The sequence below is a fragment of the Mytilus trossulus genome, chromosome 11 (genome assembly GCF_036588685.1).
Source record: "Mytilus trossulus isolate FHL-02 chromosome 11, PNRI_Mtr1.1.1.hap1, whole genome shotgun sequence".
Taxonomy (NCBI): domain Eukaryota; kingdom Metazoa; phylum Mollusca; class Bivalvia; order Mytilida; family Mytilidae; genus Mytilus; species Mytilus trossulus.
This window is the reverse complement of record NC_086383.1, coordinates 49,214,923-49,359,101: the sequence shown is the minus strand read 5'-3', so window position 1 is coordinate 49,359,101 and position 144,179 is coordinate 49,214,923. Positions and strand designations below refer to the sequence as shown.

General features: G+C 31.8%; 7 protein-coding genes and 1 long non-coding RNA gene across 14 annotated transcripts in view; 3 read left to right on the top strand and 5 right to left on the bottom strand.

Moving 5' to 3' along the window:
• Positions 1–1,104, top strand: part of LOC134690442 (von Willebrand factor A domain-containing protein 2-like) — a 5,193-nt gene extending 4,089 nt beyond the window's left edge. The window contains exon 5 of the mRNA XM_063550410.1: positions 488–1,104. Coding sequence (XP_063406480.1) covers positions 488–1,086 — 599 coding nt within the window. The 3' untranslated portion in view covers positions 1,087–1,104. The remainder of the gene's footprint in view (positions 1–487) is intronic.
• A 5,638-nt stretch (positions 1,105–6,742) lies between these two features.
• LOC134691265 (low-density lipoprotein receptor 2-like) lies at positions 6,743–10,976 on the bottom strand. The gene is made up of 5 exons (XM_063551680.1): positions 10,902–10,976; positions 10,079–10,147; positions 9,141–9,251; positions 7,905–8,036; positions 6,743–7,344 (listed from the first exon to the last, which is right to left on the bottom strand). The coding sequence occupies exons 2-5, from the start codon at positions 10,122–10,124 to the stop codon at positions 7,160–7,162; spliced, it is 474 nt and encodes a 157-aa protein (XP_063407750.1). The 5' UTR covers positions 10,125–10,147; positions 10,902–10,976; the 3' UTR covers positions 6,743–7,159.
• A 10,592-nt stretch (positions 10,977–21,568) lies between these two features.
• On the bottom strand, positions 21,569–24,698 carry LOC134691264 (low-density lipoprotein receptor-like). Its single transcript, XM_063551679.1, has 5 exons — positions 24,620–24,698; positions 23,858–23,926; positions 23,404–23,514; positions 22,474–22,605; positions 21,569–22,197 (listed from the first exon to the last, which is right to left on the bottom strand). Exons 2-5 carry the CDS (start codon positions 23,901–23,903, stop codon positions 22,013–22,015), a joined length of 474 nt encoding a protein of 157 aa, XP_063407749.1. The 5' UTR covers positions 23,904–23,926; positions 24,620–24,698; the 3' UTR covers positions 21,569–22,012.
• Positions 24,699–31,778: 7,080 nt separating this feature from the next.
• LOC134691263 (low-density lipoprotein receptor-related protein 8-like) lies at positions 31,779–35,342 on the bottom strand. 2 transcript variants are annotated; one of them, XM_063551677.1, is made up of 5 exons: positions 35,266–35,342; positions 34,923–34,990; positions 34,338–34,448; positions 32,570–32,701; positions 31,779–31,992 (listed from the first exon to the last, which is right to left on the bottom strand). In XM_063551677.1, the coding sequence occupies exons 2-5, from the start codon at positions 34,966–34,968 to the stop codon at positions 31,808–31,810; spliced, it is 474 nt and encodes a 157-aa protein (XP_063407747.1). In that variant the 5' UTR covers positions 34,969–34,990; positions 35,266–35,342; the 3' UTR covers positions 31,779–31,807. The 2 variants fall into 2 exon arrangements, with proteins under 2 accessions (XP_063407747.1, XP_063407748.1); XM_063551678.1 differs by having other exon boundaries at positions 34,923–35,003; positions 35,266–35,291.
• A 9,148-nt stretch (positions 35,343–44,490) lies between these two features.
• On the top strand, positions 44,491–61,191 carry LOC134690441 (fibropellin-3-like). Its single transcript, XM_063550409.1, has 7 exons — positions 44,491–44,914; positions 48,359–48,446; positions 54,814–54,924; positions 55,881–55,985; positions 57,418–57,522; positions 58,079–58,194; positions 59,617–61,191. Exons 1-7 carry the CDS (start codon positions 44,597–44,599, stop codon positions 59,626–59,628), a joined length of 855 nt encoding a protein of 284 aa, XP_063406479.1. The 5' UTR covers positions 44,491–44,596; the 3' UTR covers positions 59,629–61,191.
• A 7,102-nt stretch (positions 61,192–68,293) lies between these two features.
• Positions 68,294–71,319, bottom strand: LOC134690440 (uncharacterized). The gene is made up of 2 exons (XR_010101933.1): positions 71,229–71,319; positions 68,294–68,951 (listed from the first exon to the last, which is right to left on the bottom strand). It is a non-coding gene; the product is annotated as an uncharacterized LOC134690440 (long non-coding RNA).
• A 2,428-nt stretch (positions 71,320–73,747) lies between these two features.
• On the top strand, positions 73,748–104,432 carry LOC134691262 (glutamic acid-rich protein-like). Of its 6 annotated transcripts, XM_063551670.1 has the most exons (11): positions 73,988–74,145; positions 78,379–79,032; positions 88,459–88,558; positions 90,444–91,751; positions 96,605–96,707; positions 97,406–97,484; positions 98,444–98,524; positions 100,043–100,096; positions 101,872–102,032; positions 102,401–102,547; positions 103,243–104,432. In XM_063551670.1, the coding sequence occupies exons 1-11, from the start codon at positions 74,137–74,139 to the stop codon at positions 103,508–103,510; spliced, it is 2,964 nt and encodes a 987-aa protein (XP_063407740.1). In that variant the 5' UTR covers positions 73,988–74,136; the 3' UTR covers positions 103,511–104,432. The 6 variants fall into 6 exon arrangements, with proteins under 6 accessions (XP_063407746.1, XP_063407745.1, XP_063407740.1 ...); XM_063551676.1 differs by lacking the exons at positions 73,988–74,145; positions 78,379–79,032 and adding an exon at positions 73,748–73,855; XM_063551675.1 differs by lacking the exon at positions 78,379–79,032 and having other exon boundaries at positions 73,980–74,145.
• Positions 104,433–109,938: 5,506 nt separating this feature from the next.
• Positions 109,939–141,310, bottom strand: LOC134690116 (uncharacterized). The gene is made up of 10 exons (XM_063550088.1): positions 141,216–141,310; positions 137,065–137,373; positions 136,446–136,519; positions 135,489–135,576; positions 134,022–134,208; positions 117,495–117,808; positions 116,339–116,412; positions 115,657–115,741; positions 113,959–114,171; positions 109,939–110,249 (listed from the first exon to the last, which is right to left on the bottom strand). Exons 2-10 carry the CDS (start codon positions 137,348–137,350, stop codon positions 109,939–109,941), a joined length of 1,632 nt encoding a protein of 543 aa, XP_063406158.1. The 5' UTR covers positions 137,351–137,373; positions 141,216–141,310.
• Positions 141,311–144,179: the final 2,869 nt, after the last annotated feature.

The following is a 144,179-nucleotide window of genomic DNA, read 5'->3' as shown; positions in this document are numbered from 1 at the left end:
CATAATGTTTTCTGGTCTGTGTGTCCGTCTGTTCGTCCGTCTGTGCGTCCGCCCGCAAGGTTTAAGTTTTTGGTCAATGTAGTTTATGATGAAACTGAAGTCCAATCAACTTGAAACTTGGTACACTTGTTGCTAATGATATGATCTTTCTAATTTTAAAGCCAAGTTAGACTTTTGGCCCCGATTTCACGGACCACTGAACATAGGAATTGAAAGTGGGAGTTTCAGTTAACGATTTTGGTCAAGGTAGTTTTTTATGAAGTTGATGTCTCCAATCAACTTGAAACATAGTGCACATGTTCCCTAAGGTATGATCTTTCAAATTGTAATGCCAAATTAGATTTTTTACCCAATTTCATAGTCCATTGAATATGAAAAATGATAGTGCGAGTGGGACATCGGTGTTCTTTATACACATTCTGGTTTCATTTCATTTTGTTTTATTATTCCTTGATAGTTTATAGTAAAGTACAGCATTATCATTTAGATTGTACTCGACACACCGATACAGATATCATAATTCTACAAGACAAAAATATCAACCAAACCTCTGTCGGATACAGAACAAGACAAGAAGCAATAAGACGTGTTATAGAAAAAGTAGTCCGTTATAATGATGATGCACATATCGGTTTGTATTCATACACAAATAACATATCCCAGGTGTTTCCTTTGTCTTGGTCGAACAATACGGATAAAATGGTGGCCACAGCTCTTCAAGTAGACAGAAAAAGGAGTTTGACTTCCAATTTAAGCTATGCATTGAATCAACTCAACCAGAAAGGTTTTTTATCTTCAAATGGAGGTAGAAGTTCAAAGAGGAAGATTATAGTTATCGTTTCCGATGGAAAATGGCAGAATTTTGATGGTATAAAAAGAGAAGTAACTCTGCTACAACAATCACGTATCGAGGTTGTCGGTATTGTGGCTGGTCAGGATTGCTCGTATGATAATTTTGTAAGCGTCTTGTTTGACCCTAGTCAAGTGTATTATGTGGCTGCAAATGATTTTACTAGCTTAGAATCTCTAGCTGGAATGACGTCCTATTATGAATGTGATGATGACATATTTATCAAACGACAGTGATGGTTTTCGATACATGCACTACCAATAATTTACCAACTTTTTTTGTATATATCTAATAACCTGTATTTAGAAAGCTTAAAAGTAATACACTATTCGAAATCTGTCTTTTTCAATTTCAAAGAACAAAAAATGAGAGAAAGACATTTGTTTTTAATAAGAATAGAATAAATTAGTCTGTCAAGTGCTGACAAAATTATAAATTATCAAACTTAACAAATGAAGACGTCAAAAAGGAAACAAGATCATTGAATAAAATGATCAATTACAACTGATTATTAATCCCTGTCTTAGGTTCCATGATAATTTTTTTTAAAGAGACTGTGTTTACAACCACTTCAAAAGACAGCATTATACAACAAATATATGAAAAATACCAAAGGGATATTCATCATTTGAAAACAAACTGACAGAGTTATTCTTAAAAATAAAAAATGACGAAAGGAAATCAACAGTACAGAAAACATCAGCATAGAAGACCAAAGACTGAGCATCACTAACTTAACATCACTAACTTAACATCACTAACTTAACATCACTAACTTAACATCACTAACTTAACATCACTAACTTAACATCACTAACTTAACATCACTAAACCTAAGGATGATTTCGGTTGCTCCCGAAGAGTAAACTAATCCTGTTAAGTATTAAATCGTACTACTGTGGATTCATTATTATTCGTTGGATACCAATTTTCGTGGATTTCGTGGGCACAGTCAAACCACGAAATTGAATATTCAACGAAAGATAATTTTTTCATAGGTTTATATGCAGACTTCAGCAAAACCACGAAATTAAATATCCACGAATATGCAAGTTTTTCTTAATCCACGAAAATTGGTACCCACGAAATAAATGAATCACCAGTAATTAAACAGATTTCTTTGTTACAAAGACTTATGCTGTATAAAGCATCATTCATATGAGGGCTAAAATTATAAATAAGCTCCGAATTAATTGTGTGCAATTGTCAGAGCTTGTAACCGGTGGCGGAGAGGCTTTTTACTTGTTTCACAAAAAGGAATATTTGCAAATCTAAAACGGAAATAAACGGAATACCAGTTACGTCGAAATAAGATATATGTCAGAGAGGACTATCTGGAAAAGTTGCTACATAAAGAAGATGATAAAAATATGATTTTGTTTTACTTCATTAAGTAGAGCAATGTATGTTCAAATTTTGTTACCCTAGATTTATGAAATGTACACAATATTTCTGTATGACTACGCATACTATTGATTTAAGTCAACAAAACCTTTAAACTTCGAAATATTACTCCAAGGGCAGATAATAGTGTAGGGTTATGCGTAATGAACCATTTACTATTAGCAAATTGAACAAATATAAAATGTTGCAACGAGAAAACTAGACAAAGAGCAATCAATTTCTTTATTATTTTCCTATAAAAAGATATTTAGGCCCAGGATAAAACATAAAAAGTTCTTCTAGTGTTCTGAATTCTTCATTTGCTGGAATAAGAATTTTATGTTTAAAAGTGTGCAAAAAAAGAAATAAACACACAATGTGAAATTCTATTTGTTTTACTTACGCAATCGAAACTTGTTTGCAAACTTTATTTTGCATTCGTTTTGCTATTGAAGAACGAATTTATATACATGAGTAACTTTTCAAGTATTGTATCTATTAAATTTATATTGTATGGGCAATCTTTTAAACAAAAGGTGCCATTCTACGACCACAAGTCGCAAAGACAGACAATAGTTTTGTCAAAAAAAGGAAGAGACGAGGCAATATACCGTCTCTTAATTATCTGTTAGAAAAAAGTGGCAGATGGTTATATAGATATGTATTATTTTGTCTGCTTATTTTCGACATAAGATGTTTAATTGTCCCAATAGTAATGTTTGTCTATTTTTTTATATGCGATTTAAAAATTGTTTTCCATTACTGTATAGAATACACATTCGTGCTGTATAACTTTTATGTGCGATTCAAACCATTTAAAGATAGCCAGGTGTACTTTGATTATATTATTGTAAATGAGCTTTTAAAAATGTCTTTCTAGTTGTAAAGAAATGAATATCCATGGGAAATATGTGTAACGAATAAAGACCTGAGTTTTATGGACACTGTTGCTTTATCAGTGACAAATTGGTCGATAATGCAAATGATGAACATAATATGCATTATATTTTGTTTATCTATTTATTTGTCGAAAATTGCGCACCATATATTAACTTCAATGAATAGAAATGTCATCATTGATATGTTACGGCGTACAGTACACAAACATTTAAATGTATACATCTGCACCATAATTACTCTATACATCAGTACCATTTTTTGTTTTCCCTCAAACAGCATTCATGCTATTGTTATATCGATTCAACACCGCAATTATTGTGTCCAGCGTTCTAGACCACTCGGCCACCTACACAGAACTGATAATACAGATCAATCATTGTGTCCAGTGTTCTAGACCACTCGGCCACCTAGACAGAACTGATAATACAGATCAATCATTGTGTCCAGCGTTCTAGACCACTCGGCCACCTAGACAGAACTTATAGAACAGCTTTTGGTGTCCAAGCGTTACCTTTTTTGTCAGTAAAATGTAGGGTTGTAACACAGAACATCAAGATAAAGATAAAGGCATAAAGATGGAATTGATTGCAGAATAGCTTAGTTATATGTCTTAAAGGACTGTTAAAGAGGGACGAAAGACACCAAAGGGACAGTCAAACTCGTAAATCTTAAACAAACTGACAACGCCATGGCTAAAAATGAAAAAGACAAACAGAAAAACAATAGTACACATGACACAACATAGAAAACTAAAAAATAAACAACACGAACCCCACCAAAAACTAGGAGTGATCTCAGGTGCTCCGGAAGGGTAAGCAGATCCTGCTCCACATGCGGCACCCGTCGTGTTGCTTATGTGATTACAAATCCGGTAAATAGTCTAATTCGGTAGACTATTAAAGGATCGAAAGATAAATTGTATAGGGGCCTGTTGCTCAGTGGTTGTCGTTTGTTGGTGTGGTTCATTGGAGTTTGTCTTTTTTTCGTGTTTTGTGTTGGTTTTCCTGTTTGAATTGAGTTACGCTTGTCATTTTGTTACCCTCTATAGCCTGCTGTTTGGTGTTAACCAATGCTCTGCGTTGAAGGCCGCACTTGGATTTATAATTTTTTTTTAAACATTTGATTTGACTTTGATGGAGGATTGTCTTATTGGCACTAATATCATATCTTCTTATTGAATTTAATTTAAACGTATTCATTTATAGTGGATTGGAAAACAAGTTCAACGTTCAACGTTTATCGTTCTGAATACTTGGATCGTGTGCGAATGGTCGGTCCATATGAGTATATATATGCAAACGGTCGTGACCATACTCGTATGGTCCAAATATGCATATGGTCAGGAACAACTATATCTAAGTCTTTCAAAAACGTGTAGGTAATCAATGTGCTTTTAATAAATTTCTTAGTTTAACAAATTTAAAAAAAAACCCATACAGCTTAATGTAGATATCTTTTATGAACAAGTTTGAACTTTCACTGTCTTTACAAAATGATTGAAGCCCATACTGCATAGTCAGCTATACAAGACCCCGAAATTAAAAGCTGCAACTGTTTTCACCTATCCTAAGTCAGGAATCTGATGTTCAGTAGTTGTCATTTCTTGAAATGGTTCATAAGTGTTTTTTCATTTCTCGTTTTTATATAGACAAGACCGTTGGTTTTCCGGTCTGAATGGTTTAACACTAGTATTTTATGAACCCTTTATCGCTTACTGGTCGGTGTGAGTCAAAGCTCCGTGTTCAAACCATTCCTTGACCTATAATGGGTTAGTTTTATAAATTGTTATTTTGATGGAGAGTTGTCTCATTAGCACTCATACCACATCTTCCTATATCTTATTAGAACCATTTGTTCGATGCCACAGCTGGTGGAAGTTTCTTGCTCGAATGTAATACCTTCTTTGTAGTCCTAAATACATTTTAAATTAATTGTTTACAAAACTTTTAACTGTTTGAAACACAAAAGACTTTTCTACCGAGGAAAAGAAAAATTAAGCTGTATTTTACACATTCATTCAGAATCTCGGGTCTTTAATGCTCTTCAACTTTGCACTTGATGTTACCTTTTAATTGTTAATATGATAAGTTTTTAAAAGACAAATCGAGCGTCTAGCGTACATAATTAAAAGCTTAGTATCTTTGTTAAGATTTGAAAAAAAATCCAAGTTCAATAGTGATTTTCCTGGTCTATACCGAAAACCTAAAAAAAAATCCACAAACTACCACAAAAAGGCTCTATATATTTTTATACGAAATCAGGGTAATAACACAAAATACCAAGCGACAGTAAAGGACAACTTTAAGATCGGTTTTGATTCATGACTGTTTACATTCTTCAAACCCAAGTGGTTACACTGACGCATTGTTCTTATAATGTTTTTTCCTAGTAGTCAGCACTTCGGGATTGACTTGAATATCAATTATATGGTCATTTGTTTATAAATCAACTGTTTGCAAAAGTATGAATTATTCGAAATACTAAAGATTGTTTTATCTCAGGCATTGATGACATTAGTTGTACTTGGTACAACCTTTTGGAATTTTGAGTTAACAATGCTCTTAACTTTATTTGGCTTTCTTACTATTTTGATCTGAGTGTCAATGATGCGTCTTATGTAGACGAAACACGCCTCTGGCGTATCAAATGTTAAACCTGGAACCTATGATAACGATTTTATTGTTTAGTTTAGTGTCTGTCAGAAGATCAAACGCCAATGACATAACTGTAAATCGACAGCCAAAAGAACATGTAATTTTTTTTTTGATGCGTAAGAATCAATGATTTCACATCAAACAGATTATGCAACAGACGTAAAAAGGCCAGAAAGTATTTATGAAAAAAGGGTGAGTTTTGTCCTCTATCGTTAACGTTTTCTTTTTTGAAGGTGAAGTCTCAAGGCCTACTCTTACAGCGGTCACCTCATTAGGTTGATACCTATATTTTCACAATGAACGAGATTATGTTTTTCACCATTTGATAATTATTGTTTTCCAATAAAAACATAGGATTTTCGATGTTTAATGATAAATATGTCAATCTAGATACATGTTGTTGTATTATTTGATATTGGCCTTGAATAATCTTTCAGTTACTGATAGTATCTTAAGGTCTGCACTTTGTGTATTAAGTTTTTATTGTTGGCTAAAAAAAGTTTTGCTTTCCATTGATCAGATTCGTCACTCTATTTTCAACCGATCTTTTTGTAGTTTGGTCATATGCTGTGCTGTTATACACACGATTAAGGAAGGGCATGAGAACCATGTTATTCTTCCATCTTTTGTTTGTTCCCGTCCCACGTCATAAGCCTGTAAAGCAGGGGTTGTTGCCTTTATCATTTGTTTCTTTTATTGTTTTGTAAATGAATCATGCCTTCGTTTTTTCGTTCAAATTATTTTATCTTTGTGATTTTTGATCAATTTATAGCTTGGTATGCGATATTGGTTCTGTGACCTATCGTTTCTTACTTCAACAACATTTGGTCTCTGTATCATTTGCAATCATATCATGTATTTCTATTTTTACATATATGCATTTAACATTATTCGCTTAGTGTTAAGTTCGATTTAATGAGGTTTTGATCAATCATATTTAAAAAAAAAAAAAAAATTATTTGCAAGAAAGATTTTATTCAGAAAAGACAGAAGTTACAATGAATAATGATTTTTTAAATTCCAATAACATTCAAAATACTTATTTAACGCTCTAAACAGTATATATGAATATTCATTCAATAAAATGATTGTTTCTAAATCAAAGATACAACTTGAAAGTATCTTACAATAAGCGTGGAAAATACGAGCATATATTATCAATAATTTTTTTTCTGCAGCTTTTGAAAGATATTATTAAAGAAATTTTAGCTTAAACTTAAACACTAATACAACATGTAGTGGTTAAACAACAGTATGATAAGGTTAATACAGCATTAAAGAGTATTAAAAATGATTTTTTCAAAATATTATAATTATCAAAGTCCGTTGACAAGTCCAATTTGTAAGCAAAGTTTTCCGTTCTTTATCATGTTTATTTGCCATCTTTTCCTCTGCTAAGAAGCCTGAGCTTTTCCATTTTATTAGCTATTTTCTGTGCCTCGTTTTCCTTTTTGTGCACGTTTGTTCCTGCAGCTGCTACTTTCCCTCTTTTATTGATACCCCTTGATACTACTTTTTCAGCACTAGAACTGGTTAAACCGCGTTTACTGTATGGCACTGTGTGTAAAACAAATACAATATAAGGTCAACGTCAGACAATAGTAATGTTATTTGATGATGATAACAAAGTCAGGAGAGGGAGAGTATTGCCCAATGCTACATTCGCTTACTGACAAATTGTTATGGTTAAAATATGTCTGATATTCATTCGATATTTCTTTTTATTTGGAATTAAAAATGGCTACAATGATAAGCATAAAAAAGATGAATTTATATTATATCAATAAATGACCAAATGATCACGATGATCATGTGACATTAACTTGCAAATTTTAAAAATATTACTTTTTTTTTTACTATATCTAGAATATAACAACAACAGGAAGTGAACTCATCTCTAGTTAAGCAGGTTTTTTCTTCTTCAGTAGAATACAAATTAAATAAATATATTTTTTTTGTCTCAGAGTTAAAATAGATACGATCAGTTATTCAGTATGACGAATAGTTATCCAGTATGACGAATCCAATCTTGATTTGAAGTTCCCGCATCGTAGATGGCTCTTGCAAGAACAAATAACGGAGAAAATATTTTCCCTCAGGGAAATAAGTTTACTTACAATCATACCAGCAAAGGTTAGCGCAGCCACGTTCGTCTGAGTTATCACCACAGTCATCTGTACCGTCGCATACTCCCCACCATTTAACACAGAAAAGATCATTAGAGCATTTGAAACGGTCACCGTCACAACCTGTAGGCATTTTAAAATATTCAGTTTCGATTTGATACAATTTAATACGTTTTTTCATTGATACATCTAATACCAGATGTGAATAGTATCAGTAAAAGTTGTATAAACTTATGTGTTGTTCGTCGTCAGCTTCTATTTAGATGAATGCTGTTTGAAACAATATGTTGCAGAAAGAAAATCCTTTACTTGTTTGATACATACTGTAAACAGTATACCATATCATCTATACCGTCACATACTCCCCACCATTTAACACATAAGACACCATTTCCGCAGGAGAAACGATCACTGTCACAACCTTAAACATTCATTTATATTCAAATGAAAACATTTTACGATTTTATTTTATACTAACTTTTTTTCCGAAACATTTTGCTAGATTTGTTTTCATCAAATAAGTGTATAAAGGGCAGGTAACTCTGAAATAGTTAAATCTATAAAGGAATCTATATAAAATTATTCTATTTTATGTAGCAGTAGGGAATCACGATAAGTTTTATTTTTATGTTGTTTTTGATATTTAAAACACATTTTCTAAAAGCTGTCTTCTTGCATTTTTCACACAATTCTATCGATCAGTTATGATGTTTTTCCTGTATTTCCCCCTCAAACAACCTGTAGTGTGAAAAAAAAGTTCGCGTTGAGCTATTTTTCTTTTATATTTTTGAATATTCAACCCTAGATACTGCATTTTGACAACGTATGGACAAATCCAATCATGTATCGTGTGTATTCCCATGCGAATAAACTTATCATAGATACCAGGATTAAAATTTTATATTTACGCCAGACGCGCATTTTGTCTACAAAAGACTCATCAGTGACGCTCGAATAAAAAAATGTTGAAAAGTCTAAATAAAGTACGAAGTTGAAGAGCACTGAGGACCAAAAATTCCTAAAAGTAGTGCCAAAATACAGCTAAGGTAATCTAATCCTGAGGTAGAAAAACCTTATTTTTTCAAAAATTCAAACTTTTGTAAACAGTTAATTGGATGGTTATGAACATATCAATGATAACTCAAGTCAACACAGAAGTGCTGACTACTGGGCTGGTGATACCCTCGGGGAAATAAATCTCCACCAGCAGCTATAGAGTGTTATTACCTGTACAGCCCATGTCATCCTCTCCTTTACTGCAATCAACCCAGGAATCACACTGATAAGTATCCGAAATACATGTTCCGTCGTCACACGTATACTGATCATATGAACAGCCTGAAACAGATTATTAACTTTATCAAACAACTTAACATGATTGTACATATTTTACGGTTTTATTTTTAAATGGGTTTAAATACATAACAGACCTAATGATATATATGCTACAAACTAAAGATGTATCATGAGGAGAATAGTAAACACTGTTTATTCAATCATTCATGCAGTGTTATATGATACAGTATTAATGCGTAGTTCGACACACATATTAAAAGCATAGACAAAAATTCTCCTTCATTTTTATTTGATATCTAATACAACAGACAAAACGCAATTTTTTAATTAGACTCGAATCATTGTCAAACATTTTTGAGTTTCTAAAAACGGACAGAAGTTTTCAATTGGCAGTACAAAACATAAGTTAACGAAAAACAGAAACTATTTGTTAAATGAAAAATTACCAAATGGTTAACATTGTATAGAACACAGGACCTATACAGTTTATTGATAACATAAAGATCTAGCGACAAAAACCTTACACAAAAATGATAAGTCTCCGAAACTGTCAGCAGTTTAAATCCGAAAGGGACACACATTTTATTTTCAATTCAAATCAAGAAAGCTGTTTAACGAAACCATGAATGATTAAATGTCGAATTTTACTGATACATATATCTGATAAACATTCAAAGATTGACGAAACTTTTATGAGTTTCTTGCTTTAAATATTATATATTGCAAAATCTTTCAATTTAAACCGTTTGCACTTAACGTAACTTGGGCCTGTCTCATTAAGATTTCATCCTGTCATAAAACAGTGCTGTGATATAGACCACTTTGTCACCACAAATAATTAAAGATACTTTGTTAATTAAGATACTTACAAAAAGCTGTTCCCACAAACAGTCCAAACAATAGTATTACTTTCATGGTGGCTATTATGATGCAGGTTTCTAAAATCAAAACTAATATGGTTGAAATAAGGAATAAAAGATTAACAAACCTTCAATACTAACACAGAAAAGTTTATCGTCATTCAGTCATTATTGGCAAAATTTGTGATTGTGGAATATCTGATTTTGTTCATGCCCAATTGTTTGCAAATGTATGTGGTGAATTATACTTAGATGACAAACACATAAGTTTGAACGGTGTTGTTCAAACCATTGCGAGATAAGAAATCCTGGGTGTAACTTGTTTTTTTTATAATACAACTTTGAAAACTTATTTATAAAAACAAAATGTGATTAAATGCATTTACTTTGAATTCGTGATATTATTTTATCCAAGATTAAAACTACAACAACTTGTCTGTTTTGTTAATGGTATTTCAAAGGTTTTAACTTGTCAACTTAACGCGATTCAAATATAAATATATTGCGCATATTAACAAAATTATCTTCAGATTGATCCATTCGAGAAAGAAATGAAATAATCATGTTTAGTTCATTTTTTTTATGGAAAAAACATCATTAACATTTTTGAATTCATTTTAATCTGATAGACACTATTTAAAATACTAATTAGACTATTAAACCATCAGTCACCACTGAATACGAAATTACACGAGTACATATATATTTCTGAACTTTATAAAACTTAAAATAAAACAAACGATGTCAGATAGACTAGGTTCAAACAAAGAAACATTTATTATAAATTAACTATAAATAAAAATTTAACAAAATATCCTACTTCAATACTTACATGTGTTGTATATGGTTTTATCCAGGCCAGACTGTTGCTTCATAAACGCAAATGTTTCTTATAAAGATATCAAAGTCAGGTAAGGCTTGAATTTGATTGGACAAATTAATAAGTCGCAATTTTTCAATTAATGTTTTAACAAAACAAATGCTGAATGCACATTTTTTACATTTATTTACAGATACCTGTTTACATATTAAATATTTGCTATCTTCAGACTTTTATATCAAATACTTAATTCGATATGTTTTAAGCTTGGGAATTATAAATCTTCAAAGAAATTTATGAGAGCTAAGACATGCAATTGAAGTATACATTACTGAGTAGGAATTCGAAGTAACGTGTGTTTAACATGATTAGAATATCATTACGAGTGCCAATACTTACTGCGCATCTGACAATAATTATCTACTCAGTGACGCCCGCGGCCAAATCATTTGAAAATTCAGTACTCAATTAAAAGAAATCTGATAAGAAGAACAAACGAAGCAATCAGAGCTTCGCATGAGACAGATATTTATTACTTAAGTCAAATTAATTATAAAAAATAGTCGTGTCATAACAAATTTCAATAGGACAACATTCGTATACCTAAATTACAATGATGTTTTAACCTTGCTGTGTCATTGGTGTATACCCTTAATTTGCTTTTATAAACTACGTTTCAGTTTATCTAAGATAAATAAATCAGAACAAGACCAATTTTAAATCCTGACAAAAAGAGTAGTCATCCATTGATACAACTTCCTTTTTCAATTTATTCTGTTTGTTGTTGATGTTGTTGTTGTTGTTGTTGTTGCTGTTGTGTGTGTGTGTGTGTGTGTGTGTGTGTGTGTGTGTGTGTTTAAAACATGTTATTCAGTATGGAGTATTCTTCGTTTCGTTTGTGTGTGTGTTTTTGAACATGTTGTTTGGTATAGAATATTCTTTTTTTCATGTGGTTCAGAAACCTTTATTGGTAAACAGTCAAATTGTGGAGGAGTTGAATCTACCATATGCTTTTCGTTCGCAACCATGACAACGCATGCAGAGTCTATAATACTTGACAATTGACCGTAAACATAAATGCATACAAGTAAATATTTGTCAGATAACTATGTTGAAAGAAGGGTTAAACTATGCTCGCTTAAATAATCATTTGTTTCGAAAATATTTATGAAAATCCAGGAATTATTCAGTATTGTAAGAGCAAACAAAACAGTGTTTAGCATTCAAAATTGCTAGTACTTTATGACACATTATTATGTTTGTTCTGTCTTTGGCATAGTGATTCATTTTTATTTCCCACTTGCTAGTATATTTTATCATATTGCCTTCTGACTAATCGCTAAAAATATGAAAATAAAAAAAAACAGGTTATAAACACCTCTGTTTTATAAACTAGTTCCTACTTTCCCCAATCTTATATGTATCCTTTCAACAGGACTATTGCCATCTAAATCATCGAGAAATGTAAAAGAACAAACTTAAGTTGAATGTGTTTCTTGTTTTTGTCATGTATTTGTTTTTAATTACTCACTTTGAACTAAATATCATGTCTGCTTTATTAAATTCTATTGACGATAATGTCGGTATGATGTCCGTGCTTGATTTCTATAGCTGAATAAATATCCGCGAGAAGAGTGAACACTATACTAGTAACTAGTGTATGTTATATTTTAAGACAATACATCATCATTAATACCAATTTATCAAGTGTTCAAAATTTTGAATCATCTTTTAAAGGGTAATTGTTCTTAAAATTTTAGTTCATTGATTTGTATGTTTAAATTGATAAAATTCATATACTGCAATTATACATATCAACACTAGTATGTCGATTTGTTTATGTGTGCGAACTATATTGCGATATATGTTACCCTTTGTGTAAATTTACAAAATTTCTAAATATTTTTGATATCTACACACATTCAATCGGATCTAATAACGTACTTTGTTAAAAGATTTTGTACAAATAATTTTGAAGCGATGCGGGTATTTATGTATTTTTTCTTCTGTTATTGTGGTGTCATTTTCGTCAATCTTTTTGTTTTGACCAATTCTTTTATATTGAAAGACTATACAATTCACACCATCATACACATATGACCTTGAACCATGTTTCTTATGTCTCCTATAATTGTTTTATTGATAAATCAAAGGGATAGAAACAGAAAATTGTTAAATCTATTATTTGATTCGAGTATTAAAGCGTTCAAATAAAAAAAAACATTTACGTACAAGTTTTCAACGTGTTTTCACATTTCCATATTTTGAGCTATACTTAGAGATATAAATAACTATAACTCAAGATTAGAAGTTGAAAATAAACTAATAACGACCTTGCAAAAAAAAAAGACCAAAAAAAGAAAAAAGGAGTACATTTAAAATATTTTTCTTTACAATTAATTTTAACATTTTAAAAGATGACGACAGTTATAAAAATTTTGTTTATGTTAAGTGTGTAATTTACAAGTATACTGAACAACACCTTCTGACAATTTCTCCTTCGGACTAACCCTTTTCTTGCGATGTTATGCAAGATGTCACTTGAATATATTGAATTTTATACCGAGAGTTTCTGAACTTTAAAACTTATCTCGTTTAGCCAACGACTTGTTTTGTAAGATTGATCTCCTCAAACTCTGTTTTTTCTTATAAGTATGTCTCCTCTGTTACCCCAAAAGATAACGACAAAATTATTTTTCCTAATTATTGGTTACACCCTCAGTTTTTTTTTTTATATGAATCAAAGCAATCCGGTGGAATGTTTCAAGAGTTGTATTCCTTTTGCCGATATGTTATTGTGACTCATTAACCGTAAGCCGTATAAACCTATTGTCTATTTATTTGAGTTCCCTAGAAAATAAGGTCAAGGTCAAATGTTGTTGATAATCGAGCCCGGCAATTTTGATAAGATCAGAGTAAACATTTAGATGCCTAAAATAAACAGATAGTTGTAAAATGATACAACTTAACACTGTAATTATATCTTTGTATATTGTTTTATCGGTAACAATTTTGAATTTGTAAATGAAATAATCAGAAATATTATTGCTATACACACATGAATATTAATGGTTGTAGATACAGAAGAAACTTAAAAAGCATCACCAGCCCAGTAGTCAGCACTTCGGTGTTGACATGAATATCAATTATATGGTAATTTTTATAAATTTTCTGTTTATAAAATTTAGAATTTTTCGAAAAACTAAGGATTTTCTTACCCCAGGAATAGATAACCTTAGCCGTATTTGGCACAACTTTTTGGAATTTTGGGTCCTCAATGCTCTTCAACTTTGTATTTATTTGGCTTTTTTAACTATTTTGATCTGAGCGTCACTGATGAGTCTTATGTAGACGAAACGCGCGTCTGGCGTATAAAATTATAATCCTGGTACTTTTGATAACTATTAACACCACTGGGTCGATGCCACTGCTGGTGGACGTTTCGTCCCCGAGGGCATCACCAGCCCAGTAGTCAGCACTTCGGTGTTGACATGAATATCAATTATATGGTAATTTTTATAAATTTTCTGTTTATAAAATTTAGAATTTTTCGAAAAACTAAGGATTTTCTTACCCCAGGAGTAGATAACCTTAGCCGTATTTGGCACAACTTTTTGGAATTTTGGGTCCTCAATGCTCTTGAACTTTGTATTTATTTGGCTTTTTTAACTATTTTGATCTGAGCGTCACTGATGAGTCTTATGTAGACGAAACGCGCGTCTGGCGTATAAAATTATAATCCTGGTACTTTTGATAACTATTAACACCACTGGGTCGATGCCACTGCTGGTGGACGTTTCGTCCCCGAGGGCATCACCAGCCAAGTAGTCAGCACTTCGGTGTTGACATGAATATCAATTATATGGTCATTTTGATAAATTTTCTGTTTATAAAATTTAGAATTTTTCGAAAAACTAAGGATTTTCTTACCCCAGGAGTAGATAAACTTAGCCGTATTTGGCACAACTTTTTGGAATTTTGGGTCCTCAATGCTCTTCAACTTTGTATTTATTTGGCTTTTTTAGCTATTTTGATCTGAGCGTCACTGATGAGTCTTATGTAGACGAAACGCGCGTCTGGCGTATAAAATTATAATCCTGGCCACCGTTTCACAAAGCCTTCTTAACTTACGATGATCGTATCAGTTTACGATCGGTTTACGTGTGGTTCTACGTTCCCGTTACGTGTGTTTCACAAAGGCATCGTAGAGAACTACTAAGTTGATCGCAAGTTACGTCGTGTTTATCATCGTAAGTGTATCGTAAACCGAGAAGAGTGCTTTCTTTCACGTCCGCACTTTTATCGAGTATGGCGTGCCAAATAAACATTTTCTTAAATACTTATTATGGATGGCGAATTATGGCGATATTTGTATACCAACTAAAGAATTTTAGTCCGTTTTCAATATTAATTCAAGATAAATGACGCTTACAGTCATAGGACAAAAGTGAATTCCCACTCATAAAATGTCCGATCATTGAACTAAAATCGGTATTTTTCAAAATAAAAATTACCAAGTAAGTCTATGAGTGATTTTTATAAAATCAATACCATAAGATGCAGAAATGTCTGAAGTTTAATTGTTTATTTGGCCATATTTTTAGTGAGGTTCTTTTTCATTATTGAATGGATTAAACACAAATGATTTTTTTACGATTTTAATTTGTTTAGAATACATAGCAAACTTTGCCGTGAGTCAAGCAATATTTTTCTTTGTGTTCACCTTGTCAGTAATTTAAAATACATATATTACAAACACTTTGTACCAATATTCCTTTTGGAGACAAAAACAGTCAAATATATTCAACGAAACTGTCCGACACAGTGAGGGTTTTAGATAAGGGGCAACGAAAAAGGGGAGGGGCGCATTTCTTTGGTCTGTAATTCTTTTAGCCATTCTCTACCTTTTCAACATTAAAAATATGCTTATACTTTAAATTATGTGTCCCTTTAGAATTTGCACTACACAAATTAAACCATTTATCAATTTTGTTAAATGTTTGATTGAAACAAAACACAGAAAAATATAAATATTTTAACTTAGCTTACTTGTAACAATTTAAGCAGTAGATTAGATGAAATTAAATATATCTGATCTTATCTAGTTTGTAATATATGAGGAAAAAGTAACGAGAAGCTAGCGCTGAGCATAAAGTTTTATAACATGTACAGCATTATTAGTTATCCGACATTAAGAGTTATCTGGAATCTGACAAAGTAAAATTTTTATCATCAGAACAGATTATATTTATTATTGATAGCCCAATATAGAAAAAAAAATGCTTATCAAAAAAATCGTTTTGGAGGATTTTAATTTTAATTTTTTTAACTTTTATTTGTAGTGAAAGAAAAATAGGTTTTCCCCAACCCCTAAAAAAGCATTCGTCTTCCAGATCTATATATAAAATATATTTTTTGTTGTTTTTTGTTTTTTAAATTGGAATGAATAATGGATCTCTCAAATATGAAACTTAGGACGTAGGAATCATTCCGGCGAAAGAATATAAAGTTTCAAATTATTAAGAATCTAAGTACTCTCAGATCTATTCATTGTGACTTTTAGTGTCGGGATGTATAAGTACCCGGCCTTGTCCACATGTATTTTTGTCCATCTGATGAGTTAAGCCTTTTTCAACTGATTTTTATAGTTCGTTCTTATGTTGTTCTGTTGTACCACTGTCCGGGCCAGGTTAGGGGGAGGGTTGGGATCCCGGTAACATGTTTAACCCCACCACATTATTTAATGTGCATGTCCCTAGTCAGGAGGCTGTAAATCAGCGGTTGTCGTTTGTTTATGTGTTACATATTTGTTTTTCGTTAATTTTTTTTTTACATAAATAAGGCCGTTAGTTTTCTCGTTTGAATTGTTTTACAGTCTTATCGGGGCCTTTTATAGCCGACTATGCGGTATGGATCATTGTTGAAAGTCGTACGGTGATCTATAGTTGTTAATGTTTGAGTCATTTTGTGGGAAGTTGTCTCATTGGCAATCATACCAAACATTCTTTTTAATAAGGTTTCAACTCCATTAGACAAAGTTGATCTTCGTCTGCACGATTTGGCTATTTATTAGGTTCTATTTGGTCTGATAGCTCTTCAACTGTTTCTGTTCTTTGTTTGCATGCTTCGTTCCAAAAATCGAGAATTATAGCTCTTTGATTGTATGACTAGTTGTTGTATGTTGTTTTTTTCAGCTGTACAGAGCTTTTTGTTGTCAATGGTTATTTTTGTCGGAACTCTTTCACGGAATTTCATTGTTGTAATTATTATTGACACAATGTAGGAGAAGGATTTAAGATTAACTACATGTAAGTCTCGAATAGTGGACGAAAATACTGATGCTTATTAATGAACATAATTTGCATGGCTAAAATCAGTGAACCAGTTCTGATAAGGACTAGTCCAACATTTCATTCCAAATGATATATGTATATCAATATTTAATTTGGTATATATATGCAGAAAACGCAGAGTATAGTTATTTTGTCAACTTTACTTTATATTCTCACTCTTTTTTCTCTTTTTTTTTGGGGGGGGGGGCATTATCGTCTATGCTGTAAACCTCATTCACAAACTCAGATATCTTGGGTTATTTCAAATAAATATCTGGTACTAGTATTCAAGCGCTTATTCATGGGATAGGATGCTCAATACCATAAGAGTATCCACAAGTAGAGTTTTGGTGGTCTCTTTTAAAAGTCGGTGAATTAGAATATTATGATACAACCAACCAACAAAAAGGGTTGCCTACTAAGTACAAAAAAGCTAAAGAATATGCAAAGCATGTAATTTTTACGACGCAGGAGTTCGGATTAGAGGGGTTCCCAACCGTGAATATTAAATAATATATACCGATTTGATTGGCCGATAAATGTTTTAACACACGACGCCATCAATTTACGTAAATATTTTAGAAATATGCAGACGATATTTCGCAATCCACGGCTCCTAGGAAAGTTTCTTGTAGTGTTATGTAAAGCGGGAAATACGCGTTTATGTATTTAAAAATTGGTAATTTTAAATTATTAACTTTTTTTTCATTTAGACTACTTCCTTTTTTACCTAGATTGTTACATTATTTGGAGAGTTGCTATTTATTGTTATTTTTTTTATATCGTTAACGTTTCTATCAAATTTTATTTTTATATTAAAACTAGAAATTGACCTGTTGTCTCACTAGCTGTTTTGACTTTTTTCTAGATAAAAATCCTAAATATTCTAAAAACCTTTCATCCACATTTTGTCGGCTTCAATTCAGTGAGCAAAATTGAATTTCATGCTAAATACAGACCCTTACCATATTAAATTAACGCGACCTATTAAAATAGTCAAAACAATAAGTTTTTATTCCAATTACAATTGAACTTTTTATATCAATTCGAGATTTATGTCGTGTTGATCTGTCACATATTTATTTGTATTAAAACTTGACCTTAAAATCTGACAGACCGTACGCGAACAGTCCGACGTATGCCGCGTATTTTGAAAAAGTACGCGTACGGTACAAATACTCATATGGTCTGTAACATAGACATCTATCTATATTGTTGAAAACTATACTATACTATGTTGCCTTCTGGATGTCCTTAGTTCGTCTTTGTCATTTGATTGCTGTTTTATTAACGTATAACCTACATGTCCAACTGTTTTGTATAGCTAAAACGGCTATTGTGTATAGAATAATTGTCTTTCTTTCCCTAAATAACATATATGCTTAAAAGAAGACGGACCGAGGAGAGATGTGCACAGGCACTTGTTTCGATCTATTAAATAATAAAGGAAACAGAAAAAAAATGCTTTACTTTTCAATCTTTAACTTCCCCTCCCCCTTCCAAATTATTTTTCTACTGTATTAATTTTTGAAGACATGTCGCATCTACACAAAATCTTATTGATCTGCAGCTTACCCTCTATTAGTTTTGGTATATATGATCTACATTAAATTCGATCTAAAAATAGTCACTCGAAAGGCATATATAATATATGAGGGCCCTCATGGGTTTTTTGATTATGTGATTACTTGGCCGTTTTTTTAATGATTATTTGATTATTAAGCCAAATATTTCATGATTATTTGATTACCTATAACTGTATTTTTAGTTTATGATTATTTGATTACTAAAGATAAGCAAATATTTAATGATTATGTGATTATATTGGCAAACAAATGGTGATTATGTGATTACTAGGACCCCCCCCCCCATGAGGGGCCTCATATATGTATCTTAATAGCTGCAATAAGTTCCATCTAACCACGAAACTAATTACAGTCAGATATTTATTGCGATATTCTTATTTTAAAAAATACATTTCTTTTTTGGCCGAAATTACAAAGAATAATTATTATCTGGTTTGACTGTGAAACAGATTTCAGATTTATATTGTACACATAGCTTTAAAATGGGAATAAAACATCCTTCTATAAACGTTTTATCGATTACCACTGTGTCTGTAGTGATATAATTATAAATAGATTTCAGAACGCGGACGTGACAGAAAGCCTATTTATCAAATTGTCAAGACGGACGCCGGTAGGAAATAAGATGAGTAAAAGTGATTATAAATACCTAGGATTTGGAAATTGCATTATGAAAGTTGCTTGCATATACAAATAATCAAACGAAAATAGACTTTAATTAAGTGTAGTTTTATAATATTGACGATTCTTCTTCATCTTCTAACATTTGAGGCATCTTGACCAAGAATAAAGAACGCTGCAGCCAGGTTAAATGGATTAATTCATTTTCGGAGAAAAGCTACGATGGAGTTACGACTGGGTATAGCTGTAGTAAGTTACGCATAGGATTAACGCATTATTTACGATCATCTTAACTTACGATGGCTTTGTGAAACGGCTGTAAATCCTACGATTTATTTACGATGGGCTTACGATGACACGTAAACTTACGAAGGCTTTGTGAAACGGTGGCCTGGTACTTTTGATAACTATTAACACCACTGGGTCGATGCCACTGCTGGTGGACGTTTCGTCCCCGAGGGCATCACCAGCCCAGTAGTCAGCACTTCGGTGTTGACATGAATATCAATTATATGGTCATTTTTATAAATTTTCTGTTTATAAAATTTAGAATTTTTCGAAAAACTAAGGATTTTCTTACCCCAGGATAAGATAACCTTAGCCGTATTTGGCACAACTTTTTGGAATTTTGGGTCCTCAATGCTCTTCAACTTTGTATTTATTTGGCTTTTTTAACTATTTGATCTGAGCGTCACTGATGAGTCTTATGTAGACAAAACGCGCGTCTGGCGTATAAAATTATAATCCTGGTACTTTTGATAACTATTAACACCACTGGGTCGATGCCACTGCTGGTGGACGTTTCGTCCCCGAGGGCATCACCAGCCCAGTAGTCAGCACTTCGGTGTTGACATGAATATCAATTATATGGTCATTTTTATAAATTTTCTGTTTATAAAATTTAGAATTTTTCGAAAAACTAAGGATTTTCTTACCCCAGGAGTAGATAACCTTAGCCGTATTTGGCACAACTTTTTGGAATTTTGGGTCCTCAATGCTCTTCAACTTTGTATTTATTTGGCTTTTTTAACTATTTTGATCTGAGCGTCACTGATGAGTCTTATGTAGACGAAACGCGCGTCTGGCGTATAAAATTATAATCCTGGTACTTTTGATAACTATTAAACCTTTGTGTCGAGCCTTCGACATTAGTCGAAAAGCGAGACATAGCGATCAAACATTCTGACGGCGTCAGTGAAACTTTATTAACTTTCTTAAACTATCCTGGATTTTTACGACACTTGTTTATGATGATAAAATAGTATCTATTAGTAAATTTTGTAAAAATAGAATTCCATTTTTTCGTATTTTACTTATAAATGGACGTTGTTTTTTGCCAGAAAACTTTACATTCACTCTGTACCAAACTTGGACAAAAGCTGGTTTCTGATCATGAGATAGTATCCAAAAGTAAATTTTGTAAAACAAAATCCATTTTTTCCGTATTTTACTTATAAATGGACTTACATTTTCTTCAATTTAACATTACATACAGTCTGCAGTTAATGTTTTTATAACATTTATAATTTTCATAAACTATCCTGGATTTTTATCAAACTTGGATAGAAGCTTCTTACAATCAAAAGATAGTATCGAGAGGCATATTTTTATGATTTTTTTCCCTCATTTTTGTTGAGTCTGCGATTAACAGATGAAATAGGCGAGACACTAGGTTCCGCGGAACCCTTACGATTTTGTTAATCTTTACTCTAATCGATTGAGAGTTATGTGTGTACTTGCTGTAACACCACTGTCACATATAAGGGGAATGTTTGGCGCTCGTAACCATGTGAACCTCAACAACTTCTGTATTTTTCTGTCTGATATATATTTTGTGTTTCGTCTTTTTGTTTTATTCCTAAATCTGGCCATTGTTTTTTTCGTTGCATTGTTTTACCCTTGTTACTTTTGGGTCCCTGATATGTTGCTATGTGATATTGAATGAAATCATTGTTGAAGGTTGTACAGTGAGCTATGCTAATTCTAAAGTCATTTGGTTAAGAGGTCTATGGAGGAGACCAATCTCATTGGCAGTCATTGCATGTATGATTATTTTTATACTGTAAACATATTACATAAGCTGCTGAGTTTTCAGTTCTATTTAACGACGTCTTAATTAATAGTATCTAAAAAAATACAATGCATTTGCAAGAAAGATTTTATTTAGAAAAGACAGAAGTTAGAATGAATAATGATTTTGTTAATAGCAATAACATCAAAATACGTATGTAACGCTCTAAACAATATATAGATAAATCTACATTCAATAAAATGTTTGTTTCTAAATCAAAGATACAAATTGGAAAGGGTATATCTTACATTTTATATTTCATATTTCATTGAAGAGTGTAAAATACGAAAATATATTATCAATAAATATTGTCTGCAGGTTTTGGTAGATATTACCAAAGAAGGGTTAGATTAAACTTTAACATTAATACAACATGAAATGATCAAACAACGCTATGACAAGATTAGTACAGCCCTAAAGAATATCAAAAATGATTTTTTCAAAATAACGCAAATACCATAGTCCGTTGACAAGTCCAATTTTTTAGCAAAGTCGTCCGTTTTTTTTCCATGTTTATTTGCCATCTTTTCCTCTGCTAAGCAGTCTGAGCTTTTCCATTTTATTAGCTATTTTCTGTGCCTCATTTTCCTTTTTGTGCATGTTTGTTCCTGCAGCTTCTACTTTGCCTCTTTTATTGATACCCCTGGATACTACTTTCTCAGCACTAGAACTGGTTAAACCGCGTTTGCTGTATGGCACTATGTAAATAAATACAATACTAAGTCAACAAAATCAGGAGACGGCAATAATTTCGGAATACCGCAACAGTTTACTGACAAATCATTAAGGTTATATCTTTCATGAAGTTCATTTGTTATTGTTTTCATTTAAAACAAAAATTATAGCAAAGAAATTAGGACTTTCCATTTTGAATTTTCTTCGGAACTCAGTATTTTTGTGATTTTACTAAATATGTAGGTCCCGAATCGTAAATGGTTATTTTATGCTGACTTCGTGGAAATAAGTTTACTTACAATCATACCAGCAAAGGTTAGCGCAGCCACGTTCGTCTGAGTTATCACCACAGTCATCTATACCGTCACATACTCCCCACCATTTAACACAGAGAGGAAAATCAGAGCAGTGGAAACGATCACTGTCACAACCTGTAGACATTTCAAAATAAACAATTTTCAATTTAATACAACTTAACACGTTTTTAAATGATACACGAATTAATGCTAGATGTGATCAGTATCGGTAATTGATTGTTTCGATTTGAGAGTTTCTGGTAAAAGACCCCGATAAGAACTTCGAACGCACTAAATTTGAAAAGAGTTTATTTCTTATAATTTTTATACTTTAATGTTGTAGTTAACATTGTTTGCTACATTTTGAGGCTTTTGATATTTGCAAATGATGTTGATATGTACTGTGCTCTATTCCTGACATGAGGTGGTAACGTCATGTATGTAACAAGATTCTGAGTGACATGTTTCGCGATACACATATTTCATTTTAAGGGCCGTGTATACTGTTGCCTTTATTTATACAACTGATGATGTAAAGAAACCTAACATCAGATCGTTAAGCTTATGAAACAACAGCCCGGAATGATTTTCACTTAAAGTAGTATTTGTTTTTTTTGGCTCTCGGATTGTCAAATGTTAGTAGTAGGTCTAGATTTTCAATTAAGTCGGCAAAAGTTAATACAGGAAGACATTTTCACAAGCTGTCTTCTCGTATATTTCACACATTTCTATCAATCAGTTATGATGTTTTTCCTGCATTATCCTCACAAAACAACCTGTAGTGTGTAAAAGTTGTCGTTGAGCTATTTGTTTCTTTTATATATTTGAATATATCACAATATATACTACATTTTTGCAAAGTAGGAACAAATTCAATCAATTTTCGCTTGTACTCCCGTACCAACTTTAATAGACCATATAGATCATTATTACCTGTGCAGCCCATGTCATCCTCTCCCTTACTACAATCAACATAGGAATCACACTGCCAACTCCCTGGAATACATTCTCCGTCCTCACACGTATACTGATCACTAGAACAGCCTAAAACAGATCATTAACATATTCAAACAATTTCATAAAATTGTAGGGTTTTGTTTTTAACTGAATAACAGATTTTTAGGAGAATAACAACACAACAAATTCAATCATTTATGCAATGATATATGCAACAGTATGAATGTAAAATTAGACAAATGCGATTCGAATTTTTTATAATTATTTTTGCATTACTAAAAAACGGCAAGACGATGCCAAGGAGCAGTACAATAAGTTGACGAAAAACAGAAACCATTTCTATATAAATAATTACGAGTAAATTAGACAAGATGGAGACAACTGTGTTACCTCAAATATCCAAAGAAGCTTTGCAAATTAAGATACTTACATAAAGCTGTTCCCACAAACATTCCAAATATAAGTATTACTTTCATGGTTGCTAATAAGATGCAGGATTCTAAAATTAAAACTGATATAACTGAAATCGGGAATAAAAGCAAAACAAACCTTAAATATAAACATAAAGAAATGTAATCGTTTTTATGATGAATCCAGTATAAAAAGCATTCAGACATGCATTATTGGCATACATTTCGATTGTTGAATTTCTGGTATGGTACATGTTGTTTGTAAATGTACGTGGTGAATTGAACTCAAGGTTGACGAACACATGAGTTTTGACGGTTTTGTCCAAACCATTGCGAGATAGGAAATTCTGGGTTAACTTTTTTTTTCATAATACCACCTTCAAAACTTATTTATAAAAACAAAAGATGATAAAATACATTGACTTACAGACAACATAAACGCGATTTAAATATGAATATGCTGCGAAAATAATCAAAATTATCTTCAGAATTATCATTTCGAGAAAGAAATGAAATAATCATGTTAAGTTATCTTTTCTATGGGAAAAACATCATTAACATTATTGAATACGTTTTAATCTGATAGATACTATTCAAAATACTAATAAGACTATTCGAACATCATTCAGCACTTACGCACTTACACGACTACATATATATTACTCAACTTTATTCAACTGAAAATAAAACAAACGATGTCATACAAGATTTAAACAAACAAATAGTTATTATGAATTAACTAAAACATAATGTTCAACGAAATATCCTACTTCAATACTTACATGTGATGTATATTGTTCAATACAGGGCACACTGTTGCTTCATCAACGCAAATGTTTCTTATAAAGATATCAAAGTCAGGTAAGGCTTGAATTTGATTGGACGAATTAAAAAGTCGCAGTTTTATAATTAAGTTTTCAACAAAACAAATGCTGAATTCAAATATTTTCTTTGTTTTTACATTTATTTTTAGAAACCTGTTTACACATTTGATAATTATTATGTTCAGACTTATATCAAATACTTAATTCGATATGTTTAAAGCATGGGAATTATAAATGCTCAAAGAAATTTATCAGTGTTAGACATGCAATTGAAGTCTACATTTCTGAGTAGGAAGTTAACGTGCTCTAAACATGACTAGAATAGCATTACGGGTGCCAATATTTACTGCGCAGTTGACAATAAACATATATACTTTGTGATGCCCGCCGCCAAATCATTTGAAAATTCAAAACTCCTTCAAAAGAGATCTGATAAGAAGAACAAACAGCAACGCCAAAACCGAGCAATCAGAGAATCGCATGAGGCAGATATTTATTACTTAAGTCAAATGAATTAAAAAATCAATGGTGTAACAACAAATTTCAATTGGACAAAATTCGTATACCTAAATTACAATAATGTTTTAACCTTGCTGTGTCATTCGTGTATACCCTTAATCTGCTTTTATAAACTACATTTCAGTTTATCTATGATACATTAATCAGAACAAGACCAATATTAAATCCTTACAAAAGAGTAGTCATCCACTGATACAAATTCCTTTATCAATTTATTCTGTTTGTTGGTGTGTGTGTGTGTGTGTTTGCGTGTGTTTGTTAACGAGTTATTCAGTATGAAGTATTTTTGGTTTCGTTGGTGTGTGTGTTTTTGAACATGTTGTTTGGTATAGAATTTTCCTTTTTTCATTTGGTTCAGAAACCTTTATTGGTAAACAGTCAAATTGTGGAGGCGTTGAATCTACCATATGCTTTTTGTTCGCAACAATGACAAAGCCTGTAAAGTCTATAATCCTTTACAATCGACCGTAAACCGAAATGCATATAAGTAAATATTTGTCAGCTAACTAGGTTGAAAGAAGGGTTAAACTATGCTCGCTTAAATAATCATTTTTTTTTCAAAAATATTTGTGAAAATCCTGGAAGTATTCAATATTGTAAGAGCAAACAAAACAGTGTGTAAAATTCAAAATTGCTAGTTCTTTATGACACATTCGTATGTTTGTTCTATCTTTGGCACAGTGATTCATTTTCTATTCCCACTTGCAAGTATATTTAATCATTTTTCCTTCTGACTTATCGCTAAAAATATCAATATAAAACAAACAGGTTATAAACACCTCTGTTTTATAAACTAGTCCTTACTGTCCCCAATCTTATATGTATCCTTTCGAGAGGACTATTGCCATCAAAATCGGAAAATGTATAAGAACAAAGAAACTTACCTGTAACATCACTTTTATGGTGTTGATCGAGAAGTGTGAAAGACAGTTCGTAGTTCTGTTGTGCTATTTTTTGTGTGCTGTCCTATGTTGTTTTACGTTTTTGTGTTTATTCTGTGGTTAGCATGTCGAAATGTATTTTTGTATTGGTAGTTGTCATTTCTCTGTCCTAAATGTTCATGCATTTATTTGTACTGTATTCCTGTCATGTAAAGGTATCATTTAAGTGTTATATTTAACATTGCAATAAAAGAACGAGGTTTGGCTAGCCACAAAACCAGGGTCAATCCATCATTTTTTCTTAAAATAGCCTGTACCAAGTCCGGAAAATGGCAGTAGTTATCTAAAGTTCATTTCTGTGTGTGTCGCATTGTAGTTGGTTTTTGTTCACTTTAGTGTTTCTCTTGTTTATTTGATTTCCTCTTATAATTGAAGTGTTTCTCTCGGTTTGAGTTTGTTGCCCGGATTATATTTCTCTTAATCGATTTCTGAATTTCGAACAGTGATATACTACTGTTGCCTTAATTTAAGTTTATTTTCCTTTCATTTTGCTACTTTTTGTGCATCTATATAACGTGTTTTACTTTAAAAACAACATAAAACAAACATCCGAAAAAAAGTCATTTAGGTTACTTACACCTTTGTTTGATAAACTAATCATGACTCTCCCGGATATTATATGCATATTTTTAACAGGACTATTGCCATCTAAATCATCGAGAAATGTAAAAGAACAAAGTTGAATTTGTTTGTTGTTTTCGTCATGTATTTGTTTTGAATTACTCACTTTGAACTAAATATCATATCTGCTTTATTAAATTGTTTTCACGATAATGTCGGTATGATGTCCGTGCTTGATTTCTATAGCCGAATGAATATCCGCGAGAAGAGTAAACACTGTACTAGTAAATAGTGTATGTTATATTTAAGACAGTACATCAGTGTTCGAAAGTTTAAAACATCTTTTAAAAGGTCAATTGTTCTTTAAGTTTTAGTTCATTCATTTCTTTGTTTAAATTGATAAAATATTCATATACTGCAATTATACATATCAAAACAAGTACGTCCATTTGTTTATGTGTGCAAACTATAATGCGATTTATGTTACCCTTTTGTAAATTTACAAAGTTTTCTAAATATTTTTGATATCTACACACATTCAATCGGATCTAATAACGTACTTTGTTAAAATATTTTGTACAAGTAATTTTGAAGCGATGCGGGTATTTATGTATTCCTTCTTCTGTTATTGTGATGTCATTTTCGTCAATCTGTTTGTTTTGACCAATTCTTTTATATTGACTATACAACTCAAACCATCATACACATATGACCTTGAACCATGTTTCTTATGTCTCCTATATTTGTTTTATTGATAAATCAAAGGGATAGAATCAGAAAATTGTTAAATCTATTATTTGATTCGAGTATTAAAGCGTTCAAATAAAAAAAAAAAACCCATTTACATACAAGTTTTCAACGTGTTTTCACATTTCCATATTTTGAGCTATACTTAGAGGTAGTAAAGACTCAAGATTAGAAGTTGAAAATAAACTGATAACGACCTTGCAAAAAAAAAGACCAAAAAGAAAACAGGAGAACATTTAAAATATTTTTCTTTACAATTAATTTTAATATTTAAAAAAAAATGTTTTTAAAAGATGGCGACAGTTATGGAAACTTTTGTTTATGCTTAGTGTGTAATTTACGAGTATATTGAAAATCACCTTCTGACAATTTCTCCTTCGGACAAACCCTTTTCTTCCGATGTTATGCTGTTATGCAAGATGTCGCTTACATATATTGAATTTTATACCGAAAATTTCTGTACTTTAAAACTTATCTCGTTTAGCCGACGATTTTTTCTGTTTTTCTTAAAAGTGTGTCTCCTGTGTTACCCCAAAAGATAACGACAAAATTATGTTTCCTAATTATTGGTTAAACCCTCAGATTTTGGCTGATTTGAATCAAAGCAATCTGGTGAAATGTTTCAAGAGTTATATTCCTTTTGTCGATATGTTTTTATGACTCATTAACCGTAAGCCGTATAAACCTATTGTCTATTTATTTGAGTTCCCTAGAAGATAAGGTCAAGGTCAAAGATTGTTGTTAATCGAGCCCGGCAATTTTGATAAGATCAGAGTAAACATTTAGATGCCTAAAATAAACAGATTCTTGTTAAATGTTACAATAGTTATCAAAGGTACCAGGTTTATAATTTAATACGCCAAACGCGCGTTTCGTCTAAACAAGACTCAACAGTGACGCTCCTATCAAAATATTTATAAAGCCAAACAAGTACGAAGTTGAAGAGCATTGAGGATCAAAAATTCCAAAAAGTTGTGCCAAATATGGCTGAGGTAATCTATGCCTGGGATAAGTAAATCCTTAGTTTTTCGAAAAATTCAAAGTTTTGTAAAACAAGAAATTTATAAAAATTACCACATTATTGATATTCATGTAAATACCGAAATGTTAACTACTCGGCTGGTGATACACTCGGGGACGAAACGTCCAACACCAGTGGTGTAAATAGTTATCAAAGGTACCAGGGAATATAATTTAATACGCCAGACGCGCGTTTCGTCTACAAAAGACTCATGAGTGACGCTCCTATCAAAATATTTATAAAGCCAAACAAGTACAAAGTTGAAGAGCATTGAGGATCCAAAATTCCAAAAAGTTGTGCCAAATACGGCTAAGGTAATCTTCACATGATCTATGCTTGGGATAAGAAAATCCTTAGTTTTTCGAAAAATTCAGTTTTAAAAAACAGGAAAATGTTTTAAAATGACCACATTATAGATATTCATGTCAACACCGAAATGTTAACTCCTGGGCTAGTGATACCCTCAGGGACGAAATGTCCACCAGCAGTGGCATCACCCAAATCGTGTAAATAGTTATCAAAGGTACCAGGATTATAATGTAATACACCAGACACGCGTTTCGTCTACACAACAATCATCAGTGATGCTCCTTTCAAAATATTAATAAAGCCAAACAAGTACGAAGTTGAAGAGCATTGAGGATTCAAAATTCCAAAAAGTTGTGCCAAATACGGCTAAGGTAATCTATGCCTGGGATAAGAAAATCCTTAGTTTTTCGAATAATTCAAAGTTTTGTAAAACAGGAAATTTATAAAAATGACCACATTATTGATATTCATTTCAACACCGAAATGTTAAGTACTGACTGGGCTGGTGATACCCTCGAGGACGAAACGTCCTCCAGCAGTGGCATCCACCCAGTGGTGTAAATAGATATCAAAGGTACCAGGATTATAATTTAATACGCCAGACGCACGTTTTGTCTACACAAGACTCATCAGTGACGCACCTATCAAAATATTTATAAAGCCAAACAAGTACGAAGTTAAAGAGCATTGAAGAGCATACGGCTAAGGTACATGTAATATATGCCTGGGATAAGAAAATCCTTACTTTTTTCGAAAAAATTCAAAGTTTTGTTAAACAGGAAATTTAAAAAAAAAAAAGACCACATTATTGATATTTTATAAACCGAAATGTTAACTACTGGGCTACAAATTTAACACTGTAATTATATCTTTGTATATTTTATCGGTAACAATATTCAATTTGTAAATGAAATTATCAGAAGTATTATTGCTATACACATATGCATATTAATGGTTGTAGATACAGAAGAAACTTAATATAAAAAAGAAGATGTGGTATGATAGCCAATGAGAGAACTGTCCACAAGAGACCAAAATGACTTAGATAATAACATTTATAGGTCACCGTACGGCCTTCAACAATGAGCAAAGCCCATGCCGCATAGTCAGCTATAAAAGGCCCCGATATGACAATGTAAAACAATTCAAACGAGAAAACTAATGGCCTTAGTTATATAAAAAATTAACGAAAAACACATTTGTAACACATAAACAAACGACAACCACTCCATTACAGGCTCCTGACTTGGGACAGACACAGACTTAAATAATGTGGCGGGGTTAAACATGTTATTGGGATTCCAACCCTCCCCCTAACCTGGGACAATGGTATAACAGTACAACATAAGAACGAACTATAAAAATCAGTTCAAAAAGGCTTAACTCATCAGATGGAAAAAAATACAAGTGAATGTGGCCGGGTACTTGTACATCCCGACAACAAAAGGGAACAGATCTGAGAGTACTTGCAGTTATCTGTGAGCTTGTTCAAAGCCACTAACAACTAATAAACAAATCATGCATCTAAGACTAAACTATTGAACCCTTCTTGTCGACCCTTCGAAACTAGTCGAAAAAGCGAGACATAGCGATCAAACATTTTGTCGGCGTCGTTGTCGTCGGCGGTGGCGTCCACAAATATTCACTCTGTGGTTAAAGTTTTTGAAATTCTAATTAGTTTCTGTCCTGGACTTTTACGAAACTACGGCAGAAGCTTGTTTATGATCAGACGATAGTATAAAGAAGTAGATTTTGTATCCTACTTTTAAATGGACTTCTTCCAGAAAACATTACATTCACTGTGTACCAAACTTGGACAGAAGCTTGTTATGATCATAAGATAGTATCCAGAAGTAAATTTTGTAAAAAAAATCCATTGTTTTCGTATTTAACTTAATAATGGACTTAGATTTTCTTCAAGTTAACATTACATACAGTCTGCAGTTAATGTTTTTTAAACATTTATAATTTTCATAATAAACTATCCTGGATTTTCACCAAACTTGAACAGAAATTTCTTACAATCAAAAGATAGTATCGAGAGGAATATTTTTATTGATTTTTTTCCTCATTTTTCTTGAGTCTGCGATTAACAGCTAAAGTAGGCGAGACACTAGGTTCCGCGGAACCTTTACGATTTTTTTTTAATCTTTACTCTAAACGATTGAGAGTTATGTGTGTACTTGCTGTAACACCACTGTCACATGTAAAAGGAGTGTTTGGCGCTCGTAACCATGTGAACCTCAACAACTTTTGTATGTTTCTGTCCCAAGTCGCAGCACGTAATTGAGTCGTTGTTTGTATGGTATATATTTTGTGTTTCGTTTTTGTTTTGTTTTATGCCTAAATCTGGCCATTGTTTTTTTTCGTTTGCATTGTTTTACCCTTGTTACTTTTGGGTTCTTGATATGTTGCTATGTGATATTGGATGAAATCGTTATTGAAGGTTGTAAAGTGACCTATGCTAACTTCTAAAGTCATTTGATTATTTGGTCTTTGGAGGAGACCAATCTCATTGGCAGTCATAGCACGTATGATTATTTTTTATATTGTATAAATATTACATAAGTTGCTGAGTTTTCAGTTCTAGTTAACGACGTTTTAATTAATAATATCTAAAAAATACAATTCATTTGCAAGAAAGATTTTATTAAGGAAAGACAGAAGTTAGAATGAATAATGACTTTGTTAATTCCAATTTAATCAAAATACGTATGTATGATTTCCATTCAATAAAATGTTTGTTTCCAAATCATAGATACAAATTGGAAAGGGTGTATCTTACATTTTATATTTCATATTTCATTGAAGAGTGTAAAATACGATAATATATTATCAATAATTATTGTCTGCAGTCTTTGGTAGATATTATCAAAAATGGATTAGCCTAAACTTTAACATAAATACAACATGAATTGATCAAACAACGTTATGACAAGGTTAATACAGCACTAAAGAGTATTAAAAACGATTTTTTCAAAAAACGCAAATATCATAGTCCGTTGACAAGTCCAATCTCTTAGCAAATTCGTCCGTTCTTTTTCATGTTTATTTGCCATCTTTTCCTCTGCTAAGCAGCCTGAGTTTTTCCATCTTATTAGCTACTTTCTGTGCTTCATTTTCCTTTTTTTGCATGTTTGTTCCTGCAGCTGCTACTTTGCCTCTTTTGTTCATACCCCTGGATACTACTTTTCCAGCACTAGAACTGGTTAAGCCGCGCTTGCTGGAAAAATCTAGGTTTTAAAAACAATACAAAATTAAGTCAACGTAAAAACAAAATAACAATGTGTTTGAATGATGGTATCAAGATTGAGGAATGGCGTGTTTGTGGAATACTTCATCAGTTTACTGATCATGTATAAAGGTCTATTTTGTAAAACAAGTGTCTTGTTCTTTTCACCAGTCATTTAGGTCATAGTATCGACATGGTGCGTTTTCGATTATATTTTTGGTGGCGAGGTTGCAAATCGCTTCAATAATTAACTAACTCATCAGCAAATTTCTATTCTGTTTGACATTTTATTCATGTTGCTCTTAATTAATTGTGATTTTGAATAATATCCTTGTCATTCATGTGTTGATTCCAGTGAAAAAGAAAAAAAAATAGCATTGGTTAGCATCAAAATATTATACATTAATCAAATTTATTTTCCATCTATTAATGAATAAATATTTGTGTTGAATTGTTTTTCAGATTAACAAAAAATATTTTTAATTATATCTAGGAAATAAAGACAGCAGTGATAACATTAGCCAGATAGCTTTATATGCTTCTTTAGTCTCCGATCTACAGCTAATATGAATACTTACGGCTACTCCAAATAATATTGGAGCACCCACGTTCGTCCGAACCATCACCACAGTCATCTACACCATCGCATACTCCCCACCATATAATACAGTAGAGATCATTAGCACATAGGAAACGATCACTGTCACAACCTGTAGATTTTTCAAAATATTTAGTTTTTTAATTTGACAATTTGATGGTTTTTTTTTCACAGATTCATGAAAAGTACTATAAGTTCAGGTAACAATTGTCATTTTAACGAATGTTTTAAACAGTATGTTCCTGGCTTGAGAATTTCTTAATAGTTTAATACATTCCGTTACAAATTTTACATGTAATAACTGAAATGACATTTTGTTTTACTGTGAACTCTCAATTTGTTCACAAGAACACTTTCATTGATCTAAATACCTAGACCTCAATTTGGAAAACTTATTTTCCAAAAAGCTGACCATTCCTTTGTTGCGTTTTATTCTGGACTTGATACAACATATAAATGGATTTTGAAACATCCTTAGTTTTGTTAATCATTTTGAAAATGTTTACATTAGTTTCTCATGATATATTTACCCTTTAAGAATATTCGGTATTTCCTTTCAGAAATACAACCTCCAGAAACTAAACTTCCAACTTCCTACGTCAATGTTATGTTTAGATGAATAATGCCATTTGTGTTTAAGTCTTTTTAGGTCATATAAATCTGATGAAGGTAAAACCAGATAAGCGCTTTAGAACATGTTATATTGGTTGAGAGTTTAATTCGTAAGCTCCTTGGGTTTATCGCATTTTGACTCCACCATTTTTGCTGTTTGTTAGGGTTATTGACACTGCAAAGGATGTTTGTCTGTACCGTACGAGGTAATATATTTTTCTTAATACCCATTACTTTAAGTGGAACTTGTTACAAAGGTTGATGTAAGAAATCTGACATCAAATCTGATTGGATCTTATAGGTTACACATTAACGGATCACAACGCCTGTTTCACTTCGTATCAAATATCACAGATGATCCCAGAAATGCAGTTTTCGTAGTCCGAAACGGATCTGATACAAAAGCAAAACGATATGACTACGGATTTTGACGTAACTACCACGGGAAATGAAGAAAGTCAGTCATTTTGTGACATGAGTGATATGGGTTTTTACGGTTAGACACCGTTTAATACCAAAGGACGAGTGTCAGAGCGTACTTTCTGCTGATAAACAGCGGTTTAGTAAGGGTTAAACAAAGTTAGTTCGTACGATATGATACGATATAGAACGAATCGTCTCATTTTCTAAAAGCCGTTAATCTTTTCTACTCTAGCTTTTGAATAATCATTTCTTAATGGCAGTAAATCGTAGTTTTTTTTTTTTTTTTAATAAGTTTTGGCCAGTACGCCTTAATACGGTTTAGTAAGGATATACTACGATTGTTTTGATCCGTGGTAAACATTAGCGCATGTTCATTTATTGTCAATCATACACAAGTACTACTTCGTATGACCACAATATGGAAATCTACGGACTAATGCAGATTGCAATTTTCTTTTGATATTCTGATACAATAATCCAAGAGGTATCTCCTACTATTTTATTTCACTATTCTATCATAAAGTTTACCTCCGATTCACATTATAATGTGTTTTTTTATAATCCATACCGCAGCTTACAAAAAGTTCGGTGATACGTTATTTCTATTATTATATTTTTGACCATATCATCATATTTTACATTTTGGCATGTTTCATTTTATTTGTACTTCCTTAATACTTAAAATAAAAAAGAGTACTAGTATAATGTTTTACCTGGACATCCCAGGTCGTCTTCTCCATAACTGCAATCAACCCAGGAATCACATTGGTAACTCCCTGGTTTACAAGTTCCATCCCAGCACGTATACTGATCATCAGTACAGCCTGAAAAAGGTCATAAACATTATATAAACAAAACAATGTGCGGTGTGATAAGTTCTGAAAGTTGAATTATTTTATGCAATACTACTTGATGCATAGTTTTACAAGCTCAATTGCCATATGGTATAGGTCATGTAGGTAATAACATCTGAATTTTAGCTCTGAGTTAATCTTGATAATAAACCATATGCATGTATTTACATGTATATTTATATAAGAAAAAAACCAATCATAAAACGTTTTGTGCATGCAAATAGGGGTCTAAATACAGCACAAACATCAATTTTCAAATGAACAAACCAAAATAAGAAAGTTTATTTTAGCAGGTCGAACAACGGATGTTTTTACACCATGAATGGTACTGTTACGCTTCAAATCATAAAATCTCTAGTCATGATATAGTGCAATTTATTTATCTAAATACATTATTGTGTTACCAGAAATACTTTAAGAGGCTTTGTTAATTAAGATACTTACAAAAAACTGTTCCCACAAACAGTCCAAATAATAGTATTGCTTGCATGCTTGTTTATGTGATTATGGCACTAAAACAAGAATCTGATATTATTTGAATAAGGAATAATACATAGACATTCTTTTGAGGTAAACAATGTTCAATGTCATTTTATCCCGTGAATACCAGTTTAAAACTTTAAATAATCTTAAAATGTGTGTGTGTCATGTTTTGAAAGGATTGTTTTCTAAATTGATTGTGTTTGCAGTTTATTTCATTAAGTCAAACTTCTAACAAATAAATACTGACTTCTTAATTGACAATGAAATAAATATTTAGAAAAGTATATCTTAATTTAATACTTACATGTGTTGTCCGTAATTGTCTAGGCCAGACTGTTTTTGTTATCAACGCAAATATTACTTATAAAGGTATCAAAGTCAGGTAAGGCTTGAATTTGATTGGACAAATTAATAAGTCGCAGTTAATAACAAAAAACAAATGCTGAATCCACATTTTGTCTTTGTCATTAAATTTATCTTTAGAAACCTGTTTACATATTAGATTTTTTTCTATGTTCATACTAATCCTAAATACCAAATTTGATATGTTTGACGCGTATGCATGGTCAATCTTTTGAAATTATTCAAAGCTATGTCATACAATTTTAAGATGAATAACTAGGTACACCACATAACTAATAAATAACTAGAATTAAGTTATCGGTGCCAATATTTACTGTTCATTTCGACAAAAAAATTCTATTCAATGATGTTCGAAGCCAAAATATTTGAAAATTTAAAACAAGTTTCAAAAATATAAGACCTGATAAAACTAGAACAAACAAAAAGTAAAAAACAAATATCAGAAAAGAGAAGAAGCAATCAGAGCTTCTAATGAGTCAGATATATATTTATTATAGTTCAAAATATGTAATAGCATAATTTGTAAGCCCAATATTCGAACATCAATTTGTTGTGTGGATTTCTTAAGCTTGCTATATATTCTATTGCTGTATATTCTTAATCTATTTTTCTTAATAACATTTCAGTTTAATGATTCTAAATATATTGAAACAAGTCAAACGCTACATGTTTAAAAGGAAAGTAGAAATCTTTCTGTCCTTTTATAAACTGTTTTATTTGTATATCGTTTTTAATAGTTCTTTTTTGTTGGTTAACTCTAAAACAAATTGTGATATTCACTACACAAATTCTGAAAAATCTTAAGTCTACTTATCGAGGATAAATGTAAAATCGCGTCGCGTACTTCGAAATAATTTTCACACGGTTATATAATCTTTATCAAGTCCATATAAATAGGATACATCCATGCTCACATTGGGTTGTCATCTTTTGTACGCAACTATTAACCAAAATTGTTTTGCTTTCAAAATATAAAAGTAGATAAATGACAGTTCAATTTTTAGATAGTATGATTGAACTGTGTTCGCTAAAATGATCAATTCTTTTAAATTCTTTAATGTTTGTGAAAAGACGGGCATTATTGCACCTCATTAGGTCAAGACCAACGGAAGATAGTGTTTTTGACTTCAAAAGTGATATAAGGGTGGCCGAATGACTATTTCGTCCTCACTTGGCACAATTACTGTAAACCAACTTATTTTCGCCGATACTTTATTTTGCGTTTTACCCTTTCTAGACCATTTCGAGGCTATTTGATTTCACGATTTTCTGATTAATTGGATGAAGTTTAATCCAGAAAGATCCAAGTTTTACATATTCGCGACGATTTATATTTGCGTTATTTTTATGCTCGCGAAAGTCACGAAATTAAATCGCTCGCGAAAAATTTCCATGTCCCAGTTATTAGCATATTAAATTGTATGTTCCTTCTGATCCGTTACCTAACAGTAAAAAAGGCAAACAAACTGAAAAAAAGATATCTCATTGAAAATCTCACTTTTCTCGTGATTATATTTATCCCATGAAAACGACTATCTCTATCATAATCGGTAATCTTTTTATGAAAAGGTCGAAATCGCTATTGATTTGTTCAATATTTTTGCGTATGCAACTACATAGATATTAGAAAATGTGGTATGAATGCCAATGAGACAACTCATCATTCAAGTCATAATTTATAAAAGTAAACCCTTATAGGTCAAAGTATGGTCTTCTACACGGAGCATTGGTTCACACCAAACAGCAAGCTATCAATGGCCCCAAAAATTAAAAGTATAAAACCATTCAAACGGGGAAAGAAACACTTATGAACCACATAAAAAACGACAACTACTGAACATTAGATTTCTGACATAGGACAGGTGCAAATAATTGCATCGGGTTAAATCATTTTAATGGTACCAAGCACCCTTATCTGTAAATGAATAGCTAATATTTTTTCATAGAGGTTTTGTTCATCCCGAAACAAGTTAACAGATGTATTAGTATTCATTTACAAAAGGTTGATTTTTATCCGAATCAGCCCCTTCTTTTTATATTACTCCATTTGTACTTATATTGTATATACTTTGTATTGAATAGCATTGGCGATAATATTGGTACATGCATGATGTCATTGCTTGATTTCTGTATCTGAATAAATACCCATGAGAAGAAACAAGAATATAAATAGTGTATGTTTCATTTTATTAACGGGTCAACAGTTCCTTTGATTTGCATTCATCCATTTGTTTATTAAACTTAATAAATAATCACATACTGAAATATACGTTACAGAATATGTTTGTCCATTTGTTCATTTGCGAATGATTTTGTAATATATGTTACCTTTATTTTGAGTTTGAAGTGTTTACTAAATATTTTCAATAACTACGCATATTATGAGACGATTTAATCGGATATGTAAACGTACTTTATATAAGGCCGTTCGTTATCTTGTTTGAATTGTTCTACATTGTTATGTCGGGGCCTTATAGCTGACTATGCAGTATGGGCTTTGCTCATTGTTGATGGCCGTACGGTGACCTTAATTGTAAATTTCTGCGTCTTTTTTGTCTCTTGTTGAGAGTTGTCTCATCGGAAATCATACCATATTATGCGACGATTTAATCGGATCCTTAAACGTACTTTGTATTTATATGTAATAGCTATTATTCGGAAATTTGCATAAAAGGTCTTGGAACAAACTGCAAAAATAGAAATCCTTTAATATCATTTAAATATGAAATTTTAGAAAATCTCATATCTGTCGTTCTTGTTTTTTGAATTAACATCTACGAAGACGACGAATATCTACCGTTGTTATACTGGTTTTCCAACTTCACGAACTCCTGATAAAAAACAATATATAGCTGTATCATCAAGATATTTGACTTAACATTTTTTTTTAAAAACTGCTGATTAATGTTCTTTCTACAGTAAACTATGGGTCATATATATCATTATAGTATTGTATCTTATGAATATGTTATCAATGTTAAAGACTCTCTAAGAAGATTGGTTCTGACTTAGAGACCGTTCAATATTTACCAGATGGATGGGCCGGTGCATTCTTGATATTGTTTCATTAAAAAAGTTAATGCCCATCCTTTTACATTCTGAAAAAAAGTTCCTGCCCATCTAAAATAATCTATAAAAAAAGTCCTTGCCCCTCTAAAACTATATGACAATTAAAAATGATTAAGGTTCTTTTTCGATTTCAAAGTTTTTTTATCCTTGTCTTGAAATCAAAGGTGTTACTAGTATTACAAAATTTAAAATGTGCTAGTTAATTCCATATGTATGTATATATTAATGTATGTATCAGAACTAAGGCAGTCAGTGGGCCCCCACTTATGAACATTTCTAGATTCACCAATGTGAATATACATGAACAGATTTGATTTTATATGTGCAGTCTCAAATACAATATTGATTTAAAATAAAGGAAATAATTTAAATGAAGGGACAATGACTCTTGGACTAATAAACATATTATCATTTGCTGAATTACTAATTATTGTCCAAATAACAGAGCATGTTATAGTTCAAATATCAATGTCCCTTTATCTATTCTACTTTTCAAAAAAGAAATTATTGTCTTTTTAAGCAAATATAGGCAGACATGTATTTGACTTTGATGCAGCCTTTTCTCCTATTAATTAATTCCCTAAATTTGTCAGCTAAACACCAAACTATCAAACAACCTAGCATTCTGTCAGGTCAATATATAAATGAGAGATATATATATATAGCTGTACAGTTATATGGTAATCTAAGTTGATTTGAAAAAGGTTACAAAAAATATTTAAGGTGACCATCTGAATTTAATCTAAATTCAAAGTTGTAGCTTTTTTTTAAAGAAAAAACCCAAATTATTAAAACCCTGGCATTCAGTAAGATCAATATATAAATGAGATAGCTGTACAGTTTTTGTTGAGACGTGTTTTGAGTGGCCGCAAAAAAAGAAACTCCTACACACCGATAAAATCGAAAGCAAAATATTTTCTATAAAATGTGTTCTGGCCCATCCACTAAATATTTTTAAAAAAGTTCTCGCCAATCCAAATATTTCCACAAAATAAGTGTGTGCCCCGCCCAATTTTGCACTGGCCCATCCATCTGATAAATATTGAACGGTCCCTAATGGGATTATCGTCTTGAAAAAAGATTATTTATCTAATTTATTTAAACAATATGCCCCCTACCTATTAAAAAAACTGACAACGCCATGCCATAAAAATAAAGATAAAAGGACAAACAATAGTACCCAAAACACAAAATAGAAAACAGAAGATTGAACAACACGAATCCCAACAAAAACAAGAAGAATCTGACTGTTATGGGTATTTTTGGTCAATAAAAAACCCAATGAAAGGATGACGAATATCTTAACAGTTAGTTCGTAATCTATTATTATTTAAAATAAGTTTTGCCAACATTCTTGTTAATTATAGGTCTGGAGTAATTTGTTATTTAATTAAATATTTATCTTTAGTATCATGATATTTGTCTATGAGTTCCTATTTGTGTCATGTTAAGTGACCTACAAAGTTGTTTAAAATTTATTTGATTTTAAATTTCGTGTTTTCGATCTATATTACCCAATTAATGAACATATATCCATGAGAACAGACAGCACAATGCAATTGTTTAAAAAAAAATCTAGTTATACTTTATTTAAATCAATAATCATATATAATATTTCTGATGTTTGTTTTATTTATTATAGTTCAAGATATATATGTCAAATAGGAGACCTACAAACATGGCTTTAATATTGGTAAATGTTAATTGTATCAAAATTCAATTGATACAAATAAGATGTCACCTCGATATTGTGTTCAAGGACAAACAATTACACCAATACTGAAAGAGTATCTGCGAGAACAGATAACGTAATCTTTAATAAACCTTTTTTTTTTAATTATTCATCAAATATAATATTTCTGATAATTGTCTAATTCGTGTGAGTTCATTTAATATTGGTCAAATAGGAGACATACAAAATGGATTTAAAATTGTAAATGTGTATTAAATCGCAATTTAGAATTTTTCAAATAAGTATTGTCATGCTGTTGTGTTCAAGGACAAATAACTACACAATTGATGAAGAATATAAACGGAAGCAGACAGCACACTACAGTTGTTTATTAAAAAAAATATTTTAATTATTCATCAAATATAATAATTCTGATATGTTTCCAATTCTTGCGAGTTCAACTATTGTTGAGTTCAAGACACGAAATTTTACCCTGAGAATATTTTTTTTTCAATCGTTAAACATCAAAAGTTATTGATATTTTTGTTAATCATATACATGTACTTGAGGACCGTAGTTGTCAGCTGGAAAATATTGATTAAAGAGGTTATCATTTATTATGTTATATCGTTGTGTTTTCTAGTCTTAATAAATTTGTGATAAGTTGCACTTTGTGTTATTTGTTGGTTCTTATTTTATCTTGATTTGTTCGTCTCTCTTTTCGAATCATTATTTACTAGAACACACCCGCGAAATCGCGGGCATTTAGAGCTTGGTTGAAAGTATATTAACTGATGTAGGGAGAATTTTTGTAAAAGATTCATGTCTGGAGAATTTCAGGAAAGGTATAAAGATTCATTAGTACTTGGAAATAGTGTAAGCCCTCTCCCTTGCTTCCAAAGTCCGTTATTATTTTTTCTGTAAATTAATTATTTTCGCGTTTTTAAATACTATTAACATACATATACAATAATTACTATCAAATTCAAGTTTCTTCTAGGCCATCACTGCTATATTATATAGAGAGTCTATATCAACAATATTAACTCCAGGCTTGTATACCAAATTATGTTAGTATTCATTTAACTCTAAAGCGTGATTATGATGCCCAGTTTGGTCACTCCAAGCTTGAAGCTTGTTAAAAATAGCGCTTTTATTTCTTTTATTTTTAGCCATGACGTCGTCCGTTATTCGATTAATGAGCTTGACTGTTCCTCTGGTATCTTTCGCCCCTTTTTTATTACATATTTTGCAAATAAAATAGGATCGAGAAAATAAAATAAACAATTGTTTATGGCAATATGACTTAGGAGAATCAGCGTTTATTACATATATATGTAAATCCAATGTATTGGTAAACATTGCTAACATTTAAAATGTCGGACAAAGCGACGCAACACAAACCTAAAAGTGTTTTTATGATTTGTTTGTGAAATCATTCATGAAAGTGAAATATTAGAATAATATATAAATAATATTTCGATCTGAGCAGTCAGTTAGGTCAAATTTTTTTCAAAATAAGCCAAGAAACAACGATGATACATTATAAAATTAATAATTCGACCTCATTGAATCCGTATTTATGTGATTTTTTTTTATTTAATTCCTTAGCTCAAGACAGACTTTTTATGGGCTTACGTGTTAACTTAATAAAAAAGAACCTTTACTGATACTAGTGGATGTTTAACTTTGACTAACCATGGAGTCTTGCACGCCGGGGCTGAACTTGATATATGCAAATCTGAAAGATATAATATTGTAAACATTTAAAAGATGATTTCATTTTTAATAATTTATTTTATAAATAAAAAACATAAATACTAAGCCTTATTAAATTTAATCAAGTTTGTAATTTTTTGAAATGCAATTAAATAACAATATGTATAATAGTGAATCATGAGCAGGGTTAGTTTTGGATTGGATCTGAGTAAAAAGGTTTCCACGCATAACAGCACGAGTTACACTACATTGAATCGCTAGCTGCTATAAAGATTCAATTTGATGGATACTAGCAACAGTCGATTATCGTTTTAATGGTGATTGCAAACGAATGCTTAATAAAGGAAACAGTACAATACCTCTGTTCAAAATTCGTAAATGGATTTAGAGGAAGCAAATCTGGATAACAAATTTAAACGTATTTTATAATAGGAAATAAAAGAAACAACATGAAAACTGAAGTTCCAAACCAATAAACGCCAACATACATATAAACGAACTAATTCAAAACAACTGCAAATATTCATGACTCGGTATTGTACATTTTAAGGAAAATGGTGGATTAAACCATGTTATATGGATAGCCAAATCTCCCGCTTATATGACAATGTTAAAAACCTACCAAAAATGTACTCACTACTTGATGTTCAAATCTCCTTATTCATGTTATTAAAGTGTTTTCACATTTCTGTTATATTTTAATTTACCATTATTTGTCCCTAACTGTTTTGGAAATGATACCAATTGTATCATCAAATTACTCAAATAAGCCTGCTCGTTTTCACATTGTTCATTTTGGTCTATTTTAATCGGCTTTGTTAATATCAATGTAAACTAGGCTATTTTCAATATATTTAGTATTTTTAGGGACACAATGTTTAAACAAAAATTCGATCGACCATATTTTTTAGAAATTGTTCGAGATATTGCTGATATGAACCTATATTATATGTATTGTGAAAATTTGACCGACGGACAGAGGGACAGACGCGCCTGGTATTTCCATGTTCCCGGCAAATCGTAACCGCGGGGATATCAAAATAGACAATAAAAATGACATTAACATTTAATCTTTAGTACACTTTAATTGATTTCGATCAACGTAAGCGCTCGCGATTGTTAAGAACAAAATTGATGAATTGATAATAACGGTTTCATTGTAAAGTTGTATATTAAATACTTTTAAACATAGAATAAATTTAGATTACATTGTAAATAATGTTACCTTACACCATTAAAATACAACGGAAACTACCATAAAGTAACATTTAAGTGGAAACAAAGTTTTATAATTCAAATCTGAAAGGGATGATTAAAGTTCTGCTTTTAATGCAAAGTTTTAACGATCAATGCTATCAAACAGTATTTTTGTTTATGTTTCTTTTATTCAAATGTCTTTTGTTCTTTACTGAAATTCAAACAAATGTTTGTTAAAACTCAACAAAAATGATATATTGACAAGTATGTAAAAATGTTATGCAAATTATCAGCTTCACAAGTACATAATTATACATTCTTTTATTGTGATCAAAAGTTGAAAACACTTTATGAAATAATTCATTGAGGTTTTAATGTCAACTAATTTTACCACGAGTTGGCCGTTTATGCTAAATATTTTGATGATGAGTCTTATGAAGACGAAATGCGCGTCTGGCGTACTAAATTTTATAATCCTGGTACCTTTGACAATGTTTGATAACTATTTTACCTCGAGCAAAAGCGCATAAAGAACCAACGAGGTCAAATATTTGGAATTTAAGGTAAAATTACTACACTGCCAAGCTCTATGAATTATCCCTGTCCTAATTAACAAATACGGCGATTTAGTTCAAAAACGAATTCAACCACTTAGATGGAAAAACACGTACGTATAAGTCTGAAGGTAAATTGCAAGATAAGAACAATATTTGAATAGTGTACTAAAATATACCATATATTAGTACATTTTACTACTTACGAATCAAGAGAAAAGTTCGGCCAATCTGGTAGTTCTCTCTGTTTCTAAAGTTCGTCAAATACATTTTATATTTTCCTACACTTTTACGATATGGTATATTTACTGAAAAATTAAAATAATTTTGAAATGCCTCGCGACTGTTGTAAGTGTAAACTCATTTCGTAACGAGACCGGATCCACGAAATATCTAATTTAAACTTATTAATGTTCAATAAAGATAACAACACATAAAGCTTTTTGATTGACCAAAACAATTTTATACCAGGAAATTCTATACTAATTTCAATAACCAGTGAGGGAATGAGGTCTTGTCATATCATCTTCCTTATATGTACCTAGTTAACAAACAGAACCTTGCAATTCATCTGGCATTGGCAGTACTCAAAATAACAGAAAAGACAGGTTATAATTTTAAAAAATACAATGAAAAACAAAAAGCTGCATTAGTCACACAAAATATCATGTAAGTTTAATTAATAGAGATATGCCTTCAACGAGTGCATCTAAATTTAATTAAAAAAAGTTTTACTTAATCTAACAAATCACAATTTATTATATCAATAGAAAATATCTATATTTATATATAATTTATACAAATAGCAAAAATTGTATGGAAAATTCCTGGAGGCTTTCATCTAAAATCCATTTAATTAGAAATTGGCATTAGTCTTTACCTTGAAACTGAATAGATTATTGGCTGAAATAAATCAAATGTTATAGCACTTCTATTGTTTAAATCAACACTTTTATTTCAGACTTTTAATATCATTCCATTGTTTTAGATGCGTATTCAGATTTGGATAACGCGTATTTTAATCTCTCCGTAGAGAAGACAGAAACATTGAATGTAACAACATGCTATTTCAAAAATTCTGCACATCCGCAACAGTATTCCTTTTCATTCTTACTGAAGTTTTTTGCAATAAACAATGTATCGTGCAAAATATAACTGGTAGCAGTTTTACAACGAAAAGGTACATGAACTCTTATGTTATAAGAGAGGAACACAACTCAGGACCAAAAATGTGCATACGAGATTGTCTACTGCAGCACGGATGCAATGCCATAAATTATAATGACAATAAGAATTGTGAATTGTTGATTACCGAAGAATCCGACACGAAGAGTAACATACACGGTCGTCATTATTCAAGCATTACAAACTGGACTATGGTAAGTCGCTATAAAATAGAAATATATTTTGTATACCCTTGTTTTCGCTCATTGCGATATTGTATTTTTTTGCTGATCCGGTGTTAAGCAATTATGAAGCCCTTTTAAACTATCAAGAAAAAATATTATATAGACAATAAAAGTGCATTGAACTGACATATCAACGATATAATGATGAGGCTTAGAAACGGAGAAATGCGAGGCTGTGCTGAGATTTTTCCCCGTTTCGGGCCGAATCCTTATATCGTTGATATGTCAAGTCAATGCAATATTATTGTCTTTATATTGCAATCTTTAAAAAAAATTTGCGTTATGGTTATTTATTTGATTTAAATATTGGGGGAAATCACTTTTAAAAAGACATATCATGCTCGCGGAGAAATATACAACACAATAAAATGTACATTTACCTGTTGAAACTCACACTCGTTGGTGAACTGTATGTCTTTTTTAAAATATTTAAATCAAATAAATAACCATATCGCAACCATTGATTTTTTTTTTTAAAGATTTCAATATAAAGACAATAATAGTGCATTGACTTGACATATCAACGATATAAGGATTCGACCTGAAACGAGGAAATACATGTAGCTCGGCACAGCCTCGCATTTCCCCGTTTCTAAGCCTTATCCTTATATTGTTGATATGTCAAGTCAATGCACTATTATTGTCTATATAATTTCGGCAACTTCTATTTGAAAATAGAGGAGCAAAATTGATATCGGGTCAGATGTACATGACATAGATATATACAGTCAACTCATTTTGACTGCTCAAATAGAACGAGTGCAGTATGAATTAAAATAAGTTATCTTTGTCTGTTATTGTATGTTTTCTAATTCGTGCAGAGTCCTTCATTTCTCAATTATTTAATTTTTAAGATCAGTTGTCTCTATTCTTTCATTCTTCAGATAATTTTTCATCATTCGTCATATATTCTATTGTTACATTTTATTTCGTTATGTTTTTGTTCTGCATTAATCACTATTCCTTATATTTTACCCTATATTTCACATTTATGAAACCCATTTGTTTTTCACTGGTATGTGGCATTGTTGAGCTGATGCAACGTGGTCCAATCATCAAATTATACGTCAATGGAACTAATTTATTTTTTGCTTGACGCGATATCGCATTTGGCGCTGATGTGGCGTGAAGCTGTCACCAATTAACCAATCAATGAAACCCTTTAAAACTGTTAGAACAAATTTCATTAAAATAAATTATATCAGTAAAAAAGAAGATGTGGTATGATTGTCTATGAGACAACTCTCCACAAGAGACTAATATGACACAGAAATTAACAACTATAGGTCACCATACGGCCTTTAATAACTAGCAAGTCCTATACCACATAGTGAGCTATAAAATGCCTCGAATTGACAATGTAAAACAATTCAAACGAGAAAAACTAACGGCCTCATTGATGTACAAAAAATGATTAAAAAAACAAATATGTAACACATAACATAACGACAACTTCGTACACCAAATAAGGTTTTTTTGATTTTGGACAGGCACATACATAAAGAATGATTCTGGGTTAAAAATGTTAGTGGTATCACAACCGTTCCCCTTATCTGTGACAGTGGTGTAACTGTACAACATACGAACGAACTACTAAATTCAGTTGAAAAAGGCTGAACTCATCAGATGTATATATATATATATATATACAAATACTACACATTCAAGTGGACGGGGTACTTGTACATCCCACCAACAAAAAAGACACTAAGTACAGATCTGAGAGAACTCGAAGTTACTGACAGCTAGTTCAAAGCCACACTAACAACTAACCAAAAAAATCATGCATCTAAGACTAAATCATCAATCAATACACATCTAACATCCAGTGTTCTTTTCTGTTCTTATATATGCGGATCATTGATGTCTTTCTTTTAAATTCTTAAAATCAGTTTTCTCAAATCTTAATTTTTTTTATCATTATTCTCTACTCGTTATATGTTTACAACCACTTATTCGCTTGTCTTTAGTTTTCATCCAATATTTCTCCATTCTCCGCTTTTCTGTAAACATCATCCAGACCATCATCCATAAATCAATCATGTCATATTTTTTTAACTGTTCAAAGTAACCAAAATGTAAAGGGTGACGTACGCATTTTAGAAAATTGTAATACCGACAGATACTGTGAAAGTACTTTAATTCGTGGGTATCAATTTTCGTGGTTTGAGCAAAATTTTCATGTTCGTGGGTTTTAAAATTCGTGGAATTTAGTTTTCCTGCATTTGGTTGTAGTTCAGTGACTGCTTTTAAAGTATTCTCAGATTTGGCATTATTCAATATATTCTCTAGATCATATCAAACCTTCCCGGCGATGGGGATCTTTCCATGTCATTGTGTCTTGATTTGGACAATGGTTGTTTTATTTCGTTGGACACTTAAATTCGTGGATAAAGTCATCCACGACAACCACGAAAATGGGTACCCCACGAATAAAAGTATTTTTACAGTAATTAACATGCCTGACGACTATGCATGTGTATTGTTGTTATTTGTCTTCGTTTATACGCATATTCCTTTCGGATCAGTGGGATGTTGGCAGTTGTCGCAGTTTTACTGTTCAATATTTCCTGTATTCTGTGTATGTGTTGTTGTTCAGTATATACTCAGCCTGTTTTGTAGCTTATATCTACATCAGTACATGTAGCCAGCTGTTCACCTCAATATCAAAATGAACTTTCTAAAATGCAACTGAATAGTACAGAATTGACTGTAAGCGAACTGTTTGATCAGTACTGAATTAACCGCAGCGGATAAGTTTGAAAATTAACTGACCATGACTGAATATTCTATTGACTTTTAGATCCTTTTAAGATCAAAATAACCGTTTCAGACAAAAATAATTTTTTAGTGTACAAAAATCTGTATTATCAGCTTTGACTATCAAGTTCTACACATATGATTTGCCGGAAATGCTAGCTACGTTAACGCTAAAATTATACTCAACTTCTCTGTATAATATTAAGACATATTGCGGGAAAATATATTGCTGTTCTTTTATTAGGGGTTTCTAGTAATCAAATGACAAGTTCTCCATGTATGATTACATAAGTTATGTTGTATAATGTTTTAGTATGTTTATTTGTGATGTGTTACTTTCTTGTTGATATTTACCATATTATTAATCTAAATCGTTCTTATTCTCCAAATACATAGTTTACTGTCAGTACATATATACAAAACACGGGATATTGTATGATAAAGTGAGAAAAATACTATTATATGTTAAACTTAATCTTATTCTTAAAATGACTGTAAACAGTTTATTGTCAACATATTTACTTTATATTAATCACAATCGGGGTTTGAATTTTATTTTACAGTGATATCATTATTTTTTGTTGTACATATTGTATCTAAGTGATATAATAAAGATACTGCAATATTCAGCTTTTCTACTTTTCTCTTTTTTAGAATCCAAACCAGTGTTGGCCTAATCCTTGTATTAACAGACAAAGGTGTATTATAGCATTGTACGGGAACCATGTATGTGTACCCGTTGGTAAGCATTATTTCTCTAATATCTATTGATAGATATCTCAAAGAAAAGTAAATGTTTGTCTTGTTTTCAGCCGATTTATCATGTCTCTGGCCTGTTGATTATTTCTATTAAGCCATCGTGGTTTAATTCGTTTGATCTCAGTTCATCATTGGTTAAAACTTAGTTACATTGTATGACGACAAATTGTTTTGCTTTCCTCTGAATTTTTGTTTTATTTTGAAATCACGAAATATGGTGACCATACATCGTAAGATATAATAATTGACACGTCTTTTACAAATAAATGTGTCTGCATATCGTATTAAAATCATTAGGTAAACATATTCTACACCAAATTCCGTGCAATATGTTATTTCTCAACTCTCAATAAAAAAAGGTTGGTACCTATGAAAACGTTTAAACTCACTGCATTTGTTTGTAACTGTCAGGAACCTTGTGTTCAGTAGTTGTCGTTTGTTGATGTGGTCAAACACAACTGTTTCTCGTTTCTCGTTTATTATTAGATAAGGCCGTTGGTTTTCTCGTTTAAATGATGTAACACTAGCCATGTTTAGGGGCCTTGTATAGCTTGCTGTTCCGTGTGAGACAATGCTTTTAGTTAAAGACCTATAATAAGGGTTTACTTTTATAAATTGTGACTTGGATAGAAAGTTGTCTTATTGGCACTCATATTACATCCTCCTATATCTCAAAACGCCGATAGATCATGTTTACCTCATCATGTCTACCGTGGGCAGAAAAAAAATTTGTGTGGTAAGAAACCAGCCTACAAGTGACAAAAGGACGCGTTTTTAATTAAATATGTGTAATAACAGAATCAAATCGGTAATTAGCAAATAGAATATTACAACAGAAACAAAATTTGTAATTAGCAAATAGACAATTGAAATAAGGAAAAAAATGAAATTAGTTTACCCCATGTGCGTACAGTTTATATGTTTTTAAACAATAATAATTACATAGTAATATGAATGTTTTCGAGCATCCGTACTTTGTATTGTCTTTAAAAAAATCATTTTTCAATCACATTCAGTATTCATGACTGCATGAGCTTTCCGTGATAACGTGACAACGATTAATAAGCGATCATTGTCTCTTCTTAGAAACTGGACGATATACCAAAATACCACGAAATGAAAGAAAATGTAAAATATGTAATATCTTAGACGATGAATTTCATTTTTTCTTCAACTGTAAAATAGATAAAAATAAAAGAGAAATCTTTTTAAAATATTATATACAAAAATATGTAAATTTTAATAAACTTAATATTAATGATAAACTCGTGATAATACTTAATCCATCAACACCAAATGATGTAAAAGCAGTTGTTTCTTTTATTAAAGAGTCATTAGAACTGAGGAAAGGAGAACAGTAACTGTTTTTATAATATTTCTTATAATATTGTTGAGTTTTCATTATGTTTCATTATGTTTGTTTGTCAATGTATTTGTCACAACCAAAATTGGTTTTTGTATGTTTTACATAAAGATATTATTTTTATTAATATAAAGCAACTGAAACGCATGATGTACATGTTACTCGGAATTTTATAATTACAGCATGATTATGATGCAATTGATTACGTCTGTTTGAAATTTTACATGATTGTAAAAGCGTTGACCGTGCGTCTGATTTAAGTATATCGAATCAATATTTTAAGCGCGAAAATGAATTTCGATCAACACTCTTTTTAAAATTATCAAAAGAATTCAACAAATGATTTGGAGGTCGATAGGGGAAAACTGTAGGAATTACAAAACATCAATGCATTTTGTAATAAATATTAAACAGACTCGTGTGCGCAGTGACAGTGCACTCCATGTAATGTCTTCTATTTCTACAAAAGTAAACGCGCACACGTTTACTTTTTGAAGTAAACTCGATCGCGTTAACGCAGATTGAGAAATAATTAACTTTTAGATGAAAAGCTGCGATAGAAGGCTACAGCATGGAACCAAAGGTTGTGTACGAAAAGTCATTTGTTTTATTTCTTGAAGCATGAAACCTAGTTGAATCTGCCGTAAACACTGTTCACTAAATACATTGTACTTATGAAAATGTTTACATCATAATTTTACATTTACACATAGTTTTGCATGATTTAATTTTGAAATAATTTTTTCTAATATTTTTGTGAGTCGAAATTTGAACCTGTATACTTTTGAAAAGAACATATAGAAAATCCGCAATTTAAAGTCATTGGAACTGAATTTTTAACAATTAATAAAAGTTGAAATTTCGAAATAAAATGTTTTTGAATTGTTACGGTTACAAACACATTTACCATGTATACGTGAAATATTAAAATTAAAGTCATTTAAACAAAATAAAAAGATATATATAAAAATATGTACGAAGTTTATTTCATAATTTACACAATTAGTTAACGCGAAAAATAAACGCGCGTCAAGTTGACGTAAAAATAAACTAGAGTAAACGCCCGCTTACTTTTAATGGCAAGAATGGATAAACTCGTGAAAACTTAAGTAATCACCCGTTTACTCCTAGCTAAACGGGTACAGATTAAACGCGAGTTTACTAGGGAAGACATTAAAAATTTGCATTTTTATCGCGTTTGTTTACGTAATTATATATAGTAATCCCGCGTTTACTAGTGAATGTGAAAATTGAAGTAAGCTAACAAAATATGTGCATGCGGCGTTAATGTACGTTTGCTTTATGTAATGCTTAGTTTGCACCCAACTGTATAGATATGTAGCTATATATATACGTTATAAGTAATAAATCATTATAACAATTTCAAACAAACATTTATATAGAAGAAAGACAAATGATATTATAAATATTTCAGATAGAAATTATATTGGAATAATTGTGTAGGCTAAATGGCTAATGTTTATTGAAAATCATATTGTTTTATATACGCTTCAACTCTTATTCTGAATAATGTTTTATTGACGTTTCATTGGAAATAGATATCTAGTCACAGAATAAAGAGATGAGGCAATATGTAAATGGATTTGCAACACTATAACACAAATAAAAAACAACTGTTTTTATTTGTATTTGTAATGTTATTGGGGTCGTTAAAGCGGGGTGACTGAAGCACATTTTGTATGCAGCTCGACCTAAAAATATGCGCACGATCGTCACTTTTACTAACCCATAAATTATAAAAAGAAACGTTCGGTTCTTGTAATTATGTTTTTCAATGTCAATGATACCAAGTGCAAAAGTAACTGCTGTATTTCTGTATTGTATATGGAAATCAAATATGATATTGATGTGCTTCGCAATTATGATCAACCAAATTAATTAAGGATTTGGCTCGTTTAATTTTCTTAAAATTTTGACAAAGTATTTACTTTGACCCTTTGATAAAAATATAAAAAAATAAATAAAATTGAACAAACCGTTAAATCAGAAAAAATACACTGGTTATATAGCAGTTTGACAAACACTTATTTTGATCATTGAGAAGCTTAATATTCCCTTCAGGACACAACGTCATTAAAACGTTCTGCTGATTTTACAGAGTTATCTACCTGTAGTGTTAAGTGCGAATACAAGTGAATTAATTATTCTCAATAAGTGACCTATTAAAATGGTACCTGTGCGTTCCCTGGTGGTGTTTGCTTTTACGAAAAAATGTGTTTACGAGGGAGGTATTTAAAATATCCATACACTGCTTTATAAATGAATGGCGTGAATCAGAAGGGGATACTAAAAATTTCTACACTTAACACTAGAATTCTCCATTCAAAACTAAAAGACGAATCGAAAGAGTCGGTATTGCTTTGTTTTCTAAAAAAGAATGATTAATATAGATACAAGATTCTTGTCTTAGGGAGGGATACATCCTACTTGATTCAAACAAAAAAATCTCTGAAACTGACATTGTCAAGATGCTTGAATTCTTAATTGACAACATATTTGTTACGTTTAGAGGACGTGTTTTGTAACAGACAGTCGTAATACAATGGGAACCAATTGTGTCCCTCTTCTTGCCGACTTGTTTCTTTAGTATTATGAGACTGAGTTTATACTGTACATGAAATTAGGACGAAAGATAAGAAGTTAGCAAAATCTTTGAACTTTACTTTTCTCTATAAAGATGATGTTCTCTATCCCATCGAGCTAGAGATAAAGGATACTACAGATACAGTTAAGTCGGACACAAATATTGATTGACATCCAGAAATTGACAATCAGAGCCGATTGGAAACAAAACTTTACGACAAAAGAGATGATTTCAGCTACCCAATTGTGAAATTTCCATTTCTATGTATCAACATTCCAGCAGCGCCTCCATACGTAGCATATATATCCCAATGAATACGACATTCCCGGGCTTGTATTTCCCATAATGCTTTCCTTGATAGAGGATTGCTGCTTACAATGAAGCAATTTAACCAAGAGTTTCAAATGGTGAAGTCGAAATCATCCCATCGTAAATTTTACAGACGCGATCGCGAGTTGGTTGACCGTTATGGAATAACCGTTTCACAGATTATATCGGATATGTTCCTTGTGTCGTAACATCAATCGGCTTGCCTTTACCTTTTCACAAATATGATCTACCAAATTATACTATTTACTGTGTTGGTAATAACACGAGCATGCCATAGGGGAGCAGGATCTTTTTGTTTGTGTTTTTTTTTTGTAATTTGGATGCAAGTACAAAAACATGTATATACATATGAAAAAAAAATATGGTGTCCACAAGAGACCAAAATGACACCGAAATTAAAAACTATAGGTCACCGTACGGCCTTCAACAATGAGCAACGTCATACCACATATATAGTCATCTATAAAAGCCCCCGAAAATAATGTTAAACATTTCTAACGAGAAAACTAACGACCTTATTTATATAAAAAGAAAATGAACGAAAAACTAATATGCAACACATAAACAAACGAGAACCACTGAATTACAGACTCCTGACTTGGGACAGGCACACACATACATAATGTGGCGGGATTAAACATGTTAGCGAGATCCCAACCCTCCTCTAACCTGGGACAGTGGTATTACAGTACACATAAGAACAAACTATAAAATTAATTGAAAAAGGCTTAACCCATCAGATGGACAAAAATACAATTGAACGTAGCCGGGTACTTGTACATCTCAACAACAAAAAGACACTAGGAACAGATCTGTATTACAGACTGAAATCAATCTCGAAGTCCTTAACCAATAAATCGTACGAAATCAATTTGTATTACTCCAAAGTAACAGTTATCAAATACATATAATGTAGGATGTGATTTAAGTGCTAATGAGACAAATAAACTCATCATAGATACCAGGACTAAGTTTAGTATAAACGCCTGACGCGCGTTTTGTCTACAAAAGACTCATCAGTGACGCTCGAATCCAAAAATGTTAAAAAGACCAAATAAATTACGAAGTTGAAGAGCATTGAGGACCAAAATTCCTAAATCTTTGCCAAATACAGCGAAGGTAATCAATTACTGAGGTAGAAAAGCCTTAGTATTTCAAAAAATTCAAAATTTGAAAACAGTAACTTTATAAATATAAATATATCGATGACAATTCATGTCAGCACAACAAGGACTGACTACTGGGCTTGTGATTCCTTCGGGGTAATAAATCTCTACTAGCAGTGGCATCGACCCAGTGGTTGTAAATAAACTCATCATAGATATCAGGACTAAATTTAGTATATACGCCAGACGCGCGTGTCGTCTACAAAAGACTCATCAGTGACACTCGAATCAAAAAAAGTTAAAAAGGCCAAATAAATTACGAAGTTGAAGAGCATTGAGGACCAACATTCCTAAAAGTTTTGTCAAATACAGCTAAGGTAATCAATGCCTGAGGTAGAAAAGCCTTAGTATTTCAAAAAAATCATAAAATAGTAAACAGTAAACTAATAAATATAACCATATCAATGACAATTCATGTCAGCACAACAAGGACTGGCTACTGGGCTTGTGATACCCTCGGGGAAATAAATCTCCACCACTAGTGGCATCGACCCAGTGGTTGTAAATAAACTCATCATAGATACCAGGACTAAATTTAGTATATACGTGTGAATTTAGTATATACTGTGAATCCAATTTGCACCGTGAAAAAATAAACAATTATTGATCAACGTACGGCGTTCATCACAAAGCATTGGCTCACTCAGATCAGCAAGCTATAAAATGAATCAAAATGACTAGTGTAAAATATTGAAACAGGAAAACCAGCGGTCTACTCTATATTAGAAACGAGAAACGAGAAAACATATTAACAACCACATTAACAAACGACAACCACTTAAAAACAGACTCCCGACCGTTAACTGTATCTGCATATATCACTTTAGATTAATATTCTGGTTAGAGAGATATTAGTTACTTTGATCATTATATTTTGTGTACGTAGATGATGCATGTGCGTCCAACAACCCTTGTCAACATGGTGGTTCATGTCGAAACACTGTTGAAGGGACAAGGTGTGTCTGTAAAGATGGATTTTCCGGGGACAGCTGTGAAAGTAAGTTTTAAAAGGTTTTTTTTTTACACCGGATTTTTTTTTTAATCAAAATATTAGAAAATTCAAATGTATGAATAAATGGTTGCCTCTCTGTGACTTTGAGATGAAGAGCAGCAATAAAAGAGCTGTTTCTTTTCTTTTGTGATTTTTTTGTTTCTTGTGCATGAACTGATTTTGTCTGATTTTGTGTCACAGACAGATACCCCATATCCTTTGTTTTTTCTATTTAAGTTATACAAAATTTCAGACATGGTAATAGTTTATAACAGTTTCAATTCAAGATACTATAAAAAATAAATTAGTAGGTATTTTAGTCTGAAATGTATATCTGAGTTAGTTTAAATTCAAAACATGTTTTCTAAAATTGAGAATGGAAATGGGGAATGTATCAAAGAGACAACATCTCGGCCATAGAAAAACAACAGCAGAAGGTCACCAACAGGTCTTCAATGTAGCGAGAAATTCCCGCACCCGGAGGTGTCCTTCAGCTGGCCCCTAAACAAATATATACTAGTTCAGTGATGATGAACGCCATACTAATTTCCAAATTGTACACAAGAAATTAACATTAAAATAATACAAGACTAACAAAGACCAGAGGCTTCTGACTTGGGACAGGCGCAAAAATGCGGCGAGGTTAAACATGTTTGTGAGATCTCAACCCTCCCCCTATACCTCTAACCAATGTAGAAAAGTAAACGCATAACAATACGTACATTTAAGATTCAATTCAAGAGAAGTCCGAGTCTGATGTCAGAAGATGTAACCAAAGAAAATAAACAAATGACAATTATACATAAATAACAACAGACTACTAGCAGTTAACTGACATGCCAGCTCCAGACTTCAATTAAACTGATTGAATCTAGTTTACTCGCCATATACTTGTCGCGTGATGTATGATTTGAACCAAGATCTGTTTAGTGTGCATCATATTTGTTATTTTTTATTTTTAGTCACGCCTTGTACAGTCCATCCATGTGGTGTTGGAAGCTGTGCAATAAACGGAAACACCTTCAAGTGTACATGTCCAGGATACTACACAGGGAATAAGTGTCAAAGTAATACATATTCAAATGCTTTTATTTATTTTTATTTTTATTTTTTATGTGTGAACGAAAAATTTCAGCTTTTATTTTCATTTATTCTTTTTTTCGTAAATTTTGATTCAAAGCTCAAATTTTAAAACCTTTCTTGATATGTTTTGATTTACAACTCTCCTTTTTTAAAAACAAATCTTAACATACAGACTGAACAACACATAAGGTAACGACCATTTAACTTCATACAGAGGTGGGTTGTATGGTGTTTTACATTTATTTTATTTATAAATATACTTTTATTAAAATGGTTTTCCTTTATAATTTGTGACTTGAATGAAGAATTGACTCATTGGCACTCATACGACATCTTTTTATATCTATTGTCCCAAATTTGATGAAACAATGTATTGCTGCTAAGCAGCAGTTCTGCCTCCATTTTGTTCTACATACCTTATATTGTTACCATTTGATCGCGAAAAAAATACTGACTACGACAAAAAATATTCCTGGTGACTGATCGCGAAAAAACACTGACTACGACAAAAATATTCCTGATGACTGACCCCGGCGGACTAGCACCTTATTTCTTAACAAAAAGGTGTGTGTGACTAGGCGTTTATATCACATTAAGATGATATTGTCTTGTGATAAATGTAATATTTGCAATTGCATTCTAACACCAATACACACTCATCATATGTAAGTCGAGTTCAGTCATATCGCCGGTTGTCAATTAAGTATAAAAAATAAAATGAATACGATTGCCAATGAGACAACTCACAACAAGAGACCAAATACTATATTGTATTAAATTAACAACTATAGGTAACCGAACGGCCTGCAACAATGAGCAAAGCTCATACCACATAGACAGCTATAAAAGGCACAGAAAGGACAAATGGAAAACAATTTAAAAGAGAAAACTAACGGCCTTATTAATGTATAAAAAATGAAAGAAAAAACAAATATGTAACACATCAAACAACAACAAACAACAACCATTATATTACAGGCTCTTTACTTAGACTGTTATCAGTCTGTGCAAAACAATAAAAAAATAAAAAAAAGAGATGTGTTTAAACAATACTTGTTTGATTGCAAGCAAATTAAAAACTCTTCGATTAAATACAAGTACATGACACATTCACAAAATACAACAAAAAGCAACGTTCATTGAAAACGCCATCTTCGCTAGCGATGGGTTACGATCCACTCCCGTTCTCGCTAGCGATGGGTTACGATCCACTCCCATTCTCGCTAGCGATGATGGCAAAATGCAAACTTGATCAATATCTCTATGAAAATAGCACATTAATAAAAAATAGTAGATGATTTAAAATTCAACTAGGTTACTGAAATGTGTAGTAGTATTCCATATCTCAGGGAAATAAAATTGTTATATAAATTTGTGTATGATTCACCATTATTTTTAATCTATTTAATTTTATAGGAAATCCATGTTACAACAATCCATGTGGCGCTGGAACTTGTACCGTAGCAGGATACAATTTCAATTGCGCATGCCCATCCTTTTTTACCGGATCAAGATGTGAAAGTAAGATAGTGACTTTATTTATTTTCAAATAATCATTTGGTCAGCTTCATTGCTCCAAACAACTCTAAACCTATGTTAAACGTATATTATTATGAGAAAACCTGTATGCATTATTATCGTTCATTCTGTATGAGTTTCTGAGTGTCAAATGAAAAATTAACAACGAAATAAAAATAATTTGAAAAAAATGCACGGATTACGTTTTTGAATTTTAATAGGGTCAATTATAATTGTGAACATTTAAAACTGTTGTCTATATATAAGACTTTATTACATACATGTAGCGTTTAACAATTAGACTATTGCATCTCCACGTTAACTTGTGATATAATCAAGAACTTTATTGTTTGAATTGTGCATTTGACATGTTTTGGCATTCTATGCGGGATGGTTTTTTTCTCATTGTTGAATGTTACCTACTATTACCTAGCATTATTTCTATCTACTATGTCCTTTGGTCTATGGCGAGGAGTTCAACTTGTCTCATTAGCAATCAATTTACATCTTCTTATTATACATGACCTTTTTTGTATATATATCATAATACATATTGTAGCCGATCCGTGTGCCAATGGTTACTGCATGAATGGTGGGACTTGTACGATGAGTGGTTATTCTTACAGCTGCCAATGTTCCGCCACTCATAATGGCGACCGATGTGACAATATTATCGTAGGTTTATGGTTTATTTTTTTTTCGATTTCAATCTTTTATTACGAAAGTTGCAAATGTATACCGTTGAATTAAAAAGATATATACATCAAAACATGCGAAAGTTAACTACACGGAAAATGTTTGCATCTTAGTTAGACTAAGAACAAACGATTCACAAAAAAAAACATTCTTATACAGGTAAAAACTATGAAAATAATAGCACACATTTTTAAACTATAATAATTTAATTTTGGATGTAATGCGTCTTCTGATTGGCTGACGTTAATATTATGTTATGAGCGAAATCCAATTGCACGTTCATTTCACGATCTATTTACATCTATACACATGGAAAAAAGTATTGCAACACTTTGATTTTTTATAAATTGAAAAATTAGCCTCTTATTTTGGATGAAATATGATAAAATATGTGCAACATAATATTGAAACATAGTTTATGATAACATAAGAATGTAAACGAATAAAAAATGTATGAAAATAAAAATATTTTATCTAACCACAATTTTAATAACAAAATGAAGCGTTTTTTTGTACAAAAAAATAAATTTTGCAACTTTTACTGTAATCGAAATTTCCAATGTCAGACATTTCAAAAGTAATCACATAACTTTGTAAATTTGGTTATTTAAAGTGTTGAAAACAATGAGGATAAAAATATCTGTTTTGTTGCTTACGGGTACAGTATCTACATGTGCATATAAGAACTTATCGAGTCGATATTTATTTAATAAACTCAGGTGATATTTAAATAATTTTTAACTAGGTCCATTTCAACAAATTATATCACAAAAAGATAAAGAGTATTTTTTTAGTTTCAATTTCAATTAGGTGTTGCAATACATTTTTCCATGTGTATATATCCATGTTTATATCACTAATATGACCATCTATAGTCTTCGGAAGTCAACTCGATAGTTAATTAGAAGGCTATAATTCCTACGAAACGATGATACATATTATTAAGCCTATACCTCTAATTTGGATATACGATTTAGTATGCTATAAATGTTCAGTCATGAGAATTTGAGTCAAATTGATGAACATGAATATGACAGCTAATTCCGATATAATATGGAATAATACGCAAGTTAAGTATCTTTAAAAAATGCACACAGATTCTTAAACAGACATGAGTGTAATTATGTAAAAGGGAAGATGTAAATCGCAGAAAATCTAAACTTGCTGTTATGGTAATCAATTTGACAGTGGTTATCGATTGGCAAATTCCGAACAAATAGGTAATGTATTTGACAGAGGGTTTCGTACTACAAATATCCAAATAAAACAGAACATTGATACAGTTTTATCATCAATTACTTCCACAACTCGATCAGTCACGTTACATTTTCCTTTTATATATTTAGAGTTATCTTTCTTTACTTCTTTTTAAGTTAATTGTATTTGTGTCTTATGTTTTAGGAAGAAGATTAGGCACACACTATATAGTGACAGATCTTATTTACACGTCGAACTATGCGAGACCGATTGGTTGCCTTCGGCTGTTTTCAGCTCTTTGGTCGGGTTGCTGTCTCATTGACATATTCCCCATTTCCAATCTAAATTTTATGTAATATTTTTTGATGTTGTAAAAATGTCAATGTTACTGTTTGTTGTTTAAATGAATCTTATTTTATGCATTTCTACATTCTATATGCAATGTAAATATTCCGAAACATTGATTTCGACATCGGTTCTCAACACTTTTAAAGCATTGCTGCCAAAATATGCAAATAGAAGACAATATTCAATTTCTTGGGAAACAATAATAATAAATATAAGATTTATATTGTTTTGATGTGTTTATAAAACAAACATACCATTGAAAAATAAAATAATAATGAAGATTTTTCTTTCATATATTAGAGATACGAACTGCGACATAATTATGTATATTAACATTGTAACTGAAGCAATACATTTGTATGTTGTTTCTTCGTGACAGTTTTAATATCATTAGTGTATTTGTGCTACATGTATGCATACGAGCCCTTTGTTATAAAATAATTTCAATAGCTTGTCATATTTATCTTGGAAATATGTATTTTACTTGGGTTTAAAAAAAATCATTTAAACAATATTTTCTTATTTAGTCTGTTGTACGTTTGTGTAATTTTTCTCATTTTATTTTTGCAACTTGAGGATTTTCCTGTTAATATCTAGTAAATTCACAGGAATGGTAACCGGAAACATTGGGATGGCCATTTACCAATTGCAATGTTACTTGATTTGTCTTTATACTCTGTGCTCGGCCAATGTAAAAGTATGAACTTACCTGTAAATCCAATAAGGAAAAATATAAAATCGGCGCAAATGACAAAATGAAATCGGCGCAAATGAAAGAATGAAAATTTTCAAAATCGGCGCAAATGTCATACGCCCGACATAATTATGTATATTAACGTTGTAACTGAAGCAATACATTTGTATGTTATTTCTTCGTGACAGCTTTAATATCATTAGTGTATTTGTGCTACATGTATGCATACGAGCCCTTTGTTATAAAATAATTTCAATAGCTTGTCATATTTATCTTGGAAATATGTATTTTACTTGGGTTTAAAAAAAATCATTTAAACAATATTTTCTTATTTAGTCTGTTGTACGTTTGTGTAATTTTTCTCATTTTATTTTTGCAATTCAAGGCTTTTCCTGTTAATATCTAGTAAATTCACAGGAATGGTAACCGGAAACATTGGGATGGCCATTTACCAATTGCAATGTTACTTGATTTGTCTTTATCATAGTTTATACTCTGTGCTCGGCTAATGTAAAAGTATGAACTTACCTGTAACTTACCTGTAAATCCAATTAGGAAAAATATAAAATCGGCGCAAATGACAAAATGAAATCGGCGCAAATGAAAGAATGAAAATTTTCAAAATCGGCGCAAATGTCATACGCCCAAATTGAAGTGTCATAAAGTCTGATTTTGTAATCTTTTGAGGATAGGAAATTGAAAATAATGAGAGAAAAATATGTTTGATCAATGATAACAGCTTGAAGGGTACATGTATTTGTATTAAAAGACGCATTCAAATTATTTACCCGTTAGACAAAAATTATAGATCAAACACTTTTATAGACATTTTAAAACTTGTTTTATTAACACTTAAGTGTCGATGTTAAGTTTGTTAAGTTTGCTTTTCTCACTATCAACTTCTTAGCGACATTGACAATGGTTTATTTACTAATTGTTTTCTTTTTGTTTTGCTACTATTTTGTTGTATATCAATTTTCTGTTTATTAAACGTTTTTCTCCAAGCTTCTTAACTTGTAATTGATTTAGACTTCCAATTACAGCGGAAGTTGTTGATGCCCGCGTCACACTGTCCCGATTTTTCCGCCGATGGCAACACGATTATGGAAATTTTCAAAATCGGGACTGATCGTTCCCAGATCGGGCTATTCGTAGTGCCATCTTTAACCATCGTAGAACTATCGGCCATTTTTTCTGGCCTTCGGGTAAAACTTCGGGAAGGGTTCTATATTTTTTAACATGTTAAAAAATCCCCGAAGGTGCGTCCGATGTTGAGGGTTCGTATTGAGTTCGTATCACCATCCTGGCCATCGTAATGTCACCGGGAATGCATCTTTGAACATTGTATTGCATTGGTGTTTCCATCGGGCAGTTTTGACATTACGATGTCTACACGAAAGAATCATGAAGCTACCCGAAGGTCCTACGATGGAAACACGAATTCGTGAAGACCTCGTAATCCCGTCGTGTTGCCATCGAATAAAAGTAGGAAGGCGACAAGATGGAACTACGACGGCAATAAATCCAGCTAAATGCAAGTTAATTTTCGCGCTAAAATACATTTAAAGTGCCATGCGCGATATGCACTGGTCAGTCTAAAACGACAGTTAATAAAGACGTTCACAAAACATTGATTCTATGAGAACAAGAACGGCGACAGCGTTGTTTCTATTAATTCAATTTGAACAAGAAGAGCAGCTATTACAGGCTCAGGATTTACTTTTACAAGTAAAATATTATTTTTTGTCAATTTTTCATATCAAGTAACATAATGAAAATCATAAACGCGCCTCGTACACCAACACTGCAGGTACACGTATATAGGGAAACCACTTTTTTCTTCATTATTCTAATTTTTTATGTATCGTCTGAGTTGTTGTCACACGAATGTTTACTCCACAACCATTTTGTTTTCTATATTTTATATTTTGACGCATTTATTGCTTTCCCCACATCCTTCCCTATGTCTATGTTATTATGATAATCTCCTGGAAAGAGCTCTTTTTTTAATAAAAGGGACCAATGAACCCATTACCTCATCTTTAAGATAGATCAGTAAACATGGGCATAATTATGGGTGATTATTCAGACTAGTGCACACATTTTACAGTTCAAACAAAGCAATGCCGAGCGTGGAACCCCTCGTATGTAACATATTAGGGACAAATATGGACACTATATTTGTAAATGACACATGCAGAAAATGGTAAATTGAATATGCATATTTGATACATGATAAACTATATTTTTAGAAATCAACCAAAACATTCAGTAACTGGAAATAGCTTTAATATTGTCTTTAAAACGCGTGATGCCTTCGACATATAATTTAAATGCATCGTAAGCTTAGACATCGTATGGCCATCGCGCTATCATCGTGATCCATTGTGTAGCCTTCGTAATTCATCGTGTAGCCTTCGTGATCCATCGTGTAGGCTTCGACTGAGATATGAAGCTTAAATACCCGTCTTCGGTTAACCTTCGTATGTCCATCTTTTGCTATCGTATATAATTTCGGCACCATCGTATAGACTTCGTTATTCATCGTACTTGCTTCGGTGACTTTTTTGGTATTTTAACGAGATCGGGACCAACTTCGTACGAACTTACAATTTTCGCATTCGGGTGTCCATCGTATATAAAAATCGGGACAGTGTGACGCGGGCATGAAAGAGAGCACTCCAGGGAGATACAAAAAAAGTGGTCTTTAAATACATGTTCAATGCGCCGTTTAAGAATCTAATGCATTCTAGGTAAAAGCGTTCACCAAAATGTTGTGATTGGTAACCATAGTCCTTTAGATTCTGAAAAGGCGAGTTAAGGTCTTAAAATCTCAGATTTTGACTACAGGTAGTCTCTTGTGAAGATTTGGCTGTATTTAGCTTCGATGATGAACTCTATGTTATCAACGTTAGCAAATTAACTTTCAACAAAGGAGCGCAACTCTGATTAATCTGATTCTCAGTTTTGAATATTTACTTCGCTACGTCTGCTGGTTTCGTGAATTTTTTATTTTTTTTATCATTTAAAAATGTTTTGAATGAACAATTGAATAATTGATGGTTTGTTGATTAAAGTCCAGTGGCAAATATTCATGTATTTTTAGGACAATTAAATGAACGATTTATGTGTTTACGTTCAGTAAGAAAATCACCTACGTACATGTATAATAAAAAGTAAAAATATTTAATATCATATAAATAATGTGAACTAATAGCTGCCCTGCATCAAACATACGAAATCACTATTCAAACCGTATAATTCTTTTCCTTTTCGATGCTTGTGGATATCAAAAGGCACCTTTTTCTTTTTCATTTCATTTTGATTTTATATTTTCTAGTGGTATCCAATAACAGCATACAGTCCAATAATTATAGTTTAACATGATAAGCTCTAAAAATAAGAAGATGCGGCATGATAGTCAATGAGACAATACTCCACAAGAGACCAACTGACAAAAAAAATGAAATGAAAATTGAGGCTTAAACAAATATTTAAGTTCAGTATGGTACAGAGAAAGATAGATGGTTTTAAAACTTTATACCACATCGTGAAAGAACATTTGAGAACATGTTTAAGACTGGGAAAAGTGATTTATTGGTATTCATTATTATTAGTTTTTAGTTAACATTAAACAAGCTTGTGGTAAATGCGAAGACTTTGAGATCGGTATTTTGTTTCTTTAGTTTTTTTTTTGTGATAAAAATAAAGTGTAGTTGCAACTGACTATCTATATTTTTGCAGTATTATCAAAGGAAGAGAAGCGATACACAAAATGAGGTCTCCTCGGTTAATAGTATAGAAAATATTTCTATTCTATATGATCTTTATTATAGTATTATTTTTAAACCTCCGAACAATACAAATGACTATTCTTGAGTTTCAATATTATAAATATTTTATTTTATTGGATTTTTTTTCAGTTTCTAGCTTCATATATCTTTACATTAATAGAATGTGCCATAATAATACTACATTATAAAATGCAGCTACAATTTCATTTTATCAGATTTGTTGACATGCTTATACTTTTACATTAATCTTTTGACGCATTCGGGCGTAGAATTGGAAGGTAAGATATAAAGCATTGATTTGGGAAATTTTCATTTAATTTTAAAAGATATTTTTATGCGGTTTTTATTTTGCAAAATATCCGCCATTAAGGTTTGTCAGACAGAGTCTGAAAATAAACCGCAATGCATAAATTAAGCCATTATTTTTCTCGTTTGAATTGTTTTACATATGGTGCGGTATGGGCTTTGCTCATTATTGAAGGCCGTACGGTAACCTATAGTTGTTAAATTCTGTGTCATTTTGGTCTCTTGTGGTGAGTTGTCTCATTGACAATCATACCAAGTCTTCTTTTTAAATGTAGCATATCATAACCGCAAATATCAGAAGTTGCTACTTTTCTGAGCAGAATTGTCTTATGACTTTTATTATTCTGCTCTAGGACCTTTTTCACTGTTTGTTTGTTCCAAAATGTCTTGTATAACATATTGTATATTCGATTTCCAATGATTTTTATCGAGTATATCTGATAGCAGTTATTCAAAATAAACGTGTTATGCTTTAGTTACTTAATGCAATTTATAACACAATAAGGGAAAATAGTTATCAAAAGTACCAGGATTGTAATTTAATACGCCAGACGCGCGTTTCTTCTACATAAGACTCATCAGTGACGCTTATATTAAAACAGTTAAACAAACAAACAAGTACAAAGTTGACGAGCATTGAGGACACAAAATTCCAAAAAGCTGTGCCAAATACGGCTACGGTAATCTATTCCTGGGATAAGAAATCCTTGGTTTTTCGAAAAATTCAAAGTTTTGTAAACAGGAAATTTATAAAACAGTTTTTAAAATGATAAGCATTTGTAGTATTGAATTTCCTCATGACGTGTTATGACAATACATGATTTATAGTATACTTATTTCAATACAAGATTAAATTTCTTCAGTTAAGGATTTTATCGTTAAATTAATCAATAAATAATCATCAAATATCTTGTTCACATCGACGTATGAACAGTATTATATGCTGATGCATGAGTTTGATACTGTGTGTTCGTAAATTGTTGTGAACAATATTTTATAAAAAAAAATTCAAGTTTTACAAATATCATATAAAAACCCATAGTTTATGGAGCTAGGGGCAGATTTATAGGGGGGGAGGAGGGGAGGGCCTAGGATGAAATAAAAAAAAAACAGGATGAGAATTTATGTAAAATAAAAGTCAGGATAAATTAATAAAAAAAACAGGACCAAAACGATTGGAAAACAAAAAGGCATGATAGAGATTACATCTAAACAAAATGCAGGACAACATTTTCCATCCTAGACCCCATCCTTAGCGCTACAATCAAACCCAAATAGAAATCATTTATTTATGTAAGATAATACAAACGGAATTTCTTACAATATTATGGATTTGGTTTCAAATGTCAATCTTAAGTAGATCGTTTCATCGCAGCTTCTGGAAAGTTTTTTATTACTAGAATGTCTGTGCTTTAAATTAAATTCTCACCATAATTAGATAGATTGAGGAAGATGTGGTATGAATGTCAATGAGACAACTCTCCATCCAAGTAACAATTTATGAAAGTTAACCATTATATGTCAAGGTACGGCCTTCAACACGGAGCCTTGGCTCACACCGAACATCAAGCTATAAAGAGCCCTAAAATATACCATTCAAACGGGCGTATTATCAAATTTTGTAATAAATCATATGACAATAAAGGAATTGATTATTTTAGAACTGTCGGTTTTTTGCTGTGTGTTGTTACACTTTTTTTTTAATTGGAAAGATTAAGAATTGTCATACATTTCAAAACCAATCAATGCATGTACACTTATAAAATAGGAACTTTGGGTAAATTTTTATACATTCTTAATATGATTACTATTCATACTTTTAGTTAATCGGACCGACCTATTTTTCTGTACAGAACATTACCCAGATGGCAAAGCGGATGTCGGTATCACGTGGTATCAAGCAAACTGGACGTGTTGGGGGAGATACAGATCTATTTTTCTCTGACTTTGAGACAATAGCAATTGTGATAGGCAGTCTGCTTGCATTGGCGTTCATTGTGGCGACCATTTTTGTTATTTGCAAACTTTTCTTGAATAAAAAGAAATCAACAGGAATAATGACATTGAAAAACTCGTTTAATACCCTGGGTTTTGGAAAACAAACTACTGTTAGCTCACTAGCTAGAAACTCAAACAAAGTTACACCATTAGAAAATATACAATTTAAGAGAAGGAAAATTGCGCAACAGAAAGTCGAATCTATCGATGTCAAACCATATACCAGTAGTGTAGAAGAAACTCTACAAAAACTTGGATTCACAAATACCAGTACGAACAAGGAAGAAGACCATCTTGGGAAAACGCAGGATAGCGATGCGGAACCTCGAGAGGACATATTAGCTGCACTGGATGACCAAAAATCAAACATGAACAAAAGCCAAACTGAATTAAATGCATTGGTTTCCTCAATTGAGGAATTAGAAACTACTACAAATACATATAAGCCAATATTTAACTTACAGCGAATAAATGCATTCAATGGGATTACTTCAGATACAAGTTTCACTTATAATAGTATGATGCTAGCGCCACCAGACAATGTGCGACTCAGCAGAAGCAGGGGAAGCATGTTCAATAATTTCTTTGCAAAGGATTGTGCAGTTTTTGAAGACAAAACAATTGAACAGATGACAAATTTCGACAAATCTGAAACAATCATTCATAGCGGAGATTCGAATACAGAACTTGTCAAATTTGGACCAACAGATGAAGAAACAACTCCGCTAGATGATCAGGAATGTGTTAACGAAAGTGGAATATCGGAGAGTACAGAAGAGAATCCCGTCAAAGGTGCAGACTTTGCAAAAAGTATGCGAAATGTGAACGGCGATTATGATCAATCAAACGATAAGCAGACTACTGCGGAAATCAATTCCAGGGACATAAGCCGAGACAGACTTTATTCGAACAGTAGCAGTACAATTTCCGAAATAGAAATAGATGAAGATCAGGATAAGTGTTTCAAGAACAAGTAATACAAACGATACATTTACGATGATTAGTATTGAAGACAGCGTTGTCCGAATTTAAAATGATTGCATTCCTTGCATTTATTTGAATATAATGTCACGTTTCTAAGTGTGCTAATTTTGTCTTAACAAATCCAAGGTTCTGTTAGTGGTCCTTTTTCTTCTTTGAGGTAGATAGCAAAGTTATAGGTTAAGAAATATACAACATGTGTACAAATTAAAATAAACAAGTGAAACTGCGAGCTACTGCTCACTGATGATACCCCCGCCGCAAGTGGATAATATAAATAGTGTAAAATGATACGAGTGTTCGGTAAACAGACAGTTGTCGAGTGATGAATCTGAAAACCCATCACACGGTATAACTGACTTATATATAATATGAAACCCAATTTCAGAAATCCTTGTCTAGTAGTTCTTGAGAAAAATGCGACGAAAATATTCATGGGACTGACGGACGGGACTGACGGATGAATGGATGTACAGACAGAAGTAAAACAGTATACCCCCCCCCCCCCCCTTTTTCAAAACGGGGTAAAATTTTCTTACGCACAGGAGTAGATTACCTTAGCCGTGTTTGGCATAACTTTTGGAATTTTAGATCCTCAATGCTCTTGAACTTTGTATTTGTTTGGCTTTTTAACTGTTTTGATCTGAGCGTCACTGATGAGTCTTATGCAGACGAAACGCGTGTCTGGCGTATTAAACTATAATCCTGGTACCTTTGATAACTATTAGTCCTGTCTGGTAACAAAGAAATAATTCTGATATTTGATTAGATTAACAGCTATAATTGTTGACATTCACACAGCATTTGTATGCATTGTAGAAGTACACTGGGTGTATGTTACGACATTGAAAAACACAAATTCTGAGCACCTGTACTGTTTTTGTACATACTGAGTAATACATAAAACTACAAAGGCTGCAGACTATTTCAAAAATAGAATTTTTAGAAATGTTACAAGTGTTGATATCATAATTATGTTTGACATGTATTTTATTTCAGAATTCGCATTTCCTGTATAAACCGAGAGGAACGAACGAAGAATTTAGGTCTGATAAGTCCATACTCAAATTTACATTTCCAAGGATGTGTTTTATTCCACGAAGTTACCACCAAGTATTAACTGACATGTGGAAATCATCCCCAAAGCCGCTTACATCATACTTTCCTTTCATACTAAACCCATCCCCTGACACGAAACCGGAATAGTTTACACCATGAGCACCATGATAGCGTTTTACAAAATCTATTTTTCCAGTTATTGGATCAAACTTTCCTTTGATCGAGAATGTTCCGATTTCGTCATCTCCACTTCCGTCAACTGAATCAGCCTCGAACTGGAGATTAATGGAAAACGCGTGTCTATCGCTATACTGCATGTAATAACCAATCCAATGCCCTGACTTTGCTTCGATATAAGACTGAAATAGAAATATTTCATGATCTATTATGAATCCGGGTTTTTTTTTTGTAAATATTTGTTTGTTTTGAAATTGTAACACAATTTTACCGATTATGTCTGTTTTTTCACGCATCATTGTAAAAATAACGAAAATTGATGCGACTGTCATACAAGTGGGAAATGTAGCATTTAAACCACCATTTACTACATTTGAAAATGCCTGTACCAAGTCAGGAATGTGACAATTGTTGTCCATTCGTTTGATATATTTTACTATTGGAATTTGCCATTTGATTATAGTGACTTTCCGTTTTGAATTTTCCTCGGAGTTCAGTACTTTTGTGATTTTGTTTTTTATAATTTAATTCAAAACATTGCATAACAACGTTCTTGCGTTGTTGACATTAATTAGTGTTGAACGTCTGAGATAGATGTCATTCTGTGTTTAGTTCATGATCACCAGGCCAGAAGGGTCAAGTGAGCTTTTCTCATCATTTGGCGTCCGGCGTCCGTCGGCCGTCGTCCGTCGTTGTTAACTTTTACAAATTCTTCTTCTCTGAACTACTGGGCTAAAAACCAAACTTGGCCACAATCATCATTGGGGTATCTAGTTTAAAAAAATGTGTGGCGTGACCCGGCAAACCAACCAATATAGCCGCAACGGCTAAAAATAGAACATATGTGTAAAATGCAGTTTTTGGCTAATAACTCAAAAACCAAATCATTTAGAGCAAATCTGACTGCGTAAAACTGTTTATCAGGTCAAGATCTATCTGCCCTAAAAATTTCAGATGAATCGGACAATACGTTGTTGGGTTGCTGCGTCTGAATTGATAATTTTAAAGAAATTTTGCGGTTTTTGGTTATTATCTTGAATATTAAGATAGAGATAAACTGTAAACATCAATAATGATCAGCAAAGTAAGAGTTACAAATAAGTCAAAATGACCGAAATGGTAAGTTGACCACTTTAGGAGTTATTGCCCTTTATAGTAAATGTTTAATAACCATTTTTCGTAAAACTTAGTAATCTTTCACAAAAATCTTCTGCTCTGAAACTACTGGGCCAAGTTCATTATAGATAAAGATAATTGTAAGCAGCAATAATTTTCAGTAAAGTAAGATGTACAAACACATCACTACCACCAAAAGACATTTTTTTCATGAATCCATCTGTGTCCTTCGTTTAATATTCACATAGACCAAGGTGAGAGACGCAGGGTCTTTAGAGCCCCTAGTTCATGAATTTATTGCAAATATAAAATAGTTGATGCATCGTTTAACTTTTGACCATGGCATTGTTCATCCTCAATTAAACTTTTATATCCCTTGACATCTGTTATCTCATTAATAAGAATCTTGACCATTTAACTATATTTTTAAATACTTATTCAGTAGTTACTTATCAAATATTGGAAACTGACATTAATTACCGTTCAATATATAAAAACGACATAGGTTATTTTGTTTCAGCGTGAACGCTTCGAATGTCAGCACCAGATCCTAGACAGGAGCAAATAGGTATGGGTTTTGCTCATTTTTGAAGTCCGTACGGTGACCTATAGTTGTTAATTTCTGTGATATTTTGGTCTCTTGTGGAGAGTTGTCTCATTGGCAATCATACCAGAACTTCTTTTTTATATGTATTGTTTCAACGCTTATCATGCGGTATTAATGAGTTGTACATGTAGCAAAAACTTGTCGGCTAGGGGTCAAAATAATGTGTACGAGTAGGGTGACATGATTTCATACAATATGTTATTTTATGAACTAGCATGTTAAACATCCGGTTCAGAACGTCTGCTTAGCATGCAATGGTTTATTAACAAGACTTTAGTTTTTGTCCTGAATATGCATTTAATTTGACACTGGATGTTCAACAGCCATCCATTATCCTCATCCACTGGAAGCCTTAAGTTTACCCCTTCCACATAATTAGCATGATTAGAGCTGACCAAACAAACATGCCACTGGATGTTTAGTTGATCTGTTAATTTCCTGATTTTTAATTTGCATGTAATCAATTGGCACCAGAAGTTAAGCAAACAACAATTATTTTCTCATACAATTTTCTGTCAATAAACACGATAAGAGAGAGACATATTCATTTTTTTCTGTGGAAAAGTGTAATGAAATTGATAACCACACCAACAAATCTCTAATTATGTAAAAGAAATTTGAGGTTTTAATATGGAATTTTTTATCTATGACTCTGAAGAACAACCTTTCATCGTGGAGAAGTATCTGACTAAGCTGTTTAACATTTTTGTTAGGAGATATGAATTTCTTCACTTACCATTGTCTATGTTCTATTATCATACTCTGAGAGCATCCTACGTTTATCTCAACAGCCACTAAATAACATCTATAATATAAATTGCTGCAAAATGATATACCATTATTGACAATATTTTAAGTTTGCGGTTCACATTTTTAAAGCATTTTGTTTTATTTCAGAAAGTGTTTAAGTAAATCATAAAATTCTAAATTGAAAAAAAAGTATTTCTATCAATTATGCAAATGTTTTATGGTAATTTTGTATGTTTATTGGATTGGGAAACTAGCTATTACAACTTATATTAATCCCTTTCCACTTTCCGGGTGCGAATACTGCCTTGTAGCGGCATTAGCCTACTCTTTCTCGAAATCTACAACGGGGTCTTTTACATGCAAGATAATTGCTCTCTCTCTTAACACAGGTCAGCCATTTATCGTCCCTTTCCGACGGACTATCATCAAGGTTTGGTCACAACTTTTTGAAACTATTGGTCCTCAGAACTTTTCAACTTTCTACGTGTTTTGACTTTCAAACATTTTTCATCTTGGCGTCGTTAGTTGGTCTTGTGTGGACGTGGCGCGCGTCTGGCGTATCAAATTTTTAACCAAGTACCTGTTATTTGTTATTATGATATCGTTTGTTTCTGTGTCCTTTATTTTCTCCCATTGTTTTGCAGTCCTGTCATGTAATATTGTCATTTAAATGATATAATTAACATTGCCATTAAAGTGGGAGGTTTGACATGCCACAAAACCAGGTTTAACCCTCATTTTGATCTTAAAATGCCCTGTACCAATTGAGGGAAATGGTCATTGTTATAGTTCGTTTCTGAGTGTGTTACATTTTAACTGTTGTATTTGTTGTGTCATAGTTCTCTTATATTTGATGCGCTTCCCTCAGTTTTAGTTTGTAACTCGGATTTGTTTTTTCTCTATAAATTTATGAATTTCGAACAGATGTATACAACTGTTGGCTTGTTATTATTTCTCAAGACCATACTCGCAAATTGTGTCATGGGAGAGCTGATTTTTTTTTTATTACACAGACTGTCGGTAATTCGGAGAACTTGAAAATATTGCTTTACCATTCACCGGACGGATAAATCTATAAACTATTTATAGACTTTTATTCATGTAAATATTATACGTTTGATTCAATATGCAGCTAAATAAAACGTTATATAAACATTCTAGTAATAATGGTTATAATACGATTCTACTACATGTAAATACCGCGCATTTCAGTATTCTGTGTTTATATTGTTTGTCCTGACTCCAAGTATAAGATCGTATAAACTAGCCTACCAGTATATGTGTACATGGAAACAACAAACGAACGACAACTCAAAATTAGAAATGAACAATAATTATAAAAAGAAATGGGTTGTTTTTAACACTTTAACAAAATCGTGCAAGTTTTATATAGAAATAAAACGTGTGATTACTTACCTTAAAATATTTCAGCTGTATGTACCTTTGGTTAATGAAATCTTAGGGGTTTCCATGAGGCGTTTTTCGAATTATTTGTAAACATATATACCAAAGAGCGGTGATATGACAAATTAAAATACTTTAAGTAATAGTTGTATGAACATCTGACAGGAAGAGGGGTGCTAAGTGCGAACTACAGTAACGTGAACTTCCTGCAGTAAACACACTAATGTGTATTCATATTGCAAATTGTCTTCGTATTTTCTGATACAGTGAAGTTAGTCAACATTACAGTGGCAAATATTTCATGCATATTGAGGACTAGTCAAATGAAATTCTTCGTTCATTATTTTGTACATATTAGGTCATTTATTTTCTCGTTTGAATTGTTTTACATTTGTCATTTAATGGCCTTTCATAATTACTATGCGGTATGGACTTTGCTAATTATGAAGTCCGTACGGCGAACTCTATAGTATAGTTGTTTATGTCTGTGTCATTTGGTCTCTTATGAAGAGTTGTCTCATTTCACATCTTCTTTTTATATTAACCCTGCTTTTTACCAGACCAGATTTGTAATTTTTGTGCTAGCTAACACGGCAACAGTCTGTAGAAAGACAGTTTGAATCCAAGCGGTTACCCGGCTGTCTTGAGTTTTCTCGCTAGATCAACCTTTCATTTTCCATCTGAGTTTATACATATGTGTATTTTGTACCTCAATTCAAATGTCACCTCTCCGATAAGGTCAGTTTTCTCTTGCCCTGCAATTTTCCTTTATATACAGCTTTACATGTTCTTGCATCTTTAGTCGATTTTTTCTTATCATTCTTTTTCTCATAAATGTACGTGTTTTTTTTCTCTGGTTTAATTTTATTTGTTAACATAATTATTTGCTTTTTTTTAATAAAGAAAAGACATAAATCCGTCAGTGAGAAATCTTTAAAACAAAATACAATGAGTTGACAAATCTGCAAAACTTTGCCGGTAGAATTGATCGTTAATCTGTATGTATATATCATCGATTACATTTTAGAATTTCCAACAAAGAAAGATTACGGTACAATCATTAGATTCTCTTTTCTCATTTAAATTATGTAATAAAAATCAAGGTAAATTCTTTTCTCTATACAACAGATTTGATTCTCCATATCATATTTGAATAGATGAGACTCGGCAGTTCACCTTTTTATAATCCGCGAAATTGATCAAATGCAGGTAAGTGCAAATGCTAATCTAGTAAAGGCATTTAATTCATTTAAAATATAAATATGATACAATCTTTTTTAATAATTTCATAAAGACGTTCTTTAACAGGCCTTCAAAATCAATATGTTTAAATGCCTTAATTGTTCCGGAGTATTTATACATAGTCGCACCGGCAGTGTCGCCAAGACAACATGACGCTTTGAGCAGTGGACGGTGTGTTATGATTTTAATTGTAAATTGAGCAACTGTGAAATATAAAAACGGCTAACGAGTGATTAAATGTTGGAATAATGTCTGAGGTAGGAAAAGTTTTCACTTTTTAACACTTATGGTGTAAAATTATATTATAACTTCTCAGATAAATCTTCACTTTTAAATGAAGATATTATAAAGTATTTTATACTAACTGTGACTTGCTACACATGAAGTATCTTTATTCATAATACCTGTATAATTCAAAAAGAAATGTTATGTTAAATTTTTAAGTGTTATACATGTGCATCTGAAGCCTAACCCATCATAAGAATTAACTATATATTGATTTGTAGAGATACGAATGCAATAGACATATATATATAAGAAAATTATTAAAAGATAATAACGGTTTCAATGCATCACTTTTTTACTAGTACTTTCACTGCTTCCGCAGATCTTCAGGTAATGTGACTTGTGTATAAAAAAATATATATAGAGAGAGAATTCGTGAATATGCCTATTATTCGCGAACTCATTAACTTGTCAGCTAGATTGTCATGTTTATAACTATAATATAACCAGCTTGTTAAAGCCGTCGTATATGGACATTTGCAATAGTTTTGTTGTAACGTGACAATATCAAGATGCCTGATGATCCATCTCAAATTCATACTTGTTCCGATCGTATGAAACACAGAAAGAAAGGGATAGAGAGAGAAAGTGGAACTAACATTGTTAACATACCCCCTCCCCCTTTTTCCCAATTTGTACGCTTCCGTATTTGCACGTTTGTCGCGGGAGAGACAGAACAAATTTTGAACTAACTTGGTTAATTTTAGTTATATGATGGGTTATTATATCTTTTACCAAACGTGGTTTTTTTTATGGCGAACCTGTGATTTGTCAGTAGACTACATGAAAGTTAACACATTGAATAATGTAATGTCCACCTAGTATATAAATTGAAATGACCCCTTTGTTCAAGCCAGACTTTTCATGATGACTTTTTTTCTAAATAAAGACTAAAATTTGGTTATTATGATTACCAATATGCCCAATATTTACAATTACAGTAAATTTTACAATAATACATTATAACTAAAATTGAGAATGGAAATGGTGAATGTGTCAAAGAGACAACAACCCGACCAAATTAAAAACAACAGCAGAAGGTCACCAACAGGTCTTCAATGTAGCGAGAAATTCCCGCAGCCGGAGGCGTCCTTCAGCTGCTTCAAACTGTTTATGTAATACTTTGTTTTAAAATCTTTGCTGAATTGAGACCTTGAATAAATTAACATCATTTTTAAAAGTTCTCTTTTCAAACATTTTAAGCGCATACGGAGAGAAACAAAACATAGATTGAAAGAAGTAGAAATGTACGGTATCTTCTATAGTTAGAAAAAGAAAAAGGGGTGAAGTGAGAGTTCGGGAAATGAATTAGAGATAAAAGAATTCAAAGACTGTCTGTCCATTTTTATTGGCCTACATACATTGTACTTCATGCTAATACCTAAAACATTATTATCATAACGAATCAAGCTTAATATACTTTGTACTCTGATTTCAACACATTCATACAGTCACAAGCATTCATCTGAACTGACGGGGCCGGTAAAGGTGAAGAACATTTAAGGAGGCTCGCGGGTATAAAATTTTCAGAAAAAAAAACTTTTATTTTACATTACAAATTTTATTAAATAACTTCAATAGTTGTTACTTTATAATATGGTACAAAAATTATTCCAAAAAATCAATTCGTGTTGACCCCAGGTGACTTTTAAAATGTCGATATCATTGAAAACGCTCTAAATTATCTCCCTTTGGTTCAAAAATGCCTTTTTTTTGGCATTAAAATTGAAATATTTTTTTTAACTCATCGGTGACCTATATTTTTTATTGTTGTTTTTGAATAAGCTGTACATAAACTAAATAATTGTTAAATTCGACCGATTTCTGTAATTTAGTTCTTTTTTTATTTCGATATTACCGCTATTTCTCCTATTAGTTCAACAAAAAAAAAGAAAATTAACAAAAATGTATGCTTCTTTCAACGACAGATTGTGAGCGCAAATGAGCGGTGACCCCATTTTTTTATTTCAATTTTCTATTAAGGATAAGATAAAGTTCATTTATTGAAAAATATAGACAAATCTTATATTAAATAAAAAAAATCATTTAGACCCGCGAGCCCCCTTAACTTCCAATCGACAGCATCTTTTGTTCCGTTACTTTGATTTGATACACATGTATAAAATTTTACCATCAAATTTAAACGGTATGATTTTTTTTTTTAAATTTATACACATGTACATAATACACATAATGAATGCATGACCAAGAAGAACATGCTGATTTAAATGCATTTTAATTTTTATCTTAAATCTGATAATCTTGAGATTTAAAGATTACTGAGTTTAAATAAGTTTAATGCTACCAAATAACAATACACGTATATATTTAATCAAATTAAATAATATTTTGTTCATACATGTATAAAAAATTCACCTAATGACGATATTTTCTCACCTTAATTTAATTTTCAATATATATATTCATCTTAAAATCGAATGCTTCTTTTTTGTTGACTGAAGTACATTGTGTATATCTACTGAAATCATAAAGCAGACACATCTTCGCGTATTTTCTTCACTCTTTCTCAAAACGATAATTCAATGCATTGTTCCAAGGAAAACAACACGACGGGGAATATTAATGGAGCAAGAACGTCTTACTCTCCCGGAGCATATAAGTTAATCTATTCTTTCAATGACTTACATGTAGTATGACATGAACCTTTAATCCATATTTTTTTTTACATTAAAAGGCTTGATAATTGAGATCATAAGTAAATTTACTTGATCAATCAAGTTTTGTTCCAAATATTTACCGATCTTTTCAAAGTTCATTTCAGATCAAATAGGCACCTATTTATAATGCATTGACGCTTTGTTTACTGTACAATTTATTCGAACAACCCTCAAGTTTGAATTTATAAAAAGGTCATAAATTCAGAACATACTTAATTATAGACAGTTATTTACACACATTTTAATGTAGTTATAATGTAAAGCATGCGAACACTACAGAATCATATCCATGCATCGAAGATTTATATAGATTGAACACTTTTGTCTTAATATTGGATTGAGTGGTTTATCAAAATTAATGAAAAGTGCATTCTTGACAAAAAAGTGTGTACAATTAGTTGGTAAAATGTACTACTACCGATATATAGCTTTTTAACTGAAACACTGCGGCTATCTAATGTTCTACTGTACTGTGCCGATTTATACATAGTCGTATTGTGTGTCCTCGGGGAAAGGGGGACCTTGTCATTTTCCTGTGTTCTGTTAGGTTTATTGTTGTGTAGTTTGTTCTCAGCCAACTATACCATCGAATAACGATAAACTTACTTTACTAGCTATAAGTGTGTCAAATGTAAAATGTTCCTCCCTAATTTGAATGTACAGTTTTAATTTTGGATAAAATCAAATGTCCTCTACGAACGTTGCCTTCATACTACGTAAAAACTGAAACTTTGTAGATTAAAAATAGTTTGTCGTCTGTTAAACGTACTTGTATGCTTACTATGATATGTGTTTCTTTGTTATGTGTTTTAAATTCTCAGTGGCCAAGTAATCAAACTACTGTATCACTAGTATGTCACATTTGAGATTGTGAGTAGGGGTCGAAATTAGCGCTGGTCCGGTGGTCCGGTACCAGTAGAATTTGAGTCGGACCAGTATATTTTGTCACCTAGGGGTCCGGCGGACCAGTAGAAATTTGTCGAAAAAATCCCTGATTGAATCGCAAGTTGGTTTTTTTACAAAACAATTCACCTGCGAAAGGAGAGGAAACCAAGGAAGGGAAAATCATGAAATTAAACGTAAACATCTCTCTTTATATTAGTGTTTGTCAAATGAATTTCATTTGTGCAGGACCAGTAGATTTGGAGCCGGAGCAGTAGATTATCAGTCCACTGGTCCGGCTGACCAGTACACAAAAAAACTTAAATCCGACCCCTGATTTTTTAATTTGTGAGTTGGAAAACCGCACATGTTAGGTGTGTTTGACTCCAATCTCTTATGACTAGAATTCTTAGTTTTCCTACCGAAAGTTGGTAGTTCTCTCCGGGCATTCCAGATTCCTCCACAAATAAAAACACCAATCAATCAAAAGGCCTCTGCGTTTTTTTTTATAGTTTTTTTTTCTTCGCTATGTGTTATAAATACTAGGCATACTCTTTTATACTAAATTTAACAAACTGCCATAGCCTCATGATATATAATGCTTTTAAATGCCTCATTGCCTTGCATACTTAACTGCTCTTATAGAAAAAGGAAAAGGGTGGTCGAAGAGCAAGGTCAAGGTCACGCAGTTCAAGCTTGTCAAGTAATGATGAAAACAAAAAACTTACGAAAGATGAAAGAAGGGAAAAGAAGTTAAAGAAGAAAAACGGAAGAAAACACTCAAGATCTAGCAGTTCGAGTTCCTCTAGTTCAGATGACGAACGCAAAAAGCTTCTGAAAGAAGAAAGAAATAAGAAGAAAAATAATAAAACAGCGAAGGACAAGAAACAAAAGGAAACTGATAGAAAACAGGGAAAAACCAAAAAGGAGTTGAAGAAGAAAAAGGAACGAAAACGATCAAGGTCAAGTTCAAGCAGTTCGAGTTCATCTAGCTCGTCCAGTTCAGACGACGAAAACAAAAAGGAAAAAAAGAGTGGAAAAAAAGATAAGAAAGCGATGAAAAACAAACAAAAGGAAAACGATAGAAAACAGGAAAAAGACAAAAAGGATTTAAAGAAGAAAAGAGAAAGAAAGCGATCAAGGTCAAGCAGTTCGAGTTCATCCAGTTCGTCCAGTTCAGACGACGAAAAGAAAAAAGAAAGGAAACAGAAGGGAAAAAAAGATAAGAAAGCGATGAAAAACAAACAGGGAAAAACCAAAAATGATAAGAATGCGAAAGCAACAGCAACGTCCAAAAAGGTAGACTTGGAATGCAGTGTGCAGTTATACACAAGGATCACAGACACTTCTTTGAATTTGGATAATGCACTAATACACCTTTCAATGCTTGGTAATTTTTGGCAACACATTAATCATGCGCGACCAATACAGACCTGTATTTATGTATGGTGCTATGCAATTTTGTTTGCAGCATATACTTTTGACTACTTCCTTTCTTTGCTTTGCAAGACTTTTTCATTTGCCTAGTTGCTTTCTATGCTTTGCAACGCTTTGTCATTTGACTAGTTGCTTCTATGCTTTGCAATGCTTTGCTATTTTGCACGTGCTGTATATTACTGCTGATTTGACTCGCTATGGTAACAAATATATTATTGAAAATTTTCGCCTAATTTTTTCTATCTTTATCGAATGCACATAACTTTAAAAACAAATTTTGCTCAAAACATAGAGACGTAAAGACGAATAAGAATATATGCATACATGAATATACTTAGAGAAAACAGATACGAACCGAAATAAAAATTTGTGTATATACCGACCAACCATTTGTGTCTGGCTGAAACATGATTATTTTTTTTCATATTTTTAAAATTATTTGAGATACATCATAAAAAAGACAGTGAGAATAGAAACGGGGAATCCGTCAAAGAGACAACAACAGGAAAGAGAACACATCCCACAACCACCAATGGGTTATCAACGGAGCGGCAAAAATTCCACAACCGGAAGCGGGCTTTTGCTTACCCCTTAAAAAATAATGTAAAGAGCTGAATATGACATGCTCAATTGAAAGATAGCATGGGTCCTAAGTACAGTAGTACATGTATATCGTTTATATTTTTAGACATATGTCAATAGAAAAAGTGAATGGTTTTTTTATTTGAAAATGTAGACTTAAATTTCCTACTTACATGTATATGTTAACATGGTCTTTAAACATACCTGAATGATTTAATCAGGTATAATTTGAACAAATCATGTTCATTCTCGAATATCATCAGATCTCATCAATTAGTGAAATATTAAACATGTAAACTAACTGTTATTAAAGATTGAAAGAATTTAAATATCAAATTTTAAAGTTTTCAATTTTAATTTCAGTTGAGTACAAAAACGAATATCTTAGTTTTTAACTATGTTATAAACTATTTTCTCTGACACATCGTTTCTATGAGAATGAAATATTTGTAGTTATTCGTACTTGGTTGTTTATTATTAAGTAATCAATATAAGATGTAGTTAGTTGAATCGCAGCCTCATTTGGATCTATTTTATAAAGATGTTGTGTTAGCTATAATCCGTGGTTCAAATAAATGCATGTGCATCTAAATTTTAATTTTTGGCAATAAATAATGAACACGAGCTCAAAGATTGTATTAGAAAAAACAGAATGTAAGCTAAATAAAATAGAAAAGAAGAAATGAGCACAGATCAGCAAATAGATCAATGAAAATGAAAGGAGGTAAACATGTACATGTCTTGAATATGATCAGGAATGTGGTATGTGGTCTATCTGTCCATGCCTTATGAAATGACAAAGTTTCATTTAGAATGTCAACATAATAATCAATTAAAGGTTAAGTTATATATAATAACATATTTATGAAAACTTATCCAGTTTCAGACAGGAATAGGACAATTAAAATACAGTAACTAAATTCAATACCAATTATATATGTAATCCCATTGTTCATTAACTGATTAAAAAAACGCCAAATTCTTTAATAGAGCCGCTTCTCAATAAGGACTCTTTTTTTAAAACCTTTTCTGTACATAAATTATGTTTCATTTCAGTGATGCTACTATCAAAGCAAGACACACATTTGATATGGAATGTACTTTTGAAATATGACCGGGTAGGGGTGTATGACCGCCCCCTTTTGGCCAACAGTGTATGTTTTAAGTTCATTTTTGTCCTAACTGCGACAAACTTATCCTCCACTGTTAAGGATTAGTTTTCCTGTTGTCCGAGCATGCCTTTTTTTAATCAAGTATCCGCCACTGGATATACGAAAGAAACATATATATGTAGGCATTTGTTTACATACATGTATATCTGATTCGTTTTCTGTTTTGACTACAATTGTTGAAACTTTGGCGTAACTAATTTTTAATATTGCATGACTATTATATTTGATTTGTTATTTAATTGAGTGATTTCGATTTGATTACATAATTTCAAGTTTAACATTTCAAATTATGTATTTGAATAGAAATATAGATCTGTTTTCTAATTAATTATGTAGTAATACCTTTTTACCATTCTAAGGTTCTACTACGCATAATACTCAAAGGAAACCAAAGTTTAAACCTTGATAGCTATTTACATATATTATTTAATTTTATAGAAATCGTTTTTAAGACATACATGTACCTACGAAGGTAACAACTATGCCACAAAAGCATGCAGTTAAAAATGAAAGAGGGTAAACATTAAACTGAATTTTGGCAAATCAAGCGGAAACGGAATTCAACGCATCGAGATAGAATTGAGAAAGGAAATGGTGAATGTGTCAATACGACAACAACCCGACCATAGAGCAGACAACAGCCGAATGCCATCAATGGTTCTTCAATGTAGCAAGAATTCCCGCACCCATAGGTGTCCTTCAGCTGGCCCCTAAAAATATGTATACTAGTACAGTGATAATGGACATCATACTTAACTAGATGCATTAAGGGGAAACGTGTTCCCATGCTCTGTTTTCTTTTAATATATAAAATTAATACAGCAAACACAACTTTTATATCAGATGAGTATTTGCCATTTGACTGTTGAAAAAATCAAATAATTGGTTGACGGAAACCATAATAAATTTGGAAAAAATCCACTACAACAAACTTCAATGTAGTTATGATTTATCCTTATCGCTACAACGAACAACCGAAGTAGCTATGATTGTCCATCATCGCTACAGCAAACTAAAAGGTAGCCATGATTGTCTCTAATCGCTTTAACAAACTACAAAGTAGGTGTTATTGACCCTCATCGCCTTAACAAACTACAATATAGCTGTGACTGACCTTCGTCGCTTAAACAAACTATAATATAGCTGTGGTTGACCCTCGTTGCTTACATAAGCCAAAAAGTAGCTACTATTGACCATCATCGCTTAAACAAAGTACATTATAGCTGTTATTGACCCTCGTCGCTTAAACAAACTACAATATAGCTTCCATTAGACCCCCATCGCTTGAACAAACTACAATATAGCCTTGACTGACCCTCATCGCTTAGACAAACTACAATCTAGCTTCCATTAGACCCCATCGCTTGAACAAACTACAATATAGCCTTGACTGACCCTCGGCGCATAAACAAACTACAATAAAGTTGTGACTGGACTGACCTTCGTCACTTAAACAAACCACAATATAGGTGTGTTTGACCCTCATCGCTTAAACAAACTACAATATAGATGTGATTGACCCTCATCGCTTCAACAAACTACAATATAGCTCTGGTTGACCCTAATCCCTTTAACAAACTACAATATAGCTGTGATTGACCCTTGTCGCTTAAACAAACTACAATATAGCTTTGAATGACTCTCGTCGCTTAAACAAGCTACCAAGTAGCTATGATTGACCATTGTCGCTTTAAAAAACAACTACGAAGTAGCTATGATTGACCCTTGTCGCTTAAACAAAGTATAATATAGCTGTGATTGATTCTCATTGCTTAAACAAACTTAACCGTAGCTTCCATTGACCTTCATCGCTTAAACAAACTACAATATAGTTGTGATTGACCCCAATTGTTTAAATAAACTACAACAAAGTTGTGATTGACCCTCGTCGCTCAAAAAAGTTGGGTTTCCCGTTTGTATGGTTTTACACTAGTAATTTTGGGGCCCTTTATAGCTTGTTGTTCGGTGTGAGCCAAGGCTCTGTGTTGAAGGCCGTACTTTAACCTATAATGGTTTAATTTTTAAATTGTTATTTGGATGGAGAGTTGTCTCATTGGCACTCACACCACATCTTCCTATATCTATACACTAAACATTGGTCTAACAAACTAAAAAGTAGCTGTGAATCCGTCGTTGCTCACACACACTACAGTATAGCTGTGATTTACCCTCATTGCTTAAACAATCAATAAATAGCTTTGATTAACCCTCATCACTTAAACAAACTTAACCGCAGCTTCCATTGACCCTCATCGCTTAAACAAACTACAATATAGTTGTGATTGGCCCCAATTGTTTAAATAAACTACAACAAAGTTGTGATTGACCCTCGTCGCTTAAACAAACTTTAATATAGCTATGATTGACCTTCATTAATTAAGTTGCGTGTTTAAATGCTATAATACCCTTCTTCAATCATTTCAAACCGGAATCAATTTTCAAAATATTTTTCTTACACATTTACAAACTCATTAGGTCCAGGAAATTGTCATTGATTGTTGTCGATATCGTGTAATATACATCATATCAGTTTCACTAGATGGTATTGTGATGTTTAAAGCAGCACTGAAATCGATGAGCCTTTTCATTTCCCGTTTTATCGCCCAGAAACACATGAGGGTTCTGTATATCAAAGCAATCAATTTTCTTCTTTAGTGGTTTATCAATGAAGTCGGTCGATTTTATTTCTTGTTCAAGTTAGTATTTTCATAGGAAAATCAATTAGAATTGTAAAAGATTCTATTTGCCACGGTTGTTGCTATGAAAGGGCATAATTAAGCATAAATTCAATCTTGTTTCCTTTCTATTTTAATTGCATGCATATATGTTGTGTGGTTTTTTTTTCATTTTCACAATGCAAGTAATTATCTTTTATGCCAGAAAATGTAAAACTGTAAAGTAATTAATGTCCTTATCAAGCAAGGAATTTACGAAAACATTATATAATTGTTAAATGTGATAACATGCTAAAGTAAATTATTCCTCGGATCTTCCATTTCTCTGCAGCCACAATGACATCAGTTACTGCCATATTGATTGATTGTTGCTGGCTAAACGTTCAGTGGCAAATATTTCATACATTCCAGGACGAAAAACTAAAATGCACGAAATTGGCGCATGAAAGATTTATCTGATACATTTTTGGCAATTTTAGAAAGGGGGAAAGTTGTTTTTACGAAGTTAATCAACTAAAAAATTCGACTGCGACGTTTGTTCCTTATTAAGTCCTACTTGACAGTCAACAGCATTTGTCTATAGATATAAGGAGATGTGGTATGAGTGCAAATGAGACAGTTCTCCCTCCAAGTCACAACTCATAAAAGTAAACTTTTATAGTTCAGATTAATTCGTGTGGGTCATTTTTGTTCCTTTCTCATAAATTTTGCAAATTGTTATAGTTATATTTAGAGCAATATTTAATTAATTTAAGAATGGCGACATGATACTGCTATGCAATCACAATACCCCACAATGACAGTTTCCTAAGCAACAAAACAACTACAGTGCACATACGTTTAGAACATACTTATTCTTCCTATGTCAATGTTGTCAAAACAATTAAGTTTGACATTTTAAAGTGAAAACCAAACAATTCTTATTTAAATTTTCTTTAAATCTACGATAGGTAAATCTTTTAATATAAACATTCTTTCTTTAAACATTTTAATGATTTCACCGAGGGAGATGAGGTTAAAGATATAAATTTTGTATAATGTTTCTTGCTTTGAACAATGGAGATCTGTCGAAATCCGCTTGGTAAAATAAGTACTACTTTGTTATTTAGAGGGCTTGAACCCATTTTATACAGTATATATTTATAGCAGATATGAACTCTGGTATATTAAATATCACTTTTCAGCTTATTCTATAATGGTACGTTTTACAGCAGTTAAAACGCTCTATTAATTGTTAAATATATTGCGGAAAACACTGAAAGTATTGTTAAATACAATTTGAGCATTTACAAAAGAAAACATTCACCTGGTGTAAAATGCAAAACACAAGTTCATACATTCGTTCAAAAGTTTAGCAGAATTTAATAACATTTCTGATGGATATGGAGTTACTTTCTGAAGAATTATCAATGAACTCGCGAAAGGCCGTAGAAAACTTGGCATAGACTAGTACTGCCATGCAATTAGATTCACACCGTGCACATCTTTCATTCATAATAATTATAACAAAAGTTAGTGTACCAAAAACCTTGCAATATCTTGTTTCCCAATCCACTATATGTTTAAATTACAAACCATGCCTTCTCATTTTTATAGGTAACACTATACACTTCAGAGCTACATGTACGTGTACCCGTTTGAAATCCCTCTTATTCTAATCTAAAGTTGAACTTGAAAACATTTGCGCTATTCCAACTTACAATGTAACTGCGGAGACCTTCCGTGTTTCAGCGACTGTGCATCCTTATATTTGTCCCAAAAAAAAGCCCCAATCCCTATAGTTTTTAGACGATGCAGAGAATAAAAATACTAACACGAAAACATTAATTATCCTGTCAATTTTTCATACGATAGGTCCAATATTTAATTTTAAGTTTGATTATTTTTAAAGGAGGACATCTCTATTATCGCTTGTTGTCATGAAAGACACGAAAACAGACCAATTTAATTTTAAAAACGACAGCATAAGATAATGTCACACTCGAGTACTGTATCATGTGTGGGGAGCTACAATGTCAGAAATAGGAATTTCATTTTCCTACAATCCATATATTTTTGTAATTAAAACATTAAACTCATTATTTTAGCATGCATTTTTTGGTATCTATAGACAGTAAACCAGAAACGGGGTAATATTCTAATAATCATTTAAAGAAACACGGTAACCAATTTATCATCATTCTGTATGTCATTTTAAGTAGGCCGTCAAATCATTAACAGAATGTTACATACATGTAGTATATTATAGTGGAATGTAATTGTCAAATGGTAACGTTATGTGACGTAAGACGATCAACAAGCAATCAGTGAAGTTGTTAAAAAAGTTATATTCGTTCGTTTAGCAGAATTAGGAAATTGAAAGTGTCCAATAAGTTTTCATAAAAAAAGGCGAATTTCGTGTAGCATCATAAAGAAACGTGAAACTATATGTACATACATGTACTAGTAAATATCAATAGAATAAGAATACTATTATTTATTGTGTCAATTAATGGCCCTTGCCAAGCAGCATGGTATTTATACCCAAACATACATCATACTATTATTTCATAAAACTTTATCAACAAAATCATATAAATGACATATATATAACAAAGTGACAAAACCTTCTGTAAACGAGCAAAAATCTTTGAATGAATTTAAATGACTCTGTTATAATATCCTATGGCGATGTACATGTGTAATCTATAAAAACTTCGTATTTAGTATCTTTCTATACAAGATAAATTAAAGGACTTGATAGCATGTCGAGGGGTCTTGATACAGATTTGACATGAACAAATAAAATGTATAAGATACCGATAGTGTAACATTTTATACGTGGTGCATACTATTGACCTATAGCTTGTATAGTTATGATCCTAAATATGCTGCGTAAGAATTTACCATTGAAAGTTCCTTTTCGAATTGAAGGCTTTTTCTCATGATAAGACTGAAAGAGTATCTATCCTCTTCGGAAAACATACTATTTAAAATCCTTTTGACTGAGGACTCTTTATCACGATAAGACTTTCTATCTGATACTGAATCAAGCCTTGTTCAATCATTGACGTTCGTCACAAAGTTAGCCCTTTCCGTTTACCATGTAAACATGTAAACAAAAAATGCGAAAAGAACCACACTGACATGGTTTTCTTGGATATATTTTTATTTGACTTGTCACCCTGAGTATGTAAGAAATTAACATGTTGCTGTTTTTAACTCAACCAAGTGTATGCTGAGTTGAATACTAGTATCATTTTGTTGAAAAACAAACACTGTAGCATTTGATGCTGTGAAATATTTTTCTACATCTAAATTACTGGATAAGTTATTCTATGATTATTGGAATTTGTCATTTAATAACTAAAATCCAGATCATTGAATGCAAACGGCTTATATTTCAGTCAAATACGTCCATAGATTAAATAAGAAAACACATATAAAAGCATTGAAGACTTCAGAAGAACTTCAAACCATCAAAGTCTTTCATTCTAAAAGACTAATGGATTTGAACGACTTTTTATTCTTTTGGCCATGTGTTTCTATTGTTTGTTTTCAAACACAAATGATAGTTTTCCCCTCAGCGTTCAGGAAACAAAACATATATGTTAACTTTTACTGAACCATATGTTCAGAACTGTTTCAAACGATTTGCGTGGCTTCATCGTTACTGAGTATTCAAGTATCTATTTATTATATATGCTATGTATTGTAAACCTTTGTTGTAAATCCCTTTAAATTGTTTAACACATTTGTATTACTTTTACTATATGATAATTTTGTGCTTTTCACAAAAGAAAATGTCGTTTAATGTTTAAAGTAAATGTATCAATCACAATTCAATGACTTTGAATAAATGAAACATCAAGTATAGAAAATTGTTTACATACATTTTAGTTACGCCATATATATGTTTAAAAATAAAGTTAACCCATGTGAAGAATGGTTAACACGAGAGGTTAAGCAGAGTGCCAGACAGTATCTGTATGTTTGTTGAAAGTATCTGTATGTTTGTTGAAAGTATCTAGATATAGGAAGATGTGGTGTGAGTGCCAATGAGACAACTCTCCATCCAAATAACAATTTAAAAATTAAACCATTATAGGTTAAAGTACGGCCTTCAACACGGAGCCTTGGCTCAAACCGAACAACAAGCTATAAAGGGCCCCAAAATTACTAGTGTAAAACCATTCAAAAGAGGAAACTGTATGTTTATTGAAAGTATTTAGATGTGTGTTGAAAGTATCTAGATGCTTTAAACAAGTATCTATATGGAAAAACCAAGTAGATGAAACCATCGCTATTTTGACATGAACAGCGTCTCATACAAAGGTTCACGTTTGATACATGCACATTGTGTATTAATGCCGATTGATGATTTCTAGTCTTAGATTTCAATCAAATATGCACTGGATATAAATGGTTGCCAACTGCTTTGGGCTATGGGCTTGTATTGTTTATCTTGAAACTTCGTCAATTTATTGTCGCAATATTTCCTATATATTTTCTTTGTATTACAACGTATAATTCATGTGAAATCTATTATGAAACACATGTTTACTGTTTCGGAATTGACATGGTTTCAGTATATGGAACTTTGTCCCTTTTTTGTTTTTGATTTAGTTTATTTTTAAATTGAAATTCAATATATAATAGAGGTTATACTTGAGATTAAAGTCAGAGAGGATACTGCTGTTGTTTTATCAAAATATTAAGCTATATTTTTAAGATAAATCGACTATCCTGCTTTTTTTGTTTTAAAAGCCCAACTCGATTGGTTATTTAACCTGAATAAACACTTTTACATGTATGCAGCAAAACAATTTGAAAGCAAATGTTATTGGTATAATTTATAAAAATGCTTCTTCGTTTTTCAGACCGACGTAAAAGTTCCGAGTAGCGAAGAAACTGGTGGGGAAGTAAAAACCGATGCCGGTGAATCAAAAGGGCGGGGACATGAGGACGACAGCGACACAGGTGAGTAACTCTGGTCCATTCGGAAACATTCTGCTAAAAATAGGCGAAAAAGACGTTGAAAAGAAAATGAAAAAGGCCACTTACACTAATAGATTCTTTTCGTATAGCTTGTTGTCGAAAACTTTCAATTAAAATGGGTTTTTTTAAGGAATGAAGTTTTTTACGCCGTAATTTTAATGTCTTGACGTTATTTCCTGTTTCATAATACGTATAAACTCTTTTGAACAAACCATGTAAAATTTAAAATGAAAGAAGTTTTCTAAATTGAAAGGTCGCACTTTTAAATTAAACATGTAATGTACATTTTATTTGATTTAAACTTTCTTTTAAACCTTCTTATCGATTCTGAATTGGAGTCCAGTCAATCGAGACTAGATCTATACAGGCCAAACAAAAGAAAACGTCCAAAATGACATATTTGTTTCATGTAAATTATTTATTTTTCGAAATGTAAACCCAAATTTGTAAGGGAAGACATTATTTAAGAGTATAATCACGCACTCTGATCACGACAGACGGTGTTATCTTTAAAATGAGAAAGCAATTATTCTAATAGATTTTCATAAACATTGAAATTACATCAGTAAAATATCATTTTTTTCATATAAATATGTATTTAGAAATATGTTATCATGCATATGACATAACGGATACACTATGCTTCTTAGATTACCTGTCGGACTCAAAGGGCAATTTTAAGCTTTTTTGTCATCATTTAGCGTCTGTCACCTGTGAACTTTTACAGAAAAAACTCCCCACTGCAACAACTAGGTAAAATTGGAACTAATTTGGCCCCTATCATCCTTTTTGTATCTCGCTTAGAACATTTATTCAGTGATAATTTCTCTAAAACAATATGACCACATAGCTGAAAATAGAACACTTTTTTTAGAGTTATGTTCCTTGATTTTTCTAAAGAGTTTTGTCCATAAACTAATATTTATCACCTTTACATAATGTTTATGAATACCAGAGGAATTAATCAATTGTGAAATATAAAATTGTACACGAGACTGATTGAATAAACTCACATTCTAAACACATAACAATTCTGCACAATATATATCAATAGGCAAATGACCAATCACAGAACCATATAACAGTTATGTAGATATATAAACTATTATAGATAAAATGTACAGGTGTGTGCTATTTAGAGCGATAGAAGCATGCTGCTATTTTGGCTGATTTTATTAGTAAACGCAAAAAGCGGTATCTAGGTTTTTTTTGCTATTTTCCATATTGCAATGAAGTTATTTATGTTAATGTGAAGTTGTATGCTGAAACGAAATCGTAACACCTTATTACATAGATACAATTAAGCATTCGATCAAATTTGAGAACGCATCAGGAATATTATCCTTTCAATTCACTGAACATTAATCACAAACTTACTGAATTTTTGCGTAAGTATATATTGAAATCAAATGTCTATAAGTACGTTGAAATCAAATGCTTAAGACCTCTTTAGTGATGTCGTATTACAAAGCTACGTCATTGTGTGTTTGGATGGATATATTTCCAAATTTATATGATTATGCCTTCGAATTTTTATGAAATACAATATTTAATGAACATTTATTAGTGAAAATTTATAAAACGTCGTCTTCGTTTCTTTGTTGACTTTTAAGTTAAACTTTTTCCAACCAAAACCAAAAAAAACCACCAAGAGTCAGCTTATGTTCCATTTAAAAATGAAAATGTGAGTTAACCACAGAATAAAAAAGCAACTAGTAGTTGACCATGAATAAAAGCGATGTGTTTTTCACAGCAAACAAGTTTTACATAGTACATTGTAAAACTAAAGCATAACCCTGGGTTTCCCGAAATCAGGTAAATAAAGAAAAAAATGTACGTATCTATTTATAAATAAATATGAATTCAGCTGGAGGGAACTCTAAGACCGAGAACGAAAATGAAATAAAACAAGCCACTGACACGAAAGACGAAAGAAATGACAATGAAGATAGTACAAAATCTCCTTCATATTCTGATGATACTGAAAAAAATGATAAGGTTGAGAGTGAAACCGTCGCTAATAATGCAGAAAGATCAGATAAAGAAATCGACGTCGAACAAGACAAAAAAGGTTCAGACAATGATCAAACTGTCATGGATAAAGACAATCGACGTCAACAAGACGAAACTAGTGGAGAAAAAAATAACGACGTCGAAAAACTTGAAGAAAATGATGCCGATGAACAGAAAACGGAAAATATGACATTGTCAAAATCTAAAAATGAAAATAGTACTACTGGAGACACTGGTTCAAAATCATTAGACGATTTTGCCGGCGATGCAAAACTCTCTACAAATGAAAACGAACATTCAAAAACAAATGAGAGTACCGTAATTAATGATGAAAGTAACAAGATGAATTCTGATGAAAAAACAAATCCCGAAGTTTTTGACGTGAATGAAGAAACACACAAGTCTTCAAAATCTGAAGATGTGAATGATACAAAAAGTCAAACGTCATCAGTTCAACAATTGGCAGCATCACCAGTAAAAGAAAACACGACAGTCGTCACGTCATCAGAATCGTCAGAAGTAAAGTCCGGTTCAAAAGAACACGATAAGGTGCAGCCTGAAGTCTTTCAGGAAGATAAGCAAGAAGTTGTTCATAATAAAGATAATCATTACGATTCTGATGACGATGATGAAATTAAAAATTTATCTCACAAAACTGACGATGAAAATGATAGTGAAAACGAAACAAAAGACATAATTCATGATGAAAATGATAAAAACGACGTTAAAAGCCATGATTTGATGACAACTAGCCAAAACGAGGACTCTAATAAAGAAAACGATAACATGTCATACGATAAGGAAAAGGAAGAACACAATAAAGATAACGATGGCGATCAAAACGCATCTGCTAGAAGTGAAACAGATCAACAACCTTCTGCAAGGAGTGAGAACCAAAAACATGTGGTTATCGCACCAGAAGTTCGTATAACTTCAGCTAAAGATCGAGAAAATTCAACAGTCAGTAATAAAGGAAAACAGTCAAAAAGTCCAAAACCACAGGAAAATAAATATAGAGGAACACCGAGTCCTAGACAACAGACATATAAACAGAAACAGGATGACAGAAAGTTTCGAAGACCAATCCACAGCGCTCCAGTTAAAGCGCAAAGTCCTATTTACAGACAAAAGTCGACAGATGGGCGCCGATGTTTCAGCAGAGGTGAATACGCCATTAGTACTTGCGCCTTGACACCTGCATGTTAACTCGTAGCTTCCTCAAATTACCGATTTAGCATGAACTACCATGGAATATCTTCTTCTTAAAGAGCATGTAGCTTGCATGAACAATTTTAAATTGCAGACGTACAGTAGTCGGCTTATAAAGTTGGAATAATCTTAACTATATATATAAAATGTTGTTCACTCCGTTATCATACCTTATATCAGCTTTTAGAATATTAACTTATTTATATATATATATTTTCAAAAGATTGCATATAATCTTCCAGATATCTTAAGCTTTTGCTTTTTTAACTTTATATATCCATATATACTTTGTGGGATGATAGTGGAACAAAAATAATTGAAATTTTGATCTGGTATATGTAGTTTATTATGGAAAAAAATCACACTCAAGATAATTGTTTAAAGATCTTTAAAGTTTTTATATTTAAGGGTTATTCATGAAACCTTTTTTTCTTAGTTTTCAATTGCTTTTATTTGCTTTTAATTTCTGCAATCTTCTCACACAATCTGGTCTGGTAAGACATTTATAAAACTACTCAATTTAAAGCATTATCTGTTTAGAGACTATGCTTGTCATGATTCAAACCGCTGAAAAACCACTGCATATATCAGACGCTTAACGATATCTACAGTGGGCGTTTGTGTCGATCTTAAAATCAAGTAGTTTTATGAATACAGGCATGAGGCACATTACATTTATACACTTCACTAACAACATCACAATATATATTTACTAACTTATACAGAAAATTAAGAGAAACTTTGAATTATGTTGCTATGTGTCTAGTGTCACCTTTGTCTCGAATATAGGAAAAATTTACATTCGAATCACAATTTTATAAAAGACTATCCTAGGATATATTTCTTTTCAATAAAAAGCAAAGTTTAATATCTCATTTAAAAAAAAACAGGAAGGAAAAAAGATAATCAACAGAAGAAACCAGAGGAAAGCGCAGAAGGTAGGGGTGCATGCGTTATAACATGCGCAGTACGTGATGTTGCTTTAATCTCTAACTGTTTGATAGTTTTCTGTATTGTAGTCTTTAAACCCAATGTATTTTGATTGAACTCCCAGCAATAGTAAATCATAATAATTACATACAATTGCACGACAATAAGCAAACAAAAGCTACTAACAACACTTTCATATACCAAAACTAAGATAGATACGACTCTTCTGAAAACTTTTAATAACTTTTCTGAAAAGGTGATCAGTGACGATAAACTGGATTGAGTATAACATGCAAGTTTCTCAAATTATTAAGAATACAATGCACTACTTAAATATAATGAAATAAAATTTAGCCTAACCCAACACCACGCTTTCTTGTACATATTTAGTTCATCTATTTCATACTTAATTTCAATGTATCATAAATACATGTAGTCTTAGTTTTGAAAATGTCGTAATTATACGTTGTCGAAGAGTTTTAGTGTAGTATGCATGTTTTGATGTTAATTTATTATTTTTAAGAAATTTTATTTATTTGTTAACAAAAATAGAAACCTGCATCAATTGTGTTTAAACATATTCGGCATTTTAATTACACCTGGTTTATTTTCTTTTCTTTTACACCTCTTTAAGTTTAACCTTTATATTAGCGATACAGTCCACAACAAACAGTAACGCATGGTTTGACAAATATTCTTATAAACAAGAAAAGTAAAATTACAAGTTGTCTAAAGCAGTCATAATGTCACGTCAACTTTTTCAGACACATCGTTTACTTAGTTTTAGCCATTTGCCCTTGCACCAGAGATCTCATCCAATTCGTCACGGTTGCCCAGGCATTTGTTATTTATGTAGCATTTAGTGTATTGTTGTCGTCTTCTGTTAGTTGCCATGGCATTATCGTTTACCGCAATTTCTGAGGTTAAAATGTTCCTGTGGTATCCTCCATTTTTGTTAAGTAGCATACTCTAGAAATTAATAAATCAAGTTGCATATACATTCAAAATTGCCATTATTGATTAACTGAAGAAGGAAAAAAATATGACTTTGTCGTCAAATTTAATTTAACAATGCCTGAGAGTATTTCTGTAAAGCAGCAACTATTATGGTCTGTTACGGCCTTTTTAATTTTGGTTATTCAAAATGTGATTACCACACGTATGATGCACCCTGACATATGATCATACATTTAAATTGTTACTGAGTCCATTCCATTGACTAATATTTTATTCTAGCAGAACTTTGACTTTGGGTTTTGTTCAGCAAATGTGAACTATCTTAGATAGGTACACTGTGTTCCGTCTGTCTTACTTGTTTTTTGTTAATTTTTTGTCGTTAACCAGGCGGTGATTTGAATACATTTTCCTGTTTGTCTACTGATTATTCGGTATTGTTTTTGTCTATTGATGACCAATCTAGGGGTAAACGCTGACATATTAGTTCTTAAATCCAAACCATTTGTACTTTGTTGGATAATTGTTTGAATCAGATAACATCTCCATACCTTATCTCTTTGCAGTTGAAAATTTTTGATCTCAATAAAATCGTAGAAAACACATTATCTCTTTATTCAAAAAGTTTTTATCACACGTTTATATTATACACTTATGTTCACTCGTTAATCATTTTGTTAATCCAACACGATTATCATAAAATCTCTCGTTTCACTTTTGATTTTAAATAAAATTTTAGTAAAATGTATGATACTTATTGAAAAGATAAATTCATGGTTCAAGGAGTATCGTATTTTGGTGTATGATTCGTGATAGTTAATAGAAAATTGGAAACAGGGATTTGTTTAGTTTAGATAGTTTTGTTTTTACATCAAGTTATTTGGGAAAATGCTTTCAGTTCCTACACTATTGTTTGCTTCGTTTTTCATTTTTTTTTAATATAAACGTTTGAAAATGAAATGTACTTTAACTTCACTGATCACGTCTCTTAATTCTTTCTTTTCTTGATAGGAGTGAATAACATTTTTAAGTTCATGCTTTGGAAAGGACCAGATCCAACTTTTTCAGATAATATATTCTTGAGATACATGCAGGTGTTTGACGCAATTGTGTTTTAAGATTAACTGTATGCCGAATATGTTTATTCACTGTGTGTAATCTTCTTTCATTGCTGTGTAATTAATTACGTAACTTCATTCCTTCTTGATCATCGCTTGCTTGTTGTTGATAAAATTTTGTCATTATATGCCATAAAATGCAAACTACTTTTATATATCTTCACGTATAGTGTTGTTGTGACACAGGTTTTTTGTGTTCACAAAGTTATACTAAAAGTAGACACAAAAATTCCATGTAATCTGCTGATTATCCCATGTTAAGCTTGCAATATATCAAATTCCTTTATGTATTAACTGAAAACCGAAATAATTATACTTCGACTATCAATGTATAATCTGCTATCGGTACTGTCTTACAGGTACGGTATGTATTACATGGCGCTTTCCTTGCAAAATTGTGTTCGGTAAACAATGATGGATTGCAACCCTTTGAGATGTTTCAGTATATGAATGCGACTAGTATCTTTAAATTTTGAAACTATAAACTGATATCATTGTTTGTGAGTTTGGAAACTCTGAAAACACAAAAAAAGATATCTCCATCACGCACAAGATGCATTTAAGAGCATTTACAATGAACGCATTCATTAAATATTAGGTTGAATACATTGGTGTTAACTTTATAAAAGTATAATAAGTAAAGAAAACAGACATTTTAGTAATCTCCTAAAAGTAAAAGTAAACACATGTATAAACAATACCTGAATTCAGAAGTTTTGACATTATTTCATTCTGATTTCCTGCTTTGATAAGTTGCTATTCATCTCGCCAGAAGGTAAAATAAATCTGAGTCTTTTGAAAGATAGATTCAGTTTGATTTGATAGTGTGTTTGTGCTCATATTGACCTTGTTTTATTCTAATGTTTGAACTAATCTTTTGACGAGAAGTCAATGAATTATATGATCGCAATGAGGATTATTGATCGTTATTGTCTACAAGCATCTAATTCTTTGCAAGTTTTTAATCCATATCTAATCTTCTGCTGATCACAAGTCATGCAGAGGAATATTGAAAAGAAAAGTGTTTTCAATAAAGTATATCTAAAGTAGACTTTCATCAGTTTTAGTCGAATACAATGTTTCTATATTGTTAGCTATATTAGGATGTAATCCACTAACCATGCATATGAAATGGATGAAAAACGTTTTAGATTTTTTTTGGTTTGTTAATAAAATTGACAAGTGACACGAATGTTACAGTGGTTTCCTTCGTTGATAAACCAAAAACATACACGGATTCCTCATTATGTAATTCAATAAATAATTACCTCTTTATTTGGTCGTTATTTTAGTATTAATTTCCGTATTAGTATATATTTTATATCCTAATGAACGACATGTCTTTAGAAAATAATATTCATGTTCAGATTAGATAAGAAAACACTCTTTGGTTTTGACGATTCTTGTATTAGCATCAATGCATGTCACTCAAGTTGAATAAAGTGCATACTTTTATACTCGTTTTCATTTCAAGGATATACAATAATCGTTATATTTTCTGTTTTAATGACCAAGTATTTGGTAATTTTTTTTCGTAGTAATTTACATCTTTTGATATAAGAGGAGAGATATTGCATCGGTTGATGTTAAAACAAGCACACACGAAGAAGTAAAATGAAGTGCTGTACGTTTTCCAATATGTTCTGACTTGTTCCTAACTTATGATAAATAATACGTTGCAGTTTCCTTTAATTTTATCAAATTATTATACTTATTTCCAAACTTAGAATTATCAGCTACATAATATATACTATTATTTTATGAGATATATATGGCAGGCTAATAAGTATTGTTGACTTTTCAGCCTCTCAATCGGGAAAACAGAAAAAAGAATATAAAACAGAAGAACTAAGAAGACTCCAAGAGGTTCTCAAAAAAGATAAATCTCATATACGAAAACCTAGACAGTAAGTATTGGTCAGATAGTATCATTTGTAATACTTGAATTAAAGTTTATGGTAAAAAAAATCCAATTTAATGGGTTGTATGTTAAAACAAATTAAATAGGTGATTTGTTAAATAAAAAAGGCATATTATTTACTCCAAACACTGTTATGGGCAACTACATCACTCCGAACTAAAGCTAGAAAGGGACTTTAAGTACACAGGCGTGCTAATTATGTTTCAAAGTTTAATGTATAGCCCGTAGGAAAGATTAGATTTGTTTTTAGCTGTAGCAATCGCTTTATTTCGGAAGAATTCTTTTCAATATTACAAATAGAATACCATTTTCAGGTATTGTATTTTCCAGATATATACGTGTATGGCATGTAGGGCTCGTATTTTAATTTATCTTTATGGTAATTTTATACCGAATGTCATTTTAAATTTTGACTTCACGTTTTCCTGACTTTTAAATACATGAGGCAATAAACATCTGGGCAGGAGCTGTTATTCGTTTTTTCCGCGTGGTCCTTTTTTCTTTAATCTGACGCGATTCCCATTGATTATACATCTATATGTGTTTTTACATTGACTTACAAAAGGTAAATAAAGTGTTACAAAAATACCGAACTCCAAGGTAAATTCAAAAAGAAGTTTATTTTTATCATGATTATAATTTTATAATTATTATGATTTCTCTGATAAAGATTGGTTTTTGTAGACGTGCTCACTTTCCATTTGTATGGACAAGCTTAGAACCATACTACAATACTTCTACAGCGGCATTCTTAATAGATTTGGTAAGTTAGTTATATAGAAAAAATATTTAGGGTTTAAATTTTATGTAAAAGTCTTGAGATTTATTTTAAGTGCTACATATATTCAAATTCAAATGGAAATGGAAACGAAATTGACGATAAAATGAATTTATTTTATTTGATAAAGTTTGATACATCGAAACATCTTAATATGAGTTTTTAAACAAATGAAAGATGTGTGACAGACAAATAAGTAAATGATTGTTAAAAGTGTAAAAACGAAATTTTATATCGAAAGTTTGCCATTCTAAAAATGGGCTTAGATATAGCAGTTTTTTTATCAACCAGACACAACCTTTAATCTGCTAAGATGAATACTATATACGTTTTGTTTGAATTGAGTTTAGATACTATTTTCTAAGTATATCATACAAAAACATGGAAACAGTAATGCTAAGAATAAGTGATCAAATTGTATATATCATTCATTTACTGTCATCTTACTCTCAGTCCAAATACATTACATATATACACGTTTATTCAGCTTTAATATGCTATGCATATTATAATCATCGCCATTCATTGACGATACCATGCTTTCTGTAATAAATTGGCTTTAATAATATAAATAAATTAAATAACATTTTGTTTGAGATAACATATGAAAATGTTTAAAATGTGCAAGTAAGAAAAAGAGAACATGTCTTCAAAATATGGATATTCAGTGCTTGTGACTAATGTGATTGTCTTTGTATTTAAACTAGTGTTAAGATAATTTCTTACATTCCAGAAGAAATAATTCTAACAGTTATCTTTATAATGTGTTTCAGATCACCTAAGATTAAACGTATATTTGTAACAAAATGCTTGTATGACCTCTTGTTGGTCACAGTACAAACACAAAAAGACACTAAAGACTTTTAAGAACGTTTGAACTTTTTAAAAACTTTTTAATATCAACTTTTATATTTATCACTTACCTTGAATTACTCATTAAATAGTCGGTTGATGATCAAGAATCAAAAACACCTGAACCTGTTGAAACACCCAGATCTCCGAGGACAAAAAAACGAAACAAAGTAGTAAGAAGCATCTATATACTATTGTATTGTTTATGTACACACTTAGGTGCTGCACACTGCTATGGTGTTTTTGCATTATTTGCACTAAGTGACAGTTTTATTTTTCTTAAAATGGAAATATTTATAAACAGGCAATTCAAATTAAGACAAAAGTAATTTTAAATACATAGGGAAAAAATTGAGGTTACTTAAACGAGCTTAAGCAATAATATTGATGATCCATCTACAAGCTACAGCAAATAATAAAACAAAGGAAGGCGATGATTAATCTTTTATTGGTTACGCAGTAAAAGTCCAAAGTACAGCGCATTGTTTTCGACTCAATTTATCTATAAAGTAACATATTTAGTTAAGTTAAAATCTATGACGTAAAGCGCATTGTCTGCTAGAGAAATTTCAAGAATCTTGCAACCATATACTAGAAAAAATAGTTATAATTCAAATTGCACAAAACTCAAACATTCTAGTGAGTTTGACAACATTAATGAAGTTAAATTTGAACTTATATCAATTAATCAAGATAATTTCATTTTGGGTTAAAAAAATCGACCTTCATATATTAATTATGTTAACAAACTCCATATTTAATTGAAAACAAAACGCTGTCCTAAATAACTGAAAAGGGAAAACTTTTTTCCGAAATTTTAGTCTTGATTTTAATCATACTTTCGCGTACTTTCATTGAAGTATACACCCTGCCTAATTAATGAGTTAAGAAACATATTATACATTGTAGCATTTTTTTCTCTAAGCAGTTTTATTGCACAGTTGTGTATTTTATTTGGTTTTCGTCAGATGCTTTTTTGTAGTGGTCGTTATTTAGAAACACATTTTGGTTTATTGAATATTGATATATATATTATACATGTGGTTATGTTTTCTTACTCTATACACATAGTTTACATAATTACATGTGCAAAATACTGTTATTAGCCTGGTATCTGTATGATCTGTACTGCGTATTTGTTCAAAGTACAGTTAACAATTCAACTAAAAAAAATATAATTTCAGACAAAAAATAATTGTGTTGTCACTCATATAATTTGATATTTTAGTCGTTTATATCAAGGATTTAGTTTTTAGAGTTTATTTCAAACCATTTTAATAAATGATAAATGAGGAAGTAATTAATTGATACCAAATTTAAAAATCGATTGTTGAAGTTTTGTTGTCGTTTGACAACATCCTATAATTAGTGTACAAACATTGAAATATCACATGATTCCTTTTTTAGAATCTAAAACTTTTTCTTATATATTGATATACGTTTATTATAATATCATTGTGATTTTGTTTGCCCTTTTCAACAAAATGTTAGTGAATGTCCTGGAAAAAATATTTGTCATACATTGTAAAAAATTTACAAATCGTCGCATGATAAAATTTCGAGCTATGTTTCAAGAACATAGTAATGGCAGTAAGTTTAAACGTGTCAACATGTTCTCAAAACGAACATATTATTGTTATATCTCTAGTGAGGGAGTGAACTAGAATATAAAAAAGTATGTTACATTTTAGAATGCGGATGAAAGGCAACAAGCACCAGTGATGAGATCAAGGACAATTAGCACTGTAAGAAAACAAAACTACATGCACGTGTGAAAATGTGTTGGGTTTCAGCTAGGGCTTACGCAGTTGCGTGCAGTCTATTTCTAAATTGTTGAATTTGTACAATTTCCAGTGTTATTTTAACAGATATGGCCAGAGTTAAACGATATTCTGTCAATACAGGTCAAGCTTCGCTAGAGAGGAGGTGGAACTATATCTTTTTAATACTAATATCTATTTCGCTTACAAAGGATAGAGTTTTGCTAGTGAGAAGCGGTTTCTGATTAGACATATGTTCGTTTAACTTTTGCCAGATATGTACCATTTCAATACAGTTTTAAATGTTTTAGAGCAAAGTTCTGATCAAATATTTGAAAACATAATCCCATTTTAAACTATTTCTTTTTTTATGAATTGAAACACTTTGTTCATGCTCTAACCTTACAATTTTAGTACATTATCACCATGATCACTACAAAATCCTTTTCAAGTAATAAAATTGACCTGTGAATTTAACTCATCTTTTAATTCCTTTTTGCACGTTTATTATTCTTAAGGCACATGTAATTGATGCACCTAATAGAACTAAATGTCTTTTTAACTTTTTCCTTCATATTACCATGAGATCATGGACATTACTGGAAAGAGAATATGACAAAGACGATAAAAGATCCAGACATTGAGTTTGTTTGTTTGTCTTGCAGGTTCACCCGAGTTAATTAGTTACTCTTCAACTTTGTACTAGTTTTGCTTTATAAATATTTTGATATGAGCGTCACTGATGAGTCTTATGTAGACGAAACGCGCGTCTGGTGTACTAAATTATAATCCTGGTAAATTTGATAACTATTTACTGTGGATTCTTTATTATTCTTGGGATACTAATTTTCTTTGATTGGTGAACCTCGGATTTATATGTTCAACAAAGTACACATTGTCTTATAGACTTTGACAAATCAACTAAAGCAAATATCCACGAATATATATATAAGTTTTTATCAATATTTTGAAATTGATATCGACAAACATTAATGAATCCACAACATAAGAAAACTTGAATGCTGTAAATAAGAAGAGTTGTCTGATGAATGAGGTAACCACGACAGCTAAAGTTAATCGCATATATTGTTTGTATTTGCTAGTTTACAATGTATATTTATATTCGTTTACCACAATGTATAAGATGATCAATTTATTACAGTTCATATTATTCTTTCACATGTTAAATGTGCCTGTCCAAAGTCTAGGGCTTTTAATTACCCGTTTTAATTGTTTTATTCATAAATCCGATTGTTGGTATTAATTTTTTAATTCTTTCACATATTTTATGTCATGCCCTTTTGTAGCTTACACTACTATACGACTTTGTCCTTGGACCGAACAGTAATCGTAATTTGTTTCCACAATCTTCTTCGTTTTCCTCTTGTGAATGGTTGTCTCATTTATACTGTAAATTCAAAAATCCTTGCATGCATATATTATTGCGATTTTATAATTTTAGACTAAAATATGATTTAAGTTTTTGCAAAATTGAGAAAATTCCTGTTTAATTCGGATAAAAACAATTAAAATGCGAGTGTAAATTATTGCGATTATGACTTTGCCGCATTTTTCGCAATAATTAAAACACTGCAATAATTTCTGATTTACAGAACTAAAACAGATCTATATTAACTGTTTTGTAATTGCAAGAAAAAGTTGTCAGCCTCATACAAAAAAATACATATTTGTAATATATTTGTTGAGTATTAACAATTAGATGTTGTATGTGACAAAATAATTTAAGATTTTATTTTCAGCCTGAAGAGTTCCGCCATAGCTATGTTAGTCGAAGTACCGCTGTAGGACTTTGTGATCCATGGGTAGATCTAGAGATGGATAACACAATTCTGCCAAAAATTGGTAGTGCTCAGCGAACGTCAACACGAGGAACAACACATAGTCCAGAGAGAACAAAAGAGTGAGTTTAAACAGAATTTCATGCTTATATGATTGAGCCTCCTCATTGGGTATTTTGATTATGTGAATACTTGACTATTTTTATTGTGATCATTTGATTACCAGACTGAATACTTTATGATATTTTGATTATCCAATAATCTAGGAGAGTATTTTTGATTATTTTATTATCTAGTTTAAAACAAATGATGATTATTGTGACTATGTGATAACTTGGACACCCCGATGAGGGGACTTATGATTTCGAGCTTATTGAAACAAAATTTTATAAAATAAACATCTGATTATGAATTTGCAGATTTTCTTCTTATAGAAAAAAAATCAAGAAAATAAAAAAGTTTGATTTTTAACTTTATTTTTCATATGCAGACAAAAGAAAGAAAAAGATGCCAAAGAGAAAGACAAGAAAGACAAGAAGGGAAGCACTCGACTGCCAAAATTTCCAGTTGTACCGTTCCATGCCGGAAAGGAAAACGCTACAATGAGATTTCCCTATCAAGATATTCCTAAATTTAGGTATTGACTTATCCATTTTAATAAACATGATTGATAAACGGAATGTGTCATTTTCACACCATTCAATGTTATAATATTGAACATTGATGTTAAACTAACAATAAGAATGAGGACGAGGGAAGTTTGTGATGACTATGATTATGATAAATAAACAGTTTTAATAGTAAATATTGGAAATACGATATTTTACAGTTTACATTTCATTGTTAACAGTTTGTAATGATACCACCGTAATATTTGGTTGGCAGCTCGCGCATACAGCTAGGTATGGTTAAAGTTGGCTTTGGTTTGTTAATACTTGGTTGTTGAAATTTGGAATTATTTTGGAACATTTCGTAATTGTTGTAGAATTAGCTGATAAATGGTTAATAGTTCACAAATGACATACATAATTCCATGATTTATAGTTTTAAAAAGCAATTTTGCGAACACACATAAGGTAATTGCCTTTTTTTAATAAATACGGGGTTAACAGTTCGCTAAGAAAATATGGTTATTAATCGTTAACAGTTCCAAGGAAAGATGTCACTATGTGGTATAACAATTCGGCGCCAAAAAGCACCAAGTAGTAAAACTGGTACCGTTAACGTTATTAATTGTATATCATTTAATGGACTATCAATTCCTTTCAGTGTGAAGCCATTCTTATGTTACTAAACCTTTGTCTTTTACTATATATTTTTTATTCGTTTTAGGGAGGAAATGAATCAGAGATTTAGTTTGAATGCTCCACAGAAGATCGACAAAGATTATAAGCGTACAAAGGATGATTTTTACAGAATGGATCTAGATAAAATAGAGGAAATTCATCCGATGAATCGACCGCACATGCGCAAAGCATACTTTGCATATCTTCAAAATACTCCTGGTTCACGAAAAGCAGTGTCTGAGTGTGTAAAGTCACTTGATGAGTCACAGAAACCTCAGCAACAGCCAACAGGATCAGCGCAGAAGGCTAGTTAAAGTGATATACATGATATAAGTGTTCTAATTTGTATGAAATAGTATTAATTGTACAATTCCATCCGTCCATTAATAAATCGTTAGGAAGTGTTGTTAACGAACTTGAGTAACGATTTTAATTGCTTTATTCTCATTTATATAAACAGATTTAATTTGAAAATATGTTATACTTCAATGCCTTGATGTTGTTTATATAGACATGATAGAGACAATTTACTTTTTTTTAAAGTAAGAGTTTTTTTCTTAACTAAAAGCATAATAGATATATTTAGACGTCTTTTGAAAAAAACGCGTCAGCATAATAGTTTTAAAAGCTCCACAATAAAAGCAATTCATGATTATAGATTGATTACATCACGTATTGTCAAAACTTTTCAAAAGATGCATGATGAGATACAAATTACTATAAAAGTATCTATGTTAGTACTGTAGTTATTAAATTTATTGATCGTTTAAATTTTGAGGAGAAAACATTTTTTGCCATAACTTTTTCTTTTATTGAATATTGGGTAAACTTTGAAAAGTCAGAAAACAATCGTTTTGGTTGCAGGGTAATATTCAGTTGACTAGACAGATATATATTTTGGATTTTTTTTAGATGAGATAGTCCGCTGTTTAGCTGTATAACTCTTTAAAATTATCAAAACTTTTGTGTCAACCATTTTCATGGTTGTATTTTGAGCTTCTATGAAACACATATTAATAGGATATTTTTCATACAATAAGATATACACTGTAATCCCCTAAAAAGGAATACATGAAATGTTCTCAAATATTTTACATACAATAGTGACAAACAACACTTCGAAATGTAATAAAAAAATATATTTTACGTATTATTTATTGTATAAATTGGAATGATAAGCTGTGATAATTGGAGTATTATGAAATGTTCATTGTTATCAATAAATTATGAAAAGTGTTCTTAATTCTGGTTTGAAATATTTATATTTGTAACATGCACATGATGAAATTAGCATGTTATAAATTGGGTTTGTTTGATTTGCTTTCATGAATTAAAGTCATTCAAAACTCTCAAACCTGTGCTATGGATTTGAAGACTACAAACGTGTGCTACTTGGATTTAAGACGGAATGAGCATCATTTTAGATTCTAATTAATCGTCGTGTGAATCTAATTGTAATATAATATTATAGGAAGATGTTGTATGATTGCCAATAAGACAACCTTCAACAAGAGACCAAAATGACACAGTAATTAACAACTTTATGTCATTGTACGACCTTAAAAAATTAGCAAAGACCATATAGTATAATCAGCTATAAAATGTCCTGACATGACAAATGGAAAACAAGGAAACGAACGGCCAAATTAATGTACCAAAACATTAACGAAAAACAAATATGTTTGACATCAAAAAACGACAACCACCACTGAATTAAGAGCTTCTGACTTGGAACAGACACTTACATACAGAACGTGGCTGGGTTAAACATTTTAGCGGTATCCAAACCCTTCACCTAACCTGGGACAGTGGTGTACAACATGAGAACAAACTATAAAAAAAATCAGTTGAACATGGCTTAACTCATCAAATGGATAAAAAATTACATCTTACAAAAAACAGAGTGGAACACATATGTCCACTTTAAAAAAAAGATAAGGAGATAAACATATAATTGAGATCCAAGAGCAATGGTATATTTCCCTAAACAACTATAATACGAGATTTCTTCACCCTTCTACTATTGATCAGTACAACACTGTTGTATCTCCGCATCCCCTTTGCACTGTAATGGTTCTAATTTGAAAAAAAAACATATAATGCTGTTTCTCCGCTATTTCTCTTGTAGTAGTTGTTATAATAATCTTAGTAGCTCTATGATTGAATAGTTTGTATGGGATGAGCTCAATCTATGAATAACTACTAGCAAATCTTACAGTTTAGCCGGTACTTCGGTACTGGCATGAAAATACGGATTTTTTGTGTTATTAAAATTTGCTGTTACAAAATATTAGTAATTATTATAAATTAAGGAATGTATCTCCCTCATGCAAAGCTCTGATTCCTTTCATGGATTTGGCTATACTTTTTGGACCTTTTGGATTATAGCTCTTCATCTTTTATATAAGCTTTGGATTTCAAATATTTTGGCCACGAGCACCACTGAAGAGACATGTGTTGTTGAAATGCGCATCTGGTGCAAGAAATTTGGTACCGTTAATTTTGTTACTACCACTGGGTCGATGCCTCTGCTGGTGGACTAATAGTCCCCGAGGGTACCACCAGCCCAGTAGCCAGTACTTCGGTACTGGCATGAAAATACGGATTTTTTTATGTTATTAAAATTTGATGTTACAAAATATTAGTAATTATTAAAAATTAAGGAATGTATCTCCCTCATGCAAAGCTCGGATTCCTTTCACGGATATGGCTACACTTTTTGGACCTTTTGGATTATAGCTCTTCATCTTTTATATAAGCTTCGGATTTCAAATATTTTGGCCACCAGCATCACTGAAGAGACATGTGTTGTCGAAATGTGCATCTGGTGCAAGAAAATTGGTACCGTTAATTTTATTACTACCACTGGGTCGATGCCTCTGCTGGTGGACTATTGGTACCCGAGGGTATTACCAGCCCAGTAGCCAGTACTTCGGTACTGGCATGAAAATACGGAATTTTTGTGTTATTAAAATTTGCTGTTACAAAATATTAGTAATTATTATAAATAAAGGAATGTATCTCCCTCATGCAAAGCTCCGATTCCTTTCACGGATTTGGCTATACTGTTTGGACCTTTTGGATTATAGCTCTTCATCTTTTATATAAGCTTTGGATTAGAAATATGTTGGCCACGAGCATTACTGAAGAGACATGTGTTGTCGAAATGCGCATCTGGTGCAAGAAAATTGGTACCATTAATTTTGTTACTACCACTGGGTCGATGCCTCTGCTGGTGGACTATAAGTCCCCGAGGGTATTACCAGCCAAGTAGCCAGTACTTCGGTACTGGCATGAAAATACGGATTTTTTTGTGTTATTAAAATTTGCTGTTACAAAATATTAGTAATTATTATAAATTAAGGAATGTATCTCCCTCATGCAAAGCTCTGATTTCTTTCACGGATTTGGCTATACTTTTTGGACCTTTTGGATTATAGCTCTTCATCTTTTATATAAGCTTTGGATTAGAAATATGTTGGCCACGAGCATTACTGAAGAGACATGTGTTGTCGAAATGCGCATCTGGTGCAAGAAAATTGGTACCGTTAATTTTATTAGAATTGGAATATGGATAAATTTTAAATCTATGTTCTATCTTCAATGGAAATTGAAGAATAGGTTTCTAAATCTACATTGTTTGTAGTAAAAAAGGGGTTTCCTTATTTATCTAAGTTACTTGTCTATCAAAACACCATCGAACCAAAAGATACTGTTCGTGTCGTGAATTTGATTCCTATATAACTTTTGAAGTCTCAGTAAGGCAACAGTACTATAAGTTAGTTCAAAATTCATGAATCGATTGAGATACAACAAATCCGGGGTTGCAAACTAAAATCGAGGGAAACACAAACTTTTAGAAATAAACAAATTGACAGCAGGACCACTGAAGTGCAAGAAAAATTATATGGGAATGATAATCAATTTTGTTAGAAGGACAGCACAACCACACACAAGAAATCTCATCACAGAAAAACGCAGAAACAAATAATATAATAGCCAACGCAACATACACACCGCAGAACAACTACAAAGACATACAGCACAGGACATCACCCACATTGACGCACAATTGTAACGAATGTGATATCTTAAAATTCATACAATTATCGTTTTTAAAGATGCACACAACAAAATATGGAGATACTTCATCTTGGTGTGTAGAAAATGATTTTCTGAAGGCTTCTATAAACATTGTTTATCATTTTGTAATAAGTTGCAAGAAATTTTCTAAAAAATCCAGGGGTCTGTTTCTGATATCCGGATTTATGTGAACAATATTTATTAATGGAATAGTTGGAAAGCCCGCATATCTGATTAAAAGCGACTTTAGCATTTTATTATATTCAGATAAATCAATCCTGATTCTAACATAATTAGATATAATGGTTAATAGTCTCTTCACTCCGTTTAAAAATGATCTTTAAGAAAATGATTATATGTCATTCATAGTGCTGTAATCCTACTACAATTTGGAATAGATATAACAATAATGTCTTTTCAATCTCAATAAGAAAAAGCAAATTAAATTTTTTTTAAATCACAGAAACTGCATAATATTCAAAGGTCTGCTTGCAAAGATCTTTTCATGCAGTTCTCTGTCATCAAGCTTGATAATGTAACCACCAATATTTCTACATTTTCTCTACAATTAAATTTTCAAACAGAAGGTGAAATCTAAACAGTATAAACAGATGAATAAACTATTTTGATTCGAGCCTCACGAATGAGGGTATTATAAACGAAAACCGCGTAACAAAACATGCTAATCCTAATTTATATGTTGAGTGTATCTACAACCACTGGTTCGATGCATCATCTGGTGGAGGTTTCCTCGCCAAAAAAGTCCAAAGCACAGTAATCAACACGTTTCTGAAGTACTATGGATGTTCTACCAAAAGAATATATTAACTTAGCTTTTATATATTTGCCGTCACGTATCAGTCTTATGTAGATGAAATGGATGTCAGGCGAACAAAAGATCTAATCCTGATATCTTTGATGAGATTATTGACACTTTTATCTTTAGAATTTATTTGCTGAATTAAAATGCGATGTTTTTTAAGAGACTTAAATTACTTTGACAGACTTCTTTTATCTGAAAATAATCTGCTTTTTTGCAAATTTTGAAATTTAAATATGTTGCCTTTGCTGATCCAAGATTGTGGCTGATTCATTCAAGATAAACCAGCTTAAAGCTTAAAAACAAAATATTTACTAATACATCAATACTTCCAACGATGGAACACGTTATTATGAGTTATTACCTCCGCATTGAACCAGGTTTTGGCATCAGAACTGTAATAGTAACAGTGACCGTTGTATTTATGCCATTTAGTCTCTACAAAAAAATATAAAGGTCTCAATTCTCTCAGGCAAAGTTGACATAAGATGAATGTGTCATTTTTGTTTTCATTACTGGTTATATATCTGTACAACTGTGTTTAGTTCTAATTACATTAGACAAAATTGAGAAAGGAAATGGTGAATATGTCAAAGCGACAACCACCCGACCATAGAGCAGACAACAGCCGAAGGCAACCAATGGGTCTTCAATGTAGCGAGAATTCCCGCACCCGTAGGTGTCCTTCAGCTGGCCCCTAAAAATATGCATAATAGTACAGTGATAATGGACGTCATACTAAACTCCGAATTATACACAAGAAACTAAAATTTAAAATCATACAAGACTAACAAAGGCCAGAGGCTCCTGACTTGGGAAAGGCGCAAAATTGCGGCGGGGTTAAACATGTTTATGAGATCTCAACCCTCCCCCTATACCTCTAGCCAATGTAGAAAAGTAAAAGAATAACAATACACACATTAAAAATCAGTTCAAGAGAAGTCCGAGTCCGATGTCAAAAGATGTAACAAAAGAAAAAAAAGAAAATGACATACGTTTCATTATTATACGTTATTATAATATCGCGTCATTCTTCGTTTCAAATTGAATTTACACATGATGACACGTTGTCAAAAATAAGTGCACAGGTAAAAAAAAAAAACATGATGGTAATCGTTTTGTCATGATCATAGCGAAACAATGTGACTATAAGTATTGAATAGGGTTGTAAAATCGTTGACCGTGCGTACATCTTTTTTTCTAATGAGGTGCTTCCGCGTTTCATACAAAATGAACATCGGTTAACACCTTTCCATCCCAATGTATTTACAAAAGAAGCATTCCTTTCTTAAATATATCATTGGCTTTTAAATATTTGACTTCGTAGTTCCTGATAAAGATATTATCTTAAGAAAAAGTGTTGTTTTTCATGTTTGTATTTTACTTTTTACGGTCAATATTACACTTTAACACTGACAGCAACAATTGCAAGCGAGATACAGGGTTCCGCGAAACACTTTACCAATGTGTTCATTGTTTTATAATCGTATACGTAATAAGCCATAACAAAGTTATTCTTTTCCTCCATTCAAACTCTATCTTGAAAGGAACCCATTTTATTATTTTTGCTATATGTATCTACATAAATAAATACAATATGTAACTATTATCAATATGAAAATACTTATTCTGGTAAATAAATAAAGTCAGTATCTATTTTAAAATGTCTTCATATAAAAACAAAAACAAAAACGCAAGGTGGTCATCAAAAGCAAAAGGAAAAAAAAGGTACTACAAATTAGTCTTTCTAGAGCAATGAACAATTAATTTCAAATTATTCAAAAGATAGTGATAAAACAACATTACAAATATTAGAAGAAAAATATAAAAAGATTATACTTACTCTGAATCTTTCCCTAGAACCTGGAAGTCACTATCAACTTTCTTGACCTTTTCTCCGACATTTAATAGAGCATCTTTAACTACCCCAAGCTGGTCCTGTATTGAAGCTGTTATTTTCTTGAATCCATTTTCTAATTTCTTGACTGTGTTCCAAAGATGGGTTTCCATGTCTTTAAGAGCAATTCTAGAGTCATCGAAATCTTTCTTTGATTCGTTAGAAAGACAGGACCAAGACGTGACATGCTTCCACATAACAATCAACAAAATGATTCGAACAAATATCATGTCTTGTTTTTGAATTTTCAAACCTGTGAAGTTGGATTTGAATCACGTTTCAGGTAAATAATTATCAGTAAAAATTTATGTTTCACTGCCGAAGATGGACTAGTATAAATAAAATGTTATTCAAAACGCCATAATTGGGTGCCTAATGTATATTTGTCAGATCTATCGGTGTTGTTTTTTTTTAGTGCAACCATGTTTTATTGAGTGAAAACACAATTCATATGACTAAAATGTAATGTCAGTGAATAGATTTAAATATTAAAAAGAATTAATTTGTGCCAACTCCCGCCGGCAAAATTAAATCGTTGATGAATTTGGCTATTTTTAGGCCCCTCTTAGTCATTTAACTCTTTTAATGTTTTCATTTTAATACACATCCAGGCTTTTAAATATTCGGCTCAAAGCGACGATCATTAATCAATGAAAGCGTGCGTTTTCTTTTATTTTGTGTTAGTTATTCTTTTTGCAATTTTGGTGGAAAGAAGGTCTCTTTTAGTTTTTTATTGCTTTATTTTAATTTTGTTTTAACCCTTTTTTTAATCAGGACTTTGATACTGTAACATATTTCAATCATAAGATATAATTTACTTTAAATTAAAAGTAGCATAAAATGAAATTGTTAACGTCTGCTGTATTTGCTTCAAACGAACGTTTAAAAGGTTCCAATACGTTTTTATATATCGTTACACAGCAAGGCTATAGTAAAGTGGTTTTAGCGCAGAACATCGAAAATAGTTAAAACTAATCCACATTGCAATATATTTTTGTGACTTATTTAAAACAACATAAATCGCAACTAAATTTCATTTATTTACTAGGGAAAATAAATGTTAAATATGAAGAAAAACCAGAGTCGTTTGTTAAAAACCCCAAATGTTTCAAATATCACTCTACAAAAACAAGAACAATTTGACAAACCACAAATTGTCAACACACGTTGAATGTAAGGAAAATTCAATGAAATTGTGTGTAATTTGCGCTGAATGCGTATACAAAACAGTCAGAAAGGAATTACTGAAACCAAATGCAGCAAATTTTCCCTGTACAATTCAAAACGTTTCTCATGAAAATGCACGCATCTGAAATATAGCGATATATATCGAATTAACAAAGGAGGAGAGGAACCAAGTAAAGGATACAGAGAAAAATAGAGAGGAAAAGAAACTAACGCAGTAAATTTTTTACTATTAATTTGATCACGAAAGTTGGCATTTGTTTCGAATGACTGAGGTGTATACTGATATGCTGGTTGCCAGTAGAATCGCTCATCGATGGAAACATTCGAATGACAGTTACGATGAGAAAAAGATATAAAAAAAACCAACAACAAAAAACAACAACAAAAAACAACAAAGAAACAAAAACAAACCATCCGTTCCGTTTACTGTCACACACACAACAGTATTTTATCATTTTTCATGTCATTGACATACACTTTATTTTTTTGTATCTCCAGAGATACTTTCTAACATATGATATAAAAGATATATATAGATACATTAAATTTGAATTTGAGTGCATGACTGAATAACTAATTTGTTACATATCTTTTCTGTTTTACTAGTATGTGACTAAATTGCTAACGACACCGGACTAGGCACAAACATGTTTACATATATTTATAATCAAATCCTTTGTTATTCGATGCTTACCTTTTTTTGTCACAGATTTATCATGCGATGCGTAAAATGATATGTTGAAACCGTAATGTTGTGTTTGTAATAGGGATTCTTAGTAATCATGTTTGAAAAATAGTTTGAACGAATTAAACATGTTGTTTAAACATTATCCTTTGATTTTTTTTTGTACAGAAATTATCAAGAAGGGACAATGTTGAATTCATAAATAACGGTTATACAAAGATGCTGTGTAATCAGAATTTATTTCTCAAGTGTAGAACCTTGTAAATATTGTGTTACATGTCACTGTTGATTCTGTGTATGGAGATTTATAATTATAGACAAAAAGTTGAGAAGTAAAATGTACAATCAATGCAGGCAATTTCTTCTGGTATTTTTAGAATTTTTGTTCAGTTGTGGTTATATCTAAATTAGAAACCTACAAATGAAAAAGATATCAGAAATAATTTTAAACACTTGAATGGACAACTTCATTTTTTTTTACATGTTTAAAGTCATAAGAAACGAGTGACCGGTGAAAAATAATGTTCTTCCATTTCTTGAACCAATGCATACAAACGACATACACTTAGTCTTATGTGCACGAATTTATCTCTTTTTTTCGTGTAAATTTCGTATAATCGTCAATTTTTTTTCTCAATCGGTCAGTGTTGTTGTGGAAATATGGCAGGTAATTAAAGTTCGTGTTTTGAAAACTATCGATTGAGTTATAAAAAAAACATATCCATTATTTTTTTTTAATTTGAGGTTTCTTATGACTTTAACATGTTCAAGGACTTTTAAAATTGAAAATGTTGTATTCATTGAGTAATTAAACCTGATATAAGAATGCCTTATTTTGATTGGTTGGTAGCCAGTGATTTTTTTTTTGGCATAATCTCACGTTTTTTTCTCTAATTTAAAAATAATTTGCATGGTTTTTTTCTTGGTATTTGCCATTTTGGATATTCCTTTTTTACCCTCTCGGGCATGTTCCATCAACATTTTCGGATATGACTGTACATAAAAAAGCGAACTAACGCGTATTAGAACATGTATAATTCCCGCGACTCTATGATAATATCCTCTTATCCTCAAAATTATGCATAAACATGTGGATGAATTACAGCTTTCAAGTCAAAAAAATATCTTTACTGTACAGAGAGTTTCTTTACAAATCTATTCGGTATAATTAAAAAGATACATCAATATGGAGGGATATTTCCAAAAAATACCAGTCTTGGGACCGAATTTCCTAAGCCTAGCGACTCTGGAAATTTCCATTCACTTGACTGGTATTTTTTTCGCAAATACCCCTCAATAACATGATATATCTGTTCAAAATCCCCTCCATGCCGTGGTATTTGCCATTTTGGATATTCCTCGTTTCCACTCGCGAGCTTCTTTCCGAAAAAAAATATTCGAATAAGACGTTAGATATAGACAATCTAACGCGGATAAAAACATGAATACTTCCCGCTGTATTATGATACTAAGAACGCTCAAAGCCAAACATTTGAAATCCGAGGATGTATAAAGTACCGGAACCGTTAAAGTGGTTATACAACATTATGCGTACACATGTTTATGAATTGTAGCTTACTAGTCAGAAAATATATCCTTTCATCAGTGCAGAGAGTTTCAATCAAAATCAATTCGGTGTTATTAAAAAGATATATCATGTTACGCAAAAACCCCTCCATTACATAATATATCTGTTCAATGTCGTATTTTCAAAATGTTATTTGCCATTCAAAAACATATGAATAGATTCATACATTTTGTAACTTTCATCGCTAAATTACAATGATATAAAAAGTTTTAAATTGGTTTGTTTGTACGCTTTGGTTTTCAACGAACTCAAGTGAATAGTTATTTATTTGTAGATTATGGAAATATGATGAAACTGTGTACTTTAAATTGTAAAAGAAAGCATGTTCATAACAGGCAAATTAACTTACAAATATTTTCAATAAATTGTTAAATACTGGAAATTGAAAATACAAAAAAACAGACGGACAATACCAAAATAGTTCATGAAGTCACATACAACTGAGCTTCTATTACGTTCTTAAGCAGATATATAAATTGAGCTGTATAACTATAAACTCACAGAAATTACTCTCGCATATATAGCTATATTTTCTGTTGCATGAAATATCAAACCATTCTGCTTTTCCATTATTATGCATAGCAACACAGTTGTGAGTAGTGCCTAGTTTGCCATGTCCACTAACCCATGCTAGAAAAGAAGCTTTACTTTGATCAAAATTCCATCGGAATTCTCCTTCAATCAAATCTGTCAATCCTATCCAGTATTGAACGTCTGAAAGTTTTTAAATGCATTCATTTATCTATTTACACTCATTTGTATTATCTTATTGCATTAAACCACTGTTTTGCTTTTTCTGTTAAATTCACGAATTTCTTACTAAAAAATATCAATATATTTTACATATATTGAAAGTTACCACTACGCGAAGGAACTATTTTATTTCATGATGTTTTTTCTGACTGGTTCCGTACTGGAGATTCGAAACCTTACGTCATTTTTTTAGATAAAACTGGGGTTCTTACAACTGATTAAATCTAAGTGCTAGAAAAGTGATACATCGTTGTTGTATAAGAATCCAAATCAAAAGTCATTTTTAACAAGCATTCATAAGTCAGTAGTTATTTGTTTGAACGGAAAATATTGAAATACTTTTCACTGATTAATAATGTATTTACGTGAAATCGAAGGCAAACCAATAAATATGAAATAACTTTTCATTGCATTCAATTCAAAGGAGCATTTATATGTGCACACAACTTAGTTATTTAAGATTCATCATTCAGATTATCTTCTTTCGTGCTGACTCCTTAATGTTTAACCTGATTGATTACTGTGAAAGTACTTTAATTCGTGGGGTACCAATTTTCGTGGTTTTCGTGGATGACTTTATCCACAAATTTAAGTGTCCAACGAAATAAAACAACCATTGTCTAAATCAAGACATCGAAAGATCCCCATCGGTAGGTTTGACCACTGATGATATGATCTAGAGAATATATTGAATAACGCCAAATCTGAGAATACTTTAATAGCAGTCACAGAACTACAACCGCATGCAAGATTATACCCATTTAATCTTTAATAACCTAAACTGTACAACTTTTGATCCTTTAATTCTCATAAAAAATATTTTTGATCGATTAAAGTCAGATTTCCGGTATTGATATGCTAGTACGATAAAGTGTTCATTTTATATCCTTATATTTCTCGTACATGTGGAACATAATAATTTCATGCTGGGCTTGATTTTGATAAAAATTATTTGACAATTCAAGATACGTTTATAGCATTTTTTTATGTTACTATTTTCATAAGGTGACATGTTTATGGCCTAATTAACACCTTTGATGGTCTTTAATCTGTTGATCACTTTATCATGGGGTTAATTAGTGTGATCACTACGATTTACATCATGTACATGGGTCAATGTTTACTTTGCAATTTCCTTCAAGTCAGATTATTTGTAACTTTCGTTTCTAAAGACTTTAACTATAATTTTTTTCTTTTAGAAAACTAAAATCCACGAATTTAAAAACACACGAACATGTAAATATTGCTCAATCCACGAAAATTGATACCCACGAATTAAAGTACTTTCACAGTAGACATAAATGTCTTTCTCTGACGATTATTTTTCATTTTTCATAATTTTGCTTTACTTTGATAAATTATTCTCCGTCTTACTGTATCATGTTCGATTTAGCTAGATCAAAATAGTGATTAAAAGAAAAACTCTAGATGGAACTATGTAATTACTTTTTGGTCTGCTTGCATATATATGTTCATTTTCTTTGCTGTTACCAATTTTGATAATGTAGCCACCTAGTTCCCGACATTTTCTCTAGAAAAATATTTTACATTATAATTAAGAATTCCGATAATATGTATTATAATGCAACATCGTTTATAACGTTCATTTTGATTGGATAACGTCACCAATGTCAAAGTTTTTAATGAACAACGAATATGAAATAAAACACAGACATACAAAGCATATCGCCGTATTCAGTTTCATTATTTTTTACTTTTTCCATCTTAAGGAGTGGACATCACTATAAAATTACAAACTTTCAAACATAACACTGGTTAACAACATCCAAACAATAAATTGTGTGTCATTAATTTGTTTCATTTCACTATCACCATTCAAAAGGATACTACGTATTTACAATTAAAATTCAACCTCTACTTTTAATCTTTTCTTAAAGATATTAACGAAAAGGAAGCAGCCATGACGTACCTGTCATAATATGTTTGACCTTTGAGATGTATGTAACGTTGTGTATTTCTTAAGATGTCATTATTATTTTTTAAAAAAGGTATGCGGGATTTAAATAAAGAATACCCAGCAATTATGTAACATCAAAATAATCGGCACAAATCATTTCACCTTGGTATTTGTAATACATAAACAACGATTTTTTTAGAATTATCAAACCTCAGCATTAAACCAGTTTTGTGTTTCAGAGCTGTAGTAGTAACAGTGTCCAATGTATTTGTGCCACGTGTTTTCTACAACAACAAAATTTGTACAATACAATTTTTTTTTATAAACCGATGCATGTTCATTGGATAACTCTTATAAGGTGAGCACGAGACTAACAGTCAAATGCATAAAAATTAAGGATCAATAATCCCCACAAATGTCATAACAGGTAAGTCACACTTTTCTCGAGTCCTAAGGAAAGGTGACCTTCGTTATGTTACGACTAAATAATTTTTGTTTTTCATCAGGCAAAAAACCGAAATATCCGTAGAGTTTTCAGCCACAAACCAATACGACTAATCATAGTTTATTATCATTTGAAAAAAAACCTGGAAGTTTTACAATTCTATATCTTAGATTATTTCTACTCATTCTCTCCATCTGTAATTATGTATAATTGGTGTCCTGTGAAGAGATGTATCAGTGGCATTCAATCAACCTCTTTTTATTTCTATATGAACAATTGTTTTGAACGATAGCTACAACCTTCATTTTTAGAGGGTCTTAGAAATACACCCTAAGAATTGCCAAAATGTTGTAACCAATGATTCGTATTTACCATATATCTTACCTTTTTACTCATTGCTTAAAAAACTAATTTTGTAGAATGTATTCATTTATGATTGTTATCGGTGTATTTAATCAAAAAGACCAGTGTGTATATTGTTTTTGTGCTTTTCTAAAAGATAAGAAGTGTCTACTACTCTAAATAAATGATCACGACCTAGTACCATAAGGCTTCAAGATCCAGTAATTACACATCTATTTCACATAAGCCACGAATGAAAATTTAAAAAAAAGAAATTAATTAATAAACACATGTGAAACAAGTGCAAAAATAAGGAAAATTTTTGTTTTGACAAATATCTCAATAGTACTTGTCACAACAAATGGTAATTATTTCAAGATAATAACATTCGTGAATATCATTTACATTGCTTCCAAACAAAAGTATACGTTTTGCTTCAAATTCAATCAGAAGTAAATTTCTGAAGTTAAAAATCCCCCTACCCAAATCAAAATGAAATCATGTCCAAGGCTGTAATCAACTTAGATATTTTAATCAAACTATTGCAGTTATTGAAGGAACATTTTTATTTGTATATACTCTCCAAATCTTTTCCTAGAAGCTGGAAATCGTCGTCAACGTTCTTGATCTTTTCTCCAACATCCCTAAGAGCGTCTTTGACTACACCAAGCTGGTCCTGTAATGAAGCTGTTATTTTCATGAAACTTTCTTCTAACTTCTTGGTAGTGTTCCTTAGATGATCTTCCATTTCTTTAAGGGAAGTTCTAGAGTCATCGAAGTCTTTCTTGACTTCATTAGAAACACAGGACAGGGAAGTTACATCGTTGGATATTAGCATCAATAAAATAAGCAATGCGACAATCATTTTAAGTTTTCGGAATAAAATCAAATTCCTGAAACCAAATCAATATTATATCAGATGTAAGTTTATCTCATTAATTCAAACGAAACAAATTTATAAAATAATATTTTACTGTGTTTGTTATGTGTTTATTCAAACGTTTTTACTGAAGATTTTGAGAGAAGCATCAGAAAGAGAAAACTGAAATCTTCAATAATCTCGAAGAACAAAGTTTATGTCATCTCCATGGAACTAGTAATAACTGACAGAATATGCTTTATTAAAGAGCAAGCTAAATTAGAAACTGTACATTCTACATTTCGAAACATTGAATTAGTCGATGTCGATTAGAGCTTTCGATCAATTGTATTAATAACAAAAATGGTCATCAAAAGTGTTCATTGCTTGTCAGACCTTAGAAGGTGATTGTTACTACCTGGTCACTAGAAATGTACTACGAACTAATTTCATGGAACTTCTGATGTATCAAAATAGGTACCTCATATCTGACAAACAGTTCAAAACAGATCAATTTCATGGGTTTTTTTTTCAAAAATTATTTTTCAATGATCACCTGTCATTTAGCTTTAATTTGATATCAAACTTACCTAAATATCCTACACATACGCCCATTTTCTACGTGTAGAATTAAAAAAAAATAAAGTACTATCATTGCGTTTTGTATTCAAACCTGTCGATATAGCAGCCACCAATGTGGTGATGGTATGACGTAAATACTACAAGAAAGTACTTAAGAATGAAATTAACCATGTCACTACCAAAGATAAAGGCCTCCTTTGAACATTTGAAGGTCCTCACTATGTATTTATTATCTCAACTACACAAAAAAGACCCTAACATATCGTTTCATATGTGCCTCCAGTAAGTGTTCTTCTACTAATCTTTCGGTACTTTTAGCATGATTAATAAGTTCCTTAACTACTATTAAAGAACTCATCGTAATTTGTGTGTAATAAAACATATCCAAAGGGTTAACATTCGTGCTTTTTGTTGATCCGTTTGATACTTCTGATAGTTTTGACACACAATCATCACAAACAAACATTTTCGAAAACTGATAGTTTTCTTTCTCAGTGTAGTCGAGTGATTTTCACTACAAAACTAAGGAGGCACATGGCGTTGCTAATGAAATTGACATGAAATTGACAACGTCGTCATAGGTAAAATAGCGATAAACAGATCATCATTGGTCATCTCAACTCGATTGCTTTTCTCGCTTTCCCCTTACCGGCTCATACGAGAAAAGCAATCTCGTTGAGCTGATCAAAGATAATCTTTAATTATCGACAGATTTGATTTGCAAGTTTGACTGTACCTGTAATAAACTTATTTCAAACGTAATAGCACATTCTTATTTTTTGCAATTATGTTGTAAACCAAGCCCGAAAATTAAGATATAATACGTGTAAACTTTAATTAGGCTTATTTTAAAAGGTTACCTTTTCAATACTGTAATTAGATCTTAGAACCTTTTTATTGGTATAATATCGATTTTGTAATCACGCAACTAAAATTTTACTTAATATTACTTATATGATCTTTCATCTTACTACACTCTGTCGATACCTATACCACCTATATGTTGGCATTGCACATAGTCATATTTTTCAATGACTGTTTATGACGTCTAAAACATGATCACTAAAGCCTTTTTAACTGATTTTGATAGTTTGTTCTTACGTTGTACTGTTACACCACTATCCTAGGATAAGGGAAGGTTGGTTGTTCACGATCAAGTTTAACCCCGCCACATCCTTTATGTCTCTGTCTAAAGACTTGAGCATGTAGTTCATTGGTTGACGTTGGGTATTGTCTGTTATATTTGTTATTCGTAAATTGGTTCCTTTTTGATAAATTATGCCGTTGCTTTTCCTAATTTATTTGTTGCATAGTTGTCTTGTCGGGCCATTTCATAGCCGACCTTACGGTACAAGTTTTTCTCATTGTTGGAGGACGTACGATTGACTTCAATTGCTTACATCCACTTCTTTTGACGTTTGGTGAATAGTTGTCTCATTGCATTCATACCCCATCTCCTTATTTTTGTATTCAATTATGCTCATGATAAAGAAAAATAAAAGGCCCGAGTAAAACCGTGTAAAAGTTTGATTTATGAACAAAATAAAATATGAATGACGAACGAATGATCTTTTTGATCGGTTACTTTTGTGTTTCACCTGGTAACTCACCTATACTGTCTCTCTGGTAACGTATTTGAAAATGGACTTCGTTCATATAACTTAAATCTCAACTTTGAATAATCGATGCGGATGTTTTTCCAAATCCCATATATGTTACGTGATACTTAAAAGTATTATACTACGGAAGGTTTGATAACAGATATTTTTAAATATGCTGAAGCATCTCTTGAAATGATCTCAACCCTTCTTTTCATATACTACAAGGAAGAAACTACTGATATTATTAATCTTCCAAGTTTTTAACCATATACTTATCACACTTTGAATGTATGAGATGTGTCAAAATTGATATTCTAATAACATTAGGAATTTACAAAGATATGAAATAAAAGGAGTCATCAATACAATTAAAACACATTTGGTTGCAGAACTAAGAGTTTGTAAATCTTCTGACTAAAACTATGAATTAAATTAATTCTACAACTTAAAAGAGAAGCAAAAGATACATATGTGGTATTCAAATGCATAAGTCGAAAACAAACTGGTAATGCCATGACAAGAAAAATAAAAAGACAAGCAACAATAACGTTAAGAATGGAAATGGAAATGGTCAACAATGGGTTTTCAATACTGTACACAGAGAAAATCCGACTTGTCCCGTAACAGTCTACAAATCACATTTTTTTTAATTTTAAAAAAAATACTCAGCCAACAAGAACCCACAACAAAAACGAAGTGTGATCTTAGGTACTCCCGTCGTGAAAAAGACGTTGATAAGTTGTATCAAATGATTAGGCATCACGAAATATCGGATTGGTGATTGACTCCTATCTTATTATAAGATATCACAAGATTCGTAAACAATCGGATATGCATCATTTTTAAACCACAAACTTCAGTAAATTTGAACTTTTGAAATTGAAGCCCATTTTTCATAACAAGGATAGCCATATATAATTAATAACAATATTTTATACCAAATTCTGAACACAATATAATACCGTCGTACTCAATAGAGAAAACTAAACCTAACAGTTCAAATTGTTCAATCAAGTTAAGGTCATTACTCAAGAATTTTACGGTCGCCATCATGAACTAATTGGCCATTATGACAAAAGTGTATCATATCATATCTGATATTCTCCTCAGTCATAATAACCTTCCATCATTACCGAACTAAACAAAGAAATAACACGACGGGTGCCGTATACGGTACAGGAAACTAATGCTTACACTCCCAGTTTTTAGTGGAGTTCTTGTTGTCTCTTATTTATTACTTTTATCCTGCAATTGGGTGTCCTACTATACAGATACAGCCATACAGATATCGCTATGCTGTATCTGTATACTATACAGATATCGCTTTAAAGCTCCGCCCTCTGCCGGACTGAGTTTTGTTTGAACCTGTGTGACCTCAGGATGTAATTCCAGTTGCATTCCAATGACGATGACAATTGTCGATTTCAAAAGATTGTGTTACAAAATCAACCATGTCAATTTCAGCATGCATGTTTAGTGAATGTCAAGTCTGAAGCGTAGGACAACTCGACGTACACTTCTGTTTCAAATTTGACAATGTTTTGTTATTTGTTTTTACTGTTGAAATTAGTTGTTATGTTAAAATAGATAATTATTCACCTTGAGCGATGTATTATGGTTGACCATTCGAGATTCTTTTTCTGCGAACCCAGTCTTCAGCGTAATGTGTGTTTTGATATTACTAAGCGGGCCTCAAGGGATTACAAATCGAAAATAAATGCTAAATATGTTAGTTTTTGTGTCGTTCAAAACACACAATATACATAATTAATTGCAGGATAAAGACAATAACTGTTTCGTTTCTTTAAATATCAGCTGTATTTGTACTCGGCTCGAAACAGGTGTAGTAGCTCGCTAAAAGCTCGCATACACCTTGTTTCCTAGCCTCGTACAAATACAGCTGATATTTAAAGATACTAAACAGTTATTGTCTATATAACTGTTGATGTAAATGTCCTTTGGATTTTTGAGTCTTTGTTAAGTCCTTGGTTTGGATTGTTATTGTCTTCATATGCCTGCACCAAACTCACTATGATTATATCTAAGATTTTACCAACAAGATGTGATTATATACCTTTGAATGATGTAAAATACAAAGCCCCAATTGTTCTTGTACATCATCTACATATTAATATTGTATGTTCATGTTATGATCAGGTACCTTGTCACCTTAAACAATGACCAGTAGAGAGGATTTCTAGCCCGAAATATTGAATTCATCAGCAGTAAAGTAGAAAAAGAAATTCATGTTATTGATGGATGCAATTAAAGACTATACCATACAATGGGTTTACTGCGCGTCAGGTGAACCTTATTTGGCCAATTTATCTAAATGGACCATAGTTGTTCGATCATGTATGCAAAAGCGAATTGATAAAACTACGTTGTACCAATACCGCACGGGTTTCTTTCCGAGTCATGATCAGCCCAATGTTGAAGATACATTATGATTTCTTCACGACATTTTTTCTGCTGTTTCACAGCACATGGAAATTTGTTTTAAGACCACAGGGAAAATGTATTGATATCAATATATAAATATTAATAGATGTATTCATGTTTCAATAGTTATCAAAGGTACCAGGCTTATATTTTGATACGCCAGTCACACGTTTCGTCTACATATGATTCATCAGTGACGATCATATCAAAAAAGTTAGGAAGCCAAACAAGTGTAAAGTTTAAACACATTGAGGACCCAAAATCCCTAAATGTTGTGCCAAATACGGCTCATATAAGGTGTGTGCAACAAACTTCTCCGTAGGAAAAAGACTTCTTTTTGCAGAGAATAATATAAACAAAAATTTACGACAAAAGAGACAATTTTTTATATTTTCCCTTTTTGATGTGTTCCGTTGACTCCGGAGAACGTTGTTTGTATTTCCAAGCTCATATGTTATGCCCTTGCATTTAGTAAAGTTAAATTTCAATGGGAGTAATACTTGTAATCTGGTTTACAAGAATTAAATCGTGAACTTCGTTACTTAAAACTATTGAAACCTTTAACTTATTCTGTCATAGATAAATATATTTGATTTGAAAATATTACTGTACATGTAGAATTATTATTGGAAACGGGATTACAATCTAATTTTTACGGTGATGTTGTCTAAAGAGTCCGTAAACGAAGATAGATTTGAGTTTACTAAATGATAACCTAATGTAGTAATATGCGTTCGGTATGCACATTGAACTACTTTCTATAATCTGAAATATATCCAAACATGTATTCATAATTCCTTAAAAGTTTGTGATTTGCATAAAAAATATCTTCAAATATTGAAATGGGGTTGGTCCTTTTGAATCTGTTCCCTTAATTTACACCTCGTAAGACGCTGTTACCGGAAAATTTAAATATTTAAATAAAATATTACAGAACTGTTATTCCTGTTCTATATTGCATCACAAAAAACAAAAAGTAAATCATACATAAGTCTCAATCTTAAATCTAAAATCTGTCAAATTTGAAATAATGATCTGATTGTGTCTACAATATATGTGTAGAGAAAATTGATATTTAAAGCTTGGAGAATATATAAATCTATAAAGCCTCGGTCACACCTTAAAGGATAGCGCAAACGGACGCCAAACGGATAACTTTTTTTCAATCCGTTCATGTCCGTTTAACGTCCGTTTTTATCAGTGATACGTCCGTTCATTTCAGTTTCGTGTCCGTTCAGGTTCCGTTTTATCCGTCGATGTCCGTTTTGTCTGGCGGGAAATTTTGAGTATGTTCAAAACTTTGAACGGACGTTCAACGGACGAAGTGTATGTTCACGTTCTATTCCCTCTGTCCACCTCTCACATTAGGGCAAACATGACGTCATACGAATGAAAACTCTCAAGCTGGGGTTCATTATGTTACTGGTACGCTTTGGTTCAAATACTATCTCTCATTAATCAGTTTAATGAATTAGTTTTTGAGGTAGGTATTGATTCATTTTATTTTTCGATGTTATTGCATTAATCGAACATTTATTGATTCCTGATGGTCAATATTGCTGTGCACTCTTTTTTTTACAGGCCAGATGTGGATTTGACTGTTAGTGTAAATAGATGCGTGTTAGAATGGTTTTGTTTTGAAGTTTCAGATGTTCGGGATTACAATGACAAGGAATACATACATCTTTTTTTATAGAGTTAATGGATGTGTAAAATGGGTCGCTGACTTGCAAGCTGTGTATCGAAGTCCTTCGTTCTGCGATGTATTTATTTCCCGGTTTAAATAGTAAAGCTGGGTTGAGATGTTATTCCCGCATGTGTAAAACAACAATCGCAGCATTGCAAGATTCCTGGTTCGTAAATAATAATAGCTTATAGTTTTGTATTTCTTAGGGCCATATGTTTATTATGTCTATCACCTGAATCAGTAGGAATTGTACTGATAGATACACGTGGGAGAGCATGATATTTTAGTTGTTTGTACTTTCTTTTATTAGCTTTACGAACTCGTAGATCGGTACATTGTGTTTTATTGATTGTGTTAATTGAGTGTTTGGCAATTTTTGTTTGTGTCTTGTTGTTGATTTAGTTATTTACTAAGGCAGTTAAGTACAAAAGATGGCATTTTTGGGGGGATGCATTGCAATGTAACAAAGTTTATTCCGGCGCGACATATGTTCCGCCGAATCATGTATGGTAGCAATACACAGTTAGGAAAAAAAGTTAAAATTGACACTCATAATTTTTAAACACCCTCTTTCCCCTCCTGTCTAACAAAGAAGGCTGTATATGTGTGTTATGCATGTATATACTTTTAGAAAGAAAACTTCCATATATTTGATTTCTAATGGTTATAAGGGTGAAATATAATCCCTTTTTGGTGTAACCATGGCAACAATCTGCATTTCTTAGATACAAAATATAGCAAAAAAGGGGGGTGAACATGTCACAAAAGTCTCCAAAATTTGGTCTGAAGGAAAATTTCAATCAATTACAGTGATACCTTTCCTGAATCCATAGGTTTATATCTATCAAGTGGTCCAAAAAAAATCATGTCTTCCAGCTCGTTTTTCCATAATATTGAATTGAAAAGATCGAGCGCAAAATCTTTGTTGATAAACACTACAATAATTTATGGACCTATGAACGGTACGGATATGAAAATAGCGACTGTCAATCATAGAAATGGCCTATAAAACATGTTAAAATCAATCTAAATGTTCATATAAACACACTAAGAAGGCTATACTATTCTTCAATTATCTAAAAATCAATTTTATTGTACAAAAACTTTCATATTTAAAAAATTCACAGGGGCCATAATGCGAAACTAAACTTCTAACTGTGTATTGCTACCTATACCCGGAATATATGTAACTAGGAAATATGTTCCAGCACTGTAAAATTTGTTCCGGAACTCATTGTTATACTGAATGTGAAATATACATCCTGCATCAAACATCACAGCTTTATGATATTACTCAAGTACTTTAAAGTTTCTTTAAGAGTGGAAGACGTATCTGTTCCGAAGTAACATATTTCATTAAAAAAAAAAGCGGAACGCTCAAACTTTTTTTCACAGAACATTTCCCTCCTTGTTTCCTGATAACTATCATGGGTGCTCAAGTCATATTAAGGTCAAGGCACATTTTCAGAAAAAAGAGCTTGAGGTTGTCTTTTATCGATACATGCCTTTAAATTATTGATCAGTCAGTTTGTCCTTTTCAACTTATCACAAATGTCCATCTTGAACTATATTTCTTTTTTAGCTCACCTGGCCCGAAGGGCCAAATGAGCTTTTCTCATCACTTTTCGTCCGTCGTCCGTCGTCGTCGTCGTCGTCGTCGTCGTCCGGCGTCTTCTGTTAACTTTTACAAAAATCTTCTCCTCTGAAACTACTGGGCCAAATTAAACCAAACTTGGCCATAATCATCATTGGGGTATCTAGTTTAAAAAAATGTGTCCGGTGACCCGGCCAACCATATAAGATGGCCGCCATGGCTAAAAATAGAACATAGGGGTAAAATGCAGTTTTTGGCTTTTAACTCAAAAGCCAAGGCATTTAGAGCAAATCTGACATGGGGTAAATTTGTTTATCAGGTCAGTATCTATCATCTGCCCTACAATTTTCAGATGAATCGGACAACCGGTTATTGGGTTGCTGCCCCTGAATTGGTAATTTTAAGGAAATTTTACTGTTTTTGGTTATTATCTTGAATATTATTATAGATAGAGATAAACTGTAAAAAGCAATAATGTTCAGCATAGTAAGATTTACAAATAAGTCAACATGACCGAAATGGTTGGTTTACCCCTTTAGGAGTTATTGCCCTTTATAGTAAATGTTTAACCATTTTTCGTAAATCTTAGAAATCTTTTTACAAAAATCTTCTGTTCTAAAACTACTGGGCCAAATTAATCCAAACTTGGCCACAATCATCTTTGGGGTATCTAGTTTAAAAATGTGTCCTGTGACCCGGCCATCCAACTAAGAAGGCCGCCACGGCTGAAAATAGAACATAGGGGTAAATGCAGTTTTTGGCTTATAACTCAAAAACCAAAGCATTTAGAGCAAGTCTGACTGGGTCAAATTGTTTATCAGGTCAAGCTCTATCTGCCCTGAAATTTTCAGTTCAATCGGACAACTTGTATTGGTTATGGAAATTTTGCCGTTTTTGGTTATTATATTGAATACTATAATAGATAGAGATAAACTGTAAACAGCAATAATTTTCTACAAAGTAAGATCTACAAATAAGTCAACATGATCAAAATACAGGCATAGATAACCTTATCTGTATTTGGCAAAACTTTTAGGAATTTTGGTTGTCAATGCTCTTCAACTTCGTACTTTATTTGGCCTTTTTAACTTTATTGGATTCTGGCGTCTCTGATGAGTCTTTTGTAGACGAAGCGCGCGTCTGGCGTATATTAAAAATTTAGTCCTGGTATCTATGATGAGTTTATCTATAACGAACACGTAAGTGCAGAATCATCGGTTGTAAAGCACTTTATATCATAAATATTTCGAAATTCAAGATTAAAGGAGTTTGATAACTTTATATATTATGAACTTAAGTCTTACCCACAGTACCAAATTAAATTTTAAGGTTACAATGTGACTCATAACAAAATATATATCGCACTTCTTATTGAGTTTATATAAGTACACAAATCCTGACAAAATCAAACTATCTAGTACAGCAAACACCATAACGAATAGGAAATAATACTTATAAATTAACTGTTAACAAAACGTTGAATTGTTGAACTACAAAGTCTTTTCTTCCTCAGGAATAGATTATCTTAGCTGTATTTGGCAAAACTTTAAGGAATTTTTGATCTTCAATGATCGTTAAATTAGTACTTTATTTGGTCTTTTTAAGTATTTGTTTAATTCGAACATCATTGGTGAGTCTTTTCTAGACGAGACGCGCGTCTGACGCAAATTCAAAATTTTAATCCTGGTATCTTTGAATCGTTTATATATTTCTGACTTTATACAAGCATTTTCTGAAGAAATGTTTTGGTTAAACCAGGTTCTACAACTAGCTAAACTGCCCACTTGTGTTGTCAATTTTTTAAACTAGAGTTATGTTATGCAAACATAATCGGGTGAACAACTCAAACAGTCATAATTGGTAAACGTCCTAACAAAAAAAAATCGACCCGGCAGCCGAAACTGAGTAACTTGAAATCACAGACTTACAAACGTTCTAGTAATTGTTCAAAAAAAAAAAAAATGCAAACATAAAAAAGAATCTGACAAAGACAGCAATAAACTCAATTTTTTTACTTGATTTTACATAGTACATACATTAAGCCTCGGCCACACCTTACCGGATAGCACGAACGGACGCCTTACGGATGAAAATAAAAGTTGTCCGTTGACAAAATTGGTATCCGTTGGGAGTCCGTTGATGTACTCACCGAATAAAACGGACGTGTAACGGATGCATAACGGACACTAAACGGATATGCAACGTACGAGAAACGGAAACGTTCCGGACAGAACGGATGTCGAACATACATCAAACGGACGAGTACCGCATAAAACGGACACCTCACGGAAGCGTACCGGATAAAACGGATGAACAAGATATACGGAATAATCAAAGGCGACAATAATAATACATGTAATTCGCATAAATATTCAACGTGTTTCTGTGTAACTGGTTTTGGTTTAGTCTTCAAATTCCGTCAAAGGGCAGTGTCTGGTCTGAATAAGAGCTGTTTGATTGTGAAGACGTGCCTATACTCTAAGATCGATTAGGTATAATAAGACTTCATGAACCTTAAGAAATCTGACATACCAATAATTGGTATTTCTGACGCAAAATTTCAATTGGCATTTATCCGTTTCAGATCCGTTCATCAGCCGTTTTATCCGTTAAACGTCCGATATGAGTCAGTTTCCCATCCGTTCAACATCCGTTTTATCCGTTAAACGTCCGGTAGAAGTCCGTTGGTGAATTTATCATCCAGACCACCAACGGATGTATAACGGACACGTAACGTATACAAAACGGAAAAGAAACGGACGAGTACCGTACAAAACGGACGCCTAACGGACGTTCAACGGACATTTTATCAGTTGGACGTCCGTTCAAAGTTTTGAACATGCTTAAAGTTTTCCACCGGACAGAACGGACGTCGACGGATAAAACGTACGCTTAACAGACATGCAACTGATATGGACGGGCGTCTAACGGATAAGAACGGACGTCTAACGAACATGAACGGATTGAAAAAAAAATATCCATTAGGCGTCCGTTCGTGCTATCCGGTAAGGTATGACCGAGTCTTTACGGTAAAACATAATTGGGATCCAGTACCAAAAGCTGTTTAAACATACATGTATGCTAAAAAAACGCTAAAGTGATCTAATAAGACAGGTAGTATTTTATTACAGGTTCAATTTATATGAAATACACTACAGAGGGACTTGAAATTGATGTTCTTTAAAAACACTAAAGCTTCCGGACATACCTGCAACAGGAACCCCCAAGAGAACAATGTTAAAGAACTCAAAATAAGGCATTTTTATCTGTTTTTAATTTTATATTTCGAAAAAGATAATGTCTACCGTTAGATCATTGGTTTCAGAAAGCAATTATTCATAGTAGGTTGTTTAACGTTATGTTTAAACCAATACCTTCGTGAAATTCAGAACTAACCCCGAGGGTGTCACCAGCCCAGTAGCAAGTACTTCGGTACTGGCATGAAAATACGTTTTTTGTTGTGTTATTTAAATTTGCTGTTACAAAATGTTAGAAATTATTATAAATTAAGGAATGTATCTCCTTCATGCAAAGCAATAATTCCTTTCACGGATTTGGCAATACTTTTTGGACCTTTTCGGTTATAGTTCTTCGTCTTTTATATAAGCTTTGGATTTCAAATATTTTGGCAAGGAGCATCCTGAAGAGACATTTATTGTCAAAATGCGTATCTGGTGCAGGAAAATTGGTACCATTAATGTTATTAATGGAGACATGAATTTCTGTATTAAAAAGCTGTCAATAATCTTGGTTTTAAAAATTGTACTTATATTTTTTGAAAAAAGCGTCAAATTCGGCAGAAATTGATTTGAAAATAAAAACCCAAATGATTTTTATTTGGCAGGATATTTGAATAATTACACGAATCCTTATTGTATAAGAAATTGATACTATAAACCATTTTGTGAAAGATATCACAAATTAAGATAAGATACATTTGTGTATGTGAAGATTCACATTCATGGGGGTTTCAGATGTATGTCTGATTTCAAATCTGTGGTAAAGTTGACGTCATGCCATCCGAACTCTTTGGCAGAATATTAAGAATCCAAATGTATGTCAAATTTCCAGTTATGGCAGATTTTCTAGTTTTCAAATGTATGGCAGATTTCCTGCAAGGGGAGGACAATTCAGTACGTATCTGATCAATGACTTTAGTAATGTGGCTTTCTAACGTAATATTTCTTTCTCAAACAGTACAGGTAATGTAGATTTTTGTTTGTGTTTCCTTATCTCGAGAAAGGTTATTAGCTAATTATTGTACAGGTAATTGCTGTAAAAAGCGGTCTAAAGGCAACATCAGAAACACAGAAAAAGACAGAAAGACAGGAACTTCACTTTTCTCCTTACACTCAAAAGTGAATCCACAGTATATAGTGCATGTCCGTCTTATTTGTTTGTTTTCGTTTTCGTAAATTGGTTTGCAATAAATTCGACAGTTTTTTGGTTTGAATTGTTTCACTTTTATATCTGTGCTTTTTATAGCCTACTTTATCGTATGGGTTTTGTTCATTGTTAAAGGTCGTACAGTGATCTACAATTATCTTCATTCTACTCTCATAGTGGATACTCTCATTTGTACATCTCCCTATTATTTAATAAAAGAAAGAAAAATTACGAAAAATGTATGCCACATACAGAAAAGTAAGAACATCAATCATGTCAATTATTTATTGATTTTTTTATTCTGTCGCTGATACGTCATCTCATTTTAGAAACCTGAAAATACAAAAAATATATAAGTTAACAGAAAACCGATACGAAATTATAGAACAACTTTCTTGTTTTTAATATGTAAAACTACAAATATTAACACTCAATAATCATGTTTGCAAGCACAAAACTATGTGATATATCAATGAATGAAATGATATGACTAGACGATTTTCTTAAATCTTCATGTAAAAAGTCATGGTCACTGAGGAGAGTGGACTCAACAACTGCATGATAGATACTTATATTTATCATATATTTAGTACAAAATAAAGCTATTTTGTATATCTAATAAAGGTTCTTTTTTCCAGTCTGTATAACCTACCCTGTATCGCATATCCCGTATCGCATGGCTAAACCCGTATCGCATACCCCGTATCGCATGGTAAAACCCGTATCGCATACTTTTTTTTTTTTTTAACTAAAGTCAGTTTTTTAGGTGTTTTTTTTTTTGCTTAAGAATGTTTTTTCTAAAAATAGCAATTTTTTTGGAATGACGTCATTGTTTGGTATGTAACGTCACGTACATCAAGTTTTCATATTGTATGTGACGTCACGAACATCAAGTTTTTACAACATATTTTTTGGCACACTCAATGCAACTATAAAAAATCCAAACACTTAAATATATACAATAATAAACAAAATATTTTCAAAACAACACAGTCGGAAAGCTGACCCCGGTTTAACCCCATTTCTTAAAGCAACAATGGACGTCATGTGATTACCATATATGGGCATTTTTTTACCCAAAAAAGGGAAGCCCGTTTCTTTTAATTTGTAGCTGTTACAATGAATTAAAACTAATTTGCTTTTAAGTGAACATTCTTGAGTATATAAGGAATATTTTCATAAACTCAATTATGGATTTAACTCATTTTTTTCTTTCATAATATGTCTTCAAAGTGTAGGTGTTGACCAGAAAATGTGGTCAAAAAAAATTTAAATCGTAATTTTCTTTCTTAACTTCTCGGGAAGCTATGCTGAATTTAAATTATGTTATGTAACATAACTTTGACTATGATATGTCAAATTTGTGCCAGTTGATATGCACAGATACGCAAATGTGCCAGTTAGAAGTGTCGATATTTCTGACGAAGAGGGGGTAATTCACGAGTTACGTCCCTTTGTTTGACACTATCATGCAAAACTATTGTTATATCAAACACCATATGCTGTTATTTACAAGTGGATATTATTAAAAATTAATCTCTTATATACATTTTGATACTATAAACATGTGCCAAAATTAGAGAAACACATTTTATCACTTTTCAGAACTCAGTCCCAGTGAAATAGGCCCTAGATGTGTCCCTATATGCCATAATAGGGTTAATAATTTAATATTAATTTAATATTCCAAGAGTTAATTTAATATTCATGTTTTGGTAGGTATTTTTACTGCTGCAACCAAATTATTTTAACACAGAAATAAATGTCTACTCAATTTATACAAGGAGTAGTCTAAATATTCATGAATAATGGATCAAGACAGTATGAAAATGATAAAAAAAAAAAAACAGGAGTTCCTTTTCATTTCTGACACTTGCAAGTAGGTCCTACCTTTTTCATTTAAACTTAAAAGAGATCATAATGAAAGTATTCTGAATGTAAAATCTTCATTGTTTTAAATAAAAGGAAAATTATTTGCAATCTTTGTATGAAAAAACTAAATATATCAATAAATCGGTTATCTCATTGATTTCATGCAAGTTATAGTTTTAATGAATAAATGGTGCTAATCATGAACTTGAAAATGAATAAGATTAAAATAGACTCAGTAATATTTTTATTTTTCTATTTGAAAAAAATAATAATTTATAACATTAAAAAAACTATGCATTTTTATATTTATATGAAAGTATTTCAGAGCAGTTTCTGGGGGCTAAGTGGACAATTATGTTTTAGATCACAAGTCAAAATTAAGTCACACTTCATGTCAGTATGATAAAGCTTTGAATAAGATTGATTAAAATGATACTCTGAAAGAGATTGTTTGGGCAGCAATTCCAGCAAACATTTGTTTTCAGGGAGGGGGAACTATGGATTTTTTTCCCCTGACAAGTTGAAAACAATTCTTCTCTTTTCAATTTTAGCATTTCATCAAATGGCAGCTGAGGGTAAAACAAATTTTTTTTTCTCAGGGTAAAAAACAAATTATTTTTTATCCAAAAATTGGTTATAAACATTTTTTCTTCAAAACAATCAATATTCAATAGCCACCACCCCCTACCCCCACCAGAAAATCAAATGGTTTGTTGGCTGCCTAAGTTCAAATTTAGGACAATACTTTTTCATTTACTTTTGCAGGATTCCTTAAAATCACAAAATGTGTTTTATCATTTATGTCGGTCATCTAAAGCAGTTAGTGTTGTGCAAAGACAGTATACGATTTCCTTACCTTGTTTTAGTTAAGTCATACATTTCACTGGCTAAGTCTAAAGAGAATATATTAATCCAGTCAAATATTCACAGCTGATCTCGCCATTACTTTTTCAAACAAACCTACTAAATATGTGTACATTGACTGTGTTTAGATGCAAGGTGACATCAATGTGTAAGCACGAAAAACTACAATGTCAAAAAATGTCTTTATTTTGGAATTTAGTTAAAACGGGGTTTCCCAAGGGGTGATAGAACGTTATACTTGATGCTTTTTTTTTTTAATTTTGAAATACGTGTTATTAATATTTTGTATAGTACATATAGTCTTTGTTATTATATCTATAAAAAAAAGAAAATAATTTTAAACGACGATCAACGGCATTACGGAATCGTTAAAAGACGGCCAATTTGACATGTTTGAGAATTTTTTTCCTGTTGATAATATAATCCATGCTTAACAAATCGAAATAAATATATTTCAGACCCTAATGGCTAGTGGGAAACTGAAAAAGGGATAAACTTCCAAATTGGCGCCAAAAAAAAAATCCGCGAAATTAACGCAATTTCAGAATGGCGGGTTTTAATATCAGTTCCATTGTTGTCTTAAGTAGCAGTTATTTTAAAGCTTTGAAACAAGACAAAAGCAGAACTGAAGGTAACCCAGTGCTATGGATCAGAAAACAGTTCATATACTATAATACTCTTCTGTAGAAATATATGATAAAGCGTATTATACATGGCAAAATCCGTATCACATGCCGTATCACCCTCGACCAATATTATCCCTCGGGCCTAAAAGGCCCTCGGGCTGATATTGATGTCTCAGGATGATACGACATATGATACGGATTTTGCCATGTATTATTCTCTATGTATGATGTATTGTGTTCATTTATATATGCCTTCAACCCCATTGGGGTATAAATGTGCATTTATTCAATAAACTTAGTAAATATACATATACAATTAAATAGTCTGTGATCAGAGGTTACCATAGTGAATATGAGGTCTGATTACACAATGGCAGTCGCTAAAAAGTAATTTCTTGTAATTCATAGTGTTTTGTGTACATTCAAACAGTACTTTTACCGAGTAAATAGACATGTGCCATATGTTTCATTCATGGTTAATCTCTAAAGACATAACTATTAAATGTATACTAGGTTAAAACAACACCAACTATTATTATAATAAAAAAAAAATAATGTTGTACTCACAGAAATTACTCTCGCATATATAATACATTTTATTGTTGCACGGTTGGTCAAACCATTGTCCATTATGACTATTAAGAATGGCACCACAGTTGTAACCATTGTTCGTTTTACCATAACCACTAAGCCAAGGTAGATAAGTAGCTTTGGTTTGATCAAAAGTCCAACGATATTCTCCTTCATTCAAATCTGTGAGTCCTATCCAGTAATGGTTTCCTGAAATGTTTTATTTATCTATTTATTTATTTTATTTTATTTATTCTATTCATTAATTTTATATTATTTCATTTATTTATTTTATTTTGTTTGTTTATTTTGTTTATTTTATTCATTTTATTTATTTTGTTTATTTTGTTTATTTTATTCATTTTATTCGTTTTATTCATTTTATTTCAGGGGTTAAAAAATCCACTAGCCCGACGCCCGGGACTAGACATTTACGTCTCGGGCAACCAAAACTTATAATCCAGTATGCCCGACGGACTAGTAACAAAAAAATCTTGGCGTGTCTAAAATAGAAAGTGGAAAATCCCTTCATCACTTTTCTGTCTTAGCCAATCAGATTCAATTACGTCATCCGGGATTCCAAGAATTTGAACTGGTTTGTACAGGTTCTCACCTCATGCACAGTAACATGTTTTAAAAATAGAACAAATAACTCCGGGTGGCCCGGTATCATGTATTGATCGCAGTTATTGTACTTTCAATATCGATTTCTCGTTATATGTTATAACGGGGATATTTTTGATTGGTTCTGTCGAGTTTTTCAATTAACGGTACCGGGGGGGTATAATGTATTGATAGGTATTGATCCGTCTAGACTCTTGTCGGACAACTGTTAAAGCAGGGAGCACGAAACTATGTCAATGCAACAAAATATATCAACATATTTTACTACGGCAAGCGCAGAAACTTCATCAACTTCAAGTTCAACACGAAAATCGGCAAATGAAGGGGATTCTTATGAGGCTGATACAGATACATCTAAAAAAAAATTAGAAAGTACGATCGGGACAAGCGAAAAAGAACGTTCATAGCGACATGGAATGAAAGATTCCCATGGGCAAGGTCGTTGTTGAGGATGAAAAGCCTAAGACTATTTATTTTATTTTCTTAAATTATAGTGTACAAATGCCTTCAAAACATGACACACATTCCCAGCGTCTTAAGCAGCACACCCTGAGTGATTTGTAAGTGATACTTGGGCTAGCAGGTTGGTTTTGATGGGCTAGCAGTTCTTGAAACAGGGCTAGTATAATCCTCCTGCCAAAAAGTCCTGGGCTAGTTAGCTGTAACAAAAATGTTTAACCCCTGTATTTATTTCATTTCATTTATTTATTTTATTCATATCATTTATGTTGGTCTATTTTGTTTTATTATGTTTTATCTTGAATTCGTTTAATATATTTTCATACATTTATTTTATTTTATTGATTTGGGGAATTAAAAGAAAATTCGGAAAACACTGGCAACCCAAAACTTAACTATGTTCATACTTGTACTTGGTTTGTTTGCAAACATTTGTGTATTCTCCTTTTCGTCACCAATCTTAACAATGTATCCACCAATATCCCTGCATTTTCTCTAGAAAAAAAAAATATTCAGATAAAACATGTAAGCTATCAATGCATATTGTTAACAGATGCCTATAATATCAGAATCAAAACAATAATATTCATAGTTAAATGTTATATTTGTCTTTTGCGTTTGCTTACAAAGTATTGTTGTCCTTCTGATGAGTTAAGCCTTTTTCAACTGATTTTTATAGTTGTTCTAATGTTGTACTGTTATACCACTGTCCCAGGTTAGGGGGAGGGTTGGGATCCCGCTAACATGTTTAACCCCGCCACATTATTTATTTATGTGCCTGTTCCAAGTAAGGAGCCTGTAGTTCAGTGGTTGTCGTTTGTTTATGTGTTACATATTTGTTTTTCGCTCATTTTTTTACATAAATAAGGCCGTTAGTTTTCTCGTTTGAATTGTTTTACATTGTCTTATCGGGGCCTATTATAGCTGACTACGCGGTATGGGCTTTGCTCATTGTTGAAGGCCGTACGGTGACCTATATTTGTAAATGTCTGTGTCATTTTGGTCTTTTGTGGATAGTTGTCGCATTGGCAATCATACCACATCTTCTTTTTTATAATCAGATATGTTTTCGTTATTTCAGTTATTTTTTTTTTTCGAAAAAAAAATTACTAAAATATTGTTCCGGGTTTTTTTTATGTTTTATATTACTTAATGAATATTTTCAAGCATCATCGGAAAAGGTGACCTATTCCAGCGACATGTCATAACAGCTTGTATAAATGAAGTGCCCCCCCCCCCTTTTCGTCTTTCCCAGAGAAGTACATTTGTGAAATTGACACAAGACCATTCTATGTCCTTTATCTTAAGGAATAATATTCAGCTTAAAGCCGTGGCTTAAAAGTGGTTATTTGTACTGTAATTACCTCAGCAGTGAACCAGTTTTGTGTGTCAAGACCGTAATAGTAACAGTGTCCATTATATTTGTGCCATTTAGTCTCTACAAAAATAATTATTCAAAGTCACATAATTAGCTATCAAATTGTGAAACATGGTAAATATATCATGTATGTATATATAGGTATTTGAGATGGCTAATTTTTTTGGTCAAACAAAGAATTTGAAATAAAATGTGCTAAAAACATAGATTTGTTTAAAATTTTATTTAAAACACTGTTTTCAACTGTTTCCTGATATGTGAATCAATTCAGTCAATCATTAGTATTAACCAAGTAGCTTTCAAAAAAACGGAACATTCCTAAACATTCTGATTCTCGCGATGATAAAAAGGAACTTACAGTATTATTTTGAAAATTGCTAGAATAGAGAATGTAATGTGAATCATCTGCGCAGGAAATTATAAAGATTACATGATTATATAATTATTGTATACAATATGCTTCTTTCGGCATTTGCACAATGCATGGTCCAACAAGATAAAATTCAAAAGGTTGACTTTCTAGAACACCAAATTGTTACGTTCCATTTACGCTATAGGTAGCAAACAAACTTGTAGAAGCTGTTTAAACATGCTATACTTCTTACTCTTAAAATCTTTTCCTAGAACCTGGAAGTCGCTATCAACTTTCTTGACCTTTTCCCCGACATTTGATAGAACATCTTTAACTACCCCAAGCTGGTCCTGTATTGAAGCTGTTATTTTCTTGAAACTATTTTCTAGTTTCTTGACAGTGTTTCCAAGGTTATTTTCCATGTCTTTAAGGGCAATTCTAGAGTCATCAAAATCCTTCTTCGATTCGTTAGAAAGACAAGGAATGGATGTTACATCCTTGCATATAACCATCAACAAAATGATTGGAACGAAAATCATCGCTGGTTTTCAAAATTTCAAACCTGTGAAATTAGTTTGAAAAATGTGTACTTAGAGTTATATCAAACTTCAAATTAAAAAAAATAGTTGCATATGGTTTATATTCTTGAATGGCTTAGTTTCACAATATAACTAGTAATAGAAAATCATTTACATATATATTAGAAAAATCTTCATAAATGTACTGCTATTGAATTATTGTTTCTTGTACACTAAGTTGCCTATATTTTCCGTGTCATGCCAAGAACGTAAATCTGCTGAAAGTATGCAAACATCTCATATAGAAAATTCCTCGAAGATTGATATTAATCATTTGGTACATGGCCGCTTTCTAAGCGACGCGTACATGAAGGAGGTCATACATTAGTTTGTTGAATGAAATCAAATATTTGGGTTTGAATAGAAAATAGAGTAGAAATAGAAAAGACAACATGAAGTTGCACATCTTCTACAGAGTAAGTACTCCCGGCTCCCTTTGTGAACAAATCCATGCCCCACCTACGATAGTAGAGGGGCATTATGTTTTTTTCTGGTCTGTGGGTCCGTACGTCCGTTCGTCCTTCTGTTCGTTCGTTCGTCTGTCCAGTTTCAGCTAGTAAAAGTTTTTGGTCGAGGTAGTTTTTGATGAAGTTTTAAGTCCAATCAACCTGAAACTTAGTATATATATTCCTTAAGATTATGATCTTTCCAATTTCACGGTCCACTGAACAAAGAAAATGATAGTGCGAATGGGGCATCCGTGTACTCGGGACACATACTTGTTTCTATGTACTTTCGGAATTTATGTTGAATTGTAGTTTCACTTTCTATATTCGATAAGCCCCGCGTGGTAATAATCACTTGATACCGGAATATATCATCTTGAACTTTGGAAAATTTCTTTCTTTTCAGGCGGAGATTCCAAGCAGAAAACCTGCATATTATAACGACAGACAGATTTTCGTTTTAAATAAAGAGAGTTGCCAGTCCAGTACATGAAAAGATCGGTTAGAAAATTAGTTATTTTATGCCCCACCTACGATAGTAGAGGGGCATTATGTTTTCTGGTCTGTGCGTCCGTTCGTCTGTCTGTCTGTTATTCTTCGGTCTGACTGTCCGTTCGTTTGTCCGTCTGTTCGTCCGTCTGTCTCGCTTCAGGTTAAAATTTTTGGTCAAGGTAGTTGTTGATGAAGTTGAAGTCCAATCAACTTGAAACTTAGTACACATGTTCCTTATGATATGATCTTTCTAATTTTAAAGCCAAATTAAACTTTTGACCCCAATTTCACGGTCCAGTGAACATAGAAAATGAAAGTGCATGTTTCAGGTTGAAGTTTTTGGTCAAGGTAGTTTGTGATGAAGTTGAAGTCCTTTCAACTTGAAACTTAGTTCAAATGTTCCCTATGATAGTATCTTTCTAATTTTAATGCCTAATTATATTTTTTATCCAATTTCATGGTCTATTGAACATGGAAAATGATAGTGCGAGTGGGGCATCCGTTTACTTTGGACATATTCTTGTTTAATTCTAAATTCTATTTAGATTGGAAAGTCTCATTCAAGTGGTGAAAATGAAGGGAACAATTGAGGGGTTCTATAGGGAAAATTCTTATCTTATGAACTCTATATTCGAAGGGTTATTTTGTTTTATCTAATTAAAAAAAAAAGATAGACAAATTGTGAATGGTCTTTCTTTCTTTCTCTCGCAGTGACCTTAACTCCTACGAGACCTCTCGTTAAATGTTCCGCTCTCGCACAGCTGAATTACAAAAGGATAAATCCGTAATGAAAGAATGTTAACAAACGTGCACTGACAAATGAATAGTTTTAACTTATTCTTGAAAAACACACGTAAAATTTACAACAAATCATTCAACAAATTTTACGGGGAAAGGTGAAATCAACAAACGGGAACGCAATGGGACATATATATACAAGTATTTGTATATAAACGGAAAATATAAAACTTATCTGTACGAGCATCAGAAACAGGACGACAAGTGAGCCTAGCCTAGCATATAGTTAAGCATCATATCATCATAACATATTATGAGAAGAACATAACCCGTGTCATTCCAACAACTGGTTTTAAAATTAATGTGTTTAGTTCCGATGCAAAGACCCTATAAGTGAATCAGTATTACATGTAATGCCAAAATATATGCAATCTTTAATGACCTGACAACAATATCGTATTATATCCCTTCTTAATAAGTCTATTTAAAGGTTTTGTTATCTTCTGAGGTGAATACTGACATTTTTGGGCTTTATAAAGAAATATTATCATAAAAGTTGGATGTGAAATACCTGAACGTATAAGAAGTCTGCATGTTGAGCTATATTTACGAATGATGTCCTTGTATTTGTTGCAATGTATACCTGGTACTTGAACATTAGTTGTTTAACTATATTGCCTCTGATTTTAAATTAAATTAAATCGACGTAGTTGAAAAACAAAGCACGGAGAGGACCGACCCAAAAATGAACAGTGTCTAAGACAAAAATGTCCGTATTACCGCTTGGTCAATACGGAAGCGGGTAACAGGAGCTAGACTTTATTTCAAAAATAAAGCAAAAGAATATTTCAGTACCTGTTATTCGTACAATATTAAGCTGATTACGAGATAATAAAAAAAATATGTCATGGCTCTATCAATTACGTTATTTGTCACGAGCTCCGCGTGCTCTGTGTTGATTGTTTACCAATGTCCCGATCCGGTAAACTTCGGCAACGAACTCGTGAGGTTATTATTGTATGCGATCAACAATCACTAAATGACATACTTTTTTTGTTGATGATACATAATATAATTCAAAATAGATCTAGAAACATGTGCATGCAGAAATTAGTTTAGTATATATATGCATGCATTTGTACAACAATTTCGATTACATCAAAATTGCAAGAAACTAGTTTAATATGACTTTAATATCTCTTACAATTAATATAATCTTCAAATATTGCATTTAAGGCAAAGCTTTATTGAAATTATTTATTTATGGTATTGCGTTGCTTGAACATGTTGAAACAAATGAAACTTAAGGTATAGAAAGAACTATCTTGTTTTGTATTCTATTCAATGATGACCCGCATATCTTGATTTAACCCTTTTATAGCTTGCTGCATGTTTGGTGTGGGTTACATGTAAGGCTCAGCGTTGAAGGCTGTACTTGGGCCTATATTTGTTTACATTTTACACATAGTGACTTTGGTGGAGAGTTGGCTCATTGGCATGCATACTACATCTCCTTACATTTCTATTTAAAAAAAATATGGTGGTTATCAGATATAATGTGTTACTCAAGTGCCCGTTACTAACACTAACGGTATCTTTTTTACTGCACGAGATGCGTATTTCAGCGATGCATATGATTGTCCTTTCAATAATGCTCAAAGGGGGGGGGGGGTATGCAAGTTATAAGTTACTGACACCAGTATCTGTAAAAATGAAAACCTAGAAACCATACGAGCTGCTACATTTCTGATAGAAGGCTGCAGGTTAGGATTTATATAGGAAGAGATGCGTCGGTTTTAGAGGGTAATACAAAAAATTCCTGCATTGTCTTTTCTGTAATGCTCAAGGGGAGAGTTGTGAAAAAATACAGAGCTGATAAAGCCAAAAGAACTAAAAGAATAGATAGCTTGGGAAAGGAACCAGCGCATGGAAGTGATATATAATACCTTAATTTAAAATAATTTCACAAATTAGGAAATAGCAAAATATCATTCATATATACAATATTACAGGTTTTCCTATTTTTATGGTTTGTCATATAAATGAACATCAAACTTTTCTTTCTCGTCAATAGTAACTTTGTAACATACATGAATATAAGTACAGTATATAAAATATGAATGAATGATTAAATAAGTTACAGTACATACCTTTACTGTCTTTCTAGTATGATACTGCAAATGAAAACGACACAAGACTGTGTATCAACGTCTACATATACATGTAACAAAAATCGAAATATTTGTATAGTCGTTGCCAAATTTGTATTTGATATCACAGATTTGTCACGCGATACGTGAAATAATATCCTGACACGGTGAAATGTTTTCGGGAAATTTCTTTGCAACTGTGGCATGCTGTCACATCTCTATTCTTCAGAATTATATTATTTATCAAAAACTACTGCAACAAGCCTAAATAATGATCTTATCGTGTACTATTAAAAAATAGATATAGAATTTTTAATGATGGTGTTGTACATGTACATTTATGCTTAAAGCAGCAACCATTTGATTTTCTGGGGGGGGGGGGGGGGGGGGGGGGGGGGGCTATGGGTTTTTTCTGGACAAATTTTTTTTCGCGACAAGTTGAAAACATTTTTTTCTTTCAATTTTAGCATTACATATAGTGGCAGTTGAGGGTGAAACAAACAATTTTTTTTTCACAGAATCAAAAACAGAAAATCAAATGGTTGCTGCCTAACTAAAATTTTATAATTTTACAAACATTTGAAAAAGATCGAACAAAATATTGAAGATATTAATAGAAAAAATAGACGTATTTGAAAAAGTTGCAATATTTGTTAATCTACCATGATATTGTCTTTTTGATTAAACACATGTTAATGGCGGATCTACATCTGTAAAACGACCAAACTTCCAGTGAATTCTTTTCATTATCTTCATAAAATTTATATGTAATTTAATTCCGTCTTAAAATGAAGGCCAAAATTGGTGATTGATATCGACAAAACGTGCTGATTTGCTTTTGTTTAATTATGGCTCGGGTTTTACTGTTACAAGTTGTCAGGATGTACATACTAAATGCAATCACATCTAGTATATGGCTCAAAAGCAACTTCATCTCACGACGTGTTGGTCGTGATTACGTAATTTCTAGCTCTCTCTCTGTTAAATCTGACAATCACCCCTATTATTAAAACAAAAATAAACTTTAGTTTTAATCACAACTAATTAATTTAATAAACAAAATATTTTCCAAATTTAAATGTAAGCTATTAGAGGATATAAGATAAATGAAATCTGGTTAGAAATGAAAAAGAAGCATTATGAATTTATTAATTTTTAAAATTCTTATATAGTATTACCTTCATATGTGTAACAAAGTTGGATGTAACTTTATAACTTCCACTAATGAGGGTGCCACAATGCATACATTTTCCTTTGAAAGTATTTCCATTTGGAAGTCATCAGGAACAGTAAAATGTTCCAGTACACTCTTGGAGCTCATTTTTAAATCTGATAAAATGTTTTCTTTCAACATTCATATATATAGTGAACAAATTTTGCAAGTGAGATTTTGTCATATGCATTATCCCTTCAAGAATTTAAACATGTACCTCTCTATATATATAGCTAATTAGCCTTATATCTGTTTAACATAACTGTTATAAAATCAGTCATTATATAGTTTGTAATAAAACAAATAGCCAGAGGTTATATTTATTGGTTATTTAAGTCCTTGAATAAAGTTAATTATGTTAAATCATTGTCTTAAAATATCTATCTAAATCTACTAATTAAGGTCAAGACAGTGACTTCCTAGTGGTTTCTTTTAAAATTATGGCATGTGTCTACATTTTTTTTATCATTCAATACAAAATGAAGAATCTACCATGGTTGTGTTAATACAGAAAGTATACTGTGAAGGCTTTTCTTTGTCAGCTTACAACATTTGTTAAGATTATTGCTTTTAATGATTTTTTGAGAAAACACAAGATTTAATCTTTTGATCCAAAATTTCAAATGTAATTGACTTGTAATTGAAAAGTAATTGTCAATTACAGGCAATTTTGGCTATGTAATTAATTACATTCAATTACATGTAATTGAAAAAATGATCAATTACACATTACATTCAATTACATGATAAATTGTAATTAATTACAGTCAATTACAATTACATATTTCAATTACCCCATGTCTGCCTATTAAAGGGTCACTCGGTCTTCGATAGTTGTTACACAACTACAGTGGAGATCACTTCTAACCTCTCATTAAAACTGTCAGGAGAACTGTTCTAGAACAGTACATAGAACTGTCAGCCTGACACCTTTTAGTCAGTTCTAGGTTAGAACTGTTCTAGCTAGATCTGATTTGGTCAGTTCTACCTAGAACTGATCCTGACAGTTCTACCATAGAACAGTTTCAGACAGTTCTAGCTAGAACTGACCAAATATTTGGTCAGTTCTACTTCTAGAACAGTTCTACGGTTAGAATTGATTTCTAATTCTATGGCTAGAATTGATTTTTATGAATTCTACGTCCATGATTGATTTATAAATTCTAAGTCTAAAATTGATTTAAAAATTTTACGGCTAAAATTGATTTTTATAAATTCTACGGCCAGAATTGATTTATAAATTCTACGGCTAAAATTGATTTATAAATTCTGCGGATAAAATTGATTTATAAGTTTTAAGAACACTTTGCCTTAATATAAAGGGTTGGGTAAAAAAGCGATTTAAATTTAAATTATATAGAGTTTTTCTATTTTGCCGGTTTTATTTCAGATTTATAATCGGCAAGACCTAGGCAGCAACCATTTGACACTTTCGATGGGGGGGGAGGGGGGGGGGCTATATTTTTTTATGGAAAAAAAAAGTTTGTTTCCAGTTTTTGGTGAAAAAAAATTGTTTGTTTCATCCTCAGCTGCCACTATATGTAATGCTAAAATTGAAAGAAAAAAATTGTTTTTGGTTTGTCGCTAAAAAAATAAATTGTTCTTCACCGAAGAAGAAAAAAAGTTTGTACAGAAAAAAAAAACATAGCCCCCCCCCCCCCCCCTCCACCTAAAATCAAATGGCTCCTACCTTAAAGAACATGTTTAACCTGTGAACCCCGCCATATTCTGCATGTATGTGCCTGTTCAAA

Bases quoted from the DNA above. Each gene is read 5' to 3' on its own strand.
- LOC134691262 (XM_063551670.1), top strand. The intron at 97,485-98,443 runs GTAAGTTAGTTA...CTCATTAAATAG, and splicing joins CGGCATTCTTAATAGATTTG to TCGGTTGATGATCAAGAATC. The intron at 102,548-103,242 runs GTATTGACTTAT...TATTCGTTTTAG, and splicing joins CAAGATATTCCTAAATTTAG to GGAGGAAATGAATCAGAGAT.
- LOC134691265 (XM_063551680.1), bottom strand. From the start codon at position 10,124: ATGAAAGTAATACTATTGTTTGGACTGTTTGTGGGAACAGCTTTTT. The intron at 9,252-10,078 runs GTAAGTATCTTA...AATCTGTTTCAG, and splicing joins GTTTGTGGGAACAGCTTTTT to GCTGTTCATATGATCAGTAT. The intron at 7,345-7,904 runs GTAAGTAAACTT...TTTTACACACAG, and splicing joins TAACCTTTGCTGGTATGATT to TGCCATACAGTAAACGCGGT.
- LOC134691264 (XM_063551679.1), bottom strand. From the start codon at position 23,903: ATGAAAGTAATACTTATATTTGGAATGTTTGTGGGAACAGCTTTAT. The intron at 23,515-23,857 runs GTAAGTATCTTA...GATCTGTTTTAG, and splicing joins GTTTGTGGGAACAGCTTTAT to GCTGTTCTAGTGATCAGTAT. The intron at 22,198-22,473 runs GTAAGTAAACTT...TTATTTACATAG, and splicing joins TAACCTTTGCTGGTATGATT to TGCCATACAGCAAACGCGGT.
- LOC134691263 (XM_063551677.1), bottom strand. From the start codon at position 34,968: ATGCAAGCAATACTATTATTTGGACTGTTTGTGGGAACAGTTTTTT. The intron at 32,702-34,337 runs GTAAAACATTAT...AAAAATCTACAG, and splicing joins AGACGACCTGGGATGTCCAG to GTTGTGACAGTGATCGTTTC. The intron at 31,993-32,569 runs GTAAGTATTCAT...TTTAAAACCTAG, and splicing joins CAATATTATTTGGAGTAGCC to ATTTTTCCAGCAAGCGCGGC.
- LOC134690116 (XM_063550088.1), bottom strand. From the start codon at position 137,350: ATGATTTTCGTTCCAATCATTTTGTTGATGGTTATATGCAAGGATGTA. The intron at 135,577-136,445 runs GTAATTACAGTA...TTTTTTTTCTAG, and splicing joins AAAACTGGTTCACTGCTGAG to AGAAAATGCAGGGATATTGG. The intron at 115,742-116,338 runs GTTTGATAATTC...ATATTTTTCTAG, and splicing joins AAAACTGGTTTAATGCTGAG to AGAAAATGTCGGGAACTAGG.
- LOC134690441 (XM_063550409.1), top strand. From the start codon at position 44,597: ATGCTATTTCAAAAATTCTGCACATCCGCAACAGTATTCCTTTTCATT. The intron at 48,447-54,813 runs GTAAGCATTATT...TTGTGTACGTAG, and splicing joins CCATGTATGTGTACCCGTTG to ATGATGCATGTGCGTCCAAC. The intron at 57,523-58,078 runs GTAAGATAGTGA...TACATATTGTAG, and splicing joins TACCGGATCAAGATGTGAAA to CCGATCCGTGTGCCAATGGT.